Source organism: Alnus glutinosa, chromosome 6 (assembly GCF_958979055.1).
Source record: "Alnus glutinosa chromosome 6, dhAlnGlut1.1, whole genome shotgun sequence".
NCBI classification, from domain to species: Eukaryota; Viridiplantae; Streptophyta; class Magnoliopsida; order Fagales; family Betulaceae; genus Alnus; species Alnus glutinosa.
In genome coordinates, this window is record NC_084891.1 from 29,275,093 (window position 1) to 29,415,581 (window position 140,489).

At 36.5% G+C, this 140,489-nt stretch overlaps 18 protein-coding genes, 1 long non-coding RNA gene, 1 other non-coding gene and 1 pseudogene across 23 annotated transcripts; 10 read left to right on the forward strand and 11 right to left on the reverse strand.

Annotated features, from left to right (window-relative positions):
* Positions 1–7,011: 7,011 nt before the first annotated feature.
* On the reverse strand, positions 7,012–7,686 carry LOC133871708 (uncharacterized). The gene has a single exon (XM_062309123.1). The coding sequence runs from the start codon at positions 7,684–7,686 to the stop codon at positions 7,012–7,014; it is 675 nt and encodes a 224-aa protein (XP_062165107.1).
* A 3,558-nt stretch (positions 7,687–11,244) lies between these two features.
* LOC133871413 (stemmadenine O-acetyltransferase-like) lies at positions 11,245–12,830 on the forward strand (annotated as a pseudogene).
* A 3,145-nt stretch (positions 12,831–15,975) lies between these two features.
* On the forward strand, positions 15,976–17,598 carry LOC133871298 (stemmadenine O-acetyltransferase-like). Its single transcript, XM_062308711.1, has one exon. It carries the CDS (start codon positions 16,079–16,081, stop codon positions 17,444–17,446), a length of 1,368 nt encoding a protein of 455 aa, XP_062164695.1. The 5' UTR covers positions 15,976–16,078; the 3' UTR covers positions 17,447–17,598.
* Positions 17,599–18,214: 616 nt separating this feature from the next.
* Positions 18,215–19,045, reverse strand: LOC133871709 (uncharacterized). Its single transcript, XM_062309124.1, has one exon. The coding sequence runs from the start codon at positions 19,043–19,045 to the stop codon at positions 18,215–18,217; it is 831 nt and encodes a 276-aa protein (XP_062165108.1).
* Positions 19,046–29,160: 10,115 nt separating this feature from the next.
* LOC133870999 (stemmadenine O-acetyltransferase-like) lies at positions 29,161–30,767 on the forward strand. Its single transcript, XM_062308324.1, has one exon. The coding sequence runs from the start codon at positions 29,301–29,303 to the stop codon at positions 30,663–30,665; it is 1,365 nt and encodes a 454-aa protein (XP_062164308.1). The 5' UTR covers positions 29,161–29,300; the 3' UTR covers positions 30,666–30,767.
* A 1,386-nt stretch (positions 30,768–32,153) lies between these two features.
* LOC133870804 (uncharacterized) lies at positions 32,154–43,411 on the reverse strand. Its single transcript, XM_062308025.1, has 21 exons — positions 43,169–43,411; positions 42,726–42,802; positions 42,549–42,626; positions 42,275–42,406; positions 41,932–41,982; positions 41,677–41,814; positions 41,447–41,569; positions 41,223–41,300; positions 40,890–40,982; positions 40,696–40,818; positions 38,910–38,993; positions 38,198–38,296; positions 37,855–38,052; positions 37,480–37,555; positions 36,576–36,679; positions 36,230–36,489; positions 36,049–36,135; positions 35,743–35,973; positions 34,473–34,551; positions 34,290–34,353; positions 32,154–32,875 (listed from the first exon to the last, which is right to left on the reverse strand). The coding sequence occupies exons 1-21, from the start codon at positions 43,257–43,259 to the stop codon at positions 32,757–32,759; spliced, it is 2,385 nt and encodes a 794-aa protein (XP_062164009.1). The 5' UTR covers positions 43,260–43,411; the 3' UTR covers positions 32,154–32,756.
* A 4,634-nt stretch (positions 43,412–48,045) lies between these two features.
* LOC133871077 (pentatricopeptide repeat-containing protein At5g42310, chloroplastic) lies at positions 48,046–52,739 on the forward strand. Of its 2 annotated transcripts, XR_009900820.1 has the most exons (5): positions 48,046–49,913; positions 50,978–51,130; positions 51,234–51,305; positions 52,008–52,186; positions 52,444–52,739. XR_009900820.1 is itself a non-coding variant. In XM_062308435.1 (4 exons), the coding sequence occupies exons 1-4, from the start codon at positions 48,141–48,143 to the stop codon at positions 52,116–52,118; spliced, it is 2,109 nt and encodes a 702-aa protein (XP_062164419.1). In that variant the 5' UTR covers positions 48,046–48,140; the 3' UTR covers positions 52,119–52,739. The 2 variants fall into 2 exon arrangements, 1 of the variants encoding a protein (XP_062164419.1); XM_062308435.1 differs by having other exon boundaries at positions 52,008–52,739.
* An 877-nt stretch (positions 52,740–53,616) lies between these two features.
* Positions 53,617–59,942, reverse strand: LOC133871274 (metallocarboxypeptidase A-like protein MCYG_01475). The gene is made up of 11 exons (XM_062308681.1): positions 59,297–59,942; positions 58,708–58,765; positions 58,524–58,634; positions 58,154–58,291; positions 57,614–57,683; positions 57,474–57,529; positions 57,001–57,126; positions 55,745–55,884; positions 54,624–54,696; positions 54,471–54,545; positions 53,617–54,068 (listed from the first exon to the last, which is right to left on the reverse strand). The coding sequence occupies exons 1-11, from the start codon at positions 59,455–59,457 to the stop codon at positions 53,751–53,753; spliced, it is 1,326 nt and encodes a 441-aa protein (XP_062164665.1). The 5' UTR covers positions 59,458–59,942; the 3' UTR covers positions 53,617–53,750.
* Positions 59,943–65,646: 5,704 nt separating this feature from the next.
* On the reverse strand, positions 65,647–66,444 carry LOC133870216 (vinorine synthase-like). The gene has a single exon (XM_062307299.1). The coding sequence runs from the start codon at positions 66,441–66,443 to the stop codon at positions 65,766–65,768; it is 678 nt and encodes a 225-aa protein (XP_062163283.1). The 5' UTR covers position 66,444; the 3' UTR covers positions 65,647–65,765.
* Positions 66,445–70,312: 3,868 nt separating this feature from the next.
* On the reverse strand, positions 70,313–74,879 carry LOC133870688 (butanoate--CoA ligase AAE1). The gene is made up of 2 exons (XM_062307866.1): positions 74,587–74,879; positions 70,313–71,899 (listed from the first exon to the last, which is right to left on the reverse strand). The coding sequence occupies exons 1-2, from the start codon at positions 74,782–74,784 to the stop codon at positions 70,427–70,429; spliced, it is 1,671 nt and encodes a 556-aa protein (XP_062163850.1). The 5' UTR covers positions 74,785–74,879; the 3' UTR covers positions 70,313–70,426.
* A 7,784-nt stretch (positions 74,880–82,663) lies between these two features.
* Positions 82,664–83,713, forward strand: LOC133871338 (uncharacterized). The gene is made up of 2 exons (XM_062308766.1): positions 82,664–82,850; positions 82,963–83,713. The coding sequence occupies exons 1-2, from the start codon at positions 82,733–82,735 to the stop codon at positions 83,484–83,486; spliced, it is 642 nt and encodes a 213-aa protein (XP_062164750.1). The 5' UTR covers positions 82,664–82,732; the 3' UTR covers positions 83,487–83,713.
* A 3,923-nt stretch (positions 83,714–87,636) lies between these two features.
* LOC133871710 (uncharacterized) lies at positions 87,637–88,182 on the reverse strand. The gene has a single exon (XM_062309125.1). The coding sequence runs from the start codon at positions 88,180–88,182 to the stop codon at positions 87,637–87,639; it is 546 nt and encodes a 181-aa protein (XP_062165109.1).
* A 6,327-nt stretch (positions 88,183–94,509) lies between these two features.
* On the forward strand, positions 94,510–96,401 carry LOC133870977 (alkane hydroxylase MAH1-like). The gene is made up of 2 exons (XM_062308293.1): positions 94,510–95,543; positions 95,662–96,401. Exons 1-2 carry the CDS (start codon positions 94,604–94,606, stop codon positions 96,249–96,251), a joined length of 1,530 nt encoding a protein of 509 aa, XP_062164277.1. The 5' UTR covers positions 94,510–94,603; the 3' UTR covers positions 96,252–96,401.
* Positions 96,402–98,565: 2,164 nt separating this feature from the next.
* LOC133870979 (dolichol-phosphate mannosyltransferase subunit 1) lies at positions 98,566–102,744 on the reverse strand. Its single transcript, XM_062308294.1, has 9 exons — positions 102,717–102,744; positions 102,210–102,480; positions 101,600–101,699; positions 101,446–101,479; positions 101,299–101,375; positions 100,869–100,894; positions 100,599–100,763; positions 100,402–100,516; positions 98,566–99,065 (listed from the first exon to the last, which is right to left on the reverse strand). Exons 1-9 carry the CDS (start codon positions 102,727–102,729, stop codon positions 98,961–98,963), a joined length of 906 nt encoding a protein of 301 aa, XP_062164278.1. The 5' UTR covers positions 102,730–102,744; the 3' UTR covers positions 98,566–98,960.
* Positions 102,745–103,104: 360 nt separating this feature from the next.
* On the reverse strand, positions 103,105–111,165 carry LOC133870976 (1,4-alpha-glucan-branching enzyme 1, chloroplastic/amyloplastic-like). Its single transcript, XM_062308292.1, has 14 exons — positions 110,965–111,165; positions 110,011–110,130; positions 109,601–109,811; positions 109,124–109,193; positions 108,516–108,785; positions 107,304–108,210; positions 106,941–107,057; positions 106,544–106,606; positions 106,148–106,255; positions 105,060–105,161; positions 104,205–104,272; positions 103,979–104,060; positions 103,740–103,856; positions 103,105–103,537 (listed from the first exon to the last, which is right to left on the reverse strand). Exons 1-14 carry the CDS (start codon positions 111,034–111,036, stop codon positions 103,307–103,309), a joined length of 2,538 nt encoding a protein of 845 aa, XP_062164276.1. The 5' UTR covers positions 111,037–111,165; the 3' UTR covers positions 103,105–103,306.
* A 2,621-nt stretch (positions 111,166–113,786) lies between these two features.
* On the forward strand, positions 113,787–116,531 carry LOC133870839 (small nuclear ribonucleoprotein SmD3a-like). The gene is made up of 5 exons (XM_062308077.1): positions 113,787–114,030; positions 115,461–115,513; positions 115,632–115,698; positions 115,786–115,842; positions 116,205–116,531. The coding sequence occupies exons 1-5, from the start codon at positions 113,872–113,874 to the stop codon at positions 116,265–116,267; spliced, it is 399 nt and encodes a 132-aa protein (XP_062164061.1). The 5' UTR covers positions 113,787–113,871; the 3' UTR covers positions 116,268–116,531.
* Positions 116,532–117,411: 880 nt separating this feature from the next.
* LOC133870356 (BTB/POZ domain-containing protein At2g30600) lies at positions 117,412–124,735 on the reverse strand. 3 transcript variants are annotated; one of them, XM_062307454.1, is made up of 13 exons: positions 124,594–124,735; positions 123,238–124,151; positions 122,777–123,106; positions 121,517–121,747; positions 120,989–121,150; positions 120,198–120,410; positions 120,055–120,102; positions 119,910–119,968; positions 119,417–119,549; positions 119,197–119,271; positions 119,034–119,114; positions 118,048–118,116; positions 117,412–117,776 (listed from the first exon to the last, which is right to left on the reverse strand). In XM_062307454.1, the coding sequence occupies exons 2-13, from the start codon at positions 124,033–124,035 to the stop codon at positions 117,558–117,560; spliced, it is 2,418 nt and encodes an 805-aa protein (XP_062163438.1). In that variant the 5' UTR covers positions 124,036–124,151; positions 124,594–124,735; the 3' UTR covers positions 117,412–117,557. The 3 variants fall into 3 exon arrangements, with proteins under 3 accessions (XP_062163438.1, XP_062163437.1, XP_062163439.1); XM_062307453.1 differs by lacking the exon at positions 124,594–124,735 and adding an exon at positions 124,233–124,467; XM_062307455.1 differs by lacking the exon at positions 124,594–124,735 and adding an exon at positions 124,233–124,477 and having other exon boundaries at positions 117,638–117,776; positions 119,197–119,255.
* Positions 124,523–125,035, forward strand: LOC133870357 (uncharacterized). Its single transcript, XR_009900702.1, has 2 exons — positions 124,523–124,627; positions 124,710–125,035. It is a non-coding gene; the product is annotated as an uncharacterized LOC133870357 (long non-coding RNA).
* A 1,818-nt stretch (positions 125,036–126,853) lies between these two features.
* On the forward strand, positions 126,854–126,926 carry TRNAE-CUC (transfer RNA glutamic acid (anticodon CUC)). The gene has a single exon. It is a non-coding gene; the product is annotated as a tRNA-Glu (tRNA).
* Positions 126,927–127,410: 484 nt separating this feature from the next.
* LOC133872063 (G2/mitotic-specific cyclin-2-like) lies at positions 127,411–131,034 on the reverse strand. The gene is made up of 12 exons (XM_062309573.1): positions 130,709–131,034; positions 130,399–130,457; positions 130,153–130,288; positions 129,850–129,906; positions 129,716–129,761; positions 129,491–129,637; positions 129,295–129,417; positions 128,742–128,831; positions 128,449–128,670; positions 128,264–128,362; positions 128,002–128,180; positions 127,411–127,890 (listed from the first exon to the last, which is right to left on the reverse strand). Exons 2-12 carry the CDS (start codon positions 130,451–130,453, stop codon positions 127,749–127,751), a joined length of 1,296 nt encoding a protein of 431 aa, XP_062165557.1. The 5' UTR covers positions 130,454–130,457; positions 130,709–131,034; the 3' UTR covers positions 127,411–127,748.
* A 3,906-nt stretch (positions 131,035–134,940) lies between these two features.
* LOC133870280 (U-box domain-containing protein 15) lies at positions 134,941–138,324 on the forward strand. The gene is made up of 4 exons (XM_062307368.1): positions 134,941–135,549; positions 135,672–135,788; positions 136,359–136,784; positions 137,131–138,324. The coding sequence occupies exons 1-4, from the start codon at positions 135,205–135,207 to the stop codon at positions 138,184–138,186; spliced, it is 1,944 nt and encodes a 647-aa protein (XP_062163352.1). The 5' UTR covers positions 134,941–135,204; the 3' UTR covers positions 138,187–138,324.
* Positions 138,325–140,489: the final 2,165 nt, after the last annotated feature.

The following is a 140,489-nucleotide window of genomic DNA, read 5'->3' on the forward strand; positions in this document are numbered from 1 at the left end:
TTGTAATCTTATTTGGTCTTATCGAAATAGAGCCTACCATGCATGATGGCCTATCCTTTGATGCCTTACAAATGTCCAGAAATATTGATCAGGATTCTCATGAACATATTCTAGCTTGGAAACAGCTTTCCCAATTCCCAGGCTCCGGTTGATGAAAAATGGACTCCTCCACCATCTTGGTTCAAAATCAACTTTGACACAACCATTCGATAAACCTACTCGGCACAAGCTGCAATGTGTCGTAATCATTACTGGCATATTATCAAAATGAACTCTCATATCAATAACGGGTGTCTACCCAAATATGGGAGAAGCCTTAGCAGTGAAATTGGCTGTCACTAGCCTCTTCTCTCAACATCAAATAATTCATTCTGGAATGAGACCTAAATTGTCATCTTAGCTCTACAACTGTCCCAAATTGCGCAAGATTAGCGAATCTCCTAAATTATCCATTATACCATTGACTCTATCCCACACTACAAAAATAGTGGCATTTGGCCTCTTATAGTTTGCCACGTGTACGGACACTGTACACGTGGCAAACTGTCCGCCACGCGTGAGGCTCGTGCTGGATCTGAAAGTAGCCAATTGGATTTGTTTTAAAAAAAAAAATTTAATTGTATTTTCCATTTAATTTAATTTTTTTATTTAATTTTTTAATTGTATTTTTAATTTAATTTAAAAATACAATTAAATAATGAAATAAAAAATACAATTAAATAAAAAATACAATTTGAATTTTTTTTAAAAATTTGTTTTTCAATTTAGTTTTATTATTGTTTTTTTAAATTTGTTTAGGTTAATTAAATTTTTTTTTAAAAAAAAAAAATTTCTTATTTCCGACCACAAATAACACAATATTTATTTTACCAAAAAATATCACAAAATCAAATTACACAAACAAATAATTGATAACGTATTTGTTAACTACGCAAATCTTTACAAACAAAAAAAAATTACAAAAAATAAAAATATTCGTTAATAACAAAAAATAATTACACAAAATATCTACAAATCCAAACGGCGTCCCTACGGAGCACGAGGTACCGTCCCAGGCGTGTTCTCGCCAACCGGCGATTGCTGCGCAAGGGATGGTGTAGCGGGCGAAGGGGTAGCGACAGGAGAGTGCTGGCTCAGCCGTCGTCTAACAGGCGACAATGTACCAACCGTTGTCGAATTACCTGCAAGTAATAAAAACAATTAAAGTATATAATATTACTTGCAAAATTAAATGGGTAATGAAAACAAATCAAAATTAATTTTGTCGTATACACAATATAAATCATACCTGCAGATGCACTACTAACAGACGAGATACTACGTAAGTGTGCAGGTGAAGACTGAGCACCAAGACATGCTTGTGATACTCCCATGGAAGCCATGAAGGCCTCGAACTGTCGCATGCGCAGCTCCATGGCGTCGAACTGTCGCATGCGCTGCTCCAACGCGTCATTCCTCTCCTGCTCAGCCCGTAGCTCCGCTTGTATTTCTTCCATCTTCCGGGCGTGTTCAGCCCAATCCCAAGATGTGCCCGCAGATGGTCCCCCCTGTGAGCGAGGCCTGTATGAGAAACATGTCCCCCGAACAGGAGTAACGTTCGGCCCAACCTTCCGAACCCTCCCCACGTACTCAGGCCTCCCAACCGCCTGTTCGTACACGTCGTTCGGTGCCCAAAGCACCGTGTCTGCTGAGACGCCCTGCGTGGCGGCTGGATCACTGGATAAACTCTGCGTCATCTTCTCCTGTACGTCGTCAACATGAAATACTCATATATTGAATAATTTCATATCACACACATAATTTAAAAATATTAATAAAATAGATCGGTAGCATACGCATAGGACGCATGTACGTTCATTCAAGTAAGTGCCATCCTTCCTTGTGTGGGTCTTCACGAACGACGCGGCGCGAGTGGGGGCGTGCCAGATGTATATGTCTGTCGTTATCCAGTTGAAATATATAACAAACAAAGAGCGAGAAAATAGTGTAAAGAAAAAGAAAAACAAATAGCAACAAATATGAAAAACATAAACATATATTTGTTCATACCTCCATTAAATCTGGCATAACTTTTGGATCCCGTACAATGGGGAAGGTCATTTTGCTCTCGCAACCTCTTCATCCGTTCAGAGGTCACCTACGCATTCAACATGAAGATAAAAATGTAAGCAATGACACACTTCAAGTAGTAATAAAATTAAATGAACTGTTATTAAAAAACCACAACACATATTTTTTTGTCATACAATTAAAGACCTACATACCCTTTTCTGCTCAGTGCACCAATCGCTCAGCAGGAACTCTACATCTTCTACGTCATACCTCGCAAAAACACTGTCCGGCACTCTCGCACGTATAATCTCGGGGGTGTCACTGTCTCGAATTTCTAGCTTGGTTTTGAACTTCGACTTCCACGAGCGGTGCTTACGGCCAATAACATTCCACGCTTCCTGTTGTGCCTTGCGTTTATCTATTGATGCAGGTAGAAAGAACTCCTCCTGCACATTCATTTTAAGCATTAGGTGTTATTAACTTCAAGAAAAACTTAATCTTAAGTTTAATTCAAATAAATAAAAAAATTAGATTCAGAAACATACCATCAGCGCGTCCCACATAGCCTGCTTAATCTGCTTATCTACCCTCGCTCATTCGTCCCGCATATGTATGTAGGACCCGCTCCTGATAAGCATGCCCTCAGCCAGCCTAAAACAATTGCAGGCTCGTCCTACAGGTTGTAGAGCAGCATTGTACTGCAACACAACCTTCTTCCCCCTCGGGAGCACCCAATTTCTCTCTGGGTCCCTAATCACCTCATAATATATGCTTCTGTCTGGGTTGTACCCTAATGAAAAAAAACATACAACATTTAATTGGTTAACATTAAGTAACATAATTATATCAACGAATTGTAAATTCAATTTATTTTTATTTCAAACTTAATATTTATTTTTGGTAACATAATATGAGTTTTAAGGATGTCTAAATATGTACTTATCCATCAACCGAATCTGGTCAATCTGTATGTGCTGGGTCGCTGGGTCGCCTGCGACCTCCTCGCCAACCCCTCCCGCTAGTGGAGGCTGTTGATCATCATCTGAAAGCATATCCTGGGGGCTATCGGGGGCCAACTGATCGGTACCCAACATCGCAATGCGTGAGCATGTTTTTCCTTTTGCTTCTAATCTTTTGAATCCTACAGCTGATGGTTGTTTTGTTATTCCTAATTCCATTCCTGATGTTAATTTGCCTAATTTTGTTCTTGCTTCTATTCCTGATCCTGTTTCCATTCCCCAAACCTTCCACTAATCTTCGAAGATCTTCTAGACTTCGGAACCCTCCTTCTTATTTGCAGGATTTTCACTGTCAGCTGGCTAACTCTTCTCCCCACTTTCATTCTCTCTCTTCTGTCGATTCTGCTGTCTCCTCAGGTACACCATATCCTATCTCTTCCTACCTTTCTTATAATAAACTCTCAAAAGCTCACAATTTTTTTAGCTTGTCTATTTCTTCTGTTTTTGAGCCTCAATTCTTTCATCAAGCCGTCAAATATCCCCATTGACGAGAGGCTATGCAGGCTGAAATCTCTGCTCTTGAGGAAAATCAAACTTGGACCTTGGTTGATCTTCCTCCCAATAAGACCCCCATCGGTTGCAAATGGGTTTACAAGGTCAAATTCAACTCCAATGGGCAGATCGAAAGGTATAAGGCTCGCTTGGTGGCTAAGGGATACTCCCAAAGTGAAGGTATTGACTACCTTGAAACATTTTCTCCCGTGGCCAAGCTCATTACTGTCAGATTATTGTTAGCTCTTGCTGCTGCAAAAGGCTGGCATCTACACCAACTTGACGTCAACAATGCCTTTCTCCATGGCACATTGAATGAGGAGGTTTACATGAAATTACCACCCGGTTTTTCATTTCAGGGGGAGTCCAAAGTTTGTAAACTTTCCAAATCTTTGAATGGTTTAAAACAGGCATCCCGCCAATTGTTTTCTCGGTTTTCTTCTACCTTGATCACTCATGGATTTGCTCAGTCCAAGGCTGACTACTCTCTCTTCACCAGACTTCAAGGCAGTTCTTTTGTTGCTCTCCTTGTCTATGTTGATGACATTGTCATCGCCAGTAATGATATGGATGTTATCTCTTCTCTCACTGCCTTCCTCAACTCTCAGTTTCGTCTCAAAGACTTAGGGGCGGTCAAATATTTTCTTGGATTGGAGCTTGCTCGTACTGCTAAGGGCATTTCTGTCAGCCAACGCAAATATTGTCTTGACATCATTCAAGACTGTGGTCTTCTTGCTGCTAAGCCCGCTGCTTTTCCTATGGAATATCATTTGAAACTCTCTCGAAATGATGGTGCTCTTCTCCCTGATCCTACCTCATACCGCAGATTGATAGGCAGGTTAATCTACTTAACCCTCACTCGACCTGATATTTCCTTCTCTGTTCAAATTCTCAGTCAGTTCATGCATAGTCCTCGACAACCACACATGGATGCTGCTTTTCGCCTTCTTCGATACCTTAAGGGCTCTCCAGGTCAAGGAATTTTTTATCCTACTTCTTCAGATCTTAAACTTAAAGCCTTCTGTGATAGTGATTGGGCTGCTTGCCCGGATTCTCGACGCTCTATTACTGGATTTTGTGTTTTTCTTGGTGATGCTCTTATTTCCTAGAAATCCAAGAAACAACACACTGTTTCTCGTTCTTCTGCTGAAGCCGAATATCAATCTATGGCTACTTGTTCTTGCGAGCTTACTTGGTTATTTTATCTCCTTTGTGATTTACACATTCTTCATTCTCAACCAGCTTTATTATTCTGTGACAGTAAAGCTGCCCTTCATATCACAGCTAATCCTGTTTTTCACGAGAGGACTAAGCATATTGATATCGATTGTCACCTCGTTCGTGATAAAATACAAGAAGGTTTACTTCATACTATGCATATTACCACTCAGCATCAGATTGCAGATATCTTTACTAAGGCTCTTGGCAGAATTCCTTTTGAACATTTGCTTTCCAAGATGAATATACTAAACATATATTCCTCTTGAGAGGGAGTATTACGATTATACCCTTCACCACGTAAGCTTGACAGATGGATTAATTGTATAAAAGAAAAGCCTCGTGGACTCATGGATTGGAGACGCCATCATCCAGAAGATGCTAGAAGATGCTCTTTGCTAGAATTCTGTAGAAGCTTCTTTTTGTTGGAGTTTGTTAGCTGATTTGTATAGATTCTTTTTCTGTTATCGCCCATTTCTATTCTCTACGGTTGTATTCATTTCTTTTTCCTGTACAACATTCTTTCTATATATTTGTACTCAGATCAATGAAATATACAAGAATCATTTTCACTCAATATTTTCACACTCTCCGCGAAGAAATCAGTAGAATAAAGCAGTGTTAGGTTGGTTGAGGCATTCAACAAGATGACAGTTTACACGGGCCTCTACATAGTAAACCCCCTCATCATTACAATCGATGGAGAGAGTGTCTTTGACTTTTCCAGCAAATGGGTAAAAGCGAGTTAAGGTTTCTGACAGGGATTGCTTTAGCAGTTGTGATCTTTGAGAGACGATATCAGCAACAGAATGGCCCGTGCTTTGATTCATGGGATAGAAGAGGATTATGGGAACATAGATGTAGGAAAGAACTGGTCCAAGAAGGAGAGCTTGTGGGTTTTCAGGTGAGGGGGTGTTGGAGAAGAGGGTTTGATGTATTCTTTGGAAATAGTTTCCACATCCATTTCAGCCTTTCTACACGGAGATTTAGGAAGCTCACTCTGGCATAAAAGAGCAAGTTTTTCTCAAGCGGCGCAAGTAACATCAAGATTCACAGAAAAGAGTTTGAGGATTATTCAGTGATCCACAAGCATATATAACCTCCAAAATCATATGTTGGTGGCATATATTGTCTAATAGAAGTTACTCCAATTGTAATTGCGATGTAAAACGCCATCAGACCCATCTGGACTGATAGTGTAACGACCTAGGGAAAAGCGCTAGCCACATCTGCGCTACCACCCCAAAAGGACTAGTCAATTTGAAGCTTTCCCTAGAATCACTTATAAAGCCCAGTTTCATCAAGTAACTAGGCAATGTGGGACTTAGCATCCATGAGTATCTTTATAAACTACTCACTCTGTGAACTATTCATCTCTTCCCAATATGGGACCAGGGTGTTACAAACTCCCCTCCTTAAACCCCTGACGTCCCCGTCAGGGTCATGTCATGCGGTGCTCCAGTACCACATGACCTGGCGTTACTAGGTGGCTTTGATACCATTTATAACGACCCAGGGAAAAGCGCTAGCCACATCTGCGCTACCACCCCAAAAGGACTAGTCAATTTGAAGCTTTTCCAAGAATCTATTATAAAGCCCAGTTTCATCTAGTAACTAGGCAATGTGGGACTTAACACCCATGAGTATCTTTATAAACTACTCACTCTGTGAACTATTCATCTCTTCCCAATATGGGACCGGGGTGTTACAAACTCCCCCTCTTAAACTTCTGACGTCCTCGTCAGAACCATGTCATGCAGTGCTCTAGTACCACATGACCTGGTGTTACAACCTGGCTCTGATACCATTTGTAACGACCCAGGAAAAAGCGCTAGCTACATCTGCGCTACCACCCCAAAAGGACTAGTCAATTTGAAGCTTTCCCTAGAATCACTTATAAAGCCCAGTTTCACCTAGTAACTAGGCAATGTGGGACTTAACACCCATGAGTATCTTTATAAACTACTCACTCTGTGAACTATTCATCTCTTCCCAATATGGGACCGGGGTGTTACAGATAGCAAGGGAAATTTAAAATAATCTAATGTTAAAGATTTTTTATTTTTTAAATAGAACCATTTATTTGTACTTCATTTTCATTTTACTCTTTAAGTTTAAATTCATCTCTTTTTTTTTTTTTTCTTTTTTTTTTTAAATTATAGGAAAAAAAAAATGCAAAACCAGTATTTTTTTTTTTTTTTTTTTTTTTAGGGGAAATTGTATCTTTCCATTAAAGCTGTTCAGCACATACAATATCCAATACAACTGAGGGACAAACATCAACCCACACATGTTGACTATACTGGGAGACATCTAGCTTAGCCAAACAGTGAGCAGCCTTACTCCCATCGCATCCCACATGAGTAATCCTCCAGCATGGAAATAAACCTAACAACAACCAAGTCTCCATTACTATATTCCCATAAAAGCCGCAGAATTGCTCTGAGCTCCCCAAAGCCAGAACAACTTCCCTAGAATCACCCTCAAGCTCAATCGAGGAGAAACCCATTTCTCTAGCAAATTCAACAACCCTCCTAGCACCAATTGCTTCTGCCATAGAAGGATTCTGGATATAAGGTAACACTGTGCACATCGCCGCCTTCACTAGGCCCATAGAATTCCTAGCTATAATACCCACCCCCATGATTTTCTTCTTGACGTCCAACGATGCATCCCAATTAATTTTGATGGTGCCTGCAGCTGGTTTACTCCACCGAGAAAAAACAAGAGAGCTTCGATTCACCGGTACCGCAGCTTCCACAAGAGATCTTCGATAATCACCCAACAAATCTTTGGCACATTTCAACAAACAGGAGGGAGATTGAACTGGACCCCCGAACACCACCTTATTTCTCCTCAGCCATATCTTATGGGATAGGATCGCAAATAGTTTCAACTCCCCCATATCCAACCTTTCCCAGAGATAACAGAATATACTAAAAAAGTCCTCCTTCACCACCAAGCTTTTATTGATAGGACCCCCACAATTGCTCCAAACGGCTTGAGCAGCATCACACCACCACAACGCATGACCAGTAGTCTCAACTTCACTTCAATTCCTCCTTGTAGTTGACCTGTAGTTTGAGGGCTGCCTGATGGTTGACTTGTAGATAGTTGACCTGTAGTTTGAGGGTTGCCTGATGGTTGACTTGTAGATGGTTGACCAAAAGTGTTTCTAGGGTCACTATTTCTAGGGGTAGATACTGTTTCCGAGGTTCCTACATGGGACATAGAAAACACATAACATTCAATTATAAATCAATTTATGGTTATGTCGTATAGTTAAAAAAAAATTATATTATAACTTACAGTGGTTGGCTTCGGCTTCGGTGCTCCACTCGAGATACCTCCTCGCTCTTCTCGGATGATGTTCACCTTCACCATCCTCTTCGTTGCTCATACTGTCAAATGTCTCACTATTTGGGGACATGTCATCTGTGTCATTTATTGCATCACATCCCTCCTTTGATGTAGATGGTTTATCCCATGACTGATACCATTTGCTAGTTTCTTCCCTTGCCTGCCGTAAAACATTTTTTTCACTTTCAGTGAAAATGTCTTCTTCTTCTTCATCAGTGACTTCAAAGTCACTCAACTCAAGGTCCTCATCATCATCCTCATCTTGAGGCTGCTGTTGTGCTGGCTGCCGAACTGACTGCCTCTGAGGTTCCCGGGTAGATTTTCAAATAGACTTCAGGGCAGGCTGCTGTGCTGGCTGCCGGATTGACTGCCTTCGCGGTTCCCGGGTAGACTTTCGGACAGACTTTAGGGCAGGCTGTTGTGCTGGCTGCCGGACTGATTGCCTCCGCGGTTCCCGGGTAGACTTCCAAACAAACTTCAGGGCAGGCTGCTGTGCTGGCTGCACAGCAGGCTGCTTCGCTGGCTGCATAGTAGGCCGCTCCGTTGACTGTGAACTGTGTTTTGGCACATCTTCCTCAGAATATTGAATCTCCACCTCTGAAGGAGTCTGAGAGAGAAGCAACATTGGGGACACCACTTCAATCGGGACCGGTTCAACCTCTTCATGGTCCACAAACACATGCAACCTCTTCTTGTGACCATTTATGATCCCAGTTATCATATTTTCATAATCTTTGTTTGAATTCAGACCGTGTAAATCTTTGTTGCTTTGATTGTCGTACTTGTAGTACATTGCCGGTATGTCATTGTATCGGTACCCCAAGTAACCTTCTAGTACATTTGTAATGTCCCAACTAGCAAACTTGTCTGCATTCAGTTGTTGAATTTCCATAATGTCCCCTCCTATATACTCCATCATGTGTCCGGACAGAGACCCATGATGGTAAATGATTAGATCAAACATTATATCCATTTCTGCACAAAGTACAAAAATTATGTTATGGAGAATTGAAGCAACACTAAGTTAACAAGTAATTAGTACACTTTTAATAGAATGTGTGGATGAGCATCTAATTAATTAATAGATTTTGTATTCTTTGGCACTTAACTCTAACAAATTGGACCTATTAACCAAAATATCAGTCATTCATCACTAGTCACTTCTCATTATTTACTCCCCTTTCAGAAATATTGATAAAATTAAACAACTAAACTAAGAGTAATAAAGCATAAACTTGAAATCATTTTCACTCACAACAACAACAGAGTGTCTCCTCTGTTCCAAAAAAAAAAAAAAAAAGCCAGATTGGGATGAGATTTGTCCTAAATAGCCTTTGTCAACCAATAATAACATGTGATATATATACTTTCTTTATTTTAATCTTAAGTGTAAAGTAATGGCAAGATTGGGATGCTAATCTAACACAGTGCATTGGGGACCATATGACATACGAATTTAAGACCTTTTATTACCTCTTATTCTAATCTAATACAGTGCACTGGGGACCACAAAACACATACGAATTCAAGACCTTTTAAGAAACATAATGTTAAACCTACCATACTCACATTGTCAGAACTAGCATCAATGGGTGGAGACCTTTTAGAGTCTGAGGGTTACTACATTCAACTTTTTGGAAGTTGGAAGACTTAAAAATTTGAAGCCCAGAACCCAATTCTTTACACATCGTTTCCAACAACATCCAAACAAGAACATGACAGAAAATGCCAAAAGCTACAACCGACAAAAACACACAAAATACAGTGCATTGGGGACCCTTCATAAAGCTCGGCACTTTATGCTTTGCCCACAAAACCAAACTCATATATATATATATATATAAAGTTACCTAACAACCAACCCCAACACAAAAGATGTATATAAAGCTTCTTGGGTTTCCGCCTATCACAAAGAAAATTCACACAAAGCATCAAAAAATATCACATTCGAGTCTCAGAAATACCTTCTGTCTTTTGCTAGTACTCTGTCGCGAGTGGGTTCCGAGAAGGTTGGCCGAGTGGGTTCCGGGAGAATCAAACTGCTGCCTCCGACAACAAATTCGGCCTAAATGCTGGAACTAGCTTTGGGAGAGATTGAACGGGGCGAGAAGGAACGAAAGAGATTTGGGGGAGAAAGACGAATTTGAGGATTTAGGGCTACAAATTATTGGAAGTTAAGAAAAATGATACTTTCTGCATCAAAAAGAAATATTTTTACTTTGTGTTTTTTTGAAAAGTCCCAATTTTTTTGAAAATTCCCTCTTTAAGTGATGTGGCAGTGGAGAGAGGCTGACGTGGATGTTTATCTCTGGCTGAGGTGTGCACGGAGACAGGTGTCGCGCATGTATGCCAACACCAGTAAAATGACGTGGGTGGACGTTAGTTTTGAACAAAAAATTTGACGGGGGTACCATTTCCGTCTTTTCATATACCACCGGTACCAAATTTGATAAAAAATGAAATTTTAGGGATAAAAAATAAAAGTCGTAAAGCATAGAGAGCAAATATGTATTTAACCCAAAATTTTAATAATGTGATTACGCCAGTCAAGTCAATTAAGAGAGTTTTACACCGTCATAATTGACTTCATCACAACCATATGCTTGACCGAATTAGCTGGTGTATATTAAATTTGGTTACAGTACTGACAGGACAGGCTATTGTCTGGAGGTTTGAAAAAAATCAGCCCATTTTTTAAGATGGAAAAGGCTTTTTTTCACGATTTACTCCTGTACATAATCGTTTACGCTACACAATTTTCTTACTTGCTAGGAGTAAAATGAAAAAAAGAAAAAAAAAAAAGAAAAAAGAAGAAGCTTGTTTTACTCGGTCTTTTTTTCTCTATTTTACCCTTATGTACGACTGTTTAAGTTGCACAATGTTTTTCCATGTCAGGACTAAAATAGAAAAAAAAAAAAAAAGAAAAAAAAAAAAAGCATGTCCCATCTTAAAAAATGGGTGAATTTTTTCAACCCTTTGACAAAAGCTTGTCCTGTCGGTGCGCACATGGGGAAATGGAAGGAAGGGAGAAGGGAGAAGGGGAAGGGCGATAACAAACAGGGCCATATATGCTTGTGGATTACTGTCAATAATCCTCAACTCTTTTCTGTGAATCTTGAGGTTACTTGCGCCGCTTGAGAAAAACTTGCTCTTTTTTGTCGGAGTGAGCTTCCTAAATCCCTGTGTAGAAAGGCGGAAATGGAGGTGGAAATTATTTCCAAAGAATACATCAAACCCTCTTCTCCAACGCCCCCTAACCTGAAAACCCACAAGCTCTCCTTCTTGGACCAGTTCATTCCTACTGTCTATATTCCCATAATCCTCTTCTATCCCATGAATCAAAGCACGGGCCATTCTGTTGCTGATATCGTCTCTCAAAGATCACGACTGTTAAAGCAATCCCTATCAGAAACCTTAACTCACTTTAACCCATTTGCTGGAAAAGTCAAAGACACCCTGTCCATCGATTGTAATGACGAGGGGGTTTACTATGTAGAGGCCCGGGTCAACTGTCATCTTCTTGAATGCCTCAACCAACCCAACACTGCTTTATTCTACCAATTTCTTCGCGGAGAGGCCCTTAGGAAAGAGCTAACCGCGGGAGATCATGTTGCTATGATACAAGCGAGCACCTTTGCATGCGGCGGTATTGCCATTGGTGTCCTTGTTACCCACATGATCGCTGATGGAACTGGCATGAGTGTCTTTCTCAAAGGTTGGGCAACCACGGCTCACAAGGCCCGTGAAGCTGTATCGTGTCCTAATTTTGACGCCCCATCAGTTTTCATTCAAAACGATGCACACTCTAGAGAACAGTCTTACATTCTCGCCGCTTTGTTCAATCCCTTCCTCAAATTAGGCAGGTTCATTCAAGGAGAGTTGTGTTTGACGCCTCAGCCATTGCATCACTCAAGGCCAAAGCAACAAGCCCAAGTGTACAAAACCCAACAAGAGTTGAGGTTGTCTCGGCCCTGCTTTGGAAATGCGTGATGGCTGCTTTCAAGGCCACTTCTGGTATCCATATGCCAACTTTTATCATCCATCCGGTGAACTTCCGTCGAAGAGCAATTCCACCATTCGCAGAATCTTCCATGGGAAATTTAGTTTGGCCAGCACTCGCATCGTGCACGGTCGAGGAGATAAAGTTGCCGAACACGGTTTGTAAGCTGAGAGAAGCAATAACAAAAATCAATGGTGATTTTGTGAAAAGCCTACAAGGTGATGGGGGGTTTGCCAAGCACTTCGAGCTTACGAAGGAAATGGTTGAGGCATGCGCAAGTGCGGCAAGTTCAAGTGGAATGAATTACATTGTGTTTACGAGTTGGTGTAACTTTGGTCTCTATGACATTGATTTTGGGTGGGGAAAGCCGATATGGGTAAGTTCGGTTGGTTCGAGCGGCAATTCAGAGGCCGTTCTTTCAAATCTGGTTCTGCTAATGGACACAAGATCCGGTGATGGAATAGAAGCGTGGGTGATGTTAGATAAAGAAGATATGATTGTATTAGGACAAGACAAAGAACTCCTTGCTTTCGCTTCCTTGGATACTAGTCCCATAAACTAGAAAATATATAACGATGTAGGCTTGATCATGCATGTTGATCAACAAATTTGTTCGAGTGTTAGAACAATATTATCTAAATGTTTAATTTTCATTTTTCCTATATGTAATATTGTAATGCCCCTATGACATATAAACACTAGCAAAGTGACTGCATATTTCTCGTATATCGCGTAGGGAAAAATGCAAAATCGGGTCCATGTGGTTTTAAAATGTTTTGAGAATTCTTTGTGCTATGCAAAAATAACAAATTAATCTTCACTATCAAATTCCATCAAAAAACTTAGATGGATTCTATTAGTGTGCCACGTTAAATCCAATAAAATTACGACATGTGTCACTTACAATAAAACATATATATATATATCTAAAAATTTTAAAATATATATATTAAAAACTAAATATACAAAATTTTTTAGGAAGACACTGACAAATTTTTGTTTTTTGGAGAGTATATTATATAGTTTGGAGTGGATATTGACAATGAAATAATAGTTTGAAGTAGACATTGACAGTGGCCAATGTCGTGTCCCCCTAATGACAAAAATACCCTTCATAAAATTGTTAAAATAAAATAAAAACTAAAAAAAAAATATAAAATAACAAAAATTTATACAAAAAAAATAAAAAAAAAATAAAAACTAGTTTTTTTTTTTTTTTCGTTTGTTTTATAATTTTCAGTTATTTTTTCGTTTGTTTTTGTTTTTAAAAAAAATATTTCTTTTTTGTTGATTTTTTTTAAAAAAAAAATCTTTTTTTTAAAATTTTTATTTTTATTTTTTAAGTTTTTCTTCTTTTCTTTCGAATTTACAAGGGCATTTTTGTCTTATTCAAAAAAAAAAATTAGAGTCATTTTTTTCTTTTTATTGGTCTTAGGAGGGACATTGACATTTTTTCTATAGTTTGAAGGGAATATTGACACAATTGGTAGTTTGAGAAAAACATTGATAATTTAGTGATAGTTTAAAGAGAATATGTATATTTTTCCCTTCTTAATAATATCTTTCGTCATCCTAAAGATATATGCACGTAATTGTTATTAGGTAGGAATTTGTAATCTTTTTATGCATAAACCTATTTAAGGTAACGTATTATGAATAAAAAGGCATGCAACATTGCGCTTTGATTTCACGAATCTGGCCTGTGAATCAACAATGATTTATATCAAAATTGAGTAATGATTCATCACGACCCATAGATATTACTTTTTATCACCTTCCTTATGTGGCAAGGTTCCCCCCCCCCCCCCCCCCAAACTACCTTTTGAGTTTTAAAAATAAAATAAGATGAAGGATCACCTTGCCACATAGATAAGGTGGTGAAAAGTGGTATCTATAGGTGGTGGTGAATCATTACTCATCAAAATTACACTTAAAAAAAAAAAACAAACATAATAGGAATATATTGTATGATTCGCACATGGCAACACTGAATTCCAAAATCTTTGACTTTGATGATTTGCACAAAATTCTGATAGTGTTATTTAGGGTATTACAATTTTTACGACAAATTCATTATAAACTGATGTGGTAGTCCATGTGGTACTTATCATATTAATCACTAATTAAATTTCAGACGAACTGATGAAGTAGTCCATAATTGGTAAAATAAATAAGAGATTGAGGTTGACAAGTCAACCGCTAATTTTTTTAAATAGTAAGTCATGTTTTTTTGTTTAATCATTTAACCACGGCCACATAACTTGTAAAAAACAATTAGTAATAAAAGATGTAATACTCCTAATAGCACTTAATAATTAAATTTACACATCAAATTTTGTTGCTTGATTTTTTTACCATTAAGATATAACCTCGTAAGTTTATAAGAAAATTGTAATAAAAGTTGTAGTAAGCGTTTTCTATTTTGATAACTAGCCCATTAAGGAAAATAAGGGTACATTTGGTTTTTCGGTTTCAAAACATGCGTTTTAAAAAATAGCGTTTTCAAAATATGCGTTTTTAAAAACACGTACACTTCCTTACCTACAATTACAAACGTAAATTTTTCTATGTTTTTAAGCACCATTTTCTAAAAATGTACTCTCAAACGAAACATTTTCTACAATTTAATCACTTACTTTAACATTGGCCCTCACTTGTAAGCTCAAAGTCATTTTTTAATAGGTAATGCCCAACACGTGAAATATTTAATTGAAATGGAGGGTGAATTGACGGAGACAAAATTCAAATTCAAGATTTAGTTTTGATATCATATTAAATTACTACTTATTCAAAAAATTTAAGTTAATAAAAATGAAAAAATTTAATTATTTAATTAATTATGTTAATTAAAAATGTACTTTTAACTTTACAAAATCGCAAGCTAAAGGCCATGCTATTTTTATTTGGTCATTTGCACGTGTAGCACGCTTCATAATGGATTAGGCCAGTCAAGTTTAACACAAGGTGCAGACGTCCTCCAATACCGTACCCTGCTCGAAGTTTTGAGAAAATTTTAATGGTATGGCTAATTGTGTGCATATATTTATATATTAAGAAAGTTGGCACCGTCATAATTGACTTCATCACAACCTTGTGCTCGATCCAATTGGCCGGTGTATATTAAATTTGGTTACAGTACCGACACCACACGCTATTGTCTGTAGGTTTGAAAAAAATCAGCCCATTTTTGAAGATGGGAAAGGCTTTATCCCTCTACACAATCGTTTACGCGGCACAATTTTTTCTTTTCGGTTAGGGGTAAAATATTAATAATAATAATAATAATAATAAAAGTTTGTTTTACTTGGGCTTTTTTTTTCTCATTTTACCCTTATATACGACGGTTTATTCTACACAATTATTTTCATGCCAGGAATAAAATAAGAAAAAAAGCATGTCCCATCTTAAAAAAATAAAAAATGACTGAGGATTTGGTGCGTAAGTAATTGTGTTATGAAATATTTGTGCGTTGTATAGTAAAAGATGATTGATGTGAAATAAAATTTGAGAATATTTTATAAAAAAGTGCAGAAATTTTTTTTTATAATAAATTTTTTTATTTAAATAATAATAAAATATTATTGATGTGATATAAAAAGTATAAAAGGTTGAAATGTTTATTATTTGATTTTTTTTTTTTCTTCTTTTTACAAGAAATGAAAAGAAAAGGAGGGAGAGTTGGAGTAGCTTGTCAAACAAGCTCTGAATTTTTTCAACCCTTCTAACAAAAGCCTGTCCTGTGGGTGCGCACATGGGGAAATGGAGGGAAGGGGGAAGGGGAAGGGCGATAACAAACAGTGCCTATAAATGCTTGTGGATTACTGTCAATAATCCTCAACTCTTTTCTGTGAATCTTGAGGTTACTTGCGCCGCTTGAGAAAAACTTGCTCTTTTTTGCCGGAGTGAGCTTCCTAAATCCCAGTGTAGAAAGGCTGAAATGGAGGTGGAAATTATTTCCAAAGAATACATCAAACCCTCTTCTCCAACGCCCCCTAACCTGAAAACCCACAAGCTCTCCTTCTTGGACCAGTTCATTCCTACCCTCTATGTTCCCATAATCCTCTTCTTTCCCATGAATCAAAGCACGGAACATTCTGTTGCTGATATCGTCTCTCAAAGATCACGACTATTAAAGCAATCCCTATCAGAAACCTTAACTCGCTTTTACCCATTTGCTGGAAAAGTCAAAGACACCCTGTCCATCGATTGTAATGACGAGGGGGTTTACTATGTAGAGGCCCGGGTAAACTGTCATCTTCTTGAATGCCTCAACCAACCCAACACTGCTTTATTCTACCAATTTCTTTGCGGAGAGGCCCTTAGGAAAGAGCTAACCGCGGGAGATCATGTTGCTATGATACAAGCGAGCACCTTTGCATGCGGCGGTATTGCCATTGGTGTCCTTGTTTCCCACATGATCGCTGATGGAACTGGCATGAGTGTCTTTCTCAAAGGTTGGGCTACCACGGCTCACAAGGCCCGTGAAGCTGTACTATTGTGTCCTAATTTTGACGCCCCATCAGTTTTCATTCAAAACGATGCACCCTCTAGAGAAGTGTCTTACACTCTCGACGCTTTGTTCAATCCCTTCCTCAAATCAGGCAGGTTCATTTCAAGGAGAGTTGTGTTTGATGCCTCGGCCATTGCGTCACTCAAGGCCAAAGCAACAAGCCCAAGCGTACAAAACCCAACAAGAGTTGAGGTTGTCTCGGCCCTGCTTTGGAAATGCGTGATGGCTGCTTTCAAGGCCACTTCTGGTATCCATATGCCAACTTTTATCATCCATCCGGTGAACTTCCGTCGAAGAGCAATTCCACCATTCTCAGAATCTTCCATGGGAAATTTAATTTGGCCAGCACTCGCATCGTGCACGGTCGAGGAGATAAAGTTGCCGGACACGGTTTGTAAGCTGAGAGAAGCAATAACAAAAATCGATGGTGATTTTGTGAAGAGCCTACAAGGTGATGGGGGGTTTGCCAAGCACTTTGAGCTTGCGAAGGAAATGGTTGAGGCATGCGCAAGTGAGGCAAGTTCTAGTGGAATGAATTACATTGCGTTTACGAGTTGGTGTAACTTTGGTCTCTATGACATTGATTTTGGGTGGGGAAAGCCGATATGGATAAGTTCGGCTGGTTCGAGCGGCAATACGGAGGCCGTGCTCCCAAATCTGGTTCTGCTAATGGACACAAGATCCCGTGATGGAATAGAAGCGTGGGTGATATTAGATAAAGAAGATATGATTGTATTAGGACAAGACAAAGAACTCCTTGCTTTCGCTTCCTTTGATACTAGTCCCATAAACTAGAAAATATATAGCGATGTGGGCTTGATCATGCATGTTGATCAACAAATCTGTTCGAGTTTAGAACAATATTATCTAAATGTTTAATTTTCCTTTTTCCTATATGTAGTATTGTAATGCCCCTATATATGATATATAAGCACTAGCAAAGTGACTCCGGCGTATTGCTTAGGAAAAAATGTAATATCAGGTCGGTCAATGTGGTTTTAAAATGTTATGAGAGTTCCTTCTGCTATACAAAAATAACAAATTAATCTCCATAATCAAATTCTGTCAAAAAACTTGATGGTGATGGAGAAGAGGGTTTGATGTATTCTTTGGAAATAGTTTCCACCTCCATTTCAGCCTTTCTACACGGAGATTCAGGAAGCTCACTCCGGCATAAAAGAGCAAGTAACCTCAAGATTCACATAAAAGAGTTTGAGGATTATTCAGTGATCCACAAGCATATATAACCTCCAAAATCATATGTTGGTGGTCATATATTGTCTAACAGAAATTACTCCAATTGTAATTGCGATGTAAAACACCATCAAACCCATCTGGACTGATAGCAAGGGAAATTTAAAATAATCTACTGTCAAAGATTTTTTATTTATTTATTTATTTTTTAAATAGAACCATTTATTTGTACTTCATTTTCATTTTACTCTTTAAGTTTAAATTCATCTCTCTCTTTTTTCTTTTTTCTTTTTTTTTTTTTTTTTAATTTATAGGAAAAAAAATATGCAAAACCAGTATTTTTTTTTTACGAGAAATTGTATCTTTCCATTAAAGCTGTTCAGCACATACAATATCCAATACAACTAAGGGACAAACATCAACCCACACATGTTGACTATACTGGGAGACAGCTAGCTTAGCCAAACAATGAACAGCCTTATTCCCATCGCGTCCCACATAAGTAATCCTCCAGCATGGAAATAAACCTAACAACAACCGAGTCTCCATTGCTATATTCTCGTAAAAGCCGCAGAATTCCTCTGAGCTCCCCAAAACCAGAACAACTTCCCTAGAATCACCCTCAAGCTCAATCGAGGAGAAACCCATTTCTCTAGCAAATTCAATAGCCCTCCTAGCACCAATTGCTTCGGCCACAGAAGGATTCTGGATATAAGGTGACACCGTGCACATCGCCGCCTTCACTAGGCCCATAGAATTCCTAGCTATAATACCCACCCCCATGATTTTCTTCTTGACGTCCAACGCTGCATCCCAATTAATCTCGATGGTGCCTGCAACTGGTTTACTACACCGAGATAAAACAAGAGAGCTCCGATTCACCGGTACTGCAGCTTCCACAAGAGATCTTCGATAATCACCCAACAAATCTTTGGCACATTTCAACAAACAAGAGGGAGATTGAACTGGACCCCCGAACACCACCTTATTTCTCCTCAGCCATATCTTATGGGATAGGATCGCAAATAGTTCCAACTCCCCCATATCCAACCTTTCACAGAGATAACAAAATATACTAAAAAAGTCCTCCTTCACCACCAAGCTTTTATTGATAGGACCCCTACAATTGCTCCAAACGGCTTGAGCAAAAACACACCACCACAACGCATGACTAGTAGTCCCAGCTTCAATTCCGCACATGGGGCAATTAGGTAAAGTGATGTGCAAATTTGTTTAACTCGCAAGCGCACGAATCGTATGTAGCAATAGTGCGTGCAAGTGCGAGATCGAATCCGCAGGGAAGTGTGTGTGAAGAAAAGAAAATCACTTTCTATTTAAATAAATCTTGTTTTAACCTAGACCCAAAGATTTTGGAATTTCTGTTAACAAAATAATAAACAAAAAAAACTAAACAAGAACAATTTGTAAAGAAAGACACTAAGGTATCGGAATTCACCAAACCAAATCAAACACCCTACTCTTGCATTTTATTCATAAATTCAATTCAATGGGCTCAATATTCAAATTCAAAACATGAAAACATTTGAAGAAATCAATTCAAACAAATCACAACGATTATCCCTTTTTAATTGAAATCATCTATTGTATCCGGAAATCACAATAGATATCCCAATCTCAAAGAAATCAATCGATGTATCCATCGATTGAATTACAGCAAACATTAAATAAAGATCATCAATCTAAAAAAATAAATTGACATGGAATTTGAATATATATATATATATATATATATATATATATATATATATATATATAAGAACAATGAATCTATGAATATCATGACAAGAGTATAGGTGTTATCATTGATGAGGTTTCATCATCAACCTTAGTTGAGGATTTTAGCCTCTCATGATTAAAAACACCAACAACTCGTGAAATGAAATCATGAAATAATAAAAGCGAAGAAGAACAAAAGTTTTTTTTTTAAAAAAAAAAGGTAAAAATAAAACAATAAATTAAAACAATGGGAAAGAAAGGAAGAACGGAAACGAAGTAACAATAAACAAAAGATAAGTGATGAGAAAGAAAGAAGAACAATTGAAAATTAAATAACAATGTCAAAGAAAGAAAGAACAAAAATTAAATAAAAAGTACGCAATAAATAAAAATGAAAAGAAAGAAGAACAACTGCAAATTAAATAACTTAAAATTAAAGCGATTAATTAAATAGCAAATAAAATAAAGAAGAACCACTGAAATTTGAATAACTTAAAATTAAAAGAAATAGTAACAACTTACAAAAGAAAAGAAAAGAGCTAGGACAAGTGCTCTGAAGAGAAAAAAGTGATGCTCTAAGTGGTACCTAGCATGGGGTATTTATAGTAGAAAATTAGGTTAAACCTAATTTTTACAAAATGACACTTTTACCCCTCTAAACCCTAATAAAAGAAAAGAATGCTAGGGTTTTGAGCCTTTTGCCAAGGAACGTGATACTTTCTCAATCTCTCAATCTTTGCCGCAGGTCACGTGTTGCCAGCTGCTGTTTTACTTGGAGAAAATCATTGATTTGCGCCGCACGTCAATTCAGTTTTCCAAGTTTGCTCTGTTCAGTTCTCCTAGCACCGCACGATCACGTCAATGGAAAGAATGAGCTGCTCAGGTCTGGAATTCACGCGTGAGGAGCTCTCGGTGCTGTCTTCTTTTGGCAAGATAATCATGTCTGCAAATGGCAAGAAGCAAGGAAAGAATCGGTGCTTCAATTATTTGGTCCCAAGGAATATTCGATGCTGCTTCTATTGGTGTCCTCCATGTCCACGTGTTTTGGTTCTGCTGGGTTCATATGGAAAGAATTGTCTTGGTTTGGTGCTGCTGAGGTGTGCTGCCTTAACCAGTCAACAATTAATGCTCCATCTCTTGCTATTTTTGTTGTTGCCGAAACTGGGAGAGAATCGTGCATGGGCAGGATTTTCCACACGTCCTAGTGCTGCCAGGTAGCTGCTCCTGCTAAGGAAAGAAAAGTGCGTGTGATCTCCAGTTGCGCGCCAGGATTTGTGCTGCTGTCCAGCTTTCAACGTGCATGTGGTGTTTCTTCTTGCACTGCCAATTATATGGAAAGAGAAGGGAACTCGGTGCTGCCTAATGCCTATTCCTCCAGAGCAACGTGGCTATATCTCAGGTCCTATTGCAATTTCACAAAATTGAGATTATTTTCTCTCCATTACCTGAAAAACACTAAAATACCAAAACTAATAAAAAAAACATTAGAAAATAACAAAACTAATGATTTAACTAATGTAAATTAAGGGGTCCAAATATACAATATTTGATACTCATCATAAAGAGACTACCTTCCTCTTATATAAATTGCTTTTAGTAGGGAGAACTTCATTACAAACTCGCCATAAAAATATAGTAACTAACCGTGGGATCTTAAGCTTCCATAGGCATTGCCAAAAAGGGCTAAAGAAAAAGACAGCATTAGAGCACCCCTCATGCCAAGATCTGCGTTCCATCTCCAAGCTAAGTGATACACACCACGAACCGCAAAAGTACCCAGTTTGGTCCTTGCCCATATAAGCTTGTCCTCTTGTGTCCTGTGGCTAATAGCAAATTACAAATCCTCTCAACAGTCTCCTGCGGAAAAATTTGCTCAATAAGAGGTATATTCCACCAATTTATATTTACATTGATAATTTCTGCAACCTTGGCTTCTCTAGATAGAACTCAAACAGGATCCTGAATTTTGTGAGAAAAAGTTGAAGGGAGCCACCTATCTTCCCATATCTTAATCTTCTCCCCATTCCCCACCCTCCACATAATTCCTTCCTCCATCAAAGATCTAGCATTACATTTTCTTCTCCACGCAAAAGAAGGCCTCTTGCCAATATTTGATCCTATGAAATTAGCTCCTGAGTAATACTTATCTCGCATAACACGAGCTACCAGAGAGTCATGATACTTGAGTAATCGCCAACATTGTTAGCCAGCATCGCCACATTAAAACAATCAAGTTCTCTGTATCCCAATCCCTCAATATCCTTTTTCCGACCCATATGCTTTGATGATGCCCAAGAAATCTTGTTAAAATTTTCTTTAAAACCCCACCAAAATTTACTCTTCATGGAGTTGATCTCATTGATCAATGTTTTAGGAAGCCGAAAAACATTCATAGTATAATTTGGGATTGCTTGAATAACACTTTTTAATAGGATCTCCTTCCCTGCATGAGTAAGAAGCTTCTCCTTCCAATCATTAAGCTTGGACCAAATTCTTCCCTTAATAGAAATTGAAAGAGGAGATCCTCAAACGTCCAATTAAGGCCGGAAGGGACAATATGCCCATAAGGCCGACCATTGATCAAAATAGAATAGGTTACCATTCGAATGCACAGCATCAACAAATTAATCCATCTAGTAGCAAAGCCTAACTTTCGAAGCATAGCCTCCAAAAACTTCTACTCCAATCTATCATATACTTTACTCATATCAAGCTTTAACGCCATATAACCTTCTTTCCCCGAAAATCTAGTAGCCATAGAATTGAGAGTCTCAAAAGCTACCAAAACATTATCAGTAATTAATCTACCCGGAACAAAAGCACTTTGCTCCGGAGAGATAATATAGGGAAAAATAATTTTCAATCGGTTAGCTAAGACTTTAGATATGAGCTTGTACAAAATATTACAAAGGCTAATAGGCCTAAAATCAGTAAGATTTAAAGGGGAAGTCACCTTAGGAATAAGGACAATTTTGGTAAAATTCATCCTCGCATCAAATTGACCACCATTAAGATAATCCAGCACTGCCCTACAAACATCCCTTCCCACCGTGTCCCAATTCTTTGATAGAAAGCTGCAGAAAAGTCGTCCGAACAAGGAAATTGGAGAGGATGCATTTGAAAAAGTGATGTCCGCACTTCCTCCTCTGAAAACTTACATAGAAGTCTGTTGTTCATCTCCTCAGTAACCCATGCAGTCACCTTACTAATACATTCCTCCACTTGAGAAGAGCCTTGAGAAGAAAATATACTGCTATAATAATCCAAAAAAACCCTGCTGATATCCCTTTTCTTCCTCCATGCCTGCCCCTGTTCATCACAAATACTCCAAATATTGTTAATTTTCCTCCTGTGTTGCATCCAAGAGTGAAAAAATATTGTATTTCGATCTCCATAAAGTAGCCAATGTTGTTTAGCTCTTTGTTTCCAATGCAAATCTTCCTTTTCAAGAAGCTCTTCAATTTCAAGTTGAAGTTGCTTAATTTGTGCTGCCACAGCTGGAGAATTAACATGTTGTAGGGACAGTAATCTTGCTGATTTTTCCTTTACTAATTCCTCCAATTTACCATATTTACAATTGCTCCATCCCACTAAAGCTCTTTGACAAGCAAACAAACGGGCCTGGACACCTGGAATGGAACCTCTCTCTGAAAAATCAGCACCCCAAGAAGAATTTATAACATTTGTACACTCTGCATCATTCTCCCACCAAGCTTCATATTTAAAATCCCTTCTATATGAAGACCCCTCATTATTTATCCCAAGGAACGACACCACTAAAGGATTATGATCTGAAGCTCTAGCTGGCAAAACCAATAATGACACTTTAGGAAAAATAGCACACCATTCTGGATTAGCTACAGTCCAATCAAGTCTTTCTTTAGTAAAAGTATGATCCATCCTCTGATTACACCAAGTAAAACGTGGGCCAATAAAACCCAAATCTCCTAAGTGACAAAATTGAAGAGCTTCACGAAAGGATACCATCTGGGAGTCCCTTCTAATTAAAGAACCCTCCTTCTTAGCCTGATCCACAATTTCATTAAAATCTCTAACACAAATCCAAGGGACTGGTTGTAAAAAACTCAGATGACGAAGAACAGCCCAAGATTCTACCCTTTTGTTGTAGTCGGGATGACCATAAAAGCCAGTTAATTTCCAAAAATCTTGTCCCTCCTAATTTTTAACTACCACATGAATATGTCTTCTAAAGTAATTATAAATTTCTAACTTATCTTCTTCCTTCCAAAAAAAGAGCAATACCCCCACTCCTCCTAACATAATCTACCACAAACATATTATCAAAATGTAATTTAATTCTAATACATTCCATGTACTGTTTCGATCTCAAAGTCTCCATTAGAAAAAACAAAATTAGGCCTTCTTTCTTTCACCATATGGTGAAGATCACGAACTGTCCGGGGGTTCCCAAGCCCCCGGTAATTCCAACTTAGGAGAATCATTGTGATTGAAGGTGGCTGGTTAATTGGATCCTCCACCTCCATTCTTCCCCTTTTTGCTTGCATTTCAGAACTCACCAATTCAGTAGCAGCCACCTCATCATACCCTTTTTTCCCCACCTGGACTGGATTTTGGCTTTAGCTTTCATTTCTAGCCCTATGTGTCCACTTACGTGGAGCCACACTAGATTTACTAGAATCCAACTCAGCTTCCTTTTCTTCTGGTGAGAAATTCTTAATACATCTACCTTTTTGCATAGGTATAGACCCATGTGGCAAAGCTTCTTCTTCTAAAGACTTGACTTCTGGGACATACTGCTAACTTCTTTCATCCTGCTCCACCACGTGCCCCCTACTTTATCTCCCTTAATGTTATCACCTGCTAATCCCACAAAATCTGCTATACCTATTTTTAAAGATACCATTAATTGTATGGGAGCATTTCCCTGGAAAATTTGATGGTCATGTCCAATCTCCACACTGGATTTACTCCAGATAACCCGGTCTTCATTAGAGTTCCCCATAATGGATGTTCTGCCTTCCCTGGAAAAATCCTGATTTTGCGAATGCAAACCGTCTTCTCTGTCAACACTGTTCCGGACTTCCACCAACTTACCACCACCGAAAGCTGCCCCATCCTGATTAGAGGATCCCCTTCTTGGCTGGAGTCCATTCCTCCACCCACCCCTTGTGAATAACTTCCTGATGGAAATCGACTATCTACAGCACGAAGCCACACACCCCATTGCATCGGAGACCCCACTTCATTTTGCCTATCGCCCAAACTTCCACTGCATGACATTTTATCATGAAAAATCCTTCCGCAGGTAAAACAAAAATGGGGCAACTTCTCATACCTAAACGACACCCAAACCTGCTTCCCACTAAACTTTAAAGCATGACCACGCTCCAATGGTTTTGTTAAATCCACTTGAACTCGTATCCTCAAACCTCGACCCCAACCCACTCCTTCCCCTAAAACATCCACATCTTCAACATCTCCTATAGTAGCTCCTATTTTAAGCCCCACTTCTCGATTCATACAAACAAGAGGCAAGTCATGGACTTGAATCCAAAAGGGAGATTTAAAAAAATCCATCTGAAGAGGAGGAATATTTTCATCCACCTCCTTCAAAACAAACACACTTCTATCAAATAGCCAAGGACGACCTTCTTGTACTCTTTTTTTATCAGACACAGTAGAGAATTCTATTAACCAAATGTTGTCATATAACTCCTCAAAAGCTATCTCACCTGCCGTACGTCCTCCATAGACGAGTCATAAGTGCATATAATGCTTCTTTCCGGATCTTCCTGTCAGACATAACACGCCCTATAAGAGCATTCACATTGGATCATGTAAATGCCCCTCTAAATCTATAATAGATAACAAACTCACAAAAACATCCCTTCATTGGATTATCTATCCTAAATCTAAAATAGAGTTTTGGTAGATTTGTGAATAGTGCAACTCTACATGTGAAGTTGCACTATTCACCAATCTATCCATTATTTTATTGTTTTCTACATACAAAAAGTGAAAAAAGTAAAATGACAAAAAGTAGAAAAGAGATAAAAATAAAATAAAATAAGAGTAAAAAAAGAGTATAGAGTTAAGAATAGATAATCGGATGGAGCGTGCCTTCTAAAACCCATTAGCTAAACTAGATAAAGTGAGTTTTGATTAGCTATTTTAGATTGAAATATACACGATCCAATGTGAGTGCTCTAAGACAACAGCCACTTTTCGATCTTAATTCAACCGTATCTCCTTTGTAATTAATATGTAAGATATTATCTCCATATATGACCTATATGTCACTTAAAGAAGTATTTATTAATATTTAATAAATAAATAGTATATACGGTATTACGGTTAGGTAATTTAATTAATTAAATTACCGTAATGGAATATAGAATCGTTTATTATATTTTAATAAACAAATATACAATATTATGGTTAATTTAGATTACCGTAAATATGGAATCGGTTAATTGATTTAAAAAAAATCAATTAACAATATTGTTTCCTTGATAGAAGGAAATAGATACGGTATTTACCATTTTTAGGGTCCCTAACCTAGCCTATAAATAGAGTGTCTGTGTACACCATCAGTACAGCCATCAAGCAATAGGCATAGGTTAGAAGACACCTCATAATTTTGTTCTTAGAAGTTCTGGAGGAGTGCTTGAACAACAATGGTCGGAGGTATGCCTAAAACTGTTCTATTTAGTTTTTCGCTGCGCATGTTAGGTTAAAGAAATAATTGTTATTTAATTATTTCTTACATAATATTCCAGTCTTCTCCCCCTCCGAAAGTTTCATACTGCCCTCCAAACTTTCTATTAACTCCTCAATTCCTGACCTGAACAGAGTATTGACAAGACCAATAGACTGACAATATCACGAAAGACTAACAACACTCCTCGTTGACAGAAGCCAACCAGGGACTACCACACTTACCTCCTAAGTTTCCTAGAGAAAACTCTAGAGAGAGGACTCCCGTTTTTTTTTTTTTTTCCCTTCTTACAAAACCAGTTTATTTGATTGCACCTATTTGCAGCTCCATAGAGTTTAAAGAATTGTTTAAAACTCTCGTAATTAGCGTAAATGACAAATAACTCGTTGTTTTGAACTTCTGTTTGAAATTTTAATGAAAACTGTCGAAGTGCATGCGACATGTATTTCTTATATTAAAAAATATATAAAAAGAAAAGAAAAAATTTTGTGGAGGCCAAACAATTTGCTGTTGGTTGATAGAAAAGTTATCGAAGTCATTGCAAGTACTGAAGAAAAAAAAAAAAAAAAAAAAGTCTTTCTATTTCCTCTGGGTGCCAAAAAAAAAATAAAAAAAATTAGGAGGCGAAAAAGTATTTAAAAAGACTTGAGTAAGTTTTTTTTGTTTTTTATTTTGTGTAAAATAGACTTGGGTAAAAAGAAAGTAAACTTAGGTAAGTCATAATTTATTGTTTATTATAAGTTGATTAGTACAATTTCAAAAAGATTAAAATATTCGCGGGGATGCCAAACAAATTAAACAATATTAAGAAAGACTTGCCAAGTCAAAGACAAAATTGGTAGTTTGAGGAAAATATTAATAATTTAGTGATAGTTTGAAGATAATACGTGTATTTTTCCCTTCTTAATAATATCTTTTGTCATCCTAAAGATATATGCACGTAATTGTTATTGGGTAGGAATTTGTAATCTTTTATGCATAAGCCTATTTAAGGCAACGTATTATGAATAAAAAGGCATGCAACATTGCGCTTTGATTTCACGAACCTGGCCTGTGAATCAACAATGATTTATATCAAAATTGAGTAATGATTCATTACCACCCATAGATACTACTTTTCACCACATTACTTATGTGGCAAGGTGGCCCCCCACTACCTTTTGAGTTTTAAAAATAAAATAAGGTGGAGGACTACTTTGCCACATAGACAAGGTGGTGAAAAGTGATATCTATAGGTAGTGGTGAATCATTACTCATCAAAATTACACCTAAAAAAAAAAATAGAAATATATGGTATGATTCGCACATGGCAACACTGTGAATTCCAAAATCTTTGACTTTAATGATTCGCACAAAATTCTGATAATGTTATTTAGGGTATTACGGTTTTTACTACAAATTCATTACAAACTGATGTGGTAGTCCATGTGGTACTTATCACGTTAATCACTAATTAAGTTTCATACAAATTGATGAGGTAGTCCATGATTGGTAAAATAAATAAGAGATTGAGGTTGCCAAGTCAACCACTAATTTTTTTAAATAGTAAGTCATTTTTTTGTTTAATCATTTAACCACCGCCACATAACTTGTAAAAAACAATTAGAAATAAAAGATGTAATACTCCTAGTAGCACTTAATAATTAAATTTACACGTCAAATTTTGTTGCTTGGGTTTTTTACCATTAAGATATAACCTCGTAAGTTTATAAGAGAATTGTAATAAAAGTTGTAGTACCGTAAGCGTTTTCTATTTTGATAACTAGCCCATTAAGGAAAATAAGGGTCCATTTGGTTTTATGGTTTCAAAACTTGCGATTTAAAAAATAGCTTTTCAAAATATGCGTTTTTAAAAACATGTACACTTTCTTACCTACAATTACATATGTAAATTTTTCTACGTTTTTAAACACCATTTTCTAAAAATATACTCTCAAACGAAACATTTTCTACAATTTAATAACTTACTTTAACACTAGCTCTCACTTGTAGGCTCAAAGTCATTTTTTAATAGGTGATGCCCGACATGTAAAATATTTAATTGAAATGGAGGGTGAATTGATGGAGACAAAGTTCAAATTCAAGATTTTAGCTTTGATTTCATATTAAATTATTATTTTATCCAAAAAAATTTAAGCTAATAAAAATAAATAAATTTAAATATTTAATTAATTAAGATAAATTTTTTTTAATTAAAAATGTACTTTTAACTTATAAAATAGCAAGGTAAAGGCCAAGCTATTTTTATTTGGTCATTTGCACGTGTAGGCTGTAGCACGCTTCATCATGGCTTAGGCCAGTCAAAAGTTTAAAGTGTACAAGTAAAAACAAAAGTGCAGACGTCCTCCAATACGTACCCTGCTCGGAAGTTTTGAGAAAATTTTTAATCATGTGATTATGCCAGTCAAGTCAATTAAGAGAGTTTGACACCGTCATAATTGACTTCATCACAACCATATGCTCGACCGAATCAGCTGGGGTATATTAAATTTGGTTACAGTAATGACAGGACAGGCTATTGTCTGGAGGTTTGAAAAAAATCAGCCCATTTTTCAAGATGGAAATGGCTTTTTTTCACGTTTTACCCCCTACACAACTGTTTACGCTACACAATTTTCTTCTCTGCTAGAGTGCTAGGGGTAAAATGAATTCTGCTAGGGGTAAAATGAAAAAAAGAAAGAAAAAAGAAGCTATTTTATTCTTATATACGACCGTTTATGCTGCACAATGTTTTTCCATGTCGAGATAAAAATAGGAAAAAAACTTTTTTCATCTTGTAAAATGGCTGGATTTTTTCAACTCTTTCTGACAAAAACCTGTCCTGTCGGTGCGCACGTGGGGAAATGGAAGGAAGGAGGAAGAGGAAGGGCGATAACAAATAGGGCCATATATGCTTGTGGATTACTGAATAATCCTCAACTCTTTTCTGTGAATCTTGAGGTTACTTGCGGCGCTTGAGAAAAACTTGCTCTTTTTTGCCGGAGTGAGCTTCCAAAATCCCAGTGTAGAAAGGCTGAAATGGAGGTGGAAATTATTTCCAAAGAATACATCAAACCCTCTTCTCCAACGCCCCCTAACCTGAAAACCCACAAGCTCTCCTTATTGGACCAGTTCACTCCTACTGTCTATATTCCCATGATCCTCTTCTATCCCATGAATCAAAGCACGGGCCTTTCTGTTGCTGATATCGTCTCTCAAAGATCACAACTGTTAAAGCAATCCCTATCAGAAACCTTAACTCGCTTTTACCCATTTGCTGGAAAAGTCAAAGACACCCTGTCCATCGATTGTAATGACGAGGGGGTTTACTATGTAGAGGCCCGGGTAAACTGTCATCTTCTTGAATGCCTCAACCAACCCAACACTGCTTCATTCTACCAATTTCTTCGCGGAGAGGCCCTTAGGAAAGAGCTAACCGCGGGAGATCATGTTGCTATGATACAAGCGAGCACCTTTGCATGCGGCGGTATTGCCATTGGTGTCCTTGTTTCCCACATGATCGCTGATGGAACTAGCATGAGTATCTTTCTCAAAGGTTGGGCTACCACGGCTCACAAGGCCCGTGAAGCTGTATTGTGTCCTAATTTTGACGCCCCATCGGTTTGCATTCAAAACGATGCGCACTCTAGAGAAGAGTCTTACACTCTCGCCGCTTTGTTCAATCCCTTCGTCAAATCAGGCAGGTTCATTTCAAGGAGAGTTGTGTTTGATGCCTCGGCCATTGCATCACTCAAGGCCAAAGCAACAAGCCCAAGCGTACAAAACCCAACAAGAGTTGAGGTTGTCTCGGCCCTGCTTTGGAAATGCATGATGGCTGCTTTCAAGGCCACTTCTGGTATCCAGATGCCAACTTTTATCATCCATCCAGTGAACTTCCGTCGAAGAGCAATTCCACCATTCGCAGAATCTTCCATGGGAAATTTAGTTTGGCCAGCACTCGCATCGTGCACGGTCGAGGAGATAAAGTTGCCGGACACGGTTTGTAAGCTGAGAGAAGCAATAACAAAAATTGATGGTGATTTTGTCAAAAGCCTACAAGGTGATGGGGGGCTTGCCAAGCACTGTGAGCTTGTGAAGGAAATGGTTGGGGCATGCGCAAGTGCGGCAAGTTCTAGTGGAATGAATTTCATTGCGTTTACTAGTTGGTGTAACTTTGGTCTCTATGACATTGATTTTGGGTGGGGAAAGCCGATATGGGTAAGTTCGGTTGGTTCGAGCGGCAATTCGGAGGAGGTGCTCGCAAATCTGGTTCAGCTAGTGGATACAAGATCCGGTGATGGAATAGAAGCGTGGGTGTTGTTAGATAAAGAAGATATGATTGTATTAGGACAAGACAAAGAACTCCTTGCTTTCGCTTCCATGGATCCTAGTCCCATAAACTAGAAAATATATTGCGATGTAGGCTTGATCATGCATGTTGATCAACAAATCTGTTCGAGTGTTAGAACAATATTATCTAAATGTTTAATTTTCATTTTTCCTATATATAGTATTGTAATGCCCCTAATGCCATATAAACACTAGCAAAGTGACTCCTGCATGCATATTGCTTAGGAAAAAAGGCAAAATCAGGTCAACGTGGTTTTAAAATGTTATGAGAGTTTTTTGTTCTATTCAAAAATAACAAATTAATCTCCAATTCTCCACTATCAAATTCCGTCAAAAAACTTGAAGGATTTAGTTAATGTGCCACGTTAGATCCAATGAAATTACAACATGTGTCACCTTTAAAATCGTTTACAAATCATTTTTTATGGTTTAAAAAGTTTATGAGAGGTCCTTGTGGTAAATTATAATTACAAATTGATCTCTAGAGTTAAATTTCGTTAAATTTTTTGACAGATTCTGTTAAATGTTACACCAGCGCCATATCAAACCAATAAGATGGCGACACGTGTCCAACTTAATAATAAAAATATATATATATTAAATAAATAAACTTATTTTAAAAAAAAAAAATTAAAAATTAAAATTAAAAAAACAAAGAAGTTTTTTTTTTTTTTTTTTTAATAAATTTATATTTTTTTTATTAAAATGGACACGTTTCGCCATCTTATTGGTTTGATGCGGCGCTTGCATGGCATTTAACAAAATCTGTAAAAAATATTAATAGAATTTGACTCCAGAAATCAATTTGTAATTATAATTTACCATAAAGACTTCCCATAAATTTTTTAAACTATAGGGAGTGATTTGTAATTATGACATACCACATAGACCAATGGTGACCAATGATTTAATTATCCCTATTTTAAATTTCCCTTGCTATCGGTCCAGATCGGGTCTGATGGTATTTTACATTGCAATTACAATTGGAGTAATTTCTGTTGCACCGCATATGACCACCAACATATGATTTCTTCCACCACAGAAAGATGACAACTCCTAAGGCAATCCCTATCAAAAACCTTAACTAACGTTTACTCCCTCGCCAAAGAATCAAAGGCAAGCTTTTGATTGCAATGACGAAAGGATTATCCTATAGAGGCCCGATACACTCACCCATGCAAGTTTCTCCACCAATCTGGTCAATTCTAGGCAACCCAGATTGGAACATCTCCATCAGCACATATAGCTATCACACAAGCAGTAATATTTGCCTACAGTGACAAACACTAAAAGGAGCCATAACCCACTCTAACCCACAAAGACCAAAGACGATTAGAGTAAAATGTAATCTACAGTTCCCCACTCTTTTTACACATCGAACACCAATCTACCACTATAAGTTTCCGCTTTGTTAAATTATCTATAGTTGAAGATCTTCCTTAAATGGCTCGTAAATACATACAAGATACAGATGTGTATTGAATCACTGGAAGAAACGCATATTTCCTAGAACATCCAAAAGAATGACATAATGCATAAGAGTAGCTCAAAAAGTTTGCAAACAATACTCATTTCAGGTATGGATATCTTGAAAAGAAGAGAACAAATTAGTCAAATGTTCCTCAGAGAGGGTAATCTAGGCAGGAGTTAACACAACCGAGATCTCACAAGTGTAGGTAAACCTATCAAAATCAACACTTGACACTTTAACTGAAATTAGAAGTTACAAGTAGTGTCAATACCCACTTCAAGGAAGAAATACTCCCATCTATCCCATGCCATACTGTAATTACTTCAGTATACAAAAATAAGACAAACAAGAGGCAGCAAACACTAACACCCCCCCCCCCTTCTCCCCGGGGCGGGCAGTTCTTCCTCTCTGCCTCTTTGCCATAGATTTTCAGTTGTCTACCATTTCAAAGAATATATATTAAAGGGGAAAAAGAAAACAACGGGAGCAGGTATTGAACCCCATGTAACTAACCCAAAAAAAGAACCCATGTCACTCAACTACATGCAGCTTACAAGCAGCAAACATGAAATTGGTATTGACAATCTGAACCAGAGCTTCATTCCCATCAGAAGTATGGCATTCTTCCGTATTCCAGAATCAACCATACAGAATTGAGCGCCAGCCACGGCTGATCAAGCATCAAGAATAGGAAAGTAATAGTCTGGCCACTTTGGATATGCACGCTTATACAAGCTCATGCACACAGTGTCATGCTGCTGAAGGACCCCATTTAAAACACACTTCATTGCCCCTGAGCAAAAAATGAAGAGAATAACACTTAATAACTCAATAAATGCAGCAAAAAGGTGACCTAAACAATGTAAAATAACCACAAAGCTTTATAAGTACATCTAACTGCTATTTATTTGCCCAACACAGATGCCTAACAAAATTTGAAGAATTTCCTTTTTGGTCTCTGGCTCTTCCTTTACTTTAGATGAAAATTATAATATGGAAAAATTTCACTCATAACCCCTGATCTTTCGTTACTTTTAAAAAAATATACCCAAATTTTTAAAAAAATTATAAGTTTTCAAATATTCAGACATAAATATTTTTGCAAATTCCATTAAATTCTGACAAAAACATAAATCCTAGCAATTTTTTTCTTTTTCTTTTTTTCCTTAAAAAAAAAAAAAAAAAGGTATTTTAAAAATTTTGACAGAATTTAATAGAAAATTCTAACGGAGGGTTGAAATTGAAAAAAAAAATTGAAAGATGAATACCCTAAATTAATACTTTTAAAGTTTGGATACTTTTTTTCAAAAGTGATGAAAGATCAGGAATTATAAATGAAGTTCTCCCTTATAATATTATTCCTCAGGAGAAGTGATATGTAACACCCTAGTCTCATATTGGAAAGATGAGCAGCCCACATAGATTAGGTGATTTATAAAGACACTCATGGGTGCTAAGTCTTACATTGCTTACTAAGTGAAATTAAGCTTCATAAGTTCTACTAGAGAAACTCCAAGCTGACTTGTCATTTTGGAGTGATTGTACAGATGTGGGTAGCGTTTTTTCAGTCATCACAAATGGTATCAGAGTCACCTAGTAATGCCATGTGGTACTGTTTGCACTGCATGTGCAGTTGTGCAACAAGGAAAATTATTATAACTGAAATTTTATCGTCATCACCATGGTACCACTAGAGATTTTGACCAAATGTTTCCACACTCGATGAAGTTTTAAATTTGATGTCATTTTTATCATGTATTTATTTTCACATTTAGTTAATTACTCTGGTAACCTTATAAATCTTTGTGCCTCTGAGAGAGCAAGTTGACAAACTTAGCCCTAGCGGACTGGAGATGTTACATGATAGCACAGTAAGTCAACCGTAAGATTCAACATTCACCCCGAGGGAATATACTAGTATTCCCTCTATCTTTAATAGCTTCATCACGCTACACCATGTCAAATATTCTTCCAAAAGCCATGCAGGTGTCAGATTTCATATCATCATAATTGGTTATGTACCATATAAATAATATTAAGGGTAACAACATTTTAACATACATCAAAACAAAATCATGTTAAAAGCATGGTGGACGCATTAAAAATCAGCCTTAAATCTGTGCATAATATCAACCTTAGGACTTTGGGATGAAAAAAAACACCAGATTCCTTTCAAAAGATTTAACATGTCAAAATGAGCACCATACCATGTGTACCAACAGGCTCTTTAATGCGACCACGGCGACCACATTTGGTCCACACTTCCACAGGCTGCAATAACCACCACCAGTATCAAGTATCCATTAATGAGGAATGTAGACTAAGACTCCAAAATCTCTACCTCTAAAAAATAAACTGAATATTAAATATTAGCATAGAGATTCTCTTACCTTGAACCATCTCACATCCTCAGGGCTATGAAACATATATCTTACCATGGCTTTTAATTTTGATACTCTTTGCGGGTAACTGCATCAGAAATGGCTTAAGCTTTAGCTAAGAAGAGTAACCAAAAATTATCAAATTTGTATCTTGCCTACCTTACTTTTCATAGGTATATAATATCAGCTTCAATAAAAATTTGTCAAAGTTACAGCATTTATGTAACATGTATATAGAGATCAAGAGCATCCAATATCAAAAATGTGTTGCCACATCATCTATTCAATGTCCAAACCAGGATTGGAGCACATAAGTTCTATTAATCACACTACGAAGGACTTTCCTTTGTCATTGTCTCATGCAAACGTTAGTCATATCCAATCATGAATTTCATTTTGGCACTACGCACTTATACAGAGTTAGACTAGAAAAAAGGAAAGTTCAGTGATATTGAAGAAAAGTTGGGGGAATAGAGAATGAATCTAATGTAGATTTTATTCTCATAGAACTTTCTTGAAAAAATTAGTGGAATTAGGATATTGTACGATGGGTTGAAGGCAGAATAATGATATACGGAAGATGTGCAAGTGAATTCTTGAAATACATAAAAGAAACTAAATGGCTGCAGTTTCTGTGTTCTTTATCAATTCCAAAATGTAAAAGGACAATAAATTTTTAATTCCAACCAATAACAACCAATTTATACATTAACAAAGCCCATGGAATTTTCAGGTAGAATTCACTATAGGATGTTCTATGTCACCAAGGGCTTGCTATCCCAATCCCACATTCGTGGCATTTGACCCAAGATGTTTTCAGGTAGATACAAACCAAAACCAATTGATAAGGTAAGATTTAATGCCTCACCAGCTGAGATCAACCCAGTTGACGAGTCCCCACAGTGAACAGGTTAAGTCCCACTCCTTTCACTTTGTTCTACTCATTGACAGATTTAAGGGTACATGTTCCCATTCTCAAGCCACAACACAAAGTTCACATTCTCCGGCCACAACCCTAATCAATGTAACCCAACCCTATCCTCTCGTGGTTTCAGTTCTATATCACTCTAAGGGCCAATAACTCAAAAACTCCATCTAGTGGAGAAAGAGAAAAGATTGAATACTTTCATTGGGCATAGAGTCCAGATATACACAAAATCAGTGAATTATTTGCTTTCTCTAGTTAATGGTAGCAACTGTGGTATGTGCCAGTAGTTTCTCGGGAGGAGGCCTGATAAGATCATAGTAACCTCAAAAAAGAGCCAAGAATAAATCATACCCAGTTAAAATGATCTTCTTAAGGATAATCCTGTCAGGGTCAATACTTCTCAGTGAACCAACAGCAGCAACAGAAGGGGTAGCACCAGCTTCAGCACTCTTCAGGACTATCAAGGGAAGAGGAGGAAAAGAAATTGGGGCATAAACAGAAGCAACAGAAAAACGCCCTGCATGGAGAAACCTCTCCATCTTGTGCTTGTCTGAATTAATGTTGTCAGTTGAAAATATAGGCCTGCAAAGTGATGGGAAATGACCTCAGAACTTAAGATTAATAGATCCTACAGTGAACAGCCTTATAAAACACTACCTAGCAACAAATTGGCGAAAACCAACATGGAACACAAATTCTTCTTTCGCTTTAATAGGAGCACTATATGTGTCGTGCTTCTTTATGCTGCAAAACATAGACAATTCATGAGAATATGATCAATTAGACCACTAATTCACAACCAGCAAAGTGAGAATGGAGACTGCAAAACAAAAGATACCTGAAATGAAGGACAGACATCTTGGACTCATGCTGCAAAAGACCGCTCGCTATGACAGGCGCTGTCTTTGACAGCAAGCATAATTTGCAAGCAACACCATTTGATACTTCCTTTATATGCAGCCTTACATATGAGCTAACAGGTATACAGTCATCCCTGTTTTCTTGCTCCATATCTAAAGCTTTAGCAAGAACAAGTTTTTGTGTCCTTGCAAAATTATCAAATGCAAAAATTCTGGCATATTCCGGAGGGAGAGATTCCTGATATTCATTCAACAAAAAATTAGGAGAGTTTTTGATATTCAGAGACAATGTAGACCACTATTACATAATCACAAGAATGTTACTTTTGGGTCCCAGGAGGAGGTCCTAAAGGACTTGAGGCCTCTATACTTTGCAAAGCGTTTTCTAGCAGGAATATCTAACGGTGTATCCACTTCATCAGGATTTTCTGAAAGATAACAACAAAGCATTAAAGAAAAAATATAAATCAGCAACTAGAACAGGCTAAAATCCAAGAGAATTCTGTTTAGATCTAATATACTAATATCTCATTCATCTCGAGCAAGTGCACAACCATGTAAGCAACACATGTCCATAAGATTGCACAGTAATCTGCTGCTTGTCAAAAGTGACTGATACAGGCCTACAAAATCACTAATTTATTTCTCTTTTACTTTTGCCTGATCACTCATGTTTTCTTCTTTTTCTGACTTGCGCTATATGACCTAAGCTACTGATTCAGGCTTACATCACCGAGGACCCATCTATTAGTACCAAAAAGAAAAAAAAGGAAAACAAGTCACTTTTCCCTCAATAGTCACCAAAGAAATTAACTAGTGCCTTACTGCACAGAAAAATCTTATCTAAGAAAAGCCATACTTTGAGATCAACTTTAGTATTACTTAAAAAAAATTAATAATAATAATAATTATAGTATGGTATTGGCGGTGTACTTGGGTTGCGCTTTTGCACTTTTTAATGAATTTGACTTATCAAAAAGTATGGTATTGGACAAGCAAAAGATAACGTATATTTCCTAAGACATCATTTCCAATGTACATGATTAAAAAAGAAAAGTAGAGAGAAAAAAAAATGAAGATAAGTAGGCAGATTCACTTTCCAAGAGTAATTCAATCACTTTAAGCATTTGCACCCAAGTACTGTACATTCTGCTGGCTATAAGGTGAAAAAAGTGATCACTGGTGATTTCAAGAAGTACCACTACACGATCAGGAAAAAGATAATTACCCTCATCTTCAGCATGTGCATTTTTTATCTTTTGAATCTCGTCCTGTATCTGTTCCCTTGTCAACTTCTCGTCATCCTGCATCACAAAAGAAAGCATTTTACAGGCTGAATCTGCAAGAAAAAATCATTATAATCTTTGACGAAAAGATTTACATTATATAAAGACAGATACGAATTCCAGAGGCCAGCTTCAATGGTCTCATGATTCTGACTGTCTTTAGTCAAAAAACAGAATTTTGTTTACTTTTATCAATGGAAAAGATAGAAACATCAGAATTTGCACCTTGGCACTTTCAAGTGGTTAACCAAGTCAATATAGGCTGTGTCCCCAACAACGGAAATGAATCAATGCATCTATAGCATATTAAAACTCACCATCATCATTGAATCAACATCGGTTTCCGCATCAGAGTCCTTCGAGTTCAAGGAAGCTTGATCATCATCAAGGTCAAAATTCTTACAGCCCCTTTGATTAGGAATTTCACTCTCTCGCTCATCCAATACCATTCCATCATCAGCTTCATCATCACTATCTGAATCCTCTTCATCTGTATTATCCACAATCCAAGCAGCCTGCGATACATAAATAAAGCCCGTGAGTCCATTACTATCAGAATTACGTGAACGGCATCCAAGGTAAAGAGACATGTTAAAGAATTTTAAATAAAAAATAGACGGGATTCCAAGTATAAGGACATTGACAAGAAAAAATGCATACCTGGTATTCTGATGTCCCTGGAGGAAGAATCCTCTTTCTCAACCTTTTTTGTTTCTGATTTCTATCAGCCTCGGCCATTTCTGCCTCGGTTGGCCATGTCTGACAGAAAAGAACCAGGTTGTGAATGGCAATTGTGCCAAGGAAGTTTCGTTATTCCCACAAAAAAAGAGAAACTAACATGGACTGATTATTCTTTTTTTTTGGGGGGGGGGGGGGGTTCAATTACAACTAGGAACAGTAACCTGAAATTGGATAATGGCGTGGTTTATTACATCTCACTAGGATAATGATGCTGCAAAAGCTCCATTATACAACCATGATATTGTTCTAGTTTTGCTCATTTGCTCATTCACTACCTGTGTTATTTTAACATAATATTTTCATAGTCACAAAGAGTTGACTATGCTACCATGTGAAAAGATGAAACCAGACAAGCTACACCAAAGATTATGACAATGGTTACCTCGATCAGTTTTTAGATTTGAAGTCCACTAATTGGGGCGTAAAGCAATAAAATTATAATTATAACTTCTAAAAAGATTCCACCTTGTATAATCCATATTTGGTTTAAGTACAATGACATGGTACTATAAACTGTTCCCCCAACACAGACCACCAAAAAGAGATGCAACAAACTGAAAATAGTCACACACACTCTCAAGAGACAACCTTCAGAAACTCCACACTTCAACTTCTAGTTTATGCAAGTTACCTGTTCTCCAGCAAGAGGATCAGGAATGTTTTCAACAAGTAAAGGCTCCTGCTTCAAAGGATCGGCATCCAAAGATCGAACAGCCTGATATAGTTCAAATAAAGTAAAAAGAAGCAGGTGTACTGATCAGATAGAAATGTTAAAAAAATGCCAAAAGTGAGGGCCTGTTGTCAATCGTATCAAAATGTTACATGCATGACAGGCTAAATTTTATTACACTCACAACTGCAAAGACAAACATGCACATTTTATCCTTTCTGTATTTTCATAGTTAAATTGATCACATTAAAAGAAACTACATGCAGGAAAGACAAGGCCATTAGGTCGTAGGGTTGTATACCTTGGGGGTTCTTGTGGGTTGTTCGCTGGTGCTTTTTCAGTTTTTAGGTTTTTCTTGGTTTTTTTTTTGGGTGCGTTGCTTGGGTTCTTTTGTAGGTTGTCTTTTGGGTGTTATTTCGGTTTCTAGGTTTTGTCTTCGGGTCTTTTTGTTGGGTTTTTGTTCGGGTTTTTTCAGGTCAACTTTGGCTATCCTGTGTATACTTCCTGTGTACGTAGGGGCGCCTTACGCTTTCTTTTCTATAAAATTTTACTTACTTATCAAAAAAGAAACTACATGCAGCATAACATCCATAAAATTCCACGTTCCTCGATATGAGGTTGTTATAGCTACTTAAATTTGATTTTGAGTCACATTACTTTCAGCCACTGGCACCATTCTTATAATCAATTTCATACTTGTATATCAGTATCCTAACGACCCAGTTCCATGAAACAAAGCATAAAATAATATTCAATTTATGACTAGAATGAAAAGGCAACATCACTATTACAACAGGGCTAACTGTGATTGAACTCCAAATAAATCTATACTTGTCAACTTAGCAAACTCAAACTCTTGGGGGCTTTGCTTAGATCAGAATCATCTGACTTTTCACTTAGAAGCAAGACCAACTAAGCGACAGACCTACTGGCAGAATTAAGTAATAATTGATCATTTCAAAAATAAACAATTCAAATAGAGGCTTTATTGAGAACCCGCCGTCTCTACTGTTTTTTTTTTTGTTTTTTTTTTGGCATTTATTTGTATTTTGGGTTTGTTCTTTTTAGGCTTCCGTAGGCTCGGGTTTTGGGTCTCTCTTGGGTTTTGGGTTTGTTTGTTGTTTTTTGGGAGGTTGTTCGGGGTTTCTAGTGGGTTTGGGGGGTTTGCTGGGTTGGGGTAGTTTTGGGGCTGGTTTGGGTGTTTGTTAGGGGCTTCTAATGTATTTTGGGTTTTTTTGTGGGCTTTGGGTGTTGTGGGTCCTTGTGGGTTTACTTGGGTTCTTTTTGTGAGCTAGTTGGGTTGTTCTTGTGTATACTACCTGTGTAGTTAGGAGCGCCTTACGTTTTTTTAACGAAATCTTCTTACTTATCAAAATATATATATACACACACTAATCTCATTTTGGTATCAGCGATAAGACTAACTCTAAAAAATATTATACTGGTCTCATTATTGGTATAAGCAATAAGAATAATTGTAAAAGTTGTAATTTTCTACATATGATTTCAAAAAAAAAAAAAAAAACTTAAAATTCCATCTCTTTATCCTCTATGCTCTTCCAAGACAATGGGAAATTGATCAAATTTATTCTCTTGCTGCACTTGCATACCCTCACCTCCGGTAAGCCAGATCATATAATAGTAGTATAATGTATATCATAGTTTACTATGCGATTAAGAAGATAACTCATGACCATTTTCACTGCATTAATCTGTTCTACTAATATCTAAAGTGAATGGTCAATACCTCCCCATCATGCCCCTCATCTGAGTCCATGAGGTCCTGCTCTTTTCTTGGATTTAGAGGAAATGGATCCTTAAGAATTTCAATTTTGCTCAACTGGTAATCCCCCGCACCAGAAATATGAACCTGGTTTGAAGGAAAATAAGACACACATCTAAAAGAGTAACCAGAGGCAAGCCAAAGGCTGAACTAGTTACCAGTTGATTCACTGAGAGGCTACAAGCACGTAGGTAACCAGTGAGGAGAAGGGTACATTTCTGTGAATTACAATCGTCCACCACCATATCCACCTAAAATGCACCAATGAACAAAATAATCATCGTAAAATGTATATATCATCACATGAATCAGTGCACTTAAAGTCCTTGGCTTGTTATTTGTCGTCCCTTTCCTATAGATATGTGGTTACACCTCTATAACACATATATACTAAAACATCTTAGACAAATTTACCCTTTCTTGTTCCATACTTATGCTAACTCTAACTGAAGCACAATGTTAGTGAAACCATAATAGAAATAAGTGTGCACCATTTGAGCCATGATGTAAGGCCGCTGATTTCTCCAGTGAGGAACCGTGAGCCTCTGCTCCTTGAAAAGCCACATAAACTGCAAAATAACAGAAAGGAGACAAGTAACAGATCATGTGAAACATGGGAGAAATCATCTGCATCATAATTTGATGCCATCTATCTTTTGTATTATAGAATTCAGTGCCATAAAAGCAGCTCAAGATAAATAATCTAGACAGTCACCTTGTGCAACTCATCCTTTGTATCTGCGGGATAAAACTTACAGTCCTCAGGAAATTCGGAAGCAAGACTAGACATACACATCTTCTTTGAATCGTGTTTTCTTTTCAGCTCAGAAGGTAGGTCCTACAAGCAAAAAAGAAGCCTTTCTATTTTTTTATGTCCAATCATGGAAAGCTAATCTCTTTCCCAAAATTTTCATAACCGTTCAAAGAACATCAATGAGAACATACACGAATTAGCACAACAGTGCTTGGCAAACCAAGAGACCTAAACACAGAAAGGCATTGACTTCCAAATGAATCAATATAGTAAGTGCTTTCTTCAGATGAAGAGCTCGTTGAGGCGACAAAAGCAATCAGATCAGCTACCTACCATTCAATATTATTGATGTGTTAAAAGGGGAGAAAAAATAAATTGAAGCACCAAAAAACCAGAAAAAGAAAAAAGAAACAGGGGCGGGGGGGGGGCACAGGTGCTGGACATACCTTAGCCATTTCCATACATGATAGCAAGTCCCCATGAGGTGCTTTCAATACCTAGAACATAAACTTCCATTAGATATTCACAAATTCGAAATTCAGTCTGACACGGCACTAATAGTTCAATCCTATAACAGAATTTCACCAGGCTAACATTAAGTCATCCAAATTATCTTCCTTCTGAAAGTCATTAGATTAAATTTTTTTTTAATTTAAAATTAAGAGATAATGTCATTAGATGATATGACCATGTTCCACAAGTTGCCAATACTTGATCAATAATACCTTGGTTTCAACGTAAAAACATAAAGCAACCTTCTTCCAACATTGCCTTGAACAAATTTCTTACCGTAGTTCTCAGCTTATACTCGGAAGAAGCAACTGTTGAGGATGCAGCACCAGAACCTTCTTTAGCTAACAATGACAGAAGATCCCCAGCAAGTGAATTTACATTTACAGAAGCGGAAAGCCCAAAAAGAACCTGTAATTGAGATAAGTTAGAATAGTAAAAAAAATGAGAGAAAAGAATTTTCTAAACATGTACCGCAATGCACATAAGGGAAACATATATCAAATAATATAATCTCCAAAAATTAGGTATATCACCAATACTCAATACTCACGATCACACGGGGAGGGCTTGTCAATCCACTAGTTGCCCTTTTCTCCTTCAAGAGGGCAGCCCGTTTCTGATCCCGTAGCTACAAAATTACAAGAAAATGTAATAGCAACGATAGAAGTGATCAAATATGCCATGAGAAAGAGTGTGTGAGGAAGGTGCAAATTAGAAGATCAATTACCATTCGATTATGCTGGAGTCGAGCAGCCCTAGCTCCCTTGGCAACATTGCGCTCTGATTTAGCGATCCTGCTCTTATCTGAATCAACAATGATTTATATCAAAATTACACTTCAAAAAATATATATATCATAGGAATATATGTTATGAAGAGACAGAAGCTTAAAGTCGATCAAGCCCGATAAAATCCAAGAATCAACTGTGCTCCATTTGGTTGTCAAGAAAATTCATAAAACCAGTTTTCCCTCTCAGATTTGCCCAACGGAACCATATGGCACGCTTGAAGTGCGTTTTCCATATTAGAGAACCAAAACAAAACAAAACAAAAACGCCGTTTTCTTTTCTTTTCTTTTCTTTTCTTTCTTTTCTTTTATGTTCCTAGGGTTTTCGATCGACCCAGCGGAGAACAGAAAATACGAATTTAACAAAATCAAAATAGCCACACCTTTAAGAGAGGTTTTGTGAAGGTTACGATAAGATTTGGAAGAGAAGCGGGACTTGTGGGCCTTATTGACTTGCACTCTGGATCCTCCCATGGCGACTGCAACAATCGCACCCACGCCTCGCTTGCAGAGAAACACTTAGCGAGTCATCGGAGAAAGAAAATCGCTCGGATTTTGCGAAAAACCCTAATCCGCCGTTAGAGAGTGCAAAATAGCGGCAAGGGTTTTAGTACGTTATCGTTAGTTGTATGTGGCCCATGTGGGTAGCATATCTTTTTTTTTTTTTTTTCTTTTTTTTTTTTCAACAAGCATATCTTTTTAAATCTAGTGCATTCGAGAGTATCGAGTATTCGTGTACCCACCCAATAGGGCTCGATCACTGTACATTATTTTTTGGTCAAAATTTTGAGAGTAAATGTACGAATCAGCACGTACGTTTAAGCCTACTCTTACTTAAATAAGATCCTTTTCCGTTCAAATAAATTTGATATAATATTATTTCATTTTCTGTTCAAATGAAATTGATATGGTATTTATTTTATCACAATGGTTTAAAGTTTGTGCATAGTACTGTATATATAAAGTTAATATTAACACATTTTTAAAAAAAATTATATAATAATAAATTATATACGTTATTAAATGCACAAACTATAAATTACCACCATAAATTAAATATTATATATTTTCATTGGAAATAGAAACAATCCTTGTCCACTCTTACCAGCGGCCAACTCAATAAGATCCATATCATTAATATATGCTAATGTGGCGCACGCAGAAGATAGAAGCTAAGCTCAACTAAATCCACATCATCGTAAAGTTTGAAACAACTAAATCTTGAAGGAACATTTGGTTAGGGATGTCAAAACGGGTTGACACGTCTTGTTTGACCCGTTAACACATTAAGGGTCAACCCTTACACTATTCGTTTAGATGAAAGAGTCAAATTCTTGACACGACCCTGTTAAATAACGGGTTGACACGACCCGACCCGTTTATTAATAAAATCTATAAAAATAAAAACAAAATTTTAAACTTAAAAAAAAAAAAAAAAAAAAAATTATATTGTTTGAATAATCATATTATTTCACAGTTGAAATTTAAATATTTAGTTGTTTTATTCTTTACTTGTTTTGGTTCAACTTCTAAGTTCGAAAACTTGAAATAAATAAAAAACTCTACTAATTTTTTTTAGTCTTTGCCTTTTTTTGTTCAAATTATAATTCAATAAAAAAATAAAAAACTAGTTTTGTTTTTTGTGAGATTTTTTTTTAGTTTAGTATTTACTCTTTAGATAGTGAGAGAAATAGAGAAGTAATATGGTTGTTTAAATTAAATTTTTAATGTTGAAAAAAAAAATGTTTAACTATACGGGTCAAACAGGTTGACCCTATAGCGACCATTTTATTAAACGGGTCAACCATTTTATGACCCAAATCCTTTTAAGGTTAACCCTAAGCCTTTAAATTTGTGTCGGATTCGCGAGTCGTATCAAAAATTGCCAACTCTACACGTGGTATCAACATGTTTTCTAACTATGACATTTGACCAATTGACCAACCCGTTGCTATTAACCCGAAAGCATGGTTGGCTTGATATATTTTGTGGCTAAATGCGAGAATTTTAAACGATATATTTTTTCGTAGACTCCACTCTCTTCATTGGCTTCCTTGTAGTCCACATCTTTCTAGTTAAGTTTCCTAATAAAATAGAAAATGTATTGTTTTTTTGTTTGTACTAATTGTTGTATTCTTGAGACTCTAACTATTTATTTTTTTATTAAAGTTAAAGAGTTTTTAAAGAAAATATCATGCTTCTTTTATTTTTTTCAAAACCATTCCAGATTATGATTGGTTTTTTTTTTTTTTTTTTTTTTCAAACAAACTTGTATTTGGTGCCTTATTTCACTTGGAAAAACTATTTCAATTTATGATTAGGTTTTTTTCTTTTTCTTTTTCTTTTTTTCCTTCTTTTTTTCGAACAAACTTGTGTTTGGGAGCCTTATTCCACTTGAAGGTCTTAGACAACCGCCTAACTCGCGTTATTGTTGAGCCAGCCCCACTCGAAAGAAACATATTAGACATTCATCATTTAACTATCTCTTAATCATATTCATATAACAAAGTTTTAAACTTATCATTAGATTTAAAAAATGAAATGGATATGGAATGAATTTGTATCATTTTCTTAACTCAAAATCATCGAAATTGATTCATTTTTTACGTTCTGACAATATGGTGCAATTTTGTACCTTGTGACCAGTGCCTATAGGCAGTGGCGGAGCTAGGATTTTGGTTCAAAGAAGGCAAGATTTTTTTTTTTTAATAAATGAAAAAAATATATATAAAGTTAATAAAAAATTAATTAAAATTAATAAAAAAAAAATAGTTAACACAATATTGTGAGCCCCCACATGATTCTATAACTTATCTTTATTTTTCTAATTTTTAAACCCTTTAGTAATAAATGAATTTCCTCCTGCTTGATTTTCAGTGTCTGGTCTGAAAATATAACAATATAAACAATAGCATCTTCTAAAATGTTATATTCCAACCAATCGGCATATTTGGTGAACCATGCTGAATTAAAATGACGTCATGTTTTTTCATATTGTATTTTTGAAAAATCATGATCAAAATTCAACCACAATGCCTTTTTTGTATATATGTTCTTCAGATTTGATCTTTATCACTAGGATGGTAATTATAAATTTTTTTCTTAAGTTTGCTGACAAATTTGCTAGATCTACCTTGACACGAGCTCGAATAGAATTTGATTGGAGTTCAATAAAATCATTGTTGTTCTTTATAATTGTAGTTGTCTGCGATTAATTAAACGTATGAAATTTTATTGAACAAAATATGTAAATATATATATATATATATATATATATATATATATATATATATATATATATATATATATATATATATATATATATATATATATATATATATATATATATATATATTTTTCTTTATTTCATAAATTTTTTTAAAGAAAAAAATTGCCTCTCACAAAGAAAGAGACTCACCCTTAAAAAAATAAAAAAATAAAAAAGAGACACCCCTTCAATTTAATTTTTTTTTACTCTGACTCTTTACTCAAATCACTTTAAGAATAAGAAGTTTTTTTAAAAAAAACTTAAGATAGAGAGTCAGAGCAGTCGTCACCTCACCTCTCACAAGTCTCAAAGATCCAAGGTAAAAAACCAAGTCAACAAGTCATTAAAACAAACAGTGCGTTTGACGATTTGCAACTTCAACAAATAAATGAAACGTTGCGTTTTGAATCAAACTTTTGTTTTGCAACTCTTCCGCACGCTTAATTAAACACTGTGTTTTACAATTAAATGCACTGTTCATCTTCAACCTTGGTTCTTTCTTCTGAAAATTCTGAACGACACCTCTGAGCGAACTAATTTAACAAAACATGATAAATCGTTGGTTTCAATGGCTTGAGTCATAAATCTCAATACTTCTGAAAAATAATTTGCCCATTAATGAGCGATTGAGGGGGGGGGGGGGGGGGGGGAACAGGGGTATTCAAAAAAAAATTCACAGGTGTGAAAATAAAATTTGAAAGGTGAGGGGGACACTTGCCCCCTTTTGACCCCTCTGGCTCCACCCCTGCCTATAGGCTCTATAGCCGGTTGTGGATGTGACAAAACTGCAAGCGTGATATTATGGAGAAATGATATAAAATTGACACTTGACCGTCTCCTTTCGCATTCTTTTCATTAAAAAAATAAATTTTAATAAAAAAATATATAAAAAAGCTTACTTTTTAATTAAAATTCATCTTTTCAATAAAAAGAATAAGAGATGAAACGGTCAATTGTCCCTCCGTATCATTTCTCGACATTATGTATGCAGTTGTAGCCGGGTTTTGAATAAAATGAAAATCGTGAAAAAAAAAGATTGAACTTAAAAGTAAGATTTAAAAATGTATGCTCCATTTGTTTCGATGTAAAATGATTTTCGTCGTAAAATAATTTTGACGAAATTATTTAAAAAAAAATGATTTTCTCGAAAATATTTTTCGGTGTTTGGCTCGCACGAAAAAATTACAAAATGTAAAAATAAAAGTTTGGCAAATGCAACTGGAATCCGGCAACGTCCTGTTGCCGTTGCCGGATTCCGACAAGAAAGTTTGACTGGATCTAGCCAAAATGGCCGAATTCCGGCAGAAAACTTGCGGTTTCGATCGGATCAGGTCATATCCGGCCAGAATCTTCCAGATCCGGCTCGATCAATGGCAGGATCCGGTCATATCCGGCCACTAATCCCGCTGGATCTCGACAAAGAGCCGGCCAGCCATTTATATTCCGGCCGGAATCTGGTGGCCGGCATCCGGCGTCGGCAGTATACCGACGACTGGATGTTGTCGGACTCCGGCCCGGTTGGATTCTGACGATTGACAATCGCTAAATTCTGACAATCGGATGTCAAACGTGCATGTAAGAACGAATAGTTTAATTTCGAAAAACAATTTACGGTTTTAAAAATCGTAAATTATTTTCGAAAATTAAAGAAGCTTTTACGGTCAAACTGAAAATGATTTTCATTGACCATTATTTTCGCCCCTACTAAACACCATAAAGTACTAAAATTATTTCTTAGAAATTATTTTACGCCGAAACAAACGGAGTAGTAGTGAAAATTTAAAATCCTCTTTTCTCTTACACAAAAAAAAAAGTCCTCTTTTCCTACCACGTGGCATTTCGAGATTGGCCTTCTTGAACAATTTTTAACGATGCGTTACCATATCAGCAATTCTGAGATAAATTGACAAGCGTCACTAGACACGATCAGGTACTTCGCGACACACAAGAAAGATTCTGCATTCATCTTTCTCATGAGCCACCAACTATAAACAAATATCCAAATATCAGATAAAACTGAACTCCTTCGTGAGCCACCTCTACCCCGTGTCTCCCACTCTCTTTTCGCCAAGAATATATTACATAACATGTTTCTTCTGCCACCGCCACTCCCAACTCGTTTCCCGATAGTTCCGTTAACTTCTCCAATACACTTCCGCCACTACTATATATTCCAACCGCCACTTCCCGTCACCGCCGTTACCACCGCCGCTAGCGAAACAACCTCTGGCTCTGTCTATGTTTCTGTTAAGTCATCGAGAAAACTTGACGACGACAAGGACGACGAAAACGACCTCGTTTCACTTCATAACAATCGCTACGACTTCACTCCCCTCCTCAACTTCCTTTCCAGTTCTCCCACTACCACCAGCAGCTCTAATTCGGGTTCGGGTTCGGATCCTCCGACTTCGCTAGAACCGACCGAGTTCCATCTCGCCGAGACGTACCGGGCCGTGCCGGCCCCCCTCTGGCACTCACTCCTCAAATCCCTCTGCTCTTCATCCTCCATTGGACTAGCGTACTCCGTCGTTTCGTGGCTCCAGAAGCATAACCTCTGCTTCTCTTACGAGCTGCTCTACTCAATTCTCATCCACGCGCTGGGACGCTCCGAGAAGCTCTACGAGGCGTTTCTGCTCTCCCAGAAACAAACCCTAACCCCGCTGACCTACAACGCGCTAATCGGTGCGTGTGCTCGCAACGACGACCTCGAGAAGGCGCTCAATCTGATGTCTCGGATGCGCCGAGACGGTTTCCCATCGGATTTCGTCAATTACAGTTTGATAATTCAATCCCTTACCCGCACTAACAAGATTGACTTGCCGATTCTGCAGAAGCTTTATGCCGAAATCGAATGCGATAAGATCGAGCTCGATTGCCAGCTTCTGAACGACATTATTGTAGGTTTCGCAACCGCCGGCGACCCGACCCAGGCCATGCATTTCCTTTCCATGGCTCAGGGTAGTGGCCTGAGCGCGAAAACCGCAACTCTCGTTGCGGTTATATCCGCCTTGGGGAATTCGGGTAGGACTGTGGAGGCCGAGGCCATTTTCGAAGAGATAAGAGATGCCGGGTTGAAGCCGAGGAGTAGGGCTTACAATGCGCTTCTCAAAGCGTATGTGAAAGGCGGTTCTCTGAAAGATGCCGAGTCGATCGTATCGGAGATGGAGAAGAGCGGAGTTTCGCCAGATGAGCATACCTACAGTCTCCTCATTGATGCGTATGCAAATGCAGGACGGTGGGAAAGTGCGAGAATCGTGTTGAAAGAAATGGAAGAGAGCAATGTACAGCCTAATTCATTTGTGTATAGTCGAATTTTAGCGAGTTATAGGGACAGAGGAGAGTGGCAGAGATCGTTTCAGGTTTTGAGGGAAATGAAGAGTAGTGGAGTAATGCCTGATAGGCATTTCTACAACGTGATGATCGACACATTTGGCAAGTACAATTGTCTTGATCACGCTGTAGCTACTTTCGAACGGATGCTATCGGAGGGGATTCAGCCTGACACGGTCACGTGGAATACGCTTATCGATTGCCATTGCAAGGCAAAGCGGCATGATAGAGCAGGGGAGTTGTTTGAGGAAATGCAGGAGAAAGGGTATTCGCCATGTGCCACGACATATAATATCATGATCAATTGTTTGGGGGATCAGGAGAGGTGGGAGGAGGTGAAGAGCTTGTTGGGGAGGATGCAGAGTCAGGGGTTGCTGCCAAATGTGGTGACCTACACCACGCTGGTTGATATTTACGGACGGTCAGGGAGGTTTGATGATGCGATAGAGTGCTTGGAGGACATGAAGTCTGCGGGGTTGAAGCCGTCATCGACAATGTATAACGCCTTGATCAATGCCTATGCGCAAAGGGTATGTTTGTTGTTGACTCTATATGTTCTTGTAATTTCGTTATACATTCATCTTCTAACCAATTTACTTTTAGTGAGTATGTGTTCTACAAGCAGAGAATAGATAGAGCATACATTGTTTCATGCATAATGTGTCAAACCAGCAGTTGCATCTTACCTGATTATCACACTGATACACCCACTTCAGGTTTTATTATTCTGTGAAACCATGAAATTCCTATTATGTTATTTTGTTGTCACATGTACTCTTGTTTTGAAATGGCCATAATAGGATAAGATTATAGGTTTCTCGTGTTCTCTGTATCCTTTGACATATCAAAATGTGTGTTAATTTTGTTAATAGCATCTTCTATACCTGTACCATATTGAGAAAATTCTCCTCTTACTTATTTTACTTTCTCCCCTCTGTTTTATCCCCTGCCTTCCCTGCCTGACAAGGATTGGACGTAATGCCCAGCCCCACTCCACCTCTTTATCACCTGAGCCAAGACCCAGGGGCTAAGACATGTAAAACCAGAAGTAACATTTTAGGTGATCATTCCCACACTTTGCATTAGGTTATCAGGTAGACCATGAGATGGCTTAACTTGATTTGACGGAGTCATCATTACTAGTGCCCTAATTTTTTTGTGGCTCAGTGCCGAAAGGATATCAAAATGTCACTTATTGACCATCTTTCTTACCATCTTGAGAAAGCTCAATATAATCTCAGAATTTGTCAGTAATGATGACTTTGTCAAATATCATCCCACAAAAATCACAGGTTACATTGAGGCTGTACAAGTAAATGCTCAAAATTCCATTTTCTTCCAGAAGCTTTAACACAACATTTTTTTGTTTCAAAAAAAAAAAGAAGCTCAAGTATAAAATGGGTATAGCAGAGAATCTCTTAAAGAATTACTAATAAGCTAATGAGCTACCAGCCCTAAAAGCTGTGCTTGTACTTGGGGCTGCCAGTTTTACCTTTCCGAACGAATATGTTCTCTCTCTCTCTTCAATTATCTGATTGGGAATGAAATTTTTTGTTGAGGATGCATTTGAATCTTCAGTTCCAATTTTTGACAGGGCATGTCTGAGGAAGCAATAAATGCATTTAGGGCCATGATAGCAGACGGCCTGAAGCCCAGTCTTTTAGCTCTCAATTCATTAATAAATGCATTCGGCGAAGATAGAAGAGATGCTGAAGCCTTTGCTGTGTTGCAGTACATGAAGGAAAATGTATATTACCATTCCATTGCTTTTACCCAACTGTTTGTATATTTTGAGGTTGCATCGGTCTTGCCATCTTACCACATGTTCATTGTGATCCCCATGATTGCAGGACTTGAAACCAGATGTGGTAACATATACTACGCTTATGAAAGCTTTGATTCGTGTTGACAAATTTCATAAGGTATAAATCCATTATTTTTTGCTTTAAAGACCCATCCCGAGGACCCCTTGCTGCCCTTTTTTTGGGTTAGCATCCCATATGGTCCTCTTTATCTTTTTTATGTGGAGGCATTTTAGATTTCTGGGTGCCTCTTGCCATTACTTGTGGCCATGACCAAGTCCTCCGCGTTTCTCTTTTGGCTGTTCAGTATTTCTAGCTTAGTTACTGGGGTAGCAATTGACTACTTTCACAAGAAAAGTTAGAAAATGATTATGTAAAACGTTGTTATTTTCTACTTAAAATAATATGGACTTGGCAGAAGCGTTTTTTTACAAGCAATGTGTAGGGATTAGTGGAGTATTTTTTTAATTTTTTTTTTCTTCTATAAACAATATGTAGGCAGCATACCAGGGTTTGTGAACTTGCTAAGCCACATATACACTAAACAGCCATCACCTGTCTCATTATGGTTTTACCGCATCATGGACCCCAATTTTGACTAAAGGACCTACATTTATGTAAATTTTAACATTTGATTTTTATATTAATTAAGGTTTCATACATACGGCTGCATCTCTGATTCCCTTGGCTTTGGCTGTTTGAGTAGAACTACCAGGCTGAGAATTTTTCAATAGAGAAAAGTTACTGAAAGGAAAATTGACATTGTATGTATTGCTCTTTGCTTCTGTTTTTGCTAAAGCAAGTTAATTGATTCTATATCAGGTTCCAGGCGTGTATGAAGAAATGATTTTGTCTAAGTGCACTCCAGATAGGAAAGCTAGATCAATGTTACGATCTGCTCTGAAATACATGAAGCAGACAGTGAAATCATAGTTGATGGGAAACACAATCAAAGCAAAGTACAGGACTGTCATGTTTGATCTTTTAGTTATCTATTTGAGGTTAGTGTCGCAGTCTTCAGCCTACATTTCAACAATATGCTGTGAATGGAGAAGTTTCAGTTTTGCTAAGGGAATTAAAATCTTAGAGAGTAAAGGACAGAATCTCAGAAATTGGAAATTCTGAAATCCAAGGATAAGTCCTGTTATCATTTTTATAAAGCATGGCATGCTATGAGGGCAATGTTGCAAATCCTGTTTGTATACTAGAATCTCCTATACCAAAGGGTTCTTTTTGTCTGGCTTAAATGGTTTTGCAGGAGATATTGATTCATGTTCATAATCATCGTCAGAAAGAAATCTATACTACCAGGGTTGTTCAGGAGTTCAGCAACGCCAATGAAGACCACACCATCATCAGAACTCCCACCAAAGACTTGAAGAACCTCCTATACTACCTAATACCTCCTCCCCCTCTCCCATTCCATTTCCTCGAGCGAGGTCATAATTTTTTTTTTCTTCCTCAGATGCATTGCCCATGTGTTAAATATGCTGTTGTATTATACAATTTTGTCAGGGATAATACAGAGGAATATTAGTAACAGTTTCTGGACCAGTTCACTAATTCTTCACGTTGTCTTGTAAATGGACGAGCGGCAAAAAAATTGGCATAAATCTTATTCTTCATCAATTGGAGGGTCATAATTTTTTTTCACAAGTTTCCCAGTGTAAATTCAAAGTTGGACTACTCTCTCTTTTAACTAATGCAAATATCTGCCTTGCTGGCAAAAATGCAGATTAGATGCAATGATGAGAATGCAATAGACTTGGGGAGGGTTTTTCCCCCTTTATTTATTTATTTATTTGTTTTTTTGTTGGTGTGTGTGTGTGTCATTTTGACTAGTGGTAAAATGGGTGCTAAAAGGAATTGTGTCTGACATTTGGTGAGCTGCTACAATACTCACCAAATGTAAAAACAAAGCATTTTTTAAATTCTAATATTTTCTCTCATTTAAATAAATAATAAAGAAATATTTGATATAGAATAGTAAAAGTTGATAGTTAAAATAAAGAGCTCGATGTAAGTGCTTCAAAAAAGTGAATAATTAAAATAGAAAAATACGATTTTTTTTAACTAACAAAAAGTAAATTTGCTTGTATTTTTATAAGTTTTGTTTTCTTCACTCATTGAGCTAATTGTGGTTATTATTTCTACCAAGAGAATGGAATTATGCCGTTGCAATAAATGTATTTCATTGCCGCTGTGATTTTCCATTTTCCCTCTCTCTCTTTTGCACTTAGCAAAATATAAGGCTTAAATTATAATAAGAATGTACAACAAGTGAAATGGATAAAATCTATTTCATCGTTCAAATTAAATTTTACATATTTAAAAGTGCATATCTTACTACAAGATGTATAAATGTTATGACACTATGTATGCCGTTGAATGCAACAAAATAAAATGTGGACGCTTTCGCAACACAAGCCCATGTCAACAACGGCAATTAATTCTCAGAATATGTTGTTCTACAAATCAGCAATTACATTATGGGTAAAAGAATATTTTTAATATCTATAGATACAACACTATCTCTATTATGCCCCATTCATCAAGCTAAAAATGTCATAGGGGAATGGCAGAAAGAACTGGTCTACTAGACTTACTTTTTGAAATTCTGGAGCAGAACATGAACAATAACAATACAGAGGATAACAAGAAGAGCCTGAAATACGTTCTTATCTCTTGCATTCCAAGCTCAAGCACTTCCATCTTCTTCCCATATCTGCTGCTCCTCTCCATCAAGTACCCATCAAGATACTCATCGATGGATACCCACTTGTCCAACTTGGAAGCAGACACCTTTGGATCAACTTCACCAAGATGCAGTGGACCCAATTTGAAAATGCTAAAAAACGCAGCAGACCAGTCGTCGACAACTCTCTGAAACCCAAAAAGATCTAGTTAGAGAGAAATATGAACCTATCAAACTCATTCTTAGGGTCTATTTGGGTTTACGATTTCAAAACATGCGATTTTTAAAAACGCAGTTTGGCCTTTAAAATAGTGTTCTAAAAAAAATTCCCATTTGCCTACGATTTAAAAACAGATTTTTCTACGTTTTCAAATCACAATTTTTATTTATTTAAAAAAAAAAATTCACTCCCAAACTATACATTTTCTGCAATTTGGTTTAAAATCAAATTTTTTGTCTGCGAAATCACATTTTCTGCAGATTTCCTCTCCTCAAATGTTATTTCTGTTCAGGAAACGCAAAAAAACAATGACAAAAGGGGGTAAAAGGAAGAAGTTAACTAGACATTGGAGCAATCCATACTAACATACATTAAAAGTAGTGAGGTCAGTGGGATTGAACATTTTAAAGCAGTCTTGGGATGAGGCTGCTCCGTCTCCATATATCTGTCAGTCAATGCAAAATATTCCAATGAGTCAAATTGCTCTAAGCAATCATAGGATGAGAGTTCTGATTTCACAAACCTCAAATGTGAAAGACATGGGCACCCTCGCAATGTCGTACATGTAATCTGTTGCTGTCCCATGTGCCAGATACCTAATAATAAGGCAAAGCTCAAACTCGTGGAAAGATGTAAGTAAACTTTCCATATTCTTAATGGCTCCTTTTGACCTTATGAATTTGAGCACTCTCATGTAAAAAGTGCCACACATCTAAAACCATAGCAAAACATTAAACAAGTAGAAACAATTGTAACAAACGTGTCAAATTTGTGTTCTTAATTGGCTCTTTAGGATGTGCTGAATGTCGGCACTCCTTAGCTTGAAGGCCATGCATCTTGCATTTGACTTATGCAAGGATGGGAGATAATTGTTTTCACCATCTTTGTAACAACCTAGGGAAAACGTTAGCTACGTTTGTGCTATTACTCCAAAATAATAACGTTAGCTACGTTTGTGCTATTACTCCAAAATAATTAGTCAAGTTACAATTGGAGGCTTGTGAAATCACTTATAATGCTCAGTTTCACAAAGTAAATAATCAATGTTGAGTTTAATACCCATGAGTAATTTCATAATCCACCCACCCAACATAGGACTAACTTCTGGGGTGTCACAAATTCCCCCACTCAAATCCCTGATGTCCTTATCAGACCCCATGTCATGTAGTACCTCATTTCTATATAGTGTTACTAGGTTGCTCTGATATCATTTTTTTTTTTATAAGTAATTGCAATTTTATTAAAAAAAACAGCGTAAGGCGCCCCCCTAATACACACGGAGTATGCCTCACCACCGACCCGACAAGAAGAAGCCCACAAAACAACCCAACCTTAAGGCCCCGAGAAAACCACAAAAAGACTAGTCAAGTTACAATTAAAGTCTCCTTAAATCACTTATAAAACTCAATCTCACTTAATAAATAACTAATGTGAGACTTAGCAATCATGAGCACCTTTATAATTCATCCACCCAATGTAAGACCAACTTTTTGAGATGTCACAATCCTAGTAGCCGAATTCTTGATTCACTCTCTAAAGTCTTTGTCTTAGTTAGCCTCAAGGCAATTTGTCTACATATGAATTCTCCTCAATCTAATGGAATGTTTTCCAGTGGTCATAGTTTTCAATATAAGTACTACTAACCCAACAGAGCCTCCACCAGATCCAATCATGCAACGCTTTTGGCAATGGTGACGGTTCACTTCTTCAAGCAACAACTTCATCTGGTGTGCAAAAAATCCATCAGGTGTAGTGTTTTTATGGTCGTATGGCATAAAGAGTGCCTGCACAAACAAGTAACTTAGGAAGTTAGCCATATGCAAAGTATATAAAATGCAAAAGGTAATTAAAAGGGAAAAAGAAAACAATCACATAGCATTCTAATCAATGTATTTCAATCTATATAAAATCAGTACTTCTAATTCATACTCCAGGAGTGGTTTGAGTTCCCCTATATGAGGCGTTGACAATCCAAGTTTCCACTGATTGCATCAAACAAGCATGATCACAAATGGGCACAAATTCTGAAAAATGCAATCTATGCAATCGTTGATTCCTTCCATCGGCCATAAGGGTTAAAAGGCACAAGTATCAACTTATTTCCTCTCTATTATGTGAACATGAAGTCTGTCCAATCCAAACATAATATACTTGTATTTCATAAATCCATATTTAATGCATATATGTAAAAGCATGCAATACCTGAAAAGAGCATTATGAAAACCAAATAACTCTTTTCTGGTTTAAGACTAAACATTACTTTAAGGCTGATAAAGTTAGGAAACATTGGCACAGTGGTGAAGGAGATAATAAGCGTATTTGTTGCATATATATTTGTCTGGTCAAAGATTGTCATATGGAAATATCATATCAGATATGAGTGAGACTTTGGATGGCAATGACATAAAACTGAGCTGAGACAAGTCAAGCAACTAATCAGTAGTTGAATTCAGCCTCAACTCATATCAAGCTAGAATCAATATCACAATCAACCATTCAACCCAATCTCAACAAGCCCCACACATGAACACAGTCTCTTATCACACAATGAGGCATGTCCAGAATAATAATCAAGGTCAATAAACAGCATTTTCAGCACAGCTTGTCGTGTTTAAGGGCCATTAAAGTTAAAATTACTTGATTTAATGACTTACAACATCGAAAATAAAGCTTTTTTTCATTCTTCGTCTTCTTGAAAGGTGGTACAGCTTAACAAAATGACAAAATTAACAAGAAAGCTAACACATGAATAGTTTGCAATTATTTGATGGCAAGATCCTGCACTTTTTTAGTGGTATAATCGGTAGACTCATTACATATTAATATAAAACTTTTGAAGGCAAAAACTACTTGTGCAGTTAATAACAGCCAACAGTGAATATTAACTCAGTACAACTTACCTCCATTCCAGAGTGCACATTAATCCATACATGTGGATCAAAAGAGAGGGCAAGTTTCCGCATTATTTGAGTTTCAGGCTCACTAAAAGGAGCGGTTCCAGGGTTTTCCTCATATGGATCATAATCCTGTAATTGGAGAACTGCAGAAATAAGAAAGACTGACGCAGAATACCATAACACTGACTATGACAGTTGAATAATTAGGGGGGGGGGGGGGTGCGTGTGTGTATGAGAGAGAGAGAGAGAGAGAGGATACAAACGCTAAAATGATTAAACCTAAAGCCTTATCCAATGGTGTAAAATTTTCTGTAAATCAATTTAAAAGAGGGTTTCAACTTAAAATATTTACCCAATTAATGCATAATCCCCCAACAAACTTAATAAAATGTATGCACACATACAGCACAATAAGGGGTATACAGCATAATTCATATAATAGGATACAAGTGTAGAAAATGATAGGGATGATGGACCTTTTCCTTCTTGCCCCAATCTACACTCCAATTTCGGTTAAGATCAACTCCCCTCCCTGCCAAAAAATACAAACTTCAGCATTTCAATATCTTTTCAAGTGGTCATCTAACTCTTGAATAAGAAAAATAAAGTGCATGACCATTTCTCCTCTCACAAAGATCTCCTGCTTCAACAAGCTTGCGGCCATTCAAGTTTTCCATTGGCACTGCCTGACATATCATAAGATATTAGCATGCCAAAGTTCCCCAAAGTATTTCCCCAAAAATAGTAAATAAACTCGCATATCTAACAATTTAAATATTTGGGATATACCACTTATGTCCTTTTATCACTACGCTCCTAAACGCCAAAAAAAGCTACCATAAAGTTCTCTATGATCAACTAAGTAACAATGAGTAATCTAATAAGCATGTAAGGATATATTCTCCAGGAGCATTTAATATTATTAAGACTTATATATTGGCACCAGCACTAAAGCTATTCAATTCACTCAGCGACTTTAATTGCTACAACAGTCAACTCAGTGTGCTTGCATATAGGCACTGGCATTGGTAAAGCTACGTTATCCTGGTTCCTATGGCAGTAAGTTGCTCATGTGGATGAATCATAATCGAATTCATAAACAATTCAATTTTCTCATCAGAAGTAAAATACAGCTACTATAAACTGTTATAGTTACCTTTATGATAAGCTTGTCAAGGGTACTGTTTAGTGAAGCTGGATCCATGTTGGGTAGAAACTGCTCCTCGCTTAAGATTGACAAAATCCGGAAAGCAAGTTCAGATGTAATGAGCTCCCTTCCATGCTGGCCAAAACTCTGGAAGACAAGGAATCGTCTGTCAAAAACACCAGCAATTACCAATCTGAGAATCTATTCACTACATAGTGAAAATAAGATTTCCCAAGTACATTGTTATCTGTTACTAAGATCGATAGTTTACCCTGAACGCCAGGATAAAACTAAGGCCTAACAGGCTACTGCTTAATTATATAAAATCTCGTTAAAAGACTGATCCAACACAGGCAGAACACGTCCATGGAAGACTTACAAGAAGGACCCGAAACTTTGACCCGTCATTATTCTCTCTCCTTCCCCGGCAATATGTAACCACTGAGATCTCTGCCTGGTAGCCCTTATTTCTAGATTTAATTGTTTCCATCTGTTAAAAACATTAGTAATCAGAAATCGAAATCAAGCATAATGAGTAATTCAGGTAATCATAAGCAACCTACAGTGAGTTTGTCGGGGTGACGATGGACCAAAGCCTTTATCTGCTCCATCAAATCCCCACTGCAAAATTCCACAGAACAAACAAAGAAAAGAAAAAATTAACATCCTATTTGCTAGATTACGCATTATCCCAAAAGCTCAAGCTGGCCAGAAATGATCTTCGCATACAAATAAACTGGATAAGAAGGTTCTTAGTTCCTAACCCACATAGTCAATTTTCCTTTTTAGGGGCCAAATACTTTAGTAACGCCAGCTGAATATATGTAAATGAAAAATTCAAACATTCAGGGTTTCAGTTCCTACGATTTCTCAACAACCAAATGAAGCATGAAAACAATTGAGACCCAGATAAAAATTATACAAATTCAACCAAAAAAGACAAACTTGGCCCATGAAACCGTGTTAGCTTTACTACCCATTTCCAAGATTCAAACAAAGTACAAATTTTATCGAATCCAAACTACCAACTCAACAAAGCCCGTTCTTTTGACCTGTAAATTCTCAAGAAACAAAGAGCAGAAATAGAAAATTTCGTCATCGAAAAACTATCCCACTAAAAAGCAAAAACAAAAGGGTTTCATAGGGAATCACCTGGAATGGTAGAGATCGCGGTTGATGGGCGTCGATGACGGCGGGGTGAGAATTTGTTTCCCATTAACGACCAAGACCAAAAAAGCTGCATATTGCAGGAAAGCAAAGAAGCACAAGCTAATCGATGAAGAGGATGATAGAGACATGACACGACGACCCATGCCAAGAGAATCAGCAAAAACAGAGGAACAAAGAGAAGAAGAAGAAGAAGAGGCTTCTGTTTTGCTTTCTTTGTTTTCTGTTAATTTTTGCTTACATCAATGACCAATCTATGATATTTCTCGCCCATGCTTCGAGCTGCGAATATAACAAAAGGCAAAACACAAATAAAATTAAACAATTTGCAATGATCGTGGATAATGAAAAGTTGGAGACAGAACGTGTGGATTTGTCAGCTATTGTCTCGGAACTTTTCCACGTTCAACGGTCTTGAAATTGGTAAGACGGGTTTGCAACTATTGGAGTTTTCACTTCATCAGAAGGCAGAAGCTTCGATAACGCGTTCGATCCCATCGAAGCTATATGATCGGCTATTGCCTGTTGGCCTTGTGGAGCCTGCTTGGCATCGAAGCAAATTAACGATAGCGTGTTTATAAGAAAAGGAAGGAAAAAAGATGAGAGAAAGCATGTATATTACAAACTTCTATTCTAATGGAATGAAAGTGTAGCCTCTAGTTATCAATTTATTTGTACACCAAGGGCATGTACAAATAACACATTTCGTTTGTATAAGACCCGATTGACCAATTCGATACGAAAGAGTTAATTTGGGCTGGATTGCTAGTCCAAATCATATATTATGATGGCCGGAGTGAGCCTATTAGCAAAATTCTTCAATCACAATGGGAGACACGATAGAAAGGATAACTGATATGTCATATCATCTTAACTGTCTTGTTATTTCTAACAAATAATCAACTGACACTCTTAATATACTAGTATGCATGCACCACCACATGACGGTCGAAGAATGATAACGATTGTAGCCTGTCAAGAGACGAAGAATTCAATACTACTACTTTGTCAAAGTCATACCTTACCAGCAAGGGACATCTAGCAAAAGTCGTACCTCGTAAAAGGACATGAATTGAACGCCATACCTAGTCAAGATCGTGCCCTAACAACATTTGGCTAGGGTCAAATGAGAAAATACTCTGTATTAGTAAGGAAAGACTTAGTCATTTCAGGTACATACTCTCAATACCTTACGAGTATTCTTGCATTCTCCTTTTCACTCATCCATCAAAGAAAAATCATTATTAATCTAAGCATTTGAGGTATCCCTACCAACACTTCCAACAAATCTCCGAGCTCATTTATGATGTGATCCTAATCTATAAGGATAACATCTATATCTAAGTAAGGGATATATCTAATAGGAGTAGTAGAGTTTGAATAAGAGTCTTATATCATATAATGAGAGAAGACGAGTAGTAGTATTTATTTATTGTTATCTTGTATTGCTATAGGATTCTATCTTTGAATACCAATAGGTTATCTAGCTTAATTTATGGGATAACTCTATCTGAAATAGAGTTACACTCCTATAGAGAGTCTGCTAGCTTTATTGTGTATTTAAATGAAGGATTATGGAATAAATGTTATATTGAATTTTGTTAAGTAAAATACAGTCTCACTGTGTTTTTGTTAGAGTTCTTGGCTCACTCGAAACAGCCAACCTATCTATTCTTGTATTTTGTATTAATTGGTTCACATCAATCCATCTATCTTTTACAAACATTCGTGGTCTGGAGTTGGTTGTGTAATCAACTACATAAAAAATAACAAAGTTTTTCTGTAAATTAGGTTTGGAGAAATTTATCTAATTCAGTCTATTAAACTTATAGGGAAAAATCATATTTAGCCCCTAGGTTTTTATCTGATTTTGATTTAATCATTAAGTTCCTAATTTTAAGAATAATATCCTTAAGTTTTGCTTATGTTTTAAATAGGTCACTATATTATTTTATCGTCAAAGTTAACGGTTTACCATATGTCATATATGTTTCATTTAATACGTGAGCATTCACTTCAACAACATCGGCAAGTGCCGCATCATTAATGTATATTAAAGAACCCACTGTGCAAGTGTGAGTCCATGGGTGTAGAGTTCAAAAAAACTAAAACATATATCTTAGGCCCCAGCCGTCATAAACCCATCTTTTTTTGTGATCTTTTGTTTTGTTTTTGTAAATGATTTTTTTTTATTAATATTATAAATTACTTGTACTTGTGTTCCGGTGGCATTACATTGAGCTTTGAGTTGGATGTTAAATTGTTAACATCTTAAATGAGATATGTGTGGTAAACAAATCATTAACTCGGTAAAGAAACACAAGGACCTATGTTTAAAATGCATGTAATTTTTATATGTATTTTTTTTAATATGTATTTTGAATTCTTACTAAAGAATTAAATGAATTTTTAATTATTTGTAAATTAATATAGAATGAAAAGAAATCAAAACAATTGACATGTTCTAGCGTGTGATAAAGTTCTCTATCATGTGATAAAGAGAATCAATTATTTTTGTTTATTTTTGGATGAAATGAAAATGATCTAATTCTATTCTCTCTCTCTTTTTTTTTTGAAATGATCTAGGTCGAAACTGACTAGAAATTTAATTTTGTGAGCTGACAATGTACGTACGGGATTTATTTAAGTACTAGATGAATCTTATGCGAGATCTATGTTGTCATATAATATAGAATAATGATAGAAAAACACCAATTACGCACTCTCTACACATCAATTACTCATATGGGATGAGATCCATACGGTGATAGGCCCACCCCATGTGAGCAATTGGTATGTAAAGAGCATGTTATTGGTGTTTTTCTAATATATCCCTATCATATATAAGTACAATGGCGTGGAACATAGACTCGTATGGGGCATGGGCCCTACTAATATGATAATGCCTTCCAAGTCAGCAACCTAGCTGGTTAGTTGATCAACCATTCATTGCAAAGTTTTCCATGACATATTTAAATGTTAAAGTGAAAATATAACATATTTAGATTAGAAAGACTTTTATTTTTTTATTTGAAAGTGTTGGTACAGTTTCCGGTATGGTGTGACTCTGCACGTTCCTTTGATGTTCTTCACGCTTCTCAATAACTCTGCAAAACAACAAAACCTAGGGACCCTTCCGGGGGTCCCGCTCCGATGCCTAAGTTAGCTTCTGTGAAAGAAATAATGCTCTATGCATAAAAATTGAGACTTAGTTTATACCTGGGGTATGGGCCTATTTATAGGCCTAGAGGTGGAATCAAACCTGGATTAAGACTCCTGCTCCTTGTTGATCTAGAACTGCTGTCCGAGTTCTAATTGGACTTCAATCCTTTACTAGACTTCTAATTGGATATCTTCTTAGACTTCTGATCTGATATCCTCTTAGACTTCTGATATGATCATTATTCTTATCTGATCATTATTCTTATATGTTTGGACTTTATTAGACTTTTGAATCTTTGGATCGGGTTGAGTGGGATTTATCCCCAACAGTTACCCCCCAATTCCCTTATCCAAAGCTTGCTTGAATAATGGGAATTCCATGTCTAAGGAAACCCGATCTTTGTCTCCTTCTGAAAACCTGCTAACCTGCAAAACCTGAGGGTTAAATCTTACCCCCCATTACCTTCTTGTTTTTCCTTAGGGTTTTCTCCCTGTCTCTTGAAAAATCTGCAAAACCCGAGGGTTAAATCCGACCCCCCGAGAAGTTTATTCTTGCTCTCGGCTAGGACTGATCCGGGACTCTCGGCTAGGACTGATCCGAGAGTTTTCTTCTTGGTCTCGGCTATGACTGATCTGAGACTCTCGGCTAGGACTGATCTGAGAGTTTTCTTCTTGCTCTCGGCTAGGACTGATCCGAGAGGCTCCTTCTCGGCTAGGACTGATCCGAGAAGTTTCTTAGCTAGGACTGATCCGAGAGGCTCCTTCTCGGCTAGGACTGATCCGAGAAGTTTTTTCTTGCTCTCGGCTAGGACTGATCCGGGACTCTCGGCTAGGACTGATCCGAGAGTTTTCTTCTTGGTCTCGGCTAGGACTGATCCGAGAGTTTTCTTCTTGCTCTCGGCTAGGACTGATCCGAGAGGCTCCTTCTCGGCTAGGACTGATCCGAGAAGTTTTTCTTGCTCTCGGCTAGGACTGATCCGAGAGGCTCCTTCTCGGCTAGGACTGATCCGAGAAGTTTTTCTTGCTCTCGGCTAGGACTGATCCGAGAGGCTCCTTCTCGGCTAGGACTGATCCGAGAAGTTTTTCTTCTTGCTCTCGGCTAAGACTGATCCGAGAGGCTCCTTCTCGGCTAGGACTGATTCGAGAAGTTTCTTCATGCTCTCGGCTAGGACTGATCCGAGAGGCTCCTTCTCGGCTAGGACTGATCCGAGAAGTTTTTTCCTGCAAAAGAAGCAACATCAACAAGTTCCCGGTCCCTAGACCGAGAACACTCCGATGCTTAAGTCAGCTTTATTCATTTATTCTGAAAATACTTATTCCCAAAATCTGGGGAATTTTCTGTCTAGTCTGAATTAAAAATAAAAGTCTAGTTCTTTGCAAATATAAATGCTAAAAAATAAAAGCAAGCCTAAAATTCCCGAGAATCCTTTTTATGGGATCACGGGCAGATACGCTGTTGCCTCGGCTCTCTATGCCTAGGGCTTCTGCTTCCTCGGTCCTCTCTTCTTTCTATGTCATCTCCATGTACGTGCACCTTCTCTCCAGCTCGGCAATAATTCTGCTCAGATCTCCTTGGCGGTCATCCTCCCTCCGAGGATTAATGTTGCTATTGTGATCTTCTTCCTCACGCTCATCCCTGTTCATCTCGGGATTGGGCTGTCTCGTCCTCATGCGTAACAATTCTGCATTTAAGTCTTCAATCTGGGCTTTCAACGCTGCTATGCGATCTTGATCTCCACCCCCCGGTGGAGGGTTCGGTGGAGGCTGCAAATTATTCTGAATAGCTGGTTCCTGTGGGGCCACGGGCTGTCGATTGGTCTGGCTTCCGGAACGTGTGTTCATCACCATGCTGGATCTTCTTTTTCTTTTGTGAGGAACGAATAATCGTTTCCCACAGACGGCGCCAAACTGTTGGTACAGTTTCCGGTATGGTGTGACTCTGCACGTTTCTTTGATGTTCTTCACGCTTCTCAATAACTCTGCAAAACAACAAAACCTAGGGACCCTTCCGGGGGTCCCGCTCCGATGCCTAAGTTAGCTTCTGTGAAAGAAATAATGCTCTATGCATAAAAATTGAGACTTAGTTTATACCTGGGGTATGGGCCTATTTATAGGCCTAGAGGTGGAATCAAACCTGGATTAGGACTCCTGCTCCTTGTTGATCTAGAACTGCTGTCCGAGTTCTAATTGGACTTCAATCCTTTACTAGACTTCTAATTGGATATCTTCTTAGACTTTCAATCTGATATCTTCTTAGACTTCTGATCTGATATCCTCTTAGACTTCTGATATGATCATTATTCTTATCTGATCATTATTCTTATATGTTTGGACTTTATTAGACTTTTGAATCTTTGGATCGGGTTGAGTGGGATTTATCCCCAACAGTGAGAAATTTTTTTAAATAACATGGCATCATATATATTATTAAATATAATAAAATAAAATAAAATTTAGACTCTAAGTTAAATTATTTGATCTATTCCATATGTTCCATGCATAATGTATGCCGTTCTTATTTTACGAGTTTTTGCCAAATGCACTCGAAGTCGATACATTTAATTTTCTTTTTTCTTTTTCCTCTTTTTTCTTACAAATATTCTTCTGTGTAATTTATTTTTGTTTTCTTTTTTATATTGTATCAATTATATTGCATTTTTTAAAAATTAGAGAACTTTTTACAAATTGTGAGTAGAGCTTTTGAGAATAATTAAAACATCTTCAACCATCATTCATAGTACAATTGGTTGCCTAGAAAATGTATCACTGGGAAAGACAACAATAATGCCAAGTTCCAATCTCCCCAATAGGCACCATGCATAGGATTGCTTCGGCCTCCTCTGTAGCCTATTGGAAGAGGACACTAGCTAGTTACTTGACATGGCTTGATAAACAAAGTTGTAACCCAGTCATTTATGTAATTAAGCTTGGGAACTTGGAAGCATAGCATTCATGGACGTGAAATAGCTTGTTGAGATGGCTTGGGGGTAGCGAATAGCCAGCAACCTTTCTTCTGGGTAATTCAATGATCAAGCCAGTTCGTGGTGCATAATGAATTAAAGTATCCAATTGCATAAACTTAAATCATTTTTTACCAAATCAACATTAATATTTCTAAACTCATAGTAGGTCACAATTAGTTTTCTGGGTTACATAGTGACCCTAAAATCTCAAGATCTGGGAACTGCAACTAACCAAAAAAAAAAAAAAAAACACTATGACCAAACTAAGAACAGTATCATTATATGATAGGACTGGGATCCAAGGAAGCAAATGTGAGGAGCTCTGAATTTCATACTAGTCTAGCCATGTCTTGCTCATCCAGGGTCACCCAAGCTTCTATCCCATCTCCCAACCGCATGTCAACCAAAATTGTCAGATTCAGAAAAACTGGAACGCTTGAACCAATGCTGCTGATCCATATAGGCTTTCCCCACCCAAAATCAGCTTCATAGAATCCTAAATTACACCAACTGCTAAACCCAAAGCAGTCTACTTCGTCTTTGGATCCTACTTCCCCAATTTCTTTGAGAGACTCACACATCACAGAATTTCTGATCTCTTCATGACCTTGCAGTTTTTGAACAAAATCGCCATCAATTCTTGATAATGCACCCCTTATCTCACCCACCAAGCCTTGTAATCCTACCTGATCATGATCCTTGTCCATGCACTTAGCAGCTGCTATCCAAAGGAGATTTCCAATAGAATACTCCGACAACGACGATGCCATTCTTCTGCGCAGGTTCACTAAATGGGTTAACAAATAGGGCTTTTGAAAACCATAGTTTTCTCTAGACGCGGCCATGGCATGCTTCCATATGAAAGCTGAAACCACCTCCAAGCGCGTGGGGTGTTTCACGCACAAGCTGGTTGCTTGGGCCTTGAGGGTGGCTATAGCTGAGGCATGAAACACGAATCTCCTCGTCACGCTCTTTCCTTTTTTGAAAAAGGAACCCCACATAACCATTGACGAGTCTCGAAGCCATAAATTATCACTTGTGGGGAAGAGAGAAGTCGAGAATATAAACTAAATAATTAAACTCATCGATTTTTATAAACTTAAGCTTTTGAGATGTTTAAATTCAACACTTTCTATAAATTATAAGTTTTTCAAATAAGTAATAATTTACCGACCTGAATATTACTCACGTAAGTTCCCGCAGATGATTCTTTCCAAACGAATTCACAAGGAAGGAACTTGTGTATTAACAAGGGATCAGGATGGCTAAGAAACTGGGATAGACAGCCGTTGACATGGGCTTCCGCAAAACAAGCGCCTTCATCATTGCATTCAATATGTGGCTATACAATTTTTTTAAAATTTTATTTTAATTTTATGGCTTTCTTTTTTAAACAGAAAAAATAACAAAAAAAAAATAAAAAATTGTAGGGGTGGCTCATTGGGCCATATGGGGTAGTCGGCCACTCCCATTTTGGCCAAGAGGGTGGCTAAAATGCTAGATTTAGGGGTGGCCGAGCTATGGGGTTGGATCGGCCACCCCTATATCAGCTTGTCTGGGGGTGGCTGAACCACCCCCATGGCCATGGGGGTGGTTCGGCCACCTCCAAAGGCTAAAGTGAAAAAAAAAAAAAAAAAAAGAAAAAGAAAAAAGTTTTGGCCTTTAGGAGTGGCCAAACCAACTCTAAGCCAAATGGGAGTTGCCGAGCCACCCCCAAGCAAAATGAAGGTGGTTTCGGGCACTCCCTTTGGCCTTTGGGGTGGCCGGCCACCCCATGTGGCCCAAAGCCACCCCTACAATTTTCTTATTTTTTATTTAAAAAAAAAAATTGTATAGCCACGTGTCGCACTTTTAATGATGCCACGTGTCACTAACGTGGAAATCCGTCAGTTTTAGACTGAAAAATGGACGGATGTACCATTTTCGTCTTTTCCCATAATACAAGTACTACGTATGAAAAAAAATGAAAACTCATGAGGCAAAAAAATAAAGTTTTTAAACCACATGAGGCTGTCGGGTATTTAACTCTTATATTATTTATCTTTCAATTTTTTGTAATATCGTTTATTCATTAAGGTTTGAGGTTAAATCAGATGGCAAAATGGATGAAATGTCCTTTATATCGAATAACGTTTTATAAAATTCAAATTTACCCTTTAAAAAAAAACAAAGAGAGAGAGGTTATTTTGGTAATTTCCAAGGCCTCCGTTAGAATTTGATGAAAAATTCTAACAGATGGGTGACATTGCAAAAAATTTATAAGTTCGATATCCTAAATTGAGAGTAGTTTCTTTTTTTAAAAAAAAAAAATGTAGAAATTACAAAAGTGATGAAAATTCGTAGGGTTAAGTGAAGTTTCCAAAAAAAAAAAGCCCATAGGCCTAAAATCAGGAGTAAATTGAGGTTTAAGGTGAAATATTAAAATGAGACTTTAAAAAAAAAAATAAAAAATTAAACTATTAATATAATAAATTTTTATATTAAATACCAAAAAATTATTTTAAAATTATTCTTCTAATATTTTGAGATGTCAAATTACTAATCAACTTTTCATGTTCAAATTTTGTTACTAGGGAAAAATATAAAAAGGCTCATTCAATTATTAGTCATTTTCAATAAAGCCCCAAAAAGTAACAAGCATGGTAGTTTGATACATCAAGGTAGCATTGTGTGTAAAAAATGTTACTTTTCTGTCATTGTTCCTAAAATACCCATATTTTCTTATAAACAAAAATAAAAAATTTACTTAAAAAACTAAAACAAAAAATTCCACCTTTTCAATTCCGTTTGTTTAGTTTTTTATTTATTTATTTTGATTAAAGGCCATTAATTAATCCTACAAAGTTTTTAAGTTTAAGTCATTTTTTTTATTATTATTTTTGGCATATAATGTAGCACAAATACCAAAAGTATAGCCTATAATATAATGACATGTCATAGGATACGCTGAGTTGTCTCCCATATTGGCTCACAAGACATGTATCATGATTTTAATGACATGACATGGATTTTAGTAAAAAAATTGGATGAAAGTTCTAAATGGATATTTCAATTAACGACATGTATTACTTATAATACTTTTTGAAATAAATTGTAGGTGGTTATGACAATGTTACGTACAACTTGAAAAATAGAAGAATTGGGTCAATTTCAGGATATGTAATAAGTGATTCTTTGTTATATCGCCTGCACCAATTTGAGTTATTCATAACCGAGCTTCTTAAGGAAATAAAAATGTATTTAATTCCTAATACCAGCGAGGATGGTTAAGTTGTAAAAATGATGGAAAACGCCATCCCTTTGCATTTTGGTTCAAATCTTTGTGTTCAAATTGTGATTTTTCAGCCTTAGAATATCTAATACGATAGCTTGTGTAGTATTACGATGAACATGCCTTTTAGGGTATCCATGAGAATATCACCAAATTTGATGAAAATTTGGGCCGGCGGAGCGGAAGGCTTTAAATCTTCTCATTCTTCTTCTTCTTCTTTCTTCTTTTTTTTTTTTTTTTTTTAAATTTTTTTGGTGTCTTTTTAATATGTTCAGTGTCCCACATCATTAATTTCTTTGTTTAATTCAAATGGCACCAAGTTGTAAAATTCTAGATATGAAAAAGTTGGCAACAGTGCATCAATATTTATTTCGTGTTATTTTAATGAGTAATGATTTACCACAGTCTAAAAATATTATTTTTCACCACTTTGTCTATGTGGCAAGATATCATCTCATTAAAAAAAAAAAAAAAAAAAAAAAAAAAAAAAAAAAAAAAAAAAAAAAAACTCAAAAGGTAGTGAGGGACCACCTTGCCACAGAGACAAGGTGGTGAAAAGTGGTATATTTAGGTGGCAGTGAATCATTACTCTTTTCTAATATTCTAGAATCAGGAAAATCCAAAGGTTTGCTTGAAATTAGGTATCTTTGGTGGAAGTAAATGTTGTCAGATTATTATCGTCTATAATTATATGTCTGAATTTGAGAGAATTCAGGCAGGTAATTGTGAGAGACCACTTATATAATCCATCTGACCAAATAAAAATTGGACACTTCTCTCAAATTCGGACAAATAATTATAAATGATCTAATCTAATGTTGTCACACTATTATGAGTGAATTTTTACTGTGAATTGATTGGTGAAGACCATTCTATCAATCTATGATATTCCTCGCATGAGATTTTTTTCACGCAAGACTTTTAATTGCTTCGTGTGATAAGTTCAATTTTTATTTTTTTTTAAACTTAAGGTATAAGCTACCCAACAAGTTATGCTCTCTCCTTAATCCTTATTGAATCGCATTCCTCTAGTAAAGGCAAGTCTTAGGATGGAATCATTCCATTTAGCTTATACTATTACTTGCAAAAAATCAAAATAGATTTGAACCAAATTTTCTAAAATACCATTACTTGCAAAAAAATAATATCAGTTCTTGAGATTTAAAATATCACCATTACCTCTAGCCTCTAGGTTCACTCATTCGGGAGCCCTTTCCAATAGATGTGAAGAAAACAATGAGGGATGATCCTGACAGAGTGACAGCAATCATAATTTACAGGGGAGGTCAAAAGCCAATCTCATATCCATATCCATTAGGAAACCTCAAAAATTCTGAATGATACAAAAGAGTTTAGCAAAACCCTTGTGCTAGATTTATCTTGTCAATTTCAAACCAATAGTGTGCTCACCTAGATAATCTTTTGGTCGGGATATACGTACCAGATCTTTTTCTTTTTTCCATTGTAGCAAGCTAATTTTGATGTTAAGAGTGATTAATGTGAAAGTTACAAGCAGGATCCGCAACTTGAATTTGGCCAGTTACAGAAATGTCATGGGAGCAACCAAAACATCGTCGGCACCAACATTTTCAAAACAAATGAGACTTCAAGCTAAGTTGCTTTAGCTAATGCTTATTGCGTGAAAATTTTTACAAAGTTATGGTGAATTCATGCCAATAAACGACAATTACAACATAAATCAATCAAAAGGTAGTTAATTTACAGTTTGCTGATGCTCTTCTTTGGAAGGCTTCCCATGGCCCTGGCCTTTTCCCTGAGAACAAACTTCTGTGTCTTCCCAGTTGAAGTCTTTGGCAGGTCCTCAAAAATAACTGTTCGAGGAGCCATGTAATGGGGCAAATTATTCCTACAAAACTTAATAATCTCCTCTGCACTGGCATTACACCCATCCTTCAACTTCACAAATGCACAGGGTGTCTCTCCCCAGTGATCATCAGGTCTTCCCACAACAGCTGCCTCAAGAACTGTTGGATGACCATAAAGCACTGATTCCACCTCAATTGTGCTAATGTTTTCTCCCCCAGAAATGATAATGTCCTTGGAACGGTCCTTCAGTTCTATGTAGCCATCAGGGTGTTTCACCCCCAAGTCCCCACTCCTAAACCATCCACCATTAAACGCCTCCTGTGTTGCTTTCAAGTCTTTAAAATATCCATTCATCACAATGTTGCCTCTGAACATAACTTCACCCATGGTTTTTGCATCAGGGGGTACACTCTTCATGGTAACAGGATCTTTAATGTCAAGTTCCTCTAGGCCAAGATGGTTCACGCCCTGACGAGCCTTGAGCTTCGCCTGAGCATCTCGAGGCAAGGAATTCCATTCAGGTTTCCAAGTGCAAATCGTCCCAGGACCATAAGTTTCTGTCAAACCATAGGAGTGGGTCACACTAAATCCTAGTTCTTCCATCTTGAAGAGCACATGCGGAGGTGGTGGTGCACCACCTGTCATGACCGCTACCTTGCCTGGAAGTGGCCTCTGCTCACTAACTGTTGCATTTACTATCATGTTTAGAACTGTTGGTGCACCACTCAAGTGGGTCACCTTGTGCCTAGATATATTATCAAAGATTCCTCCGGCAGTGACATTCCTTTGGCACACATTCGTGCCACCCTGAGCAGCAACACCCCAGGGGAGGCACCACCCGTTGCAGTGAAACATAGGGACACACCATAAATATACAGGCATTGAGCTCATCTCGTTGAGAAGTACTGTTGCAAGTGAATTGAGATATGCGCCTCTGTGGTTATAGATAACACCTTTGGGGCTTGATGTAGTGCCTGAAGTGTAATTCAGCGAGATTGGATCCCATTCATCATTTGGCCTTCTGATCTCGAAATCAATTCTTCCTCTTCCCAGAAGGCTCTCATATTCTAGGTTATTGGATGTTGAAATGGTGTTGCGTATTTTAGGGGATAGTTGATCAGACTCTGGAATTAAGATCAGAAGGGGCAGCTTGGTGCTTGTCTGGGATAGTATATCAATGGCTCCCTGAGCAATATGAAGAAATTGGTAGTCCACAAAAATGATTTTGGTCTCTGAATGTCTAAGTAACGTTGACACCATTGCTGAATCATGACGTGTATTTAGTGCACAAAGAACTGCACCGGCCATTGGAACACCAAAATGTAGCTCATACATTGCTGGAATATTTGGGGCCAGTGCAGCAACCTGCTCAAATGAGTAAAAGTTCATTGGAAACACAAATGAAGATTGTGTATGTTGAGATGTTCATATAGATTCTGCAGACAAATAAGTGTTGATGTATAGATTCTGCAGACAACAAACATAGATGGGAATTGTATAGAGTCCAGATGAGTTTTGCAGATAAGTGTTGATGTAAAGAGTCCAGTTTAATGTGTTTGTAAGAGGTGAACGGTAGATTGAGATTGTAGGCTGTGTATTGCAGCTTTTTGTTGTAGTTTGGTTATAGGTTGAGATTCGTTTGGTTGTAAGCTACGGTTTGCAGTTTTTTGAACCAGCTTGTTTTAAGCTGGAGTGTATTGTAAATGTGTGTTTCTTGAGTAAAATATTTTCATTCATCAAAAAAAAAAAAAAAAGTATGTTGAGATGCTGTGAGCTAAATATCAGGAGAGTTCTTTCACTTTCGAGAGAATTTTGATGAATGATGAAATTGGATTCTCCAAATCGGTGCTCTCAATTTGATGGAGGGAGTATGAGGAAACCTTTATTACCATGTTAACTAGCTAAGATTGCTGTAACCCCCATCCCATCCACAATATGGATTGAGCTTCCCCGGAATTCGCTGCCTGAATTTCCTGGAATATGGACGGTGAATGAAAGAGGGGACTCGAGTTTCGAGGTGTCCAGGCAGGTAGGCCCTGCACACGAGCTGCCCGACCCCTCATTCCCTGCCCGAATTTGAGCAAGGAATTCTAGGGATCCCAGTCCTCCATAATAAAGCTAAAACTTTCAAATCATTGGCAAAAACGAATATGCAAAGATAGAAAAAGCAGTAAAACATAGACAAGCCAGGAAGGAAGTGAAATTTTATTTTTCGTAGAGATTTCGCAAAGCCAAAATACTTGAGAAAACATTCTTCAAGCTGTAAAGGTTCAAACGTACCAAACTCTGGTGACAATCATGCAATTATCTCATCATAAATTAAAAGCCAAGACAAGACTACAACACCATTAAAGAAATCTTCTTTAGAAAAGTAAAAGATACAACACAACCAATGTCAACTGTATTTGTGGCACTGTTTGTTGAATATTTAATTTAATGTTTCATTGTGATTTGTACAACACAACCAGTTTCAACCACTCTTTTTAACTCTTCCAGAGAATGAAGACAAGCAAATCTCTTCCTAATCCCCAAAGGACATCAACAAATTGAAGAAATTAACAGATTATTACACAAATGAAAAGCTTAAGATTGTCACATATTTTTAGCTAATGGAATATTCATAGGGTTGGAAACTGACTCAGCAGATATGAAATATGAAAGAAAAGGTAAACCCCATTGGACCACATTGGCAGATAGCATATTGTCACATCTAAAAAGCATAAAGTGGAGTTTGTTCTGAGGAAAAAAGGAGCACTTTAGCCACACACATCATAGGAACGGCACCGACCGTCCGACCCAGATACAACAACGTTAACAATGACACCAAGAGTGTGTTTGGCTGGTGATTTAACATGTTAAATGCGTTTTTTTTTTTAAAAAAAAATAAAAATTATAAAAATTGTCCAAATTACATTTTTGATAACTAATTGTTTTTTTCAAAAACTGGTGATTCTAGTTGTTTGGGTGTTTTCTGTTATGTTTGTATATTTTAGTTGTCTATTTCCACAGTCTGTCTTTGTAATACCCAAATGTTACAGGATTATTTGTTGGCTTGGGTAGCTAGATCGGCCAATTTTTCTGTGTTAAGAGTGTGCTTAAATGTAAAGAGTGGCTCAAACAGTGTTAATGTAATTCTTGAGTATTGTTTAGGCAGCTGTTTCAAGTGTTAAACTACCTAGTGATGCATCTCATAGTGATGTGTCACTAACTGCCACTGATGCTGCTCAAGCAGCCACTACGCATGCCATGCATGACAAGGCTGATGTCATGTGTAACACAGCTATAACGACAGCTGTTGACAAGGAATACTTGCCAATAAAGTTGGCCGCAGTAAATCACTCAAGCCGAACTAATTTGGTATGTCAATCAGCAAGGCTGCAGACCATCAATGGAAACTTACCCAAACAGCAAATGTTCTATACAAGGCAAATATTGAATGAATCAGGAAATCAATATTTGCCTTGCATTGCTGATTCTCTCACGATCAATAAAGTCCAACCATACACAGGATCCCCATCAAGTCCACATATCATCGAAGGCATTCCAAGATACTCATTAAGCCTACATGCCATCAAAGGCAATCCAATCAATCGTGCAAGGCAAGCATTGCCTCAATCAGGAAGTCAATGCTTGACGTGCTCATCAAGCACAGTGCTGATGAGCAACAGCAGCCACACATCAAGGGATTACACAACTTCTAAGGAAAGAATAAAGGAGCCGTTTGTCAATTAGTGTTATGTGATTGTAAATTAGACTTGCCTTAATCTATTCATGTACATCAGTATATATTCATGGTTTCTGCATTGGAATAAAATTAAGCTAATAGTTTCCTCTGCATATCAATTCCTTAATCAAGTCAGAGTAAAAAACTGGTGATTTTATTAAACACCATTTCTAAATATTGCATTTTGATTAGCAACGTTTTTGAAATCGTCTATTTTTTCGCATCACAGTTTTGAAACGGCTTAATCAAATGGAAAAGCATTTGCTGCAAAAATCAATCATAAGCCTGAGAAAGCAAGAAAAGAATGAACAAAATTCCAAGACTTTACCACATCTCCGCGAGAAATTCCGAGCTGGGCGAGAGCAGAAGCGAGTCGGGTGCACCGTTCACGCGTCTCTCTCCAGGTGTACCGCACATCACCATACACAACAGAGACCCTGTCGCCGTAGACCACCGCCGAGCGCTCCAAGAAGCTGATTGGTGTGAGAGGGACGTAGTTTGCAGAGCACTTCATCCCACTCTCCATTGATTTCAGAAACTTTCTCGGTTGCTGGTGATATATTATGGATGGTCCGGGATGGATATGTACTATATAGAGCTTAATTTGGAGGAGATGTGTTGAATAGATTAATTATTGATACGGAAAAATGAGAAATGCTAGGGGTAATTATTAATGGAACCTCTGCATCAGCTTAATATTAAAATAAGTTACAACAAATTTTATTACATGGACAAAAATAACCTTTCATTTCTTGTTGAACCCACCTCGCTGGAAATCATCACACTGCCAGAAATTCAGCAAGCCGGCCACCACGACTCCGACCCCGACCACAAAAAATTCAGCACCCCGACCACGCTTCTGGTCGGGAAAGGGCCAGATCTCGGCCAGCAGGCTGGGATCCAGCCGTTTTGGTCGGGGATGGGCCGGATCCCAGACAGATGGCCGGGGACGGCTAGACGATGCCACTAGAGTCATATGAAACTGACGCCTGGCCAGGGAACGATCCGTTTGTGGCTGGATGACGCCACTGGAGCAAGCCAAAAACTTCGAATCGGCCGTTCGGCGAGATGTCCCATATTTTTCCCTGTCTCTTGTCAAATGGATGGTCCTGATTGGAGAAATCAGTCGGTCTCTTTTTGTTTTTTGTTGAAGGAATAGAGACTTTGGATGGTCTTGAAATAATGATTTTTGCTAAAAGGGTATTTTTTGTCTTTAGGTATAATGCCATGTTTGTAAAAGTTGTAGTACCCCTAACATTTTTCCCAAAAAAATTCTAGAACATCTATTCGGGTCTTTTTGAGTAATTATATAGTATATTAAGTATCTATTAAGTGTCCTTAAAAAAATAATGTAGCTTTTAAAATCACAATTTAATTAATTACATGCCCAATGGTGAATTTAAATGTCACCTGATTTTTTGATGGACATTTAATGTATATGTAGAATTACTCGGTCTTTTTTGATCTTTCTATGTTGACATGAAAAAAACTACGACTCCGTTTGGCAACCCCTCCTCTCTCTTTCTTTCTCTTTTTTATTTTTTTTATCACTTCTTCAAAAAACAAACTTCAAAATATTCTAACTTTTTTTTCTCTTTTTACATTACATCAATAATTTTTTTTTATTATTCAAATAAAAAAAATCAATACAATACAAATTTTTTTAATTTTTTCATATAAATTCTTTATACTTTATATCACATCAATCACTTTTTACTATCACTAAAAAAAAAAATTATTCTCATACTTGATTAGAAGGAACCGATTATCTCTCTATTCATCTTTTCTTTTATACCAACTCAAAAAAAAAAAAAAAAAAAAAAAAAACTACAATAAATCTCTAGGATTTCTTGAGATATATATGAACGTTCTTGAAATAGTTGCTGTCAATACTCGATACCAAATCCATGTGGAAAACTCCAATTGGTTTTTTTTTTTTTTTTTTGTTATAGATAATTGATTGGCTTTTGGTGTTGGAATAATTGTACTAACATGGGACGGTTTGTTAGTTTATGATATTTGAAAAGAACAATTATAAATATTTATTAGATAATTGATAATTGATTGGCTTTTGGTGTTGGAATAATTGATTGGCTTTTGGTGTTGGAATAATTGTACTAACACGCGCGAGACAGTTTGTTTGTTTATGATATTTGAAAAGAAGAATGACAAATATTTATTAGATGAAAAGGATCAAATAATTTCAATAAACTCTATTTATATGTAGAGTTTATTAACTTATATGTAGCCCCACGCATGTCACCATGCTTTTTTTTTTTTTTTTTTTTTTTTTTTTTTTTTTTTTTTGTTGTCTCTTTATTAACTTAACTTGCTTGCGTATTCAAGTAGCTCACAGCTTCCCATTTGACTTTTCTTTTTCTTTTTTTTAATGAGAATAGCATTCTAATATTTTAGAGTCATTTTTATTAGGAAAAAGTCTGTATACTTATTCGAATTATCATTCAATTCAATTGATAATGTTTTTTTAAACTTTTAATTGAGATAATGTCCCTCCCAAACTATCAAAACATTGTAATTGTACCCTCCAAGACTTAAAAAACAAAAAACAAAACAAAAATAACCATATAATTTTTTCAATAAAAAAATAACCCTATAAAATAAAAAGAAAAAAAGAAAAAAATTATTTCGAAATTTTTATTTAAAAAACTATTTTTTTAAAAAAAAAATAATTAATTATTTTTTTAAAAAAAAAACGAAATTTCTTAATTTCTTAAAAAAAAAAATAGTAATTTTTCTTTTAATTTTTAAATTCTACCACCCTTGGTTTTATGTATTTCTTTTAATTATTATTATTGTTTTATTTTATTAAGGGTATTTAGTGAGAAATAATACTATTTTCGCTAATTTCATATTAGCTGACATAACGTATTTTAATTGATTCTTTTTAAAGTAATTAACGTACAAAGTTACTTAAAACACTAAAACTTGTGATGTCAATAAGTGTGAAAGTGTGAAGAGTAGCATTAGTAGTAAAGAGATCGAAGAAGAAGCTAAAAGTATTACATCAAATAGTCAATTCGGTTTTAAAAAGTATCATAATAGTTCATGTGAACATCTTATTTAACATCGTTAATCACTCTGTCTATGTTCAGCCTAATAATTTAACGTTGTGCCATGTCAAGGCCCATCAACGTTCGCCACATGTACCCAACACCACGTTATTATGCCAAATCAGCAATAACTTAAAAACAATAAATAAATAAATAAGTGACTTTTTAGAAATAAAAAATTTGGGGAGACTCCCTCGCCTACCAGGGTGGGGTCTTCTCCACGGTGGGTCGCGCCTATGTGTTTTTTCCTTTTCATGTTCTTCGATTGCTCCACCACAAAGGAGTGAAGGGCCTATTTCTCCGATCTCTGCTGGCATGCCCACCTAGCAAGCACCTTTCAAGCACGTGATATATAATTAATGGACTCCAAGTCTGAAAAATCCTCTAGACACCGTTTGATAAACAACTCCACTCTCCTCCCATTTTTTTTTTTTTTTTTCACTTCTTTAAAAATAAAAAAATCAACTTTAAAACATTTCAACTTTTTTCCTCTTTTTATATCACATAAATAAGTTTTTTATTACCATTCAAATAAATAAAAAAAAAACCACTATAAAACAAAACTTTTTTCATTTTTCCATACAAAAAATTACAAACTTATTTGTACTTTAAATCACATCAATCACATTTTATTAATATTAAAAAAAAAAGTTACTCCTAAAAAATGTTTACCAAACTGAGCCCTAGCGTTTACAATTTGAAAGATTCCTCGTAGCGTCCCACTTCTTTGAAAGATTCCTCCACTTGGACTGAGTAAAAAAAACGTTAAATTTGTTTTCAATTTCATGCTTTCAAGTGTACACTTTTTAACGTGATAGTAAAAATTATCATTAAATTTAAAATTTAATAATAATCTAATCCAAAATTCAATGATATTTTTTTATTGTCATATAAAAAAGTACGCACTTAAAAATGCATGTAACATTTCTCTTTTACATACATAAGATCTTATTGTAAATTATATATATATCCCAAGAAGATAATGGTTAATTAATTGACATAAACTTTTTGTAAATTGATTTTTAGAAATTTTTTTATAAATCAACTTTTAAAAGTGACTTGTATCCAACGTTAACCCAATGAGCATGGATCTTTCCAACCCCTCACCCTTTAGAAAGTACAAGATTTTATTGTAAAATTATAGATTTTAAATCCAAGTAAAATAATAGATTTAAAGTCCAGACATTTCATATTTACGTGATATTCTCTCTCTTTCTTTCAATTAATTTCTTATAATTTTTTAAACATTGGTGATTTTTTGGTGCTAGTGAGGTGGGTAAACTTTTTGTTAAAAATTAAAATAGGAAGATTTTGGAAAACACATACAAAATAGGAATTAATAGAAAAGAAAAAGGAGCAGGGTGATTGGGTTTGGATCCATTTATTGGGCCATTACGCAGTCGGTCCACAACCATGCCTTTGATCCGATATATGCTGAGTTCAGATTAATTGGGACCGTTGTACAAAGCCTATCCACAGTTCAACGCTTCTTTTTTTCATTTTTTAAGAGGAAATGAAAAACGCAGTATCGACTATTCTTTTATAATTTATTGGCACGTGTTAAATATGATTGGATCATGTTAAAGTACTTGATTAAATAATTAAATTTATTTTTTTATATTAATTTAAATTTTTAGAATGAGTAGTGATTTAATATAGTATCAGGGTAAAGGTCCTGGGTTCGAACCATGTCTTATTCATTTTCATTTCATTTTAATTAAATATTTTACGTGTTAGGCCTCACATTAGTAATGGAAGTTTGGGGTCTACCGTGAGGGGAAGTCTTAAAGTATTTGCTTAAACGATTAAAATTACTTTTTCCTATTAGTTTAAGCTTTTGAGATGAATGGTAGTTTAACAAAGTCGCATTAGCCACTAAATTTTTGTTTACACCTTTTAATCATAGGCTAACATGTGTCAACATATTATAAAAGAGTCATAAGTTTAACATTTTTTTTTTAATTGTGAATGGCTCTCTAACAAAATAACATTGGTCGTTTCTTCTCTTGGGTAAGTATTTTACTTATTACTATGTTAAAAGCATAAAGTAACCCCAAAAACAACATTTTTATACCATCTCTGTTGATGTAGTAATGCTAATAAGTCGTTGTTTAAATAAAAAATTTAAAAGCTGATTGGTACTGCCATGTTAACAAAATGAGATAATAGTGAAATAAAAGCATAATTTATAAAATATGCATAATTTTTTAATTTTGGGAGCCTAAGCTTAAGTTATACAATGATTGTCTCAAATAAATCGAGAGTGCTACATTAGTAATTAAAGATCGGTGGTATTCCTAGCTTGCACTTGTGCACGCTTATTAAGGTCAAATGATGACAAGTTGTACCAGAGGAAATTAAAAAAAAAAATAAAAAATAAAATTGATGACAAGTTGCCATGTGAATTTTTTTATATTTTTTTTTGGTAAGAAGATTTCATTGATAAAAGAGCGTGACATACAACCAACTAGCAGGCAAAAACGCCGTATCAAAGAGGAAAAGGTGAATTCCTTCAAAAAAAAAAAAAAATTAAAATTAAAAATTAAAAAAAAAAAATTAAAAAATTAAAAAATTAAAAAATTAAAAAATTAAAAAATTAAAAAAAAAAAAAAAAAAAAGAGGGAAAGGTGAATTTTCGCCGCTACAGATGAAAAAAGAGAGAAAAAAAAAGTAGGAATTTGCATACGCGCGCCGCTTGGTAATTCCAAAAGTGGCGTGGTAAAATGTTTGTAAATTTGTTGAATGAATTATATTGACGAAATGGGGCCAACCACTATCAGTGAAAGTTGAACGCGACGGTCAATCTGTTCCTTGACTGAAAACGCAAAATATGACTCTAGAAAGCACAGTAATAAAACGGTGATGATCATTAAAGTAAACACCTTACATATATTATATTGTTTTCATATGATATTATATATATATATATATACAAGCTGTGACACCTTTATTCTGGAGGTAGGTGGTTGAAATATTGTGCAACAATTTGAACGAAGACTTGAAATGTAAACTCATATGCTTGTGTAAATGTAAACTCATATGCTTGTGTATACATTATGGCATATGATGGGCAGGAGTAATGCTATATATTATACATATAATTTCTTGTATGTGTTAGTATGTGATTAAAGTTAAAAATTGTAAGCATTTGATATCATCCAATCACATGCTGACATGGGTTAGAAGTCATACAAAAATTATAATGGGTAGAGGTGAACGAGGTTAGCTGGTAGCTAGGGATAGAGCTAGAGGGGAGCATATTCCCTTCAGTTTTGAAATTTTTCTGCTATCTTGTCCAAAAAAAACATGTACTATGTAAAATTTAAAATTATTAATTGGAATGGATTTTTTTCCTCATTTCCTTCTGCTCACACATGTGGTTAAGGCCAAAGGGAATGTGGGCTGCTGGAATGAATCTATTGGAATGAAGGCTCAGCTCAAAAGCTCCGTTCAAAGCTCAAAACACAGCTTATTTGGAGTACACTTTCAAAAAGACCATATATGAAAAGCATAATGTAACAAAAATTATAGAAAGTCAACCCATTAATAAGTGACGCCACAACATAAATGATATTTGGCCTATAAAAAGTCAATAGAAGACTAAATCAGGTATGCTTTACTAACCTAATCTCTATGTATTTTCTCATTATCGCATTTATTCTCTTACTGTCTTAGGCATCGGAGGTGGTGTCGCAGCCCCGGCCCTCCCCCTTTACGGTGTGCACCACTCTGATCATTGGTTGTCTTTTAAGGATCCCGAATCGAAAACTAGGCGTGGATAGTCATTGTTATTTATTTTTATTTTTTTTATGATTAACATTAATGATTTTAATGAACCAACTAAAAAGTTATAAATTAGCACCAGTCAAGCCCTCCCTAATTCCGTCTCTATCTTCTATGGGCTAAGGTAGACTTAAGCAGCATGCATTTACACACCAGTTTTGTCCTTGAAAATATACTGGAGAAAGTCCACTTATATGAATTAATCTATCTCCGGCCAGCGATGTCCCTTCATTGACCATCATCCTTGTTTAATATTTTAAGCTTCTTGTTAATTAATTTCTCGTCATTGTCCATTAATTAATAAGCAATTTCAAGTTCAAGAAAAAGGGGAGAAAAGTATAAACTTATATTGGGTTACGACGCCGTTCCAAGTCAATGAACTTTCTAAATTGCATTTCATGCGTGCCATCGATCCAGTCATGGAGGAGCTAGCTAACATACATTTGAAGAGAATCGAATCTTCTACGCATATATCCGATAATCTCCTCCTCCCACCCGCTCTTATAATCTTTTAATGGGGGAACAAATAAGAAACAAACTAATTTATCATTCCAATGCTTGATTTCATACCTTCTTTTACAGAAGAGCTATATCTGAAAAGATGTAAAAAACGTCATAAGCCCATCGATTTCAGAAGACCGGAGAGACTTTGATGCTCAAATTATATTAGTGATGAACGAGAGGAAAAACTCTCTATGATAACTAGAGAGTATTAGTGATTGAGTGTGTATAATGAAAAAGATACATTAGGTCTCATCCCCGCCCTTAATATAGATGGGAGATTTATAGGATTTTTAATTTGGGGTTAGGCTGGAAGGTTCTAGCCTAATGCTAAGAACGGAACCAAAAATTCTAATGGACAGGACCCGGTAGCCAAAAAAGTTTTTTGGTATGGGCCAATAGGTTAAATTTTTATTCTTTATCTCATATATTTTTTTAAAGAAATTGGGAGAGGAGGAGGGGAGGCATGGCCCCTGAAAGCCTCCCCCTCCCTTTGTCATTGAACGCTGCTTTATGACGTGTTCTTCTTGTTGAGAAAAGCCATTAGAGTGCGAGAGTTATACTGTTACGTGAACAATCATAAGACTAATGCTATGCCTATAATTATTTTACGATTATTTTATAATTTGTTAACATGTATTGGCATGTGATTAAAGTCATTCATTAGAAATTAACACCATCTTTAAATCATACGTTGACGAATGGTATCAACTTGTAAAAAAGTTATAGACCGGATGTAGGTATAATATTTTTGTATTTATGTATTTTTTTTTTTTAAAAAAAAAATTATTTTTGTATTTATAAATGCAAAGAAAGAACAATATATACATACAGAAATGCTAGCAATTAAGCAGACACGTATGCAAATTTAAACGGTTACCTTTTGCAATACCAGAAAGGGAAAAATATAAGCGACATATGGAAGAATATCTTACGTTAGAGGATTCGAACCTACTGTTTTAAATCTCAAAAAATTTCAGGCCGTTCGATCAAGAATATAACCGTTGGAGTCGGCTCCCCTTTTCTCGTCTCCCAATTCAAATTCTGTCTCGCAATAAAAACCAATCAACACGCACAGGAAAAGGCAAATCTCTCTCGCTCTCTCTGTCTCTCTCAAAGATGTATTCTGTGGCAAAAATGAGGTCAGATCGCAAGCCTCCGCTGGCTAAATCGCCGGTCCGGCTGCGGCCCCGCCGAGTTCTTCGCTCAAACTCAACCTCTCTGCAAACCCCACCAGGTGGATCTTGACAAAAATGTCTCAAAATAGCTCTCTCTCTCTCTCTCTCTCTCTCTGAGATATAATTGTTAATCATAAGCATCTTTACCGGTTTTTGTTTCCATTTTTACAGGCTCTTTGACGAAATCCGAGAGACCGAACCGTTTTTGGGGCGCCGACGCATCGGATCTCCGACCCGAGTACCTCTCGATCTCGTGCGAGTTACGTGCTTTAACGAAGAAGGTACGCGAAGAATTTGGCGATGGAGATTCGGACAACGCTGGGATATCCAATTCTTTCAGTGCCAGCTCGAGCACTCTGTTTGAGAGGGGTCGGTTCTACGAGGAGTACTGTGCGAAAAGGAACGAGAGGCTGAAGAGGAAGAAGAACGATACAGGGGATGGGAGGAAGAGCGTGTACAATCTCGGCGTAACGGTGGAGTCTGCGAAAAAGAGCACTAGCACGAAGAAGCTCGAGACCCTGAGGAAATCGGTGTCGGCGGCTTACACCGTGGAGCGGAGCGAGGCTCCGACTCCAAGATATATGCTTAGAAGTATGAGGAAGGAGAATAAGAAACCCCCTCTGGCTGTGGCTTCTGGGAGATCCGTGCTTGGCACAGAGACAAAACTTGGGGCTCGAAGGCTTAGGAGAGACTGAATTCTACAGTCAGACAAAGTTCTTCTCTACTTGAATTGAAGAAATTTTTTTCATCTTTGTCTATTAAACTGCCATTTTGAATTTTCAACGACCCAATTTGATTTGCGATTGAATATGTTTTCTTTGTTTGTGGATTTTGAGTAAATGTTTGGTGGTATTAGCATTTGCATATCAGTTTTCAAAGATCGAGGTTTCAACTGGAGAAAGAAACCTCTAGCTGTTATTCAGTCTCAGATGTAAATATATGGATGCATTTGATCTATTATTACGGCCTACTTGTTTGAGTCAAATTGTTGGTTGTATTGATATTTTAAGCAGCTTGAGGACATGAATTCGCAACCCAATTCATTGTGATAGGCAATAATATCATGGGGTTCAATTTATGGGAATCGGCCATTTAGGAGGAAATGACTACCTAATAAAATAAGCATATGGTCAAAGGAATGAAGTTGTTGGGAAATAACCCCGACTCCGCCCAATGAGCCAGAATCGCGGCCTATTAGGACCAACGGCTAATTGCCGAGACTGTAATGCTTAGAGTCGGTAATTTTCCGACTCTGCATAAAATTAAGGATGGATAAAAACCGACCTTTGGCGACCATGAATGAAATCTCACAATCCGTACAATAGCTATCATTAAGGAAGATGCTCCCACGATCTAAAGTCGGTTGAGGACCGACTCCGCAATAATCAAGGAGCACATACCACAACTCCACGATCTCGAGGTGGTTAAAGACTGACTGGGCAACGATCGTTGAACATATATACCTCAATCCCATGATCTAAGTAGTCGACAAGTGTTCCGAATCTAACAGGTGGTCCAATAGAAAAACCGGACCGCTCTCAACATTTCGTATATAAATACCTCACAACTAGACATGTATTTTTCTAGAGGGTTCACTGCGATTAAGAGTGATATATATTTGAGATAATACTGATAAGAGCTTCAAAGTGGGATTGTCAGATTCCCCCCGACGTAGCTTTCTATTTTGCAGGATAGTGGAGATAGGTTCTTCAGGTTCATCAACTACCATACCAGAAACTGTTCTAATAGAAGTTAAGATAGAAAACACCCACAATTACTATCTAAGCATCTGTTCCTTTGACTTATTGAGGTTTTAGGTCTAATAGTTTTGGGATTTTGCTTAGATGCTGCAGCACCTATAACTTAAATTTTTTCAAAGGTTTAGATTTGATTTTACTTTCTATCTCTTCTCATGTAAGTACCCAACCAATTTCTTGTGACAAGGGGAATTTGTGAGAGAAAGGCTACACACATATTCATTTGGTCAAGAAAATAAACAAAGTTGAGGCATTTGTACACACCCACATAAAATAAAGTTTTCTCATTTAATTATGTGCTGCTGCTGTTTAGAATTCTTTAAACACCTAGGCCTAGCCCCTAGATAGAAGTAATCCTTTGTCCACAGACAGGTTGCCAATGGGATGAAGTTTTTGAGGAATCTTATTAACTTTAAAGGATTGATTCGAGTGACTCCTCTTTCGGTTACATTGAATATCAACTCATTTTAGTCGTTGATACCAATCTCTATGCAACACTGGCGCGTCTAAAAGGACCTCCTTTAGCCTATCACTTTACTGCACAATTTGTGCATTTAGTACTTGCACATTAGACACTAAGTGGGGATACCCTATAATTGGGAGAAATTTTTTTTATTCGATAGAGCCTACTTGTCCGATTTATTCGAAACATCTGATCGGACAGGTGGACCCAAACAAGCCTAACAGTATGGAATCCTGATTCTCACAAGACAAAACAATGAGAAAGAAGACTGATGCGTTCATTCTTAAATAAACAAGAAGTTCGGGTCGTTTTTGGAGAAAGTTGTTTGACAAAAGGTTGTGAATGGCCTAATTCCGATTCTCAATCCCATCTCCAAGTTGGAGAAGAGATTGAGGTAGCTTTACAAGACGTTATTGGCACGCATAGCTTGAATTATATAGAGAGGAAAAAAAAATGCAAAATTAGTAATAAGCTTTTCCTAGTATAAAAGCACCAAACTTCGGTTTAATTTCTTTTTTACGAAAACCGTCAAATATTATGCATACAACAATCTAATTATGGCGCATGTCTCGTACATAATTAAAATTTTAAAAACTCACACCATTGGTCTCTGTAATTTGCTTAAATTACAAATACAAATCACTTCATGTCGTATCAAAATTAATTTAGAGATCACTGTGGTTGGCTTAATTTACAAATCGAAGTCAAATTTCGTTAAATTTTTTTGACATATTCTATTAGGCATTACGTCAGTACCAATTAGATAGCGACACATGTCACTATTAATAAAAAAATATATATAAATAAATAAAACTTAATTTTTTTTTTTAAAAAAAAAAAAAATGGGAAAAGGAAAGGGATGGCCTAGCCTCCCCTGGCCAATGGGGGTGGCCGCACGCCACCCTAGAGGTGATCAGGGGTGGCACGCGGCCAATCCCAGAAAGATGAACAGAAGTACCATCTCCATCTTTAACTATAAATAAGATATCATTTACTATACAAAATAAATTAAATGAGGTAAAAAATAAAATAATTAAACCACATGGGATCAAACGTATTTAACCATAAAAATAATAACTTGAACAAATCTCATGGCTATTTGGAGGTGGCTGCACCACCCGTATGGTATGACCATTGGGGGGTGGTTCGCCTACCTCCATTCGACAAAATTGGTGACTTGACCACCTTAGATATGTTTAGAGGGGTTAATTCGACCATCTAGAATGACTAAAGAAAAAATTGGTAAGGTTTAGCTTACCCCACTTGTTACAAAGAAAGTGACGATGAAATCTTATAATAAAAGATACCTCCAATTGGTCTGAGAATCGTAGCTGGATATATCTCAAGAAATGGGTAGAAGGAGGAAGATATAAAAGGTAGCCATATATTTTATTTTATTTTTAATCAGGGTATTTGAGACTTCGCCCCAATTAAATTTTCGAAACACCGTACAGAACATCCATTCGACATGATCGACCTTAAAACAAAAAATTGTTTCCACTCATTTTGAGTATCGATCAAACCTTAAACTTACACTCGACGAGAACACCCCCATTTTTTTTTTTAAAAAAAAAAAAAATATGTGGGTAAAGTAATCATATCCAATTTGACTTTGTTCCAAATAGTCATACGTACGACGCAAAAATTGACTTGTCAAATTTTCAGACTTCTGTCTGTATTTCGGTCAAATGTAGTTGCTTACAAGTTACAATATCATTAAGGTTGAGTTGAAGTAGCTGAGAAAGCCCCTACTCCAGTACTCCTCAATCGCCGGTTGCTAATTAGTTTCCCCTCCCCTTGTTTTTTTTTTTTTTTAATTGTATCGCTAGTCTCCGGATATGCTATAATTACAAATCACTCCCTATAATTTAAAAAGTTCATGAGAGGTCATTGTGGTAAACTATAATTACAAATTGATTCCTGGAGTCAAATTCTATTAAAATATTTGACAAATTCTATTAAATGCCATGTTAACGTTACATCAAATTAATAAGATGACGACATGTGTCCATCTTAATAAAATATTAAAATTAAAATTCAAAAAAAAAAAAACAAAACAAAAAAGGAAGGGGTGGCCCAGTCATCCCTTTAGGGGTGGCGCGCAACCACCCCTGGCCACTTTACGCGCCACCCCCAATGGCCTGGGGGTGACCTTCGGTTCACCCCTGAACCTACTATAGGTGGCCCGATGGCCAGTCCCGGCCACCCCTATAGGGGTAGCATTTATTTTTTAATAAATTTATATATTTTTTTTTATTAAGATGGACACGTGTTGCTATCTTATTGGTTTGATATGATGCTAACGTAGTATTTAACAGAATCTGTCAAAATTTTTAACGGAATTTGACTTTAGGGATCGATTTGTAATTATAGTTTACCACAAAGACCTCTTATGAACTTTTTAAACCATATAGAGTGATTTGTAATTATGGTATACCACATGGATCAGTGGTGCAACTATCTTTTTTTTTTTTTTTTTTTTTTTTTAACAGAAACTTCTCATTTTTCATTGATAAACAAAATAATCTAATCCAAAACAAAAGGACCTAGGGACCACATTGTTCCCTAACAAGAATAGTGGAAATGCTCTGTGGAGTATCCTCCAACCAAATACAATCTACCATATTATGAGCAACCTCCAACCAAAGCATGGGCCACGGAATTAAGAACTCTAGGCACATGGACAAAACTCGCTGCTCTAAACCACTTCAGCTCTTGTTGAATGCTCTCTGTTAGATAACCTGTATTAGATAGGTTGGTAGAAACCATATTGATGTCTGCAACCACTTGGGCAGCATCCCATTCAAAAATTACCTCAAAAAATCCAACTTCTTTACTGAACTCTACTGCACAAATAGCTGTCATTACCTCAGCTGTCTTTGGTTCCATCTGCATTCCACGAGTAACACTTCTAGCTCCCAAACACCACCCCAAGTTGTCCCGGGCCACTACTCCCAAACCTATCCAGCCGGCTGACATATTTAACGCAGCATCCCAGTTAACTTTGATAATGCCTTGTGGGGGAGGTTGCCAAGTTAGGCGATCTATAGATGGGACAGATGCCTCAACAGGGATGGAATCCTCCTTATTATATTGTTTGAATTCCTTCAAGGCATTGATCGCTTCCCTATAAAGAGCATTTGGATGGGAGAAAAGCCCTTCAAACACCATTGCATTCTACCTAAGCCAAATCTTCCTTGTTATCATAGCCATTAATTCTAGCTCATCTCTCTTGAAATGATGACTGCAATACTCAAACAACTGCAAAAATTGGGAGCCCACCCAAGCACATTTTTGGAAAAGTGACGAGTCTCCTCCCCACACATCCCTTGCTACTAGGCAAGTCCATAAAACATGGCAAATGGTTTCATCTTCGACCAAACGGCTACAAACTCGCCACGTAAAAATTTTAACTGCATGGGGAACATCCAACTCCTATACAGTTTTCCACATTCCATTGTCCTTCAGTCTAGCCGAGCTTTGTCCTCCAAGGTTATCTTGTAGTTCTTTCCCAAGATGGTATGCACTTCTAACAATGAAAACACCATTTGAAGTGCCTGTCCATATCAGCCTGTCGTTAGGTAAAAGAGGACTTAAAGGAATATTCAAAATTACCTTTGATTCTTCTTCAGTAAAAATATCTGATATTAGATCAGTTTTCAGCAGCATGACTCCACATGAATCAGCTCTGCCACCTTTACATTAGCATCAATAATTCTTGGGGGTGGGGGGATTGAACTGAGAAAGTAGAGGGCGTTGGCAACCATTTATTCCCCCATATCTTGATAGCTCTGCCATCTCCTACCCTCCAAAGAAGCCATTGTTTGAGAAGCTCCCTAGAATTAAGAAGGCTACTCTAAGCAAACGACGATCGGGACCCTAGTGGAGCCTCCAAAAAACCCGTGGTGGGAAAATATTTTGCTTGTAGAATTTGTGCAATAATGGAGTTGGGTTGTTGAAGAATCCACCATCCTTGCTTAGTTAGGAGAGCTTTGTTAAAAAGGATAAGATCCTGAAAGCCCAACCCCCCAATAGACTTAGTTCTCCCCATTTTCTCCCAACTCATTCAATGAATTTTGGATGTTTTCGCCATGTGACTCCACCAGAACTTCTGCATCATATTATTGATATCCTTGCAAAGAGAGACTAGCAACTAAAATACTCCCATGCAGAATGTAGGGATTGCCTGCACCACCGCCTTCAAAATAACTTCTTTTCCAGCTTCGAAAAGGAATTTAGCCTTCCAGTTACTAATTTGATTCCACACCATTTCCTTGATTGAGCTGAAAGCTTGGATTCTAGACTTCCCTACAAAGGATGGCAGCCCCAGATATTTATCAATTCTGTGAGCTTCAGTAACACCCAAAAGTCTAGTGATTTCCTGCCTTCTTTCACTGCTAGTATTCCTACCAAAAATGATGGAAGTCTTGCTCATATTTAATTTCTACCCCAACCCAATCTCATAGGTCCCCAATATTTTCAGCAATCTCCTCCATTCCACTTCATTAACCTTGCAGAACAAGAGACTATCATCTGCAAAAAAAAAAATGACACAGTATTGGACCTCTGGAAGAGGTGGGAACCCCTGTGATAATCCCCTTCTGCTCAGCGTTTGATAGGAGGGAACTCAAATTCTCTGCACAAATCAGGAAAAAGATAAGGTGATATTAGGGGTGTGCACGGGGCGGGGCAGGGCGGATTTTCGCCCTTTTTGCCCCCGCCCCGTACCCTTGAGGGTTGATAACTTTTCACCCGCAAACTGTACAAAAATTGGAGAATCCGTGCGATGCAGGGTGGGGGGTGCGGGTTTTCGTGTGAAACCCTATGAGCATCTCAGATTCTCTGCAACCAAACAGCAAACACAATACACATACGAAGAAATCAAAAATAAAAACTGAAAAAGAAGACACTAACACTAAGGTTTGAAAACAACAAGGAAAGAAACTAACCAAGGGTTTGGATTTTGGACTTGAGCTGGTCCAGTTCAATCTTCAACGCAGATGACAGCCATGCCTATCAAGCTCTGAGCTCTCCATGGTCGTCGACTCACCATTCTGCAAACCCTAGAAGGCTAGAAGAACCAGAAGAAGTTGAGGAGCGAGTGAGTGCGAGAAAGACGAAGAGGAGTATACTCTATAGAGAGATTAGAGATGGAAGAAGAAGAAGATTCTAGATTAGGGGCAAAGTGTTGCGTTTTTACATTTTTAGGCTAAACGCACCGTATGAGTGATTTATCAAACAAAACACACTATTTGGAGAGTGACTAACAGCTGTAAAACACTTTGAAAAAAAAAACACCATCTTCATCCTCCATGTGGCTTCTAGCTTCTTCCAGCCTTCCCCCATTTACTATTTTACCCTTAAGGCCTTCATTTAATGATTCGTCTCTTTCTTTTTCTTTTTCTGCATCGACTTCATCACACCCTAATCTCAGCCGCCGTCTCACATATTTCAGCCGTCGTCTCAACGTATCTCAGCCGCTGTTCTTCTCCAGTCCTGCTCAAAGCCAAAGAATCCAAAGCTTGTAATACTAACGAAGATGAAGAAAGAGTAATTCATTTCATTTGAAGTGAGGTGTGAGTCGCGTGACTCGTGAGGGACAGCTAGAGTCGCCGGACTGGGGGGTTAGGGTTTTTTATTTTTAGGTGTTTTAGGTTGGTGCTACGCGGTGCGGGGCGGGGATCCAGTGTTGAAAAATCCTAAACCCGCGCCCCGCCCCAAACTGTTTGGCAAAAATCCAAACCGTGCTCGCAAATATCAAGCTAAAAACCGGTAAGGGTGGGGCAGTGCGGTTTTGCACGGTTTTGCCCACCCCTAAGTGATATGGGGTCTCCTTGACGAATTCCCCTTGAAGTAATTATTTTTCCCACCCGGTTGCCATTGACAATCACCGAATAGGAAACAATTTGAACACAAGTCATCACTAGTTGCACCCATCTATCAAAGCCCAATCGAGTCATAGCTGCTTCCAAAAAAGGCCATTCAACCCGATTATAAGCCTTGCTCATGTCAAGTTTTACGCCCATAAATCCTACTTTGCCCCACATCCTTGTCTGCATAGAATGTAGAGTTTCAAATGCAGCAAGGATATTATCTGTTATCAACCTACCCTGTATATATGCACTTTGATTCACATCATAATTAATAAACTTTTCCTTTAATTTGCTAAAAAAAGGTGATCTGAAAACTAAATTCAATTTAGGGCAAATCAATTGAATCAAAGCTCATTTTATAGGCTATAAGAAAGTTGAACTTTTTTTAAAAAAATCTTTTTCTTTCTAAAGTTGTATATATAGTGGAATAAAGGTTAGATATTTATGCATATGATATATAATGTTTCTCTTTTTCCTAATATTTTCGGTTGCAGTTTTGATTATAGCTTAGAATATTTCCGGCAAATTAGGCAAAAGTTTCATATTAGCTATATTTAGCTAATATGATCACCTTTTCTCTCCTAGCAGAGTGGCTAGAGACTATGTAAAATACATGTAGTGCTACAATGAATAGAAACATTTTAAAGCAAGTAGATAATATAATAGAGAATTTAGTATAGAGAAAAAAATAGTAACTAAAATAAAAAGTTACACTTTTTTATTAGCTAGCTATTTTAAATATTGTTGCCGGAAATGCTCCATAGCGCGTTTGTATTTAGTTAGGTGGTTTTGGCTTGAAATTAATCAAAGTCCCAATTGTAGAGAAATATAGTGTACGTCCAAATATTAGGAACAACCGATTCTCAAATAGTGCAACAAAGTTGCACTAGCCCAAGGACTCCCAACCAAAAGTAGAAGAAAGATCAAAACTAAATAGAAAATATACTTCTTGTTTATGAAATAATACAACAATAGAAAGGGTTTGGGTTGGATCAAACCACGTACTTGCACAAGATAAAAGAAAGTTTTGGTGAGATATGATGGAATGAGAGGCTATGAAGCATGCCTAGGGTATATATAAAGGTGAAAGAAGTGTTCTAGAGTATTCTTACACTTTACTAATTAACAAGATAAGTGTCACTTTTCACGTGACCAAGAAAAAAAACAATGAATTTGTATAAGAAATGATAATAATGTTCTTTGGGAAGGAGTAAGATTGTATTGAAAGATGAAGTGGGTTGAATGAGGGTAGTGATGGTTAGGGATCAGGATCCCCTACAATTCAACTTGAATTCACATAATTTGAGAATCTCAAAGAATGCCCCCCCCCCCCCCCCCCCCCCCCCACACACACACACACACACACACACACACACACACACATTTAAAATTACATAATTTTCTCACTACATAACCCAAACTTTTTTCTTAGGGATTCAAACGGGCCTTTGGAAAGTGACTTGGTGAAGATGCCAACGATGTTATCTTTACTTCTTACCTTTAAAACTTCAATTGAACCCATAAACACATTTTCATGAATAAAATGATGCTCAATCTCAATATGCTTTGTCTTTGTGTGAGATTATTTGAGAATTCCATCTAACAACCGTTAACTTATTATGGTTGTACAAAAGGAACTAGCATTAAATGGAATCCTAAATCTAGCTTTGACTATCTTCATTAGCTGCCACACTACAAGAAGCTCTTCAGTTTGTGTGAGGGTGAAGCTGTGGATATATTGAAGGTCTTCATTTTTTATTTTTTATTTTTATATGATTGGATTATTTTATTCTTTCTCTTTTCTATTAATTTGCACTCTAAAATCTAAATTATCACTCTATCACAACAATTTACAATTATCGTACTCCAATTCTTTTAACCAAAAGTCAGCGCAAATATTCTCACATTTTTTAACAAAGGTGACTTTTAATTCTATAGGTTCCACCGGGCCGGAAATGAATGAGAATTTATGTATTTTAATGAGCATTTAATTCAAATTGAAATTGAGGTTGGCTGTCTTCCAATGAGCATTTAATTCAAATTGAGGTTGGCTGTTCAAAAAAAAAATCAAATTGAGGTTGAAAGAAAAAATTGCATTTCTAAAATATTATATATACATGTTGGAGACTTTCATGAATGTAAAAAATGAAAATGGACCTTAAAAAGAAAATAAACAAATAAGACTTTTCAATATTTTATGGATTTTGAAGAATTTATGAACATTAAGACATTCTATGATTCATGATTGTAAATGAAATTACAGTTTGATAAAATTACAATTTAACCTTTTAAAATCGTGTGTTTTTAAAACACATAACTTGCCTACAATTTGGAAACATAGATTTTTTTTATATATATTTTTTTCAAATTGCAATTTTTGTAAAAACAAAAAAAAAAGGAAAAAGGAAAAAGAAAAAGAAAAAAAAGTTTGGTTTAAAACCATACTTTAGATTTACGAAATTGCAGTGTCAAACGAAACTTTAAAAGGATAAAGTTTTCGCCTGAACTAGGTTTGGATGAATTTTTTTCAACTTAATCAATTAAAGATTTAGAGTGACACATGTTTGAAATGCATATCGGAATTACCTGCTCTATTAAAAATGAAAAATACTACAGATACTTAAACTTTTGTAAATTGTATACTAACTTGAATAGTGAAGAGAAAACGTTTGTCTAAGTTTTTTAATTGAGAAAACGTTACGTCGGATTCCACATCAATTTGTAAGCTTTTTTTTTTAAAAGTTTAAGTACTTGTAAAATATTTTTCATTAAAAATACATGTAAGAGTTACATATATTTAAGACACATCAATTTAATAAATTAAATTTGAGAAAAAATTTCTAACCTAGTTTAAAAAAAACTTTTGCCGAAACTTTAAAATAAAAAATAAAAAACCACACAAACAAACAAAAAAGATAACATACGGACCCGTCAAATATTACAACACCTTGGTTGAAAACAAAAACAAATATATATTACAACACCTAAGTCTTTCTTGCCGTTCCTTTCCCTCGCAGTTCGGGCTTCTCAGAAACTTGCACCAACACTAACGCCGGTGCAAAGCGTTTAATTGCTCATCCCCGTTGAACGGTCGAAGTTTTCTCGTCAAGAATAGCGGCTCGTAAGATATACCTTTCGATGACCAAGAAAATATCTCTAAGTGCACAGTGGTCGATGAGACGGAATTTTTAAAGAGAGAGAATTAAAGGACTGCAGCGCCGTAGCGGACTGAGCAGAATGATATATTATATTATTATATATATGACTACGCTGATTTTTCTTCTTTTTTTTTTTTCTTTTTTTAACTGACTACGCTGATTTTAGGGTAGTTTTGGTTTATATATATTGAAAGCGTTTCCTCAAAATACGACGTGCTTGCACCTACGTGGATGATATAACGATTCAGAGCACCTTCAAGCAATTAAATAACTGTTCAAATATTTAACAATTTGGGTAAATAATTAATATGAGAGCATAAAAAATTATCTGCTCAAATAAATTTCTTAATTAGACAAATGAGTTTCGTAAGAAATTTCTTAAATTATCTGTCAAATGGAACACGTACGTAATTACTGCATACGCTGGTCCAAATTAATGGTCCTCCTCCTCCATCTGAGCGGGAGGCGGCATTGATAACGTACACTAACGCGCGTGCATGCCTTGCCTATAAAACCCACCCAACTTCTGGACCTTAAAACGCAATACGTACAGCGTCTCCAATGGCTGTAGTTGGGTATGCAGTGATAGTACTTCTCTGCTTCCTTTTTTTCCGCCATTGGAAACGCAGCAAAAACTCCCCCATCACGAACTGGCCTGTTGTAGGAATGGTTCCGGGGCTTCTTCGCAATGCTTCAAATGTGTACGAGTGCTCAAACCGTGTTCTAAAGCATTATGGGGGCACTGTCGAGGTTAAGGGCCCATGGTTTGCTGGCATGGACTTCATCGTCACCAGTGATCCCATGAACGTCCACCACATTCTGAGCAAAAACTTTGTCAACTACGAAAAAGGGTCCGAGATCCGGGAGATTTTGGAGCCCTTGGGAGATGGGCTCATCAATTCTGATTCGGATTGGTGGGAATATCAGAGAAAGATGGCGCATTCATTAATAAAAAACAGCAAGTTCGAGCTGTTCTTGGAGAAACTTGTTCGACAGAAGGCGGTGAATGGTCTGATCCCGGTTCTCGATCATATCTCCGAGCTAGAGATAGAGGTGGATTTACAAGAAGTTTTTAAGCGCTTCACGTTCGATAATAGTTGCTTGATGGTTCTAGGCTTTGATCCAACTTCCCTTTCTGTTGACTTCCCAAAACGTACGTATGCAAAGGCATTCGATGAAATAGAAGAGGCAACTTTATATCGACACATCCTGCCAAGGTGGTGTTGGAAGTTGCAGAGATGGCTTCAGCTCGGACAAGAGAAGAAGCTGCGGAAAGCTTGGGAAACCTTTGATGGATTCTTATACCACTGCATCTCATCAAAGCGAGAAGAATTAAGCCGATGCAGCAGAACCCAATTGGAGGAAGCTGGGGAGTTCGACTTGTTGACAGCTTATATGATGCAGGCGGAGAAAGGACACATAGGAGGTAGTTTTGGTGAATCCAACAAATTTTTAAGGGACACCGCAATGAATCTCATGGCAGCCGGGAGTGACACCATGGGTACGGTTAAATTAACTTAATTATCTCAAAAGCTTAATACCATGTTAAATTAATATTTATTTCAAAATCTTAAGCCTGATGAATATATCTAATTATTTAATTTATATTATTCTAACAGGTACGGCTCTCTCTTGGTTTTTCTGGCTTGTTGCAACGCATCCATCGGTGGAAATGAAGATTCTAGAGGAGATGAAAGAGATTAATATTGCCGCGAAAGATGACAAGAAGTGGGATAGCTTTGGCAAACAAGAGCTAGACAGACAGGTTTATCTCCATGCAGCCTTGTGTGAGGCATTACGGCTATACCCGGTGGTGGCTTTCGATCCCAGAACCGCAACCGGAGAAGATACTCTTCCGAGCGGCCACCATATCGGTCGGAATACAAAGATCATAATTTTCATTTATGCAATAGGAAGGATGGAAGAAATATGGGGCGAAGATTGCTTGCAGTACAAGCCGGAGAGATGGATCTCGGAGCAAGGAGGAATCATATCCGTACCATCTTACAAGTTCTCGGCGTTTGGCGGGGGGCCAAGGAGTTGTTTGGGTAAGGCCATGGCTTTCATTCAGATGAAAATTGTTGCAACCGCCATTCTATGGAATTACCATGTTCAAGTGGTTGAAGGCCATCCTGTTTTGCCAAGTGTTTCTGTCGTACTTCACATGAAACATGGTCTCAAGGTTAGGATCACCAAAAGAAGTTTTTGATGGAGATGATCAGCTGATGTTATCCTCAAATGTAAGAGCATTCACAATGTATGGATTCTAATCTATGTATGAAATATAAGTTGAATCATGTAGGATATGATGGACCTATTGTAAAATAGTACTGTTTAAAATAAATGATTACATTTACATCATTACTGTAAACAATGAAGTTATCATTTCTTTTTCTTTTTTAGTAAGTAATTTGCGTCAGGGAAAAGAGAACGAGAGATTTGAACTAATAACTTTTGCTTAATGAGGTATGGTCATGATGACTTGGTAAGATAGAAAAATGAGTCACTACAATTAATAATCTAAATTGCACGCAATGGAGAACCCTCACAGAGAGGGCAAATGTGAGGTCACCTGCCCTGAGCAACTAGCCCGAAATAACTGTTTCTGGAGGTACTTGAATTTTATATAATTCAAACAACCATGTATAAGGGATTCCGATCTGTCAAGATATAGAGATGAAATGTGCTAGTATACGACTTTCGTATTTCACTTGCTGCATGGGGTATGTGAGCCTTATATATAGCTAGGGGCTCTCTCACATTTGCAAGCAATTTGGGCAAAAAATTGATGGGGATCCAAATCCAAGATTTTCCAAAGATTTTTCTTCCAAAGATATTACACATCATTCTCTTATACATCGCTTATAGATCTTCGTGGGTCCCACAGATTTAATATTGGATTTGCAAATTTCTTGTACGGAGATATACAGTTGAATGTAACCAAGCTTTTCTCTTTTTCTTCTGAGCCACTACCATTATGATTTTCAAAAGATTTTTTCTTCTTAACCGCTAAATGATGTATATGGACTGACTGAGATCCAATGCAATTGCTTGCCCGAATTTTTGAACAATTAATTGTTGAAAATTGAGATCTGATATGGAGTGATCTTGCATTAAGATTCTCCAAAGATTTTTCTTCTAAGCCATTAGATGATAAGGATTTAACTAGCACTAAGATTCTCTAAGATTTTTCTTTGGAGCCTATAGATAGTAGAATTGGAGAAGGATCCTCTCCATTTTTGTCCCGTTACGAATAAGATTCTCTCCATTTCAAGTAAAATAAAGATGAGCTATTTCTTAGTTACAATTTGACATTGTTGTATATGTAAATGACGCAATTTATTTTAATTTCAAACTTATAATATAATATTGACACAGCAAAGTCTTTCTTTATACACTTACCTGTAAAAGTCTTTAATAGTTTGTAGGAAATTTCATACAACCCACATATAAAATAATAAAAGTAACATGTGTCCTTTAAACATATGAGACGCACATAATTTTTTTATTAATGCTACTAAAAAAGCATGTAAAAAGTACATAAGAAGACCTTGAAAAGCCAAGTGATTGAACGATGCTCATTCATTGCATGTCCTTTTTCTTTTTTTTTTCGTAAGTATTCATTGCACGTCTTTTATTGATCAATTATAGAATAATTTTTATATGGATTCGGCAGTTCTTTGTGCCCTCTAATAAGAGAATGACACATAAGTGTGGAACATAAAAACTGAAAAAAGATGAAAACACCAAATTATTTGCTATTCATTTCCACAATCATCTTCTAAACTCAAAAATCCTTAATTCTAACGCCACATAAATCAAGGGTTAAATGATGTGAGGGGAGGTTCGCACATCACGAAAGGCATGTCATGTCACGAAAGGCCTTATCAGTGACGCGGTATCCACGTCACAAACTGTTAGTGACATGTCAAAGGGTCTGACTTGTCACTAACGGCGTGTCAGCAAATTTCCATTTTTTTTTGTAGTGGCATGCAAGCAAGATCTACACTAACTGGATGATCTGAAGAGAGATGAGAGAGCAAGCTAGCTCTACACTTGTTGGATGATCTCAAGAGAGATGAGAAAGACGTTTCACAGATGTTAAAGGTACTAAGAATCTTGCAGTTGTCGGTTTTGCGTGCTTTTCATTTCTATGAGCTGTTAGAATGGGGATTATTCACAGGTTTGGGAGGCCATATATTCATGGCCATCGATAAAACTAAGTGAAATAAATGGTTCGACCTTGTCGGATTTTAGAATTGGAGAATGGAGATTTTGGAGTTCAGAAGATGAATGTCAAAGAGAATAGCAAATAATCTGCTGTTTTCATCTTTTTCAATTTTTGTGTTTCACATTTAGGTGTCATTCTCCTATTGGAGGGCACAAAGGACCAGATTTGTACCAGGTCCTTATATAAATTATTCTCATTTTTGTTTTTTTTTTTGTCTTTGGTTTTCTTTTTTCAAAACAAAAAAGACTAACAATCAATCCAAATATAAAACACTCCTAAAATCATTGTTCCATGACAAAGTCCAGAGTTACCACAATTCATTAAAACCATAGCAAACCACAATCCACGTCCCATGGAAAGTGGTGCCCTATGTACACATTCTAGTTCCAAGTACCACAACAATCAGTGTTCTAGGTAACTGTCGGACATACAAAAATATGAACTTTAATCTGTGACCAGACAACTCAAACTGCCATCAGAAGTAAATCTTACTAAAAAAGAAGCAACTCATAACACAAGAGCCAATGTGCTAATCTGCTGTTAGACCCAATTGAGAATCTTAATTGTTTGTATGATAAAGCCTATCAAAATTCATAAACAAAAAGATGAATTATAGAGCGAAAAACGTTACATGACTTGTGCACAAAATGAAAAAGATGATCACTGGCTTGTCATTTCTGTTTCATTTTATGTTGTTACCAATAGATATGCAAGGCCTTTCAGATATTCCACAATTTCAGATCCTCCAAGCTTTGAACTTCCGTATACTCTATCAACAAATGTAATTGGAACCTGTAGACAAGCACAGGACCCAGATCAACTAAAAGGTCTTAAGATCAATGAGTACACCTAGAAAATACATACAAAAATGTGAATCAAGGAACACAAAGCATTTCATTATCATGAGTACTTAAAACTTCTCTAGCGATAGATTCTGCAGAACTAGCTTAAACGTATAAAGTTTAAGCATCACTAATTGATATACAACATCTTGAAGTGCAGGATTACATGATAAACTACCGGACTCCCAATGTTACAAATCCTACTAATAGACAAGTTTGTTTAGGAAGAAAGAGAATTAGGCAACATGGTCAGATAGGCAAAACCATAGCACTATCTGGCTGTTTACTGTTGATGCTGAGCTGGGGAACACTAAGGGAAGATAACCAAAAAAAAAATATTGCAGAGGTAATCATAAATTCCAAGTTTGCGGCAGCCAGTCGGCTGCCTTTATAAACATGCACATTTTCCTTATTAACTCAAGACAGCTATCAATAAGTCATAGCTGCATTCATGAGAAGCACAACATTGAGAGTAGTCACACAGCATAAATTCAAAAATACATATCACCCTTGCTTACACTTGCCCATGGGCCTGAATATGCACTTGTCCATGGGCTGTTGACATTTTTAACTGCTTCCATGTATATTTTTTTTTTCTAAGTTGCTTCCATGTGTTTAACTATATAAGATATGTTTTTTCCTCAAGGACTCAAAAGAGGAGAAAGTATATCTCACTTTTCGAGCTCCTATCATTTAACACTTTCCCATGTCTATGCCAGACCACAACATAAACAGTAAAAAAGCAAATAGAAGCAGTCTATCCTATCTATCAGACTTCTCCAAATACACTCAAATATAATGAGAATGTTAAACAAACTTGGAGATTAATGAGTTGTTCGAATATGATCAATCATTCCATAAATTTCAGTCTTTACTTCTTTACCAGAAATTATTTCCTTCTACCCATATTGATAAAAATCAGAATTACTATTCAAGTTGCCTCAGAACTTGAAACAGAAAAACCAGGAAGACAAACTATAATGGTAGGACGTTTATATTGCAAACTGGAACTAGTCTGACCAACTCAAAGCCACACTTGCTAGTAAAGTTCTTTTACTAGAACCTTTAACCAAGTGAGATGTTGAGGTATTGGCATGGGATGAGTCCCAGTAAATTTAGTATTTGAGAGCATAAGAAGGAAAAGCTCCAAAAAGAGAACCCTTCTGGTCTGGATCAAGACCAACAACTGAATGTGCACAAAGTTTGCCAATTTCAAATTTAAACCATGATAATAGACAAATATGTTTTTTTTTTTTTAGCAAGTATAGACAAATTTGTAACTCTACCTCTTCAATATGGTAGCCTTTTCTAGAAGCCCGAACAATCATCTCCATTTGAAAGACATATCCCTTGCTCACACAGGATCTAATGATATCTTCAAGAACTGATTTCCTATAAAGCCTACAAATAATCCAAGTAACTTCAGTTTCAAAATCATGAAAGTGTCGAACAATTGAATAACTTAATACTATAGTTCGTGTACCGGAAAGATCCAGTCAAATCTGATACACCAGGCCATAGAAGTGTTTGTGCAAGAACATTGGCTCCCCTACTTGTTAGCTTGCGCATAAGATTCCATCCATGAACACCACCACCGTTAACATAGCGGGTTCCAGTGACTATACTTGCACCAGTCTCCAACTGTTTCCTTAATAAACACGTCATAGTAAAAGAAGTCAGAAGGTTTTCCAGAAACTAGGCACCCTATGTTAAAATATGAACATAGAAAAGAATTGAAAGGAATTTCTCTTACTTGATGAAGCTTGGCAAGTACTTAGGCTGCATGATGAGAAGCAAACAGGTTAGATGAAGAAAATTATAGCTGATGGAAAATTGTAAACAATAATGTGATAAATTAACACCATGAGCAGGGCTAGAAACTACCACAGACTCCATGCACATTCAAGAGGAAGCCCCATGTTTTAACCACCATAGGTGAATCCAGTTTATATTTTGACATTTATTTTGGGTAACCACGTGAATGAAATAGTATATGGTTCACAGAAAAAGAAATTCCAAAGCAAAATTGAGTTGTAGACATCAGAAATAAGTCAGTTGCTTGCCTAGCTGCCAACATAAACTACTTAAAGTGGCAGATTATCATCCATGGCAACCTAGATGCCTTCCCAATTTCAAACTTCAACATTGCTCCAAATTATTGTCCACATCCCAGACATACTTACATGGTGTGATAGATCAGCATCCATGATTACAACAAAATTTCCAGATGCATGCTTAAGACCATGAGAGTAAGCCGTTCCTGAAATTTGAATACACATCAAAAGCAAGCTCCCTGTAATTTTTTCATAAATAGATTATAACAGACATACCTAACCCAAGCTTCTTAGGTCTAGCTCTCAAAAGCTGCATCATTAAAAAGAAAAAATAAAAAAGTTGGGGGTCATCGTCACAAGTCAAAAATAAGCATAAAAAAATGAATCTACTAAGAAATTCAGATTCATTTTCAAGTCTTATGGTACTCACAATGCGATCTTCACCATATACTTGCTGTAATTGTTTTACAACTTCTTGAGTCCCATCAGGACTCCCATCGTCCACAACAATTATTTCAAAATCAACATCCCTTAACCAAACAAGAAATTGTATAAGACGTCCATTCAGGAAACTGTTATCTATTGCCAACATAATCTCAAGCATGGTCTACAAGCAAGGCGCAGGAACAAGCAAATGAAACCCAGAAATGATTGTATATGTTTATAAGACCCAATTCCCAAAACAAAGCCAATTTTCATTTCAATTTATAGGGATGCTCTCTCTTGAAGAATAAACTTAGAAACAACTCCTTAAGTAGCAAGCTTGGTTTGCAAAAACGAACAATAACGATTAACTACGCTCCTAAACTTTGGAAAGAAAAGTTCAATCTAAAATTTGATAATTCTTTAATCATTTTTTTTGAAAAGACTTTAGCTTTAAAATATTTTTCCCCCAGAAACAAACAGAAACCAAGTAAGATGAACATAACAAAATCAAGAAGTAATTCAAAATCAGATCCCAAAAAAAAAAAAGACCTGGGACGACAAAAAATGTAACTTGTCGAAAAAGAATTCTAGGATCAGAGGCGTGGTGGGCTTACCGGAGATGCTTGAAGACGAGGTACACCACGAGGGCAATATTGAGGCGTTCGTTGTAGGTCGGGATAATTATGCTGTACTTGTTTCTCTCCGCCATTCTGTGCTTCTTTTTTTCTTTCTGATTCGAGTTCGGAATGACTTTGAAAGTTCGGCTCTGCGCCATAGGCCAAGATTGTAGAGCCGAGTTGGCTCGGCGTACGCAAACCGTGTTGTAAACCTTTTGGGCTGAGCCCTTGTTGGTTGCGCTTGAGGTTGGGCTGGCTCGGGCGAACTCTAGTATGTATCACATGCTTAATCAAATCATGCAGTAATAATAATTATTATAATAAATATTAAAAACTACTTTTTTGTTTTTGATTTTTTTTTTTCAAGCATGGGTAAGAAATCCAAGCCCTACAACAGTATTTGGGTAGTTAATAATTCTAATTTGTCTCTTAGGATGATATAAAGACCCTTTTGAAAGATGAATCAGAATTGTCTGAAATCGCATTTCCAGATTGCAGCCTTACCCGATCCCTGCATAAGCACGGCCCTCTCAATAGAGCTCACGAGCCTTAGCAAGTCCAATTGCTTGCCCGATTACATAAGAGTGATAGGCAATTGGAGAGGGTTTTGATAGGTTTTGATGAAGCCCACGTCCAGTGATATGGTATATACAAAGAAAAAACAATAAATAGAAAAAGTCATTAGAATTTGATACATAAAGGAAGATAAATAATACATGTCCTTCTAAATACTCACTCTTGAGTGCTCACTATATAATGTAGCAATAAAAATCAATATTAATATGGAATATACATATTAAAGTATCACAAAAAGAAGTAGGCATTCGAAAATATAAAAGTTGTGTTCACAATCAACCGAACAAAAGTGCAAGATCCTTGATAAGATGGCGACTCGAAAGCCAGAGACTACAAATCCAATTTATGATGATTATCTTACATCGGGCAATGTCTTTATTCTCGTATATACACGTAGGCCATACCCTCATCTACTCAAAATATACAAAACACAGCCAAAATGAAAGTCTCTTTATTTATTCACACGCCCACCAACCACCTTTTGAGGCACTGGAACCATGACAAATGAACTCTGCCGTTTAGTCATCTGCTGCTGCTACTTCCGCCGCCTTTTCTGCTTTTACATCTTTTGTCTTGTTGGTCTTTTCTGCTCCTGAATCTTTTACCCTGCTTGGACTGGCATCACCATCCTCTACAAAACCGGATTCTTCAAAATTGTCCTGCCCAGCCGCTGCTGCTAATGTCTCATTCACGCTGACCAAATCAATACTTCCGTCTTCTTCTTCACTTTCTTTCACTCTGTAGTAAACCTTTGAAAAGTAATAAAAGACTTGTAAACTTGATGGCCCAAATTAATTTTCAACACCAATTATCAACTGGATTGAGAGATGTGACAACATCTTGATTTTGCAATCACCATATAATTTTTATTTTTATTTTTATTTTTTTTTCTCTTTTCTATGGCAAGAAGAAATGTATGATAGCTGCAAATACCAAAAGAGTTGCCCATACCACACACGTGCGAGGCGGTGAGAGTATTTTGAAGGAATTCGGGCGATTATTAAAATTTGTTTCAGGAACTCCTGGGATCCCTTCAGGGGATGTGAAGTGATCAACATGATGGCTCACCTGCCAAAGGAATCATCATGTCATTAAGAGATCAACAGCAACTGATGAAAGGGGGGCACACTATGTCAAAGAAATCTTTGCCACCAAAGGCATGCATGATTATTCTATGAGGTTTTCCTTACTCTTCCATGTCCACCAAATTCCAAAGCATCGCTATCTAGTGCAACTCTATACTTCCCAGGCAAGTCACACCCAACTTTATACCTGTTTGTTCAAGATTAAATAAAGTCACCCAAAGAATCTTTTGGTTCGCAACAAAAGTGAAAAATTAAAAAAGTATAAAATCTTGCAAATTATGTCATGTGCATACAACACATAGACCCCTTGGCATAATTAAAAACGACATACCCGTCATATGTATTCTCCGGATGAAAATTAAACACGAAAACCAGATCTCCACGCTCAAAGACAATAACCTGTAACATGAAACAATCATGCATTTGTTTAATAGTGAAGCGTGTTTAACTGAAATAATCAGGGCTACAAAATCAACTTCAAGCAATTTGAAAGCATTCTTGTTTATTCCCACTCGAGCAGTTAGGACCACCCAAGTAAACAGAAAAGATAATATTAACTGTTCAGTACTTTTTTAAATCAATATAAAAAGCCCATAAACTGCTCCCCTTTTTTGGTTCAATAAAACATCAGCTCTAATGACCACCCTTGAAAACCTAATTTATTCTTTCCAAACAGAGTTATTGTGTAATATGCGCTTGATTTTACTTGCTCATATGAGATCCAAGAACTAATTATCCACTCCTATAAGTAAAATAAGGGTAAACAGGATTTTCTTACCCTAAACTATTTGGTCAAGTGTTGCAATGTCTCTCCAAAGCTTTAAATTTGAGCAATCAATACCGAAACTATGGGGTCTGTTGCAATGTCTTCCTACCTATCAAGTTTTCTCCAATTTTCTTTATATTTCAACTTTAAAATTCACGTACTTGTCACATTTAGCCCATGACCATGTGTTCATATTTTTATTTTCTTTTGTGATCATGTGATAAGCATGTGAAAATTAAGATTAAATATGATGGAAATTGGAAAAATTTTAACAGTGGAGATATCGCAACAAATCATATGGTTTAGGAATTATTGCTCAAATTTTTAATTTAAGGGGAACATTGAAAACGACCTTATAGTTTACAGTAAGAAAGTGTAATTATCCTAAAAGAAATATTGATCATCCAGGGGCATCTGTACCTTGTCTTCTTCATTTGTGCTGCTCACAACCTGTTTCGTCGATGCTAGGAATGAAAATTTATCATCAAGTAAATTCATAGCTCTGTCAAACTCATTCAGGAACTGTACAAGTTTCAAGGACAGACAAAATGATGATGACATTAAACTCTACCAGCTGAAAGCAAAACAGAAAATCTACACAACCATAAACAGAAATAGTTAGATAAGAACCAAAAAAGATATACAGTACATAGGCTTGTGCATTCTATAGAGACAGAGGTGCAGTGTCCGCTCCACCGCGGTCCTGTGTCATAAGTTAACATGAACATGTACAGAGATTCTTGAGGTCTAGTATGTTCTTAATCAGGTCATTTAAAACACAATCTTGGTTAGGACTATTAATAGATCGAATTTGGTATGGGTTTGAGAAGAGTTGGAGTTACAATATGATAACAAATCGCAACACCCGAATTTGATTCGAATCTAATATTGTACAATTATATAAAATACTTGAATTTTCCTTCTTATAAAAATCCTAAATAACTACTATATGATTAAATAAATATAAAAATCTCATAATCCATAACTCTTAAAAGTGACAGATTTTAATCAAGATGACCTATTGAACTTTGAATTAGATCCAACTTTAATTGAATTCTAAAAATTGAATTTGAATTCAAATTAAATATGAGAATTGGACCTTAATTGGGTCAGATATGAATCAAGCTTTGATCTTAACCCAACCCATTGACAGCCCTAATCTTGGACTGCCTTAACATGTATTATATCAGAAACGCCATATTACTTCAACTTATGACGTAACAAGTGTTAAAGATGTGACCATAAAATGGAAGTTTTTACGAAAGTGGTACATTTACACACAAGGGGAATGTGCGGGGTGGTGGTTGGTCGGACAATTTTTGTAACTCTGTATTGAGTGGACTTGGGTATTGGCGTCAGGTGTGGGAATGTGTTCAAGAGTTTACTTCACATGCCCTCTTCTGATTTTTCACCAACCATTTAGGAGTGTCTGGTAGCCATACTCCCAAGACATGTTGAATGGTAAGGTCAAGTGAAGGGACTCAACCAGTAGAGATGTGATCCCAAACCTTGTATCTCAAGTGCTCTGTGTCCACCAGGTTCCATTGGCGTCTGCATTTTTCATAGCTCCACCCATTTCCATCTCTTGGGAAGTCAATCCACTCAGGATGGCCAAACTATACAAACATTAATGACAAATAAGTTAAAAGTATAACAATACTGCATAATACACATGGACAACTTAAAAGGATCTCCTTCACTCGCTAATCTCATTTTTTCTGTTGATGCTATTTAAGCAACAAATTAATCAACATGGAATGAGCCAAAATCTTCATTCATTTTTAAGTATTTGAAATCTTCAAGGAACATCAAATCTAAGAAAATACATAATATCTAAGAAAATATCACAAATCACTGCACATTGATTCCATGCAGAAGTCAGGTGCGAAGGCCAGTATACTTACCTCGTTCCCCATGAAGTTGAGGTATCCCTCACCTCCTAATGCCATAGTTATAAAATGTATCATCTGCAAAAGATAAAATAACATAGAGAACAAAAGAAAAATTAATACCCATCAAAAGACACTATCTCTGAAATTAGCTTTTATTTGGATCCGCTATATAACACAGTGCCACAATCATTGCATGAAACACAGGTATTTTTACTATTTGGTCATCTGGAAGGGGCTGAAATGAGGAGTAAGACTTCATAGTTGTGGATATAGCCAGAAAACCATTTATAAAAGGAAAGAAAGAAAGAACAAGGGAATTCATAGTTGTGGTGGAGGCTATCTACCAGTTGAGCTATCAAAGATACCACAATAATAGAAAGCAATCCCCACAAACTTGGAAGGAACAAACCTTGTGAAGTGCAAGCCCTCGCTCAACGGTAGGAGAAGCATCTGTTAAGCTAGACATGCCAGAATACATTTCTGTATCCATTAGGAGAAATGCAATTGTCTTGTCACCTACAATGGCCTGCACCAGTAAAGCCAACCAGTATTGAAAAGCATATCTGAGGAAAAGGTAAAAATTCAAAATGATGAAATGAAAGACCAAAACATAAACTCTAAATGTCTGCTGTCTCCTTTCTTTTCTCTTGTTTTCCTTCTTGGAAATTCAGTTGTAACTAAATCTTGAAGACATTTCCTTTTGGAACAAGGTTGGGGCCCAGAGAATAGTAATAAAAAAATACAACACAACAAGAATAGAAAAATTGCATACCTGATCATGGCTTTCAGCATAAGCAATACACTTCTCAGTGTATCTCCTATTTGTCAAAATCCCAGAAATTTCCTTCATCGACCAATCTTTATCTGTTTTGTTCTTCAAGTAATCAATCCACTTGTCAGGAATGGCCATTGCCAGGCGGTAATCAAAACCAATTGCCCCGTCAGAGACAGGCCGACTAAGTCCAGGAATACCAGAAACATCTTCAGCAATGACAGTTGCATCAGGCAAGATGTTATGAATCAGGGAATTTGCCAGCATCAGATAAACAATAGCATCGATATCTGTTGCCTCACTAAAATAGTCATTATAATTCCCTGTAAATGCCACGTTGATTCCATGGTGATGATACAACATCGAAGTTACCCCATCGAATCGAAAGCCATCAAATTTAAACTCTTCAAGCCACCAACTTAAGTTGGATAAAAGGAAGCGGAGAACTTCCCAATTAGCATAGTTAAAGAGTCTGCTATCCCATAACTTATGGTAACCGCGATCCCCATTGTGGAAGTAGGATTCTTCTGAGCTTTGGCCAACATCAAAGCCATTGAGGCCATCAGTCACATTGTTACTTGCATGGCTGTGAACAATATCCATCAAAACCCGTAGACCTAAGCTATGGGCCTTATCAATCAAATATTTCAAGTCCTCCGGGGTCCCGGATCTACTGCTTACAGCAAAGAAGTTTGTAACATGATACCCGAATGATGCGTAATAGGAATGCTCCATCACAGCCATCAACTGGACTGTGTTATAGTTATTTGCTCGAATACGAGGCAAAACTTCATCAGCAAATTCTCTGTATGAATTGATACGGGGTTCTGAGCTACTCATTCCAACATGAGCTTCATATATTCGTGGGGCCTTGGATTTTGGAGGACGGGGATACTTAAACTGATACCTGCATGATAAATGGAAGAAAAGGTCGACATGCTGCTTATTCCCATATGGTTAAAATTTAAGACATCAAAGTACAATAGCCCCCTTATTTCAGAGAAACTAGCCCAAGCAACAATAGAAAGGTCTTTGAAATTTTTTGAAGAGTTTTTTTCCAACTGAGCCACATATAATATGTGACCAAATGAGAAACTGAGAAATGATACACATTATAATGGTCAGTCCTGAGGGCATTGGCCATTGGGATATCTTTTATCCTGTTTCTCTATCATCCAAAATGGGTTTGAGTAAAATATGAGTGGTTGGCACCTTTCTGAAGGAGGTGGGTCCCAGTATACACCATCATATGGTGCTCCAAATCTTGTAGGGTCGACAGTGGCATATTTAATCCAAGCAGGGATGCGATCAACCCAAACTCCATTAACATGCTTGAATCGGAACTTGACTCTTGAATTGTGAGGAATGGTTGGATTTCCATCAGAATCAGGAACTCTGATACTCCAGACACCAAATTGATTCCTTTCCATTGTGTGGTTAGCACCATTCCATTCGTTGAAGTCCCCAATAAGTTGTGCTTCTCTACATTATAGAAAATATAACTTCTATCAACAAATTTTTTTAATAATTAATCGAAATAGCATTAAAAACGAAAAGTGCAGCCCAGGTACACATAAAGTAAACAAGAGAAACACCTAGCTAGAAGAATTAAAAAAAAAAAATTGAAATCATGAAAACTAAGCACAAAGGGAACTACAAACGCAGCTGTCCAAATATAAATAGTATAAAAGAAAAAGAAATTACACTCCTCCAACGTCCTCTTGCGATTCTCGAAGCTTCTGTCGTTTCTATAAACAATTAATCACGTACAATAGCTAGCAAATATAATAATTTCATATTTCAAAGCCTAAAAAACTCACTGAGCAGCAGGCGCCCATTCACGGTACACAATGCCACCTTCTTCTCTGTTAAATCCAAATTTCAAATAACCTACAGAATGAAGGAACCAAATAGAGGGTTTTACACTGAAGAGGACACTACTAAGCATATCATAAAATTGGTCTAGTTATTGAACATAGGAAAGACATGAAGAGACTCAAGAGGCCAATGGATAATCAATTTGAATAAAATAATAATAAAGAAAGAAAAAGAACCGATGCACTCGATGTGATGTTTTTAAGTGTACGCAGAAGTATATGTATCAAACCACCTTAGTGTATACATTTATTACAGGCACTTGTAAGTGAAGTATCAACTAATATGCTCTGTGTCCTATGTGCAAAAACCCAGCAATTTTGTGCATTAGAAAATGTTGAGTGCTTATCGACAACTTTCCACGTAGAAAGTAAAGAGAAAGCGAAAAGGGAGCAAATTTCACATCAGATAAAGCTAACCACCTAGTGCAAATTCCTCGAGACCTCCTTCATGTTTCTCAAGAAGGGTTTTCTGATCAATGTATCTCTTCACTCTACATGTGAAGTGATCTCTATATGGTTCCAAGCCTGGATCAATCCTCAGGATACCAATATCATCTGTGTCTTCCTCAGAGGATGTCATTGTTGCACTGTCATCTGTTACAAGAGCTGAGATCGTGGAACTGTGCTGCGCCTAGAGAAGAAAATGCACCAGATCACAGCTTATATTCGTGCAATAAACTCAAAAATAATAGTTTCACAGGAAGAATATCTTAACCTCCATGTGTAATGAAAAAATGGTAAGGACCATACACAAGTACCAAACTTCTTTGAAATAAGAGAAATGCTAGGCTCTGATGCACAAAAATCCATGTTAGAAATGTTGAACGTACCCTCCTGTATATTGAAATTCTTGATGGAAAAAGGAAGGTTGGGTGCTCAAGCAATTTTTGAGACCCACAGGCCACTCCAATTCGTTGTTGCTTGGCAAGATGTCGGTTATTTCTTGATGTCTGTAACAACAACCAAAATAAGTGAACCATTGATAATCCTTTTGAGCATATGGAAAAGACATAAAGGTGCACAAGCTGCATAATGTGAAATACCAGGCAAGAAAACTACAATACTGAAATGTAAGTATAATAGACTCACAAGTTTTTAGTATTCATAAGGTTTTATGATATGCAACCCCTTGTTCTATATACCCACAGCTAGAGTTAGGTATTCATTTGGATGATTTCTCAGTTTCTATGCACTTCTTTAATCTCACAAATTCAGTTATACGCTCATTATAATGAACCAAATATATATATCCTGAAGAGAGAGGAAAGCTAATTCTTGGATGGGCTCAAGGCCCAAAACCAAGGCAATAGGATGATTCTAGTTCATTCAACTGATATAAATGACTCTTAAATATATCTTGCCATGCTCATATGGCTCTCACTCATCTAATTCATCCAATTTTTGTTATGAAGTATTTTCAGAGTTCTTTAATCCCAAAATAAAATTGCCAATTAAACAAACCCAGCAGAAGAACTACATTGCTACTTAAATTAAAATTACATCAACAATAACATAACAGAAAGAATCCATTATTTTAATTAAACCCGCGATCAAATACATAAACAAGAGGCAACCAATTACATCAAATATGAGAAAGGGCACTGTTAGTCAAACTGATCAATCTAAATCAGACAGGCCTTTACTAGAAACAATAGCATGATTTCTAGTATGAACTACATAGGCATCCATCTCACAGAATTCTAGCCACTCGTTTGCCACTCCCAAAGCAACAAGAACCATATTTTAATGGACAAGAACTTAAACAGTACGAGCAAATTTCAAACCTTGCTTGAAGAAGATGGTAAAGACCCAAGACGAAGAACAGATGTGGAATGAAAACCCAGAGAACCCATCATCTTCCCCAACTCTCAGACTCTCTCTAGCTCACCATTTCACTCTCAGTCTGCTTGCACAATGCCAGTCTTTAAAGACCGTCAATCATAGCAAGTAGTCTCTATCAGAAACATCTGGGCCGCTGGCCTCTTGGCCCCACAATCACGCTGATCGCTATCCTTTTCTTCTCTATTTTATTTTCGTCCCGTACGATAGCGAAAGGAGACCCAATAAGCAAAGGATATGCTCAACGTACACCGCACCGCACTCGCCGTGATAATTAAGATTGGGAAAAAAGCCCGCTTCTTATTCGATACCGCCACGTGTACAAGAAGTTGTTGGTAATCTGTCGGCTGCCAATTCTGCGGAAAAGTCGTCACACCCAACGCTCAGGATTCGATCAACGTTATTATTTGGTACGAGCAATCTCCTTTAGCCAATACTTCTTTTTCTTCTTAGAATAATGCCATTTGCAGAAGATATTTCTAAAAGTAGTACTGTTTTGTTTTTATTTCCCAAACTGGTGCTGATTATGACACAAGATGCCCATATTGGCAAGGAAAAAAACAAACATAAATAGGAGAAATGAAAAGGTGGCTACTAAGAGGGTGCTTGAGTACAGGGGATGGCAAAATATTCGATTATCCTAATCGAACACTACTGAACTGAACTGGCCGTTGATTTTACTGACTAATTTTGATTCAGTAATTGATATAAAATTTTGTTTTAAAAATCAGTTTGGTACTGAACTGCCCTTTAACCGACTTACTGAACCGCCCTTTAACCGACAAAGTAACCGAAACGATGTCGTTTTCGTATGACAGAAATGACGCCGTTTCGTTTTATCTTTTTTTTTTTATTATTATTATTATTAAAATAACCAAACAACCAAAAACAAAACAACGTTGTTTCATTACAATTGAAATGACGTAATTTTGAAAGATTATATATTCATCTCTTTCAACCAACCCTAAGATACATTCCTCATTTCGCATTTTCCCTCCGCTTTTTGCATTTTCGCTGAATCGATGAACCCTAACCCTCACATTCAAAGTCGACATAGCTACCAGATACCCCCTCTCCCTTTGAAACTGACGAAAATGAATAATTCACTGTTTCAATGGTTTGGTTATAAGGTTTGTGAAGTTGGCCTTGCTGGAATGAAGAGAAACAAAAATGACTAAAAATTCAAAAAATCATGTACATTTCCTTTAAAATAAGCATGTAATGATATACAGCTTCTGACTTCGATATGTTGCATCTAGTAATATATGGTCAGTCAAGCAAGTTTAATTTTTCCTTGATTTGTTGTTTCTACAAGAAAAATTATGTATTTGTTGTTTCAGTTTAACTGATCGCATTAACTGACTTAATTGCTTTAACCAATAATTTAAAAATATAGTTTATCGGAATAAAGTCGGTGAATTTACTAGTTTAACAAACAAAATTGGTTAATCAAACTGAAAATCAACTTAACCAAACCGACTGAACTGATGTCCACCCCTACTTGAGAATTGGGATTGCATTTAGGAGGTTAAAAAGTAACTATGATACATTAAAAGTTGTCAGAAAAACTAAGTTTGTTTGGTAAAAAAATTAAAAATAACTTATTCAACTTTTTTTACTTTAAAAAAGTCCAACAATGGGAAGCTTAAATCTGACTTCTTTGTTATTTCTAACTTTTTATACAGACAAATAATTATTTTTCTTAACGCAATTTGAGATTGTGCTGAGGAGTTTAAAAAATGTTTCTAGTAAGGCTACACTTCTATTTGATAAAAAAAACCTTCAAACACTTTTTTTTTTTTTCTTTGCGCCACTTCTATACAGTCATGGCAGAAAACAAGAATGCCAACATCATCAAATAACATTAATATAATAATATATTACATTTTTATCTCATTTTGTTAATTTGATATTGGCAATTAGTTTTTGATTTTTTTTTTTTTTTTTTTAATGAAGATTGATTCAATGGATAGTTGGCAGTGCTATGTCAAAAACAAAAAATAAAAATAAAATAAAAGTGTAGTGTATATAGCAAATTAAACAAATTGGACATATGATTTTTGTAAATATTTGATGTTAGACATTTTAAGTTCATATTTTTTGTATCATATGCAATATGATAAATTCATCTATTACTAGTATACATTTAATTTGTATTATATAAATGTATAAGCATTGCTTTAATAAACAGGAACCAATCAAAAATCAATGTAAATATTGTAGAACTATGGAAATTTATTCAGAGGTTGTCAACCAAGCGAAAACTGTTATAATATTAAGAGCGTTTGAGATTGCGATTTCGTAAACAATAAGTACGATTTTAAACAAAATCGCTGAACATAAATTATTTGAAAACTACCTTTTTAAAAATTACGCTTTAAAAACACGTAAAATCCGCTTTTTAAAATCACAAGTAAGATGATATTTTTTTGAAAATGCAAAATTTTAATTTATGATTGTAAAAGCCAAACTATAATTTTACTAAACGTTTGACTATATTTTTAAAAATTATTTTTTTAAATAGTATATTTTTAAAATTACAAATCTAAACAGACACATACTGGTGCACTCTTTCCGCCCTTAAATTGTTAGCAGAAATTTTGATGAGGCGTTATCTTCGTCCTAATAACACATTGTCGCGCCAACAGCTAGAATCAAACTTTTTACATTCCAAAATTGCCACCATATACTTTCCAAAATGATAACAATACCCCCGATCACTGTCCCGGTGCAATAGCATTAGCGCTATAAAATCAATTAAGAGTCCACAGTCAAAAACGTGGAGAGCTTGGGGGTTTATTAGGGTTTTGCACAGAGCAACCGACCGAGCGAACGAGAGACGGAGAGACAACATGAGCCGGAGCTTGGGAATTCCGGTGAAGCTACTGCACGAGGCCTCGGGGCACGTGGTCACGGTCGAGCTCAAGAGCGGAGAGCTCTACAGAGGTAGCATGATCGAGTGCGAGGACAACTGGAACTGCCAGCTCGAGAACATCACCTACACCGCCAAGGTACCTAAAACCCTAGATTTCGTTTCTCTAAATGTTTTTCCGATTCCGATTAGTTTTATTGTTCGATTAATTCTTGAACACCCCAAAGGACACATTGTTAAACCCTAGTGCTGTTTGGTTGCTCGGGAATTTTTGGATTGGGAATCGATAAAATGCATAATAAAAAAGTATACTCACTGAGAAGATTTGGCCTTTTAGGCTCTGAATGCTTGGGTGATTTAAGATTTGGACTGGTGAAAAGATTCTATGCTCTGTTTGGTATAGTTTTTATATGGAATAAGCAAACGGCGACACTGTTAGAGAAGCTCGTGCTATCCCGGAAGGGAATCGGCTATGTTGGTCTCTTTTGGTTTTTGGTCCAGAAAGAAATATGCTATTTCTAATTTAATGTCTGCTAAAAGCCAGCCTAATTTGCACGCTAACCGTTGTATTATTGTATTGAAAAGGAGATAATAAATTGTTCAAGAACTAAGTTAGGATAATGGAGAAAAGAATCCTTCAAGTTATTTCAAGAGAGCCCTTTAGCCTCTTTCTTATTTTCTTCGATCGTTTTCTTTTCTTTCTTTCTTTCCTCTTTTTTCTTTTTTTATTTTATTTTATTTTATTTTATTTTTATTTTTAATTTCTCATAGTTCCTGGGGTTGTGTTTCATAAACCGTACGAATAATGTTGAATATATTTTTCTTGGCTAATTCATTTCATTAGACATCATAGTTCTATTAGGTCATACTCTTTACTTTCACAGGTCATGAATTTGAATGATTAAGAAGACTAGAGCTTCCTTTATATGCATGGATGGTGTCTTTGGAAAAATATATGCATTTAATGTTGATTGTGAAATTTGACTTCATAAGTTACTGTTATACTTCCTTTAGATTAATCTCTATTTCTTGTTATGCTTAATTATCGCTGGATAACAAAGTTTGGTCAATTTAAAAATGGGAGTGGTATTTGCACACAAGCAGGCAGGGGAGATCACAAACTGATATATATATATATATATATATATATATATATATATATATATATATATATATGTATGTATGTATATTGGAAAAGTGAAATGAAATATAAATTAAGATGTTTTACAAATGTGGTTGAAATGCTTGTCAGGTGATCCTTCTCAGTGCCACTGGTATTGACATAGAAGTAAACTCATACCAAATGTTTCTGTCTTTTAAAAGTTTTATAAGTCTGTTACTTATCAAAAAAAAAAAAAAAAGTTTTAGAAGTCTGTTGTTCCTGGTTCGATGATGGTTTTTTATTTATTTTTTAAATATTTTGTGAAAAAATCAGATGTTCGGTTTCTGGTTCTTATTGAGTCACTCCTTGCTTATAGCTTGAATAGTTATTTAGGTTATTATTTCTGCTGTTTACATTCTTATTCTCATTTTTGCGATTGTTGCTCATTATTGTTGACACATCCACAGGATGGGAAGGTCTCACAACTTGAGCATGTCTTTATTCGAGGCAGCAAAGTGAGGTATCTAAATCATATGTTGTTTGATAAAAATTTCTGAATTATATGTTCCTTCAGTCACTTTTGTTGGCTACATGCAAACTGACTGCAATTCTTTGAAAATGTCGTGACATTTTAACAGGTTTCTGGTCATACCAGACATGCTGAAGAATGCTCCAATGTTCAAGCGCTTGGATGCCAGAATCAAGGTACCTTACCGTTTTGAAGTGATTAGTATCTCCTAAGTTGTACTTTGCTTTACTTTTTCTGACCTATGCTTTCTGAACCTCTTAAAGGGAAAGGGTGCAGCTCTTGGAGTTGGCAGGGGTAGAGCGGTTGCAATGCGGGCCAAGGTAATACTCTTCTGTATTTGGTTTGTTTACTGTAGTTTTCTCTCTAGCCAAATAACATCTTAGAAATGAGGGTATGGTTTGAAACACTGATTTGAGATTTGTATTTATGAACTTAAATGAAACAAATAGTTTAGTGCCGCCTTCTAACTGCATGAATTGTCATGTCTGAGAAAAAGGGGAAATCCCTCTTAATTGCAGATTGCTACATTAATGGCGTTTCTTCTTTTTGGAATTTGAGCGTGTCTGGCTTAGACAGCAAAATACATTGATATCATTGTTGTTGGTATACATAACCTGTTGCTTTCTCTTTTTTAATGGATTGGAATGGGTCCTGACTTCATATACTATTTTCTTTTCTACAGGCTCAGGCTGCTGGCCGTGGAGCACCACCAGGTAGGGGTGTTGTACCACCTGTTCGGAGGTAATCAACCTCTGAGTGGTTTCTTGTCCTAATCATTCTAGACTTCTGTTGGTAGCCTGTGGAATCTTTAGATCCTTCTCTTGACATCCTCAAAATTTATGTAAAAGAATGAGTTTTTGTTTGGGAAAAAAGAAGGTGGAGAGTCTGGAGACCATATTTTCTGGATCTTGGACTGATCTCACTTTATTAGATGTATGCTATTGCAAATTACCTTCTATTATGTACTATTAAGTCTATTATTTATGTAAGTGAGTTGTCTTTCGTGTTTTGTGATTCTTTGTCTATCTCTATTTATCTTTCTTATCTATAAAAATTTAAGAAGAAAAAGATAGAAAACCTCGAGGGTAACGGCGGTCGCACAAATCAAAAGGACATTTTACATTCAGTAAACTTTTTGGCACAACTTTAGCCTCAGGGCGATTTTCATTTTGCTAGACGACTTACTTGGTTTGCTGGAGTTTTGTGGAACACGTTATTTAGCAACTTCTAGTGCACTCTATGATTTATAGCAATTTCTTTTAAGTATTTGAACTACTGGCTCCACTTCATCTAATCGAATTGTGGCAAACACTCGACGATACTTCTTTCTAACCAACATGAATTTGAATCCGTTTAGTCCTGAAATCGCAGGTGAAAAATGTGAGCTTTTAAAAAATATTATAGAAAATGTCCTGTTTGGAGTGGGTTTAAAAATATGAAAATATTACAGGCAAGAAATGCAATTTTAAAGACATGATTTTAATGGTCGTATTGCGTTTTTTAAAACCAGACCACAGTGGCGGAGTCGGCATTGAGAAATTGGGGGGCCAAATTTAAAAAAAAAATAAAAAATAAAAAATAAAAAAAATAAAAAAAATTAGGGTGGGCAAAACTAAAAATATAAAAACAATTAGGGGTAAATTTTTTTAAGCTCCGCCATTGCCAAACCACAATTTTACTATACACTCAAAACGACGTTTTATGAAGTAGTTATTTTCTTGAACAAAATGTTTTGAAACCCATTAAACCAAACAAACCTTTTGGTTGCTATCTTGGAAACCCTTTCAATGCACTAGTTTTATCATAAGATTTACTTAAGTTATCCGATGAGAATTTGGCTTATGTATTGGATTAGATGCTTTTCTTTTTGTTTGGCCGCATGCCCGATGTAAAAGAAAGCCTCGAGTTTATTCTTGCTTTATTCGCATAACCAAGCAAATGTACATGATGATGGGGGCCGTTACGAATAAGAAAAGAAGGCTACAGACGATAAGATACAAGCCACAAGCCACAGAGGCACGTACTTCCAGTCAAGCTAGTGGAAGTAACCATAAAGTTCTAAGAAGCAAATGCTGAAGTTCCAGGGGTTAGAAGCATCAGTGGTCGGGCTCGTAAGTAGAACCCTGAAGAATCTGAAAGGTAGGAGAGCGTTAGGTCCAACTATCGGCCACGATGCAAACTGCCCAGGTTTACACACTGTTTGATCATTCTCATGTATTCTCAAGTTTGTCCAAGTCTTCCCATCCAAAGAGCCCTGAAGATGCATAAGAGAGATATTCCAGTCAATATTTCACCCACCACACCATTTTTGGAGAGACCTAAACAAAGAATGAGTAATGCTAGACCATTTTTGGAGAGACCTAAACAAAGAATGAGTAATGCTAGACCGACGACTCTTTTACAGCTTTGCTAACACGTGCTAGCATGTGATTGAAGCCATGTTGTAAAAGAGTTGTAGGTCTAGCATTATTAAAAAAAAAAAAAAACAGCAAAATATTGCTTCAATCCCGAAGATGGTATTTTACCTGGAGATTCCAAGATCTCATGTAAGCCCTTGAACCGTCCTGTCTCAAGGTGTAGTAGTTGCACATAAGCTGCACCAATGCCTCTTGCATCAGGATGTAATTAGACAATAACCATAATATCATGAGCAACCTAATGAAAGGAAGGCACTGAAGGAAAAAACCATTATTTGACCCACGATTCGACTTCCAAAGATATAGTTTGATGCCAACAATTATTTAGGATGGTTTTAGGTAAAGGCGGGCCTAAAATTGGTACTTCCTAGTTATGTGATATCAAGTACCATGTCAATAATTGCCACTACATATACATTATCCTTGGCCCTTACAAAGAACCATGTTATGGACCTAGCTAAAACAGATTACAGTGTTTCACAAATACATTCAGAAAACTCATTTGACCGTATGAATCCGCCCAACTATTTGAGCTGACAACAGAACAGCTCAGGCTATGGCTCCATTTTGATCACATCCTATTTATGTCTTTCCTCAACAACTCTTTTAAATTCCTTCTCTGTATTCTGCAAGAGGCCTTTTGGTGTAAATGCACATATCAAATAAACCCTAGAGTTCCCTTGTTTCTTTTGATTTTATCAGTTTCTTGGTATTTTTTATTTGTACTCTCCAAAGGTCCTCTTGTTTCCTAAGTCTGAGATTCAACCTACCATTTTAATTTTGAAGGGCACAAGACTCACAGACAGGACCTTAATTCTCAAGTGTCAAGTCAGAAGGCTAAATTATGTTACAGACATTCATATTCAGGAAATTTGTGCATGGTTTTTGTTAGCTATTTGGTGACCATGATATAATCATATAAGACTTGATCAAAGTTTATGCTAAGATTTTATATGCTATTAAAAGCTTATTCCATGAGTGATTATGATAATTCTTCTTCTACGGTGCCTGTAAGTGGAAACTTGAAGTAAAGCACACAACATTAGGTTTTATTACATAATTAAAAACATTATATCCAAAGGTATGTATAAAACCTGATGGTCTTGGCCAATGTCAACTGCCCACCATGCACACCTATGTCCATCTTCCATCCGAGGCCCAGCAAATGACGTTCCCTTTATATAGGAAAATACGTTTCAGTTTCCAGTTAAAGAAGCTTATGGTGCAACAACTTCTACAAAGTTTGGTTCATCATACCTGATAAGTTCTGGAGGCCAAAATCTTGGGATCAGTGTATCGTGAAGGGGGACTGCTGGCTGTAATAGTAATTCGCTGAAAAATTCAATTAATAAGGGATGAAAATCTGTATTAAAAATACTCGGCCTATCAAGAACTTTATTTATTTATTTTTTTTTTATTTTTTTTTAAAAACCAAGAATAAGAGGCTGACAAAGAAATGAAGTATTAAGGGTTTCACCTTAGACAGAACGGGATTTACCCATTGATGTTTCCCATACGATGTGCCTGCAAAGTACAGAACTCCATAGCTGTCCCCATCACAGATGTACTGGAGCTCCTTATAACTAGATCGCCTATGTTGAAATCTTGCACTACAAAAGCAAGACCACTTTAGCTAACTCCTTTTTTAAAAATGTCTACAGAAAGAATAGTACCAAACTCATTGTCCTCTGCAACCATAGAAACTATTCTCTATCATGCGATATGGTTCTATCTTATGCATGGAATTTTACATTACAGAAGTAAGACCATGCTAGAAAACTCCTATTTAAAAGTATCCATAAAAAGAATATTAGCCAAACTCTGTTCTCAGCAACCAAATAAACTGTTTTCCTTTATGCATTATCGCTCTACCCTTAGATAAAATGATAATTTATTCATTAGGAAAGGCCCCTACAGCAAGAGATCAGAAACCATTATCATGATACAACACTAAGATACTTTATACTTACTTTTGATCATTTTCTAGCCCTGCCAATCCAAATTCTACATAATTGATGGCCTCCTTCACCTGGGACATTAACATATAAATAAGAAACAAAAATTCCATATGCTCAACGAAAAGTATAATTAGTAAAAGAGAAATTAATAACTTACAAGATTATCAAAATTAAGAATATGCCTACTAATGCTGCTCTTCTCCAACTGCAAGATCAATACAAATGTAAGAGAAATCAAACTAAGGAATTACTATATTCAGTAGACTGGCTGATAAGTCTCTATATCAAGGGCCTACATACCTTCTTAAGTAAAGCACACAGAAGTAACGGAAATCGGACAAATCCTAACATGTGATGAACAGACGGAAGCCTTTCCCCGAAAAGGTGTCCAGGGGCTGAATTTATGATTAAATCATCCACCACCTCCCACCCATAAAATTCCTTTGCTCTCAAGCCCCACATTAAGATTGCATTGAGAACTTTTTCTTCAGATGTTACTGTCAAATCTGGATGCTGCAAAATCCCAAAACATATTATAAATCATATTATCAATTGATTTTTTGAAAGTACCAAAGTGTTTGGCATCCCATACTATCAGAGTAAGAAAAGATACAAGTAATCCTATATGCTTTGGACTTGTAATTTTGGCTACGGACATGGACTTTTCCTGTTTCAACTGCAAGCAATAACAGTATCTGAAAATCCAGAAATAAATGGGTCCATACTTCTAAATTGCAATCGAGGTACTTCAGCAAATTCCTGAGTGCTTCTCCAACTCCTCACCAATATATAGTGTCATATGTGAGAAACCGTCTTTAGTTTAATATACTAAATTACCAAAACAACCATCATTTTCTTTACGTATTGGAGAAGTACAACAGAAGTAAAACCACTCACTCCTCTCACCCCACTTCCCACTCTTCAAGCTGGTAACCATACTCCAGTTGTGGAGCATTCGTCCCTTCCAGTTCTAAGTTATTTGACCACTTATGCTGTTCTTTTCTGGAGAGGGTATGTGTGCCCTTATATGGCTATCTTAATCCTAGACTTAACCGTCAACCACACAACCAGTAAGCAACTTAAGAACCAACCTGAATTATATCGGTAAAAGTTGTCTCGTCTAGCAAGACAAAGTCAAGGCTTGCAGTTGTACAGTAATCGAAGTGCATTGCAAATTTCCTCTTACACGTTTCTTCGATAAGTTTACATGATGGGATTGATGAGACCACTTGGAGGATAGGACCTACTGAGTCCTGCAACAAAGTTCAACAGTTAGCTTGAAAAGCAACAGTCCAATTACTTTGCCAAAACTGTCTGCTTCCTCGTCCATTAAACTTGTGCATAATAGAAAAACTCGTTGTATGACCTTCCACTAGGAGAACTCCATCCCTGCATATAATATGTACACGAGAGGTATTAATATTTTATAATTCATTCTCACAAAATGGAGCTCTTCTTTTCTTTTTTCTTTTTTCAGAAGTCCGAAACCGCAAGTCACTTCTCCGTCTTTTAGTTCTAGTCAGACAAGCAACATACTGTGATAATGACAGACAAAAACAATGATCTCAAATACAATTGGAAAATGAAATTATTAGCTAAGATAAGGGTTGCCAAACTACCTCCGAGAGGCATTCTAAAAGTGTTTTGCAGCATTCCTGATGAAGGAGAGTAACTCCAAATTGGTCAGCCAAAAACAAAAGTTGGAGTAACAAGGCACTGGAATCCATAATGACTTCCATATCAAGTTCACCACTATACATGAACTCAAGCATAGCCTTGAATGCTTCTGGTGACACATCCCTCAAAGAAACCTCTGATGACATGGTTTCATTCATTCCATTTGTGAACATCTGCCAAGTTCGATTTTTTACTTTAGTAGCAAATCACATGAATTGGTAAAGAGACGCGTTTGGTATCATTCTATTACACATCTCTTATCCATCTTTTTTTAAAATCCACCATTGAATCTGTAGGACCAACAATTGGGTTTCACAGATTCAATGGTGGATTTACACATCTCTTGTACAGATATAGACAAGAGAATGGTAGGAGAATGAAAACAAACATTTCTCATTGGAAAAAAAATAAAAACCAACAAGATCCACAAGGAACAAAGAACTAATATAATATCTTCTCTATGTATATATATAAGTAAAAAGAACTAATAAAATACCGTACTTCAAAAGACATACATAAAGAAAGACCTCATTCCTTTGATAAACCTATATGCCACTCCTTTTCTAGGAGTTTATGCCAACCTTGTGTGTGCCGGATACAGACATAAAAACAGAGTATGTGGCATTGTTGGACCCCAAGAAGTTAGAATTTGAAGGGTATTCACATTTTAACCTCCTTCAATATAGAAATGATAATGTTTAACTTGTCTATTTTCTATGTTACAAGAGTCTTCTTGCCAAATCCAGTCGTTTTCCCATGTAAATCATGTGAAGATGTAGACATTCTTGACAGGCAATGAGAAGAAAATGGTTAAAATGACTCTTTGTTCATATGAGCTTATCATGGAGGAAGCCTTAGCCTGACAGTGAACAATAAGAGCTGTGTTAAAAGCAAGGGCCGTGAACAAAACAATGAAACCAAACTTTTTGTTGTTTGCTGTAGATTTCTTTGAGCCTACTCAGACACAATCAGCCAAAAAAAAAAAAAAAAAACTGAATTTTACAACTATTAAAGAAAAGGCTATTATGGGGCTCAGTCATATTCTTACCCAATTTCTATTAAGGTATAACAAGTTTCTAATCCATTTAGCATAATTGAATAGAAATTTCCAGTTCAGAAGCTAATTGCTTAACCATGGGAAGATTATATGCCATGTAGAGAGGCAAGGGAGTCGCACAAGAATGAAGTTTTTTTTTTCTCACCTTTGCAAATGGGAAACTCCACAAACTGAGAATAATTTTATGAGGCTGGGCAACAAGACCTTGGCCCTCAATATAGATGCTCGCGTCACTGAATTGGCCAGTTAAGTGCAATTGTTTGAGCTTTTGGATATTGACAGGAAGTCCAGAAGGGAAGGTTGCACAACAATGGGGCCTAGTGCTCGGATATGATAATTCCACATTCTTACCCGAGTCAAACAACTTTTTATTTAATTTAAACCGTTCCATGGTTTCTTCACACTGCTTGACCAATGGCACCACTTCAAAATGTAAGCCCAGAGCCCTCAAGGAACCAAGTTGTGACTCTGGAATCTACGGCAAACATAAACACGAGCACCATTAGAATCTGAAGCTCCACAATAAAGTTACAACAGCCATAGCTATGAGAGTATTTGAGAGTCGGGGAAAAAAATACAAGTATATGAGACGGGAGAATAAAGTACCTGGGTGCGGCCTGTGTAGATATACCGAAGAAGCGCATGGAGAACTGGATAATTTACATCCTGAAGGTGGGCAACATCTTCGGACGAACTCAAAGGAAAATTACCAGATGCTTCCAAGATTGCCTTGTGAGCAGGTACCGGTCTTTCCTCAGTGCCAACAATGAAAACAAAGTCCGATAATTCCCAACTCTCAAGAAAATTTGCAAGATCCCATTTCTCATAATCTGTGAACTCATTTTTCAAATATTCTTCCGCACCCTCCTCAACTTCTAATTCACCACAATCCACATGCTTCCACAAAGATATATGATTATGCCTTAAAGGCAACACATTCACATTTCTATATCCTACATGTTTATCCCAGCTACTAAGCCCAACATATTGAACGCTACAATTCGGATTTGAATCTAGCCACTGAAAGACAAGATTCTGAAAAGGGTATCTTCCCTTACCAATACTTATCAACCCGTCGTAGATACTGATCCAATAGCTTTGAAACGCCGAAGAAGAACAAAGCCCAACACCCGCCACATCAACCACAGGTTTCCCATCTACCTCAATTTTCAACCTCTTATTCCTATGACTACCCAATATAATTGTATAGTGAGGACTATTATCCCTTTTGTAATGGTAGTGTTGGCTTCCCACATTCTCCCGGAAAACCAGGGTGACATCGTTGTGAGCGAAAGCCTCAAAAGCCACACAACCCCTCCCGGCTTCCCGAAATTTCAAATCCTTTCGCCAAGCACACTCAAAGGGTGCCACTGTAAGGAACTTCTTCTCTTTCATTTCCATCATCTTTCCTTGTACAAGAAGAACCCAATTTTTTTTTTTCACTCCCTAGACACTCAACTGGAAAAATCAACAATATCTACAGGAACCTTACATACTGAGAGAGACACCACCTTGTTTATCTGAAGAAAAAAATGACAAGTTTTTATTAAAGCAACAAGACAGCCATCTCATGTAAAAGACACCCATCAAATTCAATTTACCATAAATAAATTGCGACAGTTCTAGCATCGCTGTCTAAGGGTAACCCAGAAATTGCTAGAAGCCTCCCCACTTGACATAAAAAGATCTGAATCCACAATAAACGACAACGTCGACAAGTATCAATCAGAAACTCGCTCTCAATCCTACACCACATTCTTATCCAAGTACACGACCAGGACAAAAATATCCTTGTAGAGAAATCTCATATAACCATTAACGCCAAAAACACCAAAAAATGGCAAATGAAAGTCATGGGTATTGACTACAACAGAAGAAAAAAAAAAATCAGGTATGAATCAAAACCCACCTCAAAATTCTATTGACAAATGGAAGTCTTTTCAAGGTGTGTATTTTCCTTACCTGAGTTAAAGATTCATGGGGCCATCTTTGTCAGGTATTTGGAATCAGAATATTTTCTAAATTTCTACAAATTGAAGTGCAAAATGAGCAATTTGGCCATATGGTTTTTTGGGCAGGTGGGCTCGGCTCCCATCGATAGAAATAGTGGTAGTTTTGCAAGTCGGCTATTTGGTTGGGGATTGGGTTGCGTAAAAATTTCTGGCTGCGAACGGGTCTGACAGATGGAAAGTGAAACGTGGCAGATAGTGCGTGGCAGCTGGGCATGAATTGGGGTTTGAGTTTAGATTTTTGCTAGCTTTTCTCCTCTGTCTTCTACAGGGATAGATAGATTCATACGTTACTTCACTACTGCTTACAGTTCGTTGAACGACAACGTCAGTCATTCTTGGGATTTTGCCTTCTTTGTTGCTCTAAATGGGTAATAATATAATTAATGTCATTAGCTTTTTCTTATTCAAATATTCAATAGCCAATTTTGTGTTCCTTGCACAGAAAGTCAAGTGGGGTTTTACTATTTTGTCGTCAAACATTTTGAATGGGGACCCCGTGCGGCAGCCTCTTGTGTACTAATTTGTACTAAATTTGTGTTTACGTATCGTATTTGAATTAAATATAAATGTTGTAAAAAAATTTGTAATTTTTTCAATAGTCTAAATTTAATTCAAAGTTTTTCACAAGAAATAAAAAGATAATGAAATTAGATCTAGATGGTTAAAAATACTTCAAAAAATGCGTTGTAGTTTTTTTACAACACCTAAACTATTATGGGAGCTATTGTAGAGTTTATTTGAATATAAAAACAAAATAATTTGGTTCCAAATTTTAAAAAAAGTTACTGGTAGTGCTTTAAGCCAAATCCATCTGGTTTGAGTTATATTGAGACATGAATTTAAAATTATATAGATCAATCTTAACTTGACTTATTTAATTAAGTGGGTCAAACTCCTCTATCTTAATCAGCTAATTTCACATTAAATTCGTATCAAATTTAGAGATCGTGTCAAAAAATTGCTAGCAGTAGACTTCTACTGTCCAAGCTTTAGGAGCGAATTAAGAATTTAATTTTGGAGGGTTCGCCTGCATCAAAATTTTTTGAAGAGGGCCCTAAATATATTTTTAACAAATTTTGAGGCTACAATTTATATATAATGGGGCTGGGTTCATCCTTTCTAGGCCTCATCTACTTGGGTAGTTGCCCAAACAACCTTAACAGGTAAGTAGAGAGAGAAAAATCTTCTAACACTTATAGAACACTTTTTAATGTATGCAATTTTAGAAATGGACAATTATATCATTGATCATTGTGGTTTTTTTTTTTTTTTTTTTTTTTTTTTTTTTTTTTGACATGTCCACACAGGAAGAGAGATGACGAATTCGAACTAGTGACCTCCGTTTCATAAGGCGTGACTTCCAGCCGATTGAACTATCTCTTGGAGACATTGGTTATTATGGTTGGCCTAAATTACAAATCATTACTTATGGTATTAACATGAATTCAGAGATTTCTATGGTTAGCTGAATTTACAAATCGATCCCTAGAGTCAAATTCCGTTAAATTTTTTGACAAATTCTGTTAAACGCCATGCAAGCGTCATGTCAACCAATAAGACGGTGACACGCATCTATTATATATATATATATATATATATATATATATATATAAACTTATTTTTTCAAAACTTATTTTTTCAAAAAACAAAGGGACAGCTACCAATCGGGGTTGTTGCGTGGAAATGCATAGACCACCCCTAGGCCACTAGGGTGGCCAGACGGGCAACTACCCATTTGTTTTTTTTTCTTTTTATTTATTTATTTGTTTTTTAATATATGTAGATTTTTTTATTAATATGGACATGTGTTGCTATTTTATTGGCGTTGATGTGGCGCTTACGTAACATTTAACGAAACTTGTAAAAAATTTTAACGGAATTTGACTTTAGGGATCAATTTGTAAATTAAGACAACTATAAAGATCTTTGAACATATGAAATGATTTATAATTTAAGTCAACCACAAAAATCAATAACGCAATTATCCTTTTTAAAAATAAAAACATAGTAGTTTCGCGATTTAAATAACATATAAAGAAAAAAGTATCCTTGTTTGGTCATCCGATCGCTCCATTTTCAATCTTTATGTAAAATTATTTGAAATAAGAATTATTTCAAAAGATATCCAATGATTATATTTGTCCCGTCACATCAGTTTCATCTAAAAATATTATGTTAAATTTATTAGATATTGTTGTATTACACAAAAATCCGTTGTAGTCTAGTTGGTCAGGATACTCGGCTCTCACCCGAGAGACCCGGGTTCAAGTCCCGGCAACGGAACTTTTTATAATATTTTACATATTTTTGCAGCAAATAATTAGTTTTTGTTTTTCTTGTTCTTTTTGGTGCAATTCTTACTTGTTTTGTGGATCAATTCAGAATAAGAGAGATCGAACGGATCTATTTTGGTGGCACCAGGAGATCTAGGCCAGCGGAAAAAAATCCCACGGTAAATTAAGTTAGGATGTTTTCTATCTTCTGAGAGAGAAAACATACCTCAGCTTTGAGAGGAAGAGGTCTTTTTATTTTAGGCCTCCTAATCATTTTTTGGACTTCATGGGGCCTTGTAAGGGTAGGCCACTTGGTTTTAATGCTTATCCTATTATTTGAGCTTCGTAGGTAAAGAGAGGAATGCTTTTTTGATTGTTTAGATGGTGCTAAACAAGCAAAGCATCTGCTGCATGAAAACACCTCAATAGGTAGATTATAAAATGATTTGAGTCATCTGAGGAAAAATGGACGAACAACAAAACAATTTGAGCCATTGGACAAATTCACCTCAATTTGATATAACAAAACAAACAAAAATGAACATTGACACTTTATCATTCATTCATAAGAGGACAATATTTCAGGAAGAACTGAGATTATTTTCCTCTACAAAAGAAAAAAGAAAAAAGAAAAAAAAAGGGTGGAAATCCCTCCTATGTTCAAACTACAAAACATAGAATAAAAGACCAAATTTTGGAATACCAAACTAGAATATTTTCAAGAACCCAGGGGCAACTTATGTTGCTCAATTTGCACACCCCAACCAACCCCCAAGTGTAGTAAAAGTTAGTCTTGTGTTTGATGCATCATCATCTGTTTCTTTGCCCCTGATCATTTGGTTCCCAAGAGAAAGTTAGCAGGATCAGTTTTTGCAGCATAACCATACTTAGAAGTATTATACTTCCGGTGAACACCAGTGAGCTTCCCTGTGCCAGATTTCTGATGGAAATGAACCATCATCCTTGAGCATTCCCTACACATGAACAAGGTCGCCATACCATTTAGAAAAAGAAATGCAATTTAGTTAATTAAATGCATTGATTCATAAACTTGTAATGACATAACGACAAAAATAACCGCTTACAATAGTTGCTCCTCCGAGTAGTTGGTGTACCACTCACAGGTTTTACTCCACTGCTTAAAGCCACCGAGGGTACATTCAGCTGTAAATATTGCGGCAGCAGCCAACAAAGAAGGTGGAAACTTAACCATCTCATACTCAACCAGGCACATTTCGATCAGGAAGAACGAGAGCAGCTCGAGCTGATTCAATAAATTTTGTCTAATCAAAATCATTGCTAAATATAGAACTGTGCAGTTTAGTTGATTTATTTTATATTACATACCTTCTTGCCAGCTTGAGCAGCTTTGAGAAACCTCCTCATAAACACATATGCTGTGGGAACTGAGAGGTTGAACTGTAGGGCATTGACAATAAGCTTCTCCTGCAGTATATATAAGTGAATCATATGCTCTAATCTTAATAATGTTTGAAGAGAATGTAAAACAAAATGCATTTAGTTAAATCTACCATATCAAGCACTTCTTTTCTGCTGTAAGCCCTGTCAGAAATCACAATGAAATCCTCCACAACAGGAACTGAAACTTCTTCATATTTGCAGGCGAGAAGCATCGCTGTTACTCCAACCAGCTGGAGTTTCTTCCTCACCACTGGTTGAGCAGCTAAGAATCTATCAATCAGGTTTACAGTAAGATATAAGGTCTCGTCCATCAGTTCAAACTTGTAGTGCACCTGTCATTTTATTCATTAACTCGTTAGTGATTTCAGTTAGATTTAAGCCACTAAAACAAAGTTTAATGTACCTCAATCAGCCAATCAATGAGAATGGCTCTCATCCTCTCGTTAATATCAGATTGCTGTGCCATGTAATTTAGTTGGGGACAGCTAGAACTCTGCAAGGACACAATGAACAAAAATGTTAGTACATTGTGTTATGAGCCAGCTATTCATCAATCAAACTCCAAATTACTGCATCATTAGGCGTTCTACTGTCTAGGACCACAAACTCCCACCTTTTCTATAAAAAAACCACAAGATTTTTTTATAACATTATCTTTGACAATCTTCCAGATTGATATATACATGCCAACTTTTCATTAACCAAAATTCACTTAATTGATAAGCCTTCTACGTTCCTACAAGGCCCAAAAATTCTCACCTACAATATGAAACCTCGCAATTATCTATATAGACTTCTTAGCCGATAGTCAATGGTTTCGAAATGATCCTCTAAATAGATGTCAAATTCATTTGTTGCTAACAATAAAAGAACTCGGACTTAAGCAGGACTACCAAAGCAGTTTCATGATTAAACTACACTCAAACGAAGCAGGTAGAGTGGAGATTCTTCATCACCTCTGCCTGCTTGTAGTAAGTATATAAATCATCAATATACTCAACAACTGCAAGCTGGTTCTTCTTATCGCAGCTGTCTATGTCAAGAACTGGTTCTTCAGCTATGTCTTCCATTTCCACCTCCTGGAGGAAATCAAAACATTAATGCCATTCCAACCAACCATTTTAAGTAAAAGGACAGATGAGCAGAAAATACCATTCGATAAATCTCCTCCAGCATTGCTTCTGTGTGTTGCACAAACATTGGCACATCACTAGTCGCCTTGTAGTCTTCCACATCTATGATGGTACAGTCTTCAGACTCACTAGGATTTGGGACCAACTGGACTGGTTTCTCAGTTTCCTAACAAATCAATCCAATCTTAAAACCGACCCTATCTACCCAAATCAACTATCTTCAATGATCACAGAAAAATAATACCTCTGATATAGGTTGCTGCGTATTTGACATCTGGGCAGCATACTTCCTAAAAAATGAAAAAGAAAAGCAAAAATTAAAAGCCAAAGAAAAAAAGAAAAACTTCAAACACAAACATTTTGGAGAAGATTACTGACCTAGTAATTGGTCGATGTCCAGGAATCGGTGGTTTCTTACTGCAATCTGCATGTTTTCTGTTTACCAAACCGAAAGTTCTATTAACTTTCTTTGTCTTTTAAGTACCTACTTTTTATCTTTTACAATCTTTGATTACAGTATATAAGTAACGCACCGATTTTACCCACTCGAATTAAGTTGCTAATAATTTTGCAAGAAAAAAAAAAGCAACAGAAATAAATAATGTTTAGATCTTTCATTTTCTTCTAATTTCCTCTGGTTTTTCCCATTGACCAAATAGACACTAGGTTTTAAGTACTTACTCAGAAAAAACATTTTTGTTGACCGCATAAGGGTAAGGAGGAGCTCCTACTATATTCTTGTTAATGTTGCTCAGTGCTCTCCGGTTGTGTCCAATCCGCAAACCCACTTTTCCACCACCAGCACGAAATCCACCTTCTGATTCACACAATGAAAAAATGCAAAAAAAGTAAAATAAAATCCGATTTTTAAGACTAGGGTTTAGAGCCTAAGCATAGAAATTTCACAACCAAATCCGGGCCTAGTACCCTGAAAATTTGTGAGTCCGATCCCGCCCGGATTGTTCTCGTCTGATCCAGCCATTTCTCTAACAAAAAAAGAAAAAGAAAAAAGACAACAACAAAGATTCAGAATCCAATCGCAAAAACACAAACCCAAATGCAAATCCCACAATCGCAAAAGGTGAGAAAGAACACCGAAACCCCTCGATCGAAAATCGAACCAGAAAGAAAATAGAAAAGAACCCAATCAAGAACTGAAATTCACAAGTAACACTCAGATCGTTAAATTCCAAATCCCACCAACATACATTAAAAAAAATATACGGATTCCCTTTACCGATTCCAATCAAACAAACAAAAAATCCCAAACTAAAATACTCCTTTGAGCCCCTGACACGATCTTTCTTGAAACGCCAAACAAACAATCTTCAGAAAAACTCCATCAAAACCCCGAGCGATCTCTCTCTCTCTCTCTCTCTCTCTCACTCTCACTCTCTTCTCTGAGTCTTTGTCGTTCTTCAGGCTTTTGGGGTTTATCCCCCCCGAAAAAAACAAAGAGAGGAAATGCACGAACTGTATGAGCGAGATTAGGACCCAAAGAGCGAATATATGTGTCCGCTCTACAAATTTTTAAATCCAACGGCTAGTGAACAATAGCCGTCCGATCTCCCAGATTGAAAAGTCGCGTTCTTCCGTGTCCGCCCTAACGGCTACCTTCGCATGTGCTTTTCAAATTTTCACAGCATACTTTTAACACATTTACATGCCTTTAAAAGGTAGGCTGTATTTAAAGCTATCCTTTGGGGTTTAATTAGTCTCCATCACAGATTTTGCCACGTAGCGTGAAAGTCAAACAATCAAAGGCTTATATTTCACGTTTCCTCTACCTGTTAATTTTATGGTATCAAAATGTGATATTTCTTTTCTTTTTTTTTTTGTCTTTTTTTGGTAGGTAGCCGTAGCATGCGCTCTAGAGCACTATGAAGTGGGAATGAGCGGGGTCTTTTCAAAGCCATAGCCATAGGTACTAGAATGACACGTAATGAATGTTCTTACCGTTGATGTTGATGTACTCCCATGTAAAAGTCTTTTTCATGATCGAACCTAGCCGATCTTTGCTGATCACTTGAGAAAATCATAAACATTTTCATACGATTGATTGATGGAATTCATTTGTCCGAGCAAATATTCGGTTATGTGGGCCCTATTGAGGCATCTATCAATTGTTTATCCAATTAAACTACAACCAGAGCAGACAATTATAAAGAATTTCGATCCAGAATAAGGATTCTTAGCGCTTGAATCACACGAATTACAACAACTTCGCATTATAAAGACCGACCCATTATAAATAATCCCGATCAATCAGTATCATACCACAAAGCCTATAACCGGTACCATTTGTTGGTGGGAATGTTAAGGTACTATTTTAACGGGTGATTTTAGTTGGAGATTCTTCTATGTGTCTATGTGTCTATCCATTTTAATAAATAATATTAGAACTGATCATAAAAATAAGGTCAATTATGCAGAAGATGACATATAAGCATGCTTGAGGAGTTAATTCATGATAGGGTTTCAATTGGACCGAACGTAACCCCACCTACATTCATTAATTTGGATATCAAAGATAAATTGATTACGCAAAACGGTCAAGGCAATGAAAAATTGTTGCTTGTGCTGGAGATCGTCTTTGAACGGTTACTAATTATTAATGTCTGATAATCTAAACAGTATCCCTCTTGGCAAATCTGGTCTATGCCAATTAAACTGTACGTGCATAACCTCGCAAGATGAATAGCTTCCACCGACATTATATTTTCGTTCCATCTCCTCTCGTTATTTATTGTGATCCGTGTAATTGACACTTATTTTCTGAACATTCTTGACAGAGGGTCTAAATAGATTGTATTAGCTAAATATAGTTACTATTAAGGCAGAGTTACCTTGGAGCTTTAAAAAAAATTAAAATTTTATTTATAATTTTTTTTTTTTTTTAATTTTGCCCCCCAAATCCTAAATGTTGGCTCCGCCTCTGGTTATTATGAACCATTTTAACGCTTTAACAGGTCTTTCAAAATGAAAATTTTGTTAAAGTATGATAGTTTATTGTAGCATATTGAACATTTTGTTTAATATTTTTGTTTTCTCCTTCTCTTTTTGTTAAATCCTTTATCTCTCCCTATCTCTTATCCTTTTGTTTTAAAATACAATAAAAATTATTAAAAAAATAATATTTAAATAAAGTAGAAAGTTTAATAAATAGTCTCTAAGAATTTGTGTTAAAAAATTAGTAGCTAAAATGAAAAAAAAAGAAAAGAAAAAAAAGTGTATTTTGATTAGCTAAAATGGCCACTATTATTAGAGAGCTTGTTGTTATGATTTAATCTTACTCCTAAATCACATTAACAATGAGAAGTGTCATTTTGGGCTGCTGCTGGGTTAGGGGCCTTGATTGATGAAGTGTCATATTGGGCTCAAATCTGTCCAGTAACCAGACCAAACTTTGGTAATCCATTGATCCAGACCCATTAAAAACCCTAGTTCACAGATTTTCCACCCACAACTTCTCTTTCGTTATTGGGCAATTTGACCCAAAAAATAAAATAAAAGTATAGGCAGAAAAGGGCCCAAATGTTTCTTCACCGACAACACACAAAAATTGCCGGACAACTCTCTTATGATACCACTTAGGTTATAGTTTGGGTTCTAATACATATTCTTTAGGGGTAAGCAAAAACTCGCGAATTCGCTCCAATTCACATTTTTTGCCCCTCCCCGTCCTTAAAAACATGGTTTTTAGTGTTCTTTTTTTATGGGTACGGGTTGGATTTTAACCAACCTATGCGGGCGGGGTGCGGGTTTAAGTTTTTTTTTTTCCCCCGGATCCTCGCCCCGCCTCGGGTGAATAAAATAAAAATCCCTAACCCTAATATACTTAACCTTTTGCGCTGCACCTCCCCCCCACGCCTTCATTTTTATTTTATTTTCTTTTCTTCATCTTCCAGAGACTTCTCCCTAACCCTAGCGCCATACAACCTCCTACCTCACCTGAGTCCCCTTTTTTTCATTTCTCTTCTCTTTGTTAAACCTAGTGTCGGCGCGTTTTGTGTGTTTCAAAGGCATGGTTCTCTCTAATCAATGACCCATTTTCATAAAGATGCATCTCCACACCAATAGACAACACAGTCTCATTGGGAAGGAATTACATAACTCGGCGACTAATTGTTGGCCAGAGGAATACTATTTGGTTAACATCTCCAACGACAACGAGGATCGGTTAGGGGATCTCGTGAAGATCTTCCCACCATTCCCATCATTCTATTGTCCATAAAACATCAAGTACCGCACCTCAGTGATAGGCTCTTACAATGGCTTGGTTTGCATCCTCTTCGTTTGCAACCGCAAATATGGTTATGAAATTGTGATTTGGTTTCTCATTTTCATGTTTCTAGATCTAGGCTTTCTTTGGAACCCGCTTCGCCCTCGCCCTGTATCACCTCGCATCGCATGGATTCTCTCTTTTTTCGTGCGATTCGCAGGTGCAATTTTCACTTCCTGTAGGGGTGCGGGATGGGGCCAAAAAGGAGAACACCCGCCCCCCATGCTCATCCCTAATATTCATACATGAAAAACAAAGTCTGTGTGTTTAGTAGGTTAAAATATTAATTAAATAATTAAATTTATTATTTTATTATTAGTTTAATTTTTTTTAAAAAAATTGATGATTTAATATAGTATTAAAGTAAAAAAGAAAATTAAATTTCTTAAATTTTTAGAATAAGTAGTAATTTATTACTAGATATACTTAAGTATCGGTTTGGTTTAATGGTTTCAAAACGTGTGATTTAAAAAAATAATGGTGGTGTTTGGCAAGCATTTGTGTTGTGGAATTTTTGTTTGAGTAGTTGTAAAAAGTGATTGGTGTGATATAAAGTATAAAAAAGTTTGAAATTGTTTTATAGAAAAGTTCAAAAAAAATTATTTTGTAGTGGTTTTTTTTTTTTCATTTGAATAGTAATAAAAAATTATTGATGTGATATAAAAAGAGAAAAAAAAAAAAAAGAAAAAGAAAAAGAAAAGGTTAGAATGTTTTGGATTTGACTTTTTTGAAAAAAAGTGAAAAAAAATTGAGAGGAAATGAGATACTTGCCAAACACTCTCAATGATTTTAAAATGCAGTTAATGAAAACATGATTTTTGAAAATACAATTAAGCGTTTAATAAAATCATGTAGTTCGGCTTTTAAAATTATACGTTTTGAAAAATGTACCACTGTATCTGCAGTTTAAAAACATAAAAAAATATACATTTTAAAACCGTTATTTATTTATTTTTTTCAATTTTCACAATTTTATTTAAAAGCACGCTTTTAATATGTAAAATGGCGAGGACAAATGGAATATCAACAAATATAACAAATCTGAATGTTCAATGTAGCGCATGGACGTTGTTCCGGAAGTAACTAACTTTCGAATAAAGTAAATTAAAAAATAAAAAATAAAATAAAATTTTGAACTAGCTTCTATTTAAGGCTCCAAATGCATTAATTTCTTTACAAACGAACAAAAACCCGAAAAGCCCGCGAAAACCTTCTCCATCACCAAGAAAAGAAACACACAGCACCGTAATCCATGGGGATTAGGGTTAGGGTTTCTTCCTCTTCGCGTTTCTCTTTCCCTCAATCCTCATGATCATGGTCGCCATGCTGTTGAATTAGAAAAGAAAAGAAAAATTAGAACCCCTAGTTTAGTGCAGAGTTATTGTATAGCTCTCCAAAAGCTATCGCCCTAGAAATCATAGCTTTCTGGGTTGTGTATAGGGTTCAGATCCATGGTGATGGATGAAGAGAGGGAAGACGGAGGAGGAGAGGAAGCTATGGAAGAAATTAACGTTTTGGGCGAGTCAAACCAGCCGGAGAAATTGAATGTGGTTCAAGAAATAGTGGGTGTGATTGAATCTGTGGCTCAGTTTGGAGATTACAGAAGAACACAGAAGAAAGAATGCTATGGAGTTGTTAGGCGCATGAAGCACTTGTTGCCACTTTTTGAAGAGATCAGGGACCTCGAAAGGCCGATTCCGGAGACGGGCATTGCTTGGTTGTGTAATTTGAAGAAGGCGCTTCTTTTGGCGAAGAAGTTGTTGAAAACTTGTAACGAGGGGAGCAAGATTTATCTGGTTAGGATTTTGAAGCTTTTTGAGGCATTTCTTTGAAAAGGGGTGTTAAGAAGTTAGGATCTTGTTTTTTTCTTCTTTTCTTATTTTTTTTGCATTTCCTAATTAATCTGCTCACAATTTAGGCATTGGAAACCGAGGCGGTCATGATCAGATTTTATGCGGTTCATGAAAAGTTAATTCAAGCTTTGGATGGTTTACCTCGCGATGAACTTGGGGTCTCGGATGAAGTGAGAGAACAGGTACTTTTCTTTTCGTTTTTGATCTTTGAGGGTTTGCGCCGAACCCTCCAAAATTTATTGTCTCTATTCTCTCTTGCTTCAGCTCCTTTTCTCCAATTTCGCGTTTCACTACAAATTTCACTACAATTCACTCCACAATTCAATTAAACATTTTACGAGCTTCACTTCACTTGTTGAGAGGGGGAGTTTTTACACATGAGGGAAATATCTATCAGGAATCATGAATGTTTCAAGTACTTGTGTTCTTAACTAAGAGTTTTACTATCATCTTGAAAATTATATGTAGCTTCATCTGTTGAGAATCTTAGCATTGTTGTAGTCTTTCCTTCTTCTTTTCCCCTGTTTCTCTTCTTTAGGCCATTGGAGGTTTTCTGATGTTGGGTAATGAAAGGTAATTGAGAGATACAAAAACATGAAGGGTTCGAAGAGATTTGAGTCAGTAGTTTGATTGCTGGCAGTTCTTTTGAACATATGTCTACTTCGAAATTTTAGCCAATTCTTTTAGCTTTCTGCAAGAATATAATGTGGTTCAGTTAAAAGTATCTAACTTGTGCTTGTTTCTGTGTTCAGCTTGAGCTAATGTGCTTGCAACTTAGAAGAGCAAGAAGGCGAACGGATACACAGGACATAGAACTAGCAATGGATATGATGGTAGTATTTTCTAAAAAGGATGACCGGAATGCTGACAGTGCCATAATAGAACGATTAGCAAAAAAGCTGGACCTACATACAATTGAGGACCTTAAGATAGAGACAATAGCTGTAAGGAACCTTGTTGGAGAAAGAGGGGGGCAAAACGCAGAGACTACCCAACATATCATTGACCTTCTGAACAAATTCAGACAAGTTGCAGGCATGGAAGTAACTAATGTTCTTGACGATCCTGTTATGCCTAAAATGCTTTCCAAATGCCCTTCTTTAATGATCCCTCATGAATTCCTTTGCCCAATCACACTTGAGATAATGACAGATCCTGTTATTGTTGCAAGCGGACAGGTAATATCTTTGTTCCATATGGAATCCTTTTATTTACCGGTTGAGCAATTCAAATAGTAGTTGAATAAGATCATCACATAACATGGACTATGGAAAACAAAAATAAGTATAAAAGAAGCAATGTATTCAGTTTAATTAATTTCTTAAGAACTTCAAGCCCCAAAAAAGGCAGATTTTACAGTTGTTTCTTTCTTCTTCTTTTTTTTTTTTTTTTTTTTTTTTTTTTCTTTCTTTCCCTTCTGAAGTTTCTCTATGTGCATGATTTATGTCAGTAGATTATTGTACCACTAAAGAAACTAACGTTACGTTTTTTTGGGGCCATATTTTCTTTCATTATTCATCAAAGACATACGAGAGAGAAAGCATACAGAAATGGTTTGACTCCAACCACAGGACCTGTCCAAAGACCAGGCAAACTCTGGCTCACCTGTCCTTAGCACCAAATTATGCTCTCAAAAATTTGATCTTGCAGTGGTGTGATAAGAACAATTTTCAGCTTCCTAAGAAAGACAGTCATGTAGGCCAGGAAGCTTCCTCAGCCGAACACAAAGAGGAAATCTTGTCATTGGTTAAAGACCTATCTTCTTGTCTGTTAGAAATGCAGAGAAAGGCTGTAAAGAAGATCCGAATGCTCTCAAAAGAGAATCCCGAGAACAGGGTTTTGATTGCTGAGAGTGGAGGAATCTCACCATTAGTTCAGCTCCTATCCTATCCGGATTCTAAAATTCAAGAGCACGCTGTGACAGCGCTGTTGAATTTATCCATTGATGAGGCTAATAAGAAACACATATCTAGAAAAGGAGCCATTCCAGCTATAATAGAAGTCTTGCAGAAGGGAAGTATTGAGGCTAGAGAGAACTCTGCGGCAGCTTTATTTAGCTTATCAATGCTGGATGAGAATAAAGAAACTGTTGGGATATCAGATGGAATTCCTCCATTGGTAGATCTGTTACAGAATGGGACGATTAGAGGCAAAAAAGATGCTGCAACCGCAGTCTTTAACTTATCTCTCAACCATGCAAATAAGGGCAGGGCTATTAGTGCTGGCATTGTTCCTCCCTTACGCCAGTTAGTGAAGGACAGAAACTTAGGCATGGTTGATGAGGCGCTTTCCATCTTCTCAGTTCTTGCAACACATCCAGATGGACGGCAAGAAATTGGACAGCTCTCGTTTATTGAAACTCTTGTTCAAATCATTCGAGAAGGAACCCCTAAGAACAAGGAGTGCTCAGCAGCAGTTCTTCTTGAGTTGGGATCAAACAATTCATCTTTCATTCTGGCAGCGCTTCAGTTTGGAGTATATGAGCACTTGATCGAGATTACAAAGAGTGGAACCAACAGAGCGCAAAGGAAAGCCAAGGCACTTTTGCAGCTCATTAGCAACAGTGAACAGATTCCCTAAAGTTACATAAGTAAATTTCCAATTTGGTGGTTATGCATGCTTTTCTTGGATTGAAGTTTCCATGTTCATATTAAATGGAACCTTACTGTTGCCTGTAATCTGGTTATTAAAGTATATCAAATGTCTCTTTCTCTAATGCTGCTTCTAGTTTAAGCAATACAAATTAACCATGTTCATATCTTGTAACAACCATCTAAAAGAAAGATCAAAGAGGAAAAAAAAAAGGTACCCAATGATGAGCCAATGTCATCTCAATGCATAAAAAGAAAGAAAGGGGAGCAAAAAAAAGGTACCCAATGATGAGCCATGTCATCTAAATGCATTAAAGAAAGATCAAAGGGGAAAAAAGGTGAAAGAAGTTAAAGACTAAGGGGAATTATTGCCGACTTCAAAACAGAGCACGTGTTGCCTGTCAAGAAGATAATGGCAAAATATAGGACAAATTGCCAATGTCAATACACCTCATAAAGAATATGAATTATTGCTTCAAATTGATGGTCGATTTGGACAAAAGAGATATATTTGTTATTGTAACTATTACACCATAAAGTGTGTGTGCCAGCTATTGATGTTATTTGTAATGCAGAAGGATCAGACTAGGGAACATAAATGCATGGAGCATCATAATATTGCATAAAGTTGAGTATAGTGCAGATATTTTCTATATTATAAGTGGAGAATGATTTTGACACATGCTATGATGCTAAGTAAATAAAATGCTAGACAGATCGCCGTATCGCTCAACATGGATAATGTACTATTATTTGGCAATATCAGTACCCCCTAAGCACTATATATAATGTGAATCGTTCTATTTTTTTTTTTTTTTTTTTTTTTAACAAGATAGCATTTGCTATCATATATTGCTGAAACGCCCCAAAGGGCAAGTACAAGGATAGAGGTACAAGACCCCCCTAAACCTTAAGTCAGAAAACAAATCTGACTTGAAGCAGTTCCCTAATTACAATCCACAAATATTACAAGGACCCCAATTAAATCACCTCTTTACAATTAAAGCCCATACAATAAACATAAGAGGATTGGCCTAGTCTACCCAGACACCAAATAAGCCCATGATTATTTGTGCATTATAAATAGACAAACTGTGATCCACAATAGACACATGAGAATGTACACAGAAAACAGAAAAACCCAATGCAACTGTGAATCGTTCTATTATAATCTAAACATGTCATGTCACATGTTAAATCTCACCGACCTGGGAATGATACCCTCCACCAAACTCAGAGGACGTTATTAAGTTGTACGACGACTATTTTAAGCTGCTCGAACTTCCGTAAAGAAAATTGTGGGATTCACCTGTTTTGGACAGACAGATTCTGCATTCATAGTTACTTGAGATAGGTTTAGTTAACCCATTGAAACAGTTTAGTAAAATTAGATAATGAGAGTGGTTTGCAGGTGTTGTCTTATTCATGGAAGTCTTTTGTAGGTTTAGAATATCAAAGGAGCAGGAATTAAAGCAGTATTAAATAACAGAAGTTGCAGGGTTAAAGCAGTAATTGATAATTTAATTTTTTTTTTCTCTAAAATACAACATTCATTCAACAAAGCAGGGTTACAAAGATAATCCTGAAGGATGGATACCCATATGATAAAAATAGTGCCAATACTCATAACACCAGTCAAAAAATGGGTGTACTTTTTATTCCAAAGGAATAAAAACTTTTCGGTCCTCTTTTACTTTGGACAAATCCAAAAAAATCGTACATAATTCAGATAATTTTTATAGGGCAAGAATTGCAAGATCAACTTGCCTAGAATAGTCCGAGCTGCAAAACCCAGTTGCTCTTTCTATCATTGTCTAAATTACGTACAACGAATTATTGGGTGTGGACCAACCAAAGCCTCCCCGGCCAACAAGCAAAGTGACATTCACAGGCTTGTGTTGATTGATGATGTATCTCTCCGCGTTTGACTTGTAAAATTTGCGGGGGCCAAACGCAACCCGAATCTTATGCTTACTAAAATGTTTAAATCAGCTTTAGTAATTAATGGTAATTGGATGGTGATGATGATAATTCCCATTTCACTGTCTTCCTCCATGGCAGGGAAAAAGATGGAGAGAGGATAACGATGATGTCTCTAAATAAATTAATAAATGGGATTTTGATCCCCTACAATCTCCTGCTCAAACAGAAGAGGAGAAAATAAAAAATTATAAAGCTTTCTTGTTTGAACAACTTGTTCAGATCCCATACAATTTTAGGAAATTTACGTCATTTATAGGCATTAAAACGTTTGAAAAATACTACCTATTAAAAATATGACATGTTACAGTT

Coding starts and splice junctions, on each gene's coding strand:
- LOC133871708 (XM_062309123.1), bottom strand. CDS start 7,686: ATGGGGGAGTTGAAACTATTTGCGATCCTATCCCATAAGATATGGCTG.
- LOC133871338 (XM_062308766.1), top strand. CDS start 82,733: ATGTATTCTGTGGCAAAAATGAGGTCAGATCGCAAGCCTCCGCTGGCT. Junction 82,851..82,962: donor CTCTCTGCAAACCCCACCAG/GTGGATCTTGAC, acceptor CCATTTTTACAG/GCTCTTTGACGAAATCCGAG.
- LOC133871710 (XM_062309125.1), bottom strand. CDS start 88,182: ATGGTGTTTGAAGGGCTTTTCTCCCATCCAAATGCTCTTTATAGGGAA.
- LOC133870688 (XM_062307866.1), bottom strand. CDS start 74,784: ATGGAGAGTGGGATGAAGTGCTCTGCAAACTACGTCCCTCTCACACCA. Junction 71,900..74,586: donor GAATTTCTCGCGGAGATGTG/GTAAAGTCTTGG, acceptor TCATTTGAGCAG/GTTGCTGCACTGGCCCCAAA.
- LOC133870839 (XM_062308077.1), top strand. CDS start 113,872: ATGAGCCGGAGCTTGGGAATTCCGGTGAAGCTACTGCACGAGGCCTCG. Junction 115,699..115,785: donor GCTTGGATGCCAGAATCAAG/GTACCTTACCGT, acceptor AACCTCTTAAAG/GGAAAGGGTGCAGCTCTTGG. Junction 115,843..116,204: donor CGGTTGCAATGCGGGCCAAG/GTAATACTCTTC, acceptor TCTTTTCTACAG/GCTCAGGCTGCTGGCCGTGG.
- LOC133870999 (XM_062308324.1), top strand. CDS start 29,301: ATGGAGGTGGAAATTATTTCCAAAGAATACATCAAACCCTCTTCTCCA.
- LOC133870804 (XM_062308025.1), bottom strand. CDS start 43,259: ATGGGAGGATCCAGAGTGCAAGTCAATAAGGCCCACAAGTCCCGCTTC. Junction 42,627..42,725: donor GACTCCAGCATAATCGAATG/GTAATTGATCTT, acceptor GTAATTTTGTAG/CTACGGGATCAGAAACGGGC. Junction 41,983..42,274: donor AGTATAAGCTGAGAACTACG/GTAAGAAATTTG, acceptor TTTATGTTCTAG/GTATTGAAAGCACCTCATGG.
- LOC133870979 (XM_062308294.1), bottom strand. Junction 101,700..102,209: donor CTCGTCTTCAAGCATCTCCG/GTAAGCCCACCA, acceptor TGTTTGGTTAAG/GGATGTTGATTTTGAAATAA. Junction 99,066..100,401: donor AAGGCTACCATATTGAAGAG/GTAGAGTTACAA, acceptor GCTTGTCTACAG/GTTCCAATTACATTTGTTGA.
- LOC133871709 (XM_062309124.1), bottom strand. CDS start 19,045: ATGTGCGGAATTGAAGCTGGGACTACTAGTCATGCGTTGTGGTGGTGT.
- LOC133870280 (XM_062307368.1), top strand. CDS start 135,205: ATGGTGATGGATGAAGAGAGGGAAGACGGAGGAGGAGAGGAAGCTATG. Junction 135,789..136,358: donor CGGATGAAGTGAGAGAACAG/GTACTTTTCTTT, acceptor TTCTGTGTTCAG/CTTGAGCTAATGTGCTTGCA. Junction 136,785..137,130: donor TTATTGTTGCAAGCGGACAG/GTAATATCTTTG, acceptor TATTCATCAAAG/ACATACGAGAGAGAAAGCAT.
- LOC133871298 (XM_062308711.1), top strand. CDS start 16,079: ATGGAGGTGGAAATTATTTCCAAAGAATACATCAAACCCTCTTCTCCA.
- LOC133870356 (XM_062307454.1), bottom strand. CDS start 124,035: ATGATGGAAATGAAAGAGAAGAAGTTCCTTACAGTGGCACCCTTTGAG. Junction 123,107..123,237: donor TCTACACAGGCCGCACCCAG/GTACTTTATTCT, acceptor TGTTTGCCGTAG/ATTCCAGAGTCACAACTTGG. Junction 117,777..118,047: donor TGAGATCTTGGAATCTCCAG/GTAAAATACCAT, acceptor ATGCATCTTCAG/GGCTCTTTGGATGGGAAGAC.
- LOC133871274 (XM_062308681.1), bottom strand. CDS start 59,457: ATGGGTCGTCGTGTCATGTCTCTATCATCCTCTTCATCGATTAGCTTG. Junction 58,766..59,296: donor CGCGATCTCTACCATTCCAG/GTGATTCCCTAT, acceptor GGAATTTTGCAG/TGGGGATTTGATGGAGCAGA. Junction 54,546..54,623: donor CCATGTCTTTCACATTTGAG/GTTTGTGAAATC, acceptor ATTGACTGACAG/ATATATGGAGACGGAGCAGC.
- LOC133870977 (XM_062308293.1), top strand. CDS start 94,604: ATGGCTGTAGTTGGGTATGCAGTGATAGTACTTCTCTGCTTCCTTTTT. Junction 95,544..95,661: donor AGCCGGGAGTGACACCATGG/GTACGGTTAAAT, acceptor TTATTCTAACAG/GTACGGCTCTCTCTTGGTTT.
- LOC133871077 (XM_062308435.1), top strand. CDS start 48,141: ATGTTTCTTCTGCCACCGCCACTCCCAACTCGTTTCCCGATAGTTCCG. Junction 51,131..51,233: donor TGCAGTACATGAAGGAAAAT/GTATATTACCAT, acceptor CCATGATTGCAG/GACTTGAAACCAGATGTGGT. Junction 51,306..52,007: donor GTGTTGACAAATTTCATAAG/GTATAAATCCAT, acceptor ATTCTATATCAG/GTTCCAGGCGTGTATGAAGA.
- LOC133870216 (XM_062307299.1), bottom strand. CDS start 66,443: ATGGTTATGTGGGGTTCCTTTTTCAAAAAAGGAAAGAGCGTGACGAGG.
- LOC133872063 (XM_062309573.1), bottom strand. CDS start 130,453: ATGGCTGGATCAGACGAGAACAATCCGGGCGGGATCGGACTCACAAAT. Junction 128,671..128,741: donor TCATTGATTGGCTGATTGAG/GTACATTAAACT, acceptor ATAAAATGACAG/GTGCACTACAAGTTTGAACT. Junction 128,181..128,263: donor CTGCTCAAGCTGGCAAGAAG/GTATGTAATATA, acceptor TTATTGAATCAG/CTCGAGCTGCTCTCGTTCTT.
- LOC133870976 (XM_062308292.1), bottom strand. CDS start 111,036: ATGATGGGTTCTCTGGGTTTTCATTCCACATCTGTTCTTCGTCTTGGG. Junction 107,058..107,303: donor ATGCTGAAAGCCATGATCAG/GTATGCAATTTT, acceptor TTACTGGTGCAG/GCCATTGTAGGTGACAAGAC. Junction 104,273..105,059: donor GCACAAATGAAGAAGACAAG/GTACAGATGCCC, acceptor TTCATGTTACAG/GTTATTGTCTTTGAGCGTGG.